The sequence below is a fragment of the Chiloscyllium punctatum genome, chromosome 21 (assembly GCF_047496795.1).
Source record: "Chiloscyllium punctatum isolate Juve2018m chromosome 21, sChiPun1.3, whole genome shotgun sequence".
NCBI classification, from domain to species: Eukaryota; Metazoa; Chordata; class Chondrichthyes; order Orectolobiformes; family Hemiscylliidae; genus Chiloscyllium; species Chiloscyllium punctatum.
The window spans coordinates 17,054,793-17,185,530 of NC_092759.1; the positions used below are offsets into that span (position 1 = coordinate 17,054,793).

The 130,738-nt window shown below is 49.0% G+C and overlaps 3 protein-coding genes and 1 pseudogene across 6 annotated transcripts; all 4 read left to right on the forward strand.

Annotated features, from left to right (window-relative positions):
• The first annotated feature begins 210 nt into the window (after positions 1-210).
• Positions 211-18,949, forward strand: wrap53 (WD repeat containing, antisense to TP53). 3 transcript variants are annotated; one of them, XM_072591614.1, is made up of 12 exons: positions 211-385; positions 1,656-1,745; positions 3,618-4,272; positions 5,583-5,681; positions 7,140-7,248; positions 9,154-9,242; positions 11,808-11,898; positions 12,964-13,096; positions 14,659-14,867; positions 16,664-16,767; positions 17,586-17,729; positions 18,628-18,949. In XM_072591614.1, the coding sequence occupies exons 3-12, from the start codon at positions 3,794-3,796 to the stop codon at positions 18,827-18,829; spliced, it is 1,659 nt and encodes a 552-aa protein (XP_072447715.1). In that variant the 5' UTR covers positions 211-385; positions 1,656-1,745; positions 3,618-3,793; the 3' UTR covers positions 18,830-18,949. The 3 variants fall into 3 exon arrangements, with proteins under 3 accessions (XP_072447715.1, XP_072447716.1, XP_072447717.1); XM_072591615.1 differs by having other exon boundaries at positions 3,621-4,272; XM_072591616.1 differs by lacking the exon at positions 211-385 and adding an exon at positions 467-485.
• Positions 18,950-27,313: 8,364 nt separating this feature from the next.
• LOC140492606 (schwannomin-interacting protein 1-like) lies at positions 27,314-51,434 on the forward strand. 2 transcript variants are annotated; one of them, XM_072591617.1, is made up of 8 exons: positions 27,314-27,493; positions 30,666-31,103; positions 32,316-32,407; positions 33,313-33,418; positions 33,749-33,892; positions 36,072-36,180; positions 45,428-45,537; positions 47,460-51,434. In XM_072591617.1, exons 2-7 carry the CDS (start codon positions 30,675-30,677, stop codon positions 45,523-45,525), a joined length of 978 nt encoding a protein of 325 aa, XP_072447718.1. In that variant the 5' UTR covers positions 27,314-27,493; positions 30,666-30,674; the 3' UTR covers positions 45,526-45,537; positions 47,460-51,434. The 2 variants fall into 2 exon arrangements, with proteins under 2 accessions (XP_072447718.1, XP_072447719.1); XM_072591618.1 differs by lacking the exon at positions 27,314-27,493 and adding an exon at positions 27,566-27,623.
• A 12,183-nt stretch (positions 51,435-63,617) lies between these two features.
• On the forward strand, positions 63,618-103,032 carry LOC140492379 (P2Y purinoceptor 3-like). Its single transcript, XM_072591298.1, has 3 exons — positions 63,618-63,750; positions 81,263-81,436; positions 101,600-103,032. The coding sequence occupies exon 3, from the start codon at positions 101,656-101,658 to the stop codon at positions 102,700-102,702; it is 1,047 nt and encodes a 348-aa protein (XP_072447399.1). The 5' UTR covers positions 63,618-63,750; positions 81,263-81,436; positions 101,600-101,655; the 3' UTR covers positions 102,703-103,032.
• A 15,530-nt stretch (positions 103,033-118,562) lies between these two features.
• LOC140492608 (P2R1A-PPP2R2A-interacting phosphatase regulator 1-like) overlaps positions 118,563-130,738 on the forward strand; it is a 55,747-nt pseudogene continuing 43,571 nt past the window's right edge.

Here is a 130,738-nt window from a genome sequence, read left to right on the forward strand (position 1 = left end):
AGAGGAAGGAAATAGAAAAATAGTTTATGGCGTCGAAGGCGCTATGTAAGTGCAGTTTCCTGAAGTGGTTTTAATAGGGTTATACTCCCCTTCACCCACCACACACAAACTGTGTCACGATGTAAAAGGAGTAACCCCAAGTGGAGGGTTTTGTTTTTTTAAAGGGAAAATGAAGGAAATTTAAGGTTGCTGGAGTTTCAGGGGGCGGGGAATGTTCTCTCTCGCGATAGCGGTGTCTTTGACCTCACCAACATGGCGGCGGCCCCGGCGGTGATTGTGTGAAGCTGCAGCTCAGGGAGAAGGTGGAGGAAGATGGCCTTGGCTCTGGCTCCCGCTTCCTCCGGGGAGTGACTGATCGACCCGTTCCCCCTACTCACCTGCACAGGCAGGTCACTCAGCGCCTCCCAGGGCCCCCGGAGACTGTGTTCCTCACCTCAACCCGCACCTGCCGTTTCAAGGAATCCCCTCCCTCCTTGGGCTTCAGGGTAGCCCTCTCATTATCTGGTGTTTCAAGGACCCCCAGTCTTCGGCTTCAGGACACCCCCACTCCCACGACATATCTGGGGTTTCAAGGATCCCCCCTCCAAAATTGGGCTTCAAGGCAGCCCCCATTATCTATGGTTCCAAGAGGCCCCTCCCTTAATCTTGGGCTTCAGGGCAAATCCTCCCTCACTATCTGGGGTTTCAAGGAACCCACCCAATCGTGAGCTTCAGGGCAACCCCTCCCCCATTATCTGGAGTTTTAAGAATCTCCTTCCAGCCCCCATGATTGTTTAGGGTTTTGAGCCAACACTCAAAATTTGGGTATCCAGAAACCCTTCCAAACCTGCCCCCAGCCCTCACCCAGTCTGGAATTTGGTGCATTTTTACAAATAGCTATTGGCTATTCATGGCTGCATGGCTAATGGCATCAGGTCTTGAACCAACCGTGTTGTTTCATAACCCTTATCTTGCATAAAGTAATCAATTTCAGAGGTTAAAATGACAAATTCCGCTTAGCATCTCCTGATTTTGGTGGGAGAAAATTTGATGCTTCTACCACCCTGTGAATGAAGAAGTATTTCCTAACTTCTGAAAACTGATTTTGACTTGTTTTGGACTGTACTGATTTTGGAAGCTAAAACTTTGGCTGTAATTTTGAGGCTAAATCTGATTGTCGTAGACTCTCAAGCAAGTAGAAAACTTTGCATCTTTCTACTCTGATTCCTTTCAAAAATCCTAAAAGTGCAATCAGCTCACCCCTCAGCCATGTATATTCCAGGAAACACAATCAGTTTGTGATTTCTTTGCACAATCTAATGTTGGAGCCCTTGTAGCATTCTGGTGTGTGCCTTATCCATTCTAAGTTCCAGAACTGCTGTCCACATTCCAGATGGAGACCAACCAGGATTGTATGGTTTTAACAAGTCTCTTGTTTATATGCGATCCCTCCTCTTATAAAGGCTAAAATTACATTAGCCTTTCTGATTGCTTGGCTGGGTGCAAAAAATATTTTCATGATCTGCCTTTAAGTTCAATTTTTTTTTAAAAAAGTCTTGAGGTAAATCATCTTCTTGAAGGTATCGGGGCTGACAGGAGAGCTTTTTTAATCTTTCATTAGAAGTCCCTTACCCTTTTATGCTAAGTACCTGACCCAATTCATTGTTGTCCTACAGGCATTTGTCTTGCTGTTGGAACAAATCTCTGGCTGATTCGCCCCCATTGTGACATTGTGGGTCCTGCTAGAAGGTCTCTGCGTACAAAGGGTAGGTGACACTATCTTCATTCTGTAGCTTTTCATATAGATCTTTCAAAAGATTTAAATGGGCAGTTTGGTTCGTACAGGGTATTCATGTCCCAAAATAACCTCCTCCCACCTTTCCTGAATCCTCCCTCTTGCTCTTTTGCCTGTTTCCTTGAGTTTGAGTTCTGGTTACCAGCCGTCCTGCTCGCAGAATAATTTTTTCCTAATCCCTCCCAGTGAAAACTCTGTCATCATTTGTATTACAACTTCACTCCTGTACTCTAAGGAGAACAATCCCAGATTCTCCATGTGATGGAACTTTTCCTTCAGTTTTGTTAAATCTTCTAATAAAAGATCAAGATGCAAATGGATTCTTGCTGCACAGTTCAGTGTGACCGTGTCTGATGATCTATTCCAAAATCCACTTATTGGCCCACTCCCCATATCTCTAAACTTCCTGAGAGACTAAAAATCTGGCTATCTCAGTCTTAAATGCATTCAGTGAAGGAGCATTCATAATCTTCTGGGGGACAGCATTCCAACGACTCCTTCTAAATGAAGAAATTTCTCCGTATCTCAGTTGTAGAGATTTGGAACACTCTTCCACAAACTGGTAGTTGATGTTACATCAGTTATTAATTTTAAATCTGATATGGATTTTTTTTTGTTAAGCAAAAGATATTAAGGGATATGAGCCAATGCAATTTGACTACAAATCAGCCGTAATCTCATTGAATGGCAGAACAGGCTGGAGGGGCTGAACTGGCTGTTTCAATTCATATAAATGATCAAATCATTATCCTGAGACAGTGCCCTACCACTACCTCTCCACCCTGTGTTGTGGATTCCCTGACCAGCAGAAACAGCCTCTGTGTTTACCCTGTCAAAACCCTTCAGAACCTTGGATGCTTCAATGTGATCATCTCCCATTCTTCCAAACTCCAGACAACAAAGGCCAAATGCATTTATTCTGTCATCAACTTAACTCTCAAACCAGAGGCCACACCAGTGAGGAGGGGTTGTAGTGATTCGATTTAAAGATTAGGGGCTATCTAATTAGGTTGATCAGAGGATTTTGTAGGGTAAATTGGAGGAACTGTCCCCTTGGATTGATTTAGTTGTTGAGCAAGTGGACTTAGAGTCATAGAGATATACAGCACGGAAACAGACCCTTCAGTCCAACTTGTCCGTGCTGACTAGATATCCCAACCCAATCTAGTCCCACCTGTCGGCATCCAGCCCACATCCCTCCAAACCCTTCCTATTCATATACCCATCCAGATGCCTTTTAAATGTTGCAATTGTACCTTCCTCCACCACTTCCTCTGGAAGCTCATTCCACACATACACCACCCTCTGTGTGAAAATGTTGCCCCTTGGGTCTCTTTTATATCTTACCCCTCTCACCATAAACCTATGCCCTCTAGTTCTGGTCTCCCCCACCCCAGGAAACTTTCATCCTGAAGGTGGTGTACACCTCAGTCTGGCACAAATCACCCATGCTGACCAGTTTTCCCAAACTAAACAATCCCATTTGCTCGCATTTGGCCCACATCCCTTTCCCATTCATCTACCTGTTTAACTGTCTTTTGAAACATTGTAACTGTATCTGCATCTACCATTTCCACTGGCAGTTCATTCCATATATGCACCACCTTCTGTGCAGAAAATGTTGCCCCTCTGGTTGCTTTTAAATCTTTTCCCTCTCGCCTTAAACCAATGCCCTCTAGTTTTGAACTCCCCCCACCCTAGGGTAAAGATGTTCACCTTATCAATACCTCAGATGACTTTATCTGACTTCATATTTAGTCGCTAGGTTGGGAGCAGTTTTGACCTTTTAGTTGTTCGGATATGCAAATGTGTTCTCTAATTTTGAACTTTGCATTGTTTTCAGCAGCGTTTGTGACATTCGGCTCTCGTTCCCACAGCACCATTGGCTGTTGTGATGAATACAGTGCTCCGTCACAAGGCCTCCACAGTGTGCCAGCGCCCAGCTGCCAGGCACCGTACGAGAAACTTTAAAAAGCGCTACCCGTGTAGCACCGAAGGTATCTGACTGTTGTGAACGCCATGGCGACGGACTGGATGGCGGAGCCTGGCGTGGAATCAGCCCACGAGGGCGATAGTACACTGGATCCCCTGACCGATCAGCCTGGGCTGGCGGAACAGGCCAGTGACTCTGAGAGGCAAGGTGGAGGAGACAGTGAGCCCCTGGCCAAAGTTGCCCGGCTCGGAATCGGTGATTTACCACTGCCTCTAGCTGCCAACTCAGCTGAAAGTTTGGAAGGGAGTGATGTCCTGCCAACCTCTGACCCTCCAATGGCCTCTGACCCTCCAATGGCCTCTGACCCTTCCATGGTCTCTAACCTGGACAACCCTTCAGGCGACTTAGGCTCTGAGTTGCCCAAACTGGCAGAGAAGATGAGTGGAGGGCACGAATCTGAATGTCTTCCTGATCCACTGGAGCCAGATGCAAATGGCAAGAGTGAAACAGAGACCGAGCAAGCAAGTGAGAGCTGGGCAGAGCAGTGCAGCGAAGGCGTTTATTAGTAAGTAACTCCACATCAGTTGTACAATTCTGAATGCATTGACAAACCTCATGTGTGAAATGGTTTGTCCATGAAATTTAAGAACACAAAAAAGTTCAGGAGTAGTCCTACCTATGCTTTCAGTATAATTATCGCCAGTGATCTACCTTTGGCTTTCCTGCCTGATTCCTTGAGACACCAAAAATCCATCAATCCCAGTCTTCAATATATCCAATGATGAAACAGCCACAACCCTCTCGAGATGAGAATTCCAAAAGTTCATCCTACTCTGAGTGAAGATGCTTCCTCTCATCTCAGTCCTAAATGATCATTCCCTTAACCAGACGTTGTGTCCTTTATCTTTTAGGTTCCCCAACCAGCAGAAATGATCTTGTCGTGCATATCCTGTCAAATCCCTTTAAAATCTTGTAGATCTCAATGAGATCACCTCTTGTTTTACCACACTGCAGAGAATGTAGGCTGCTCGTCATAAAACAGACCCTGTAACCTATGGGACCAATTGTTGTTTCGAGTCCAGTGGAAGAGACTGGATATTGTCCGGAGTTATAAATTTTGACTTTTTTTCCTTTCTATTGAAGGACTTCACTTTCGTTCAAAGAATGTGTGTGTTGCTGGCAAAGCTAACATTGACTGCCTATCTCTATGTACCCTTCAGGTGATGGTGAACTGCAGCCTTGAACTATATTTTTGTAACCCCTCTCATGCCCTAGCTTTACAGGTAGTCTTCTGAAATGTAGACCCTTCTTGCAACGTAAGAAGTGCTGTAAGCACAAACTACAACTTGTGCATAAGTTCCCACAAGCAGCAATTTGATAAAGGCCAGTTGATCTGCTTCATTGTCAGCCCAGGGACACTGGGGAGAGCTCTCAAATTGTGGCCTTTCATTGGGACTGTCTCGGCCCACCTGAAAGGGCAGACAGGGCTTTGGTTTGATGTCTCCTTTGGAATACAGCAGTTGCAGAACCTTCCTCAGCATTGGCACAGACAGTGTCACCTGGATTTTTGTGCTCATGCTCCCCGATGGAAACCTGTGACTGTCTGACTCAGAAGGTAAAGCCACAGCTGATGACAATACTCAGTACTCCCCTAGTATCGTAATGCTCTTTCCAGAGAACATCGTCACTCAGTACAATCTAGAATGGTACTGGTTGGTGTTTCTCACAGGCACACTCTCAACCCTGCCACCAGACTTCACTGAACTTCAGGTGCTTACACTGACTGGCAGGGGTTACATTGTCCATAGTGCTTTACCCATACGCTGCTAATTACCCTGTAGTTCTGATGTGTCTGCACTTTCTGCTGCTTTTCAGTCAGATCGGATATGATTTCACCCAAGCACCTCACCTTCTCTCAGGTGCGTGGAAGGAGTACTCAAGAACAGTGGAAAACTTCCTGAAGGGCTGTAAATGGTGAGTGCAGGGTGCAGGAAAACCTGGAAAAGTCTTGGAAGTTTCTCAAATAAAAGGCATCAAAAAATTAAGAAATCACAGTCTTGTGTAAAGACCGGGTGAGACTTATCTGACTTTATGGGGAGTTTTGATCTTTTCCTGACCCATAAGCTATTGAGGTTTATAAAATCATGAGGGGCTTAGATAAGGTGAATGTCAGGGGTCTTTTCCCTGGCGTGGGAGAGTTCAGAACTAAGGGATATATTTTTTTGGTGAGAGGAGAAAGTTTTAAAAAGAACATGAGGGACAATGTTTTTATACAGAGGGTTGTTCTTATGTGCAATGAACTACCGGAGGAGATGGTGGATGCAGGTACAGTTACAACGTTTAAAAGACATTTGGATAAGTTCATGAAGAGGCAAGGTTTGGAGGGATATGAGACAAACACTGGCAAGTGAGACTAGTTTAATTTGGGAACATGGTCAGCATGGGCTAGTTGGATCGAAGGGTCTGTTTCTGCGCTCTATGACTCTGCTTGTTTGCTTTTCTGTTCATATCCAGAATCTATACAGATTTTGTTCTCCTCCCTGGACTTGCCTGTTGTTAACAGTGATCAGCTAATTTGGGGGCTGTCAGTCCAGCAGCAGTCATTGGCCAAATGATATCATCCCAGATTCCGTGTGGCTCGCACCTTGTTTGTGGCTTGAGAGGAGAGCTGTGTCTATTGGTGTCAGGTGCCTCTCCCTGTAATTTTCACAAGCCCTGTACAACTCTTGGGCTGTGTAGTCCTCCACTTCAGTGGCCTTTTGCACATCCTCCTCAGTGGGTTGGTTTGGAATTTAGCAGTGAGAATTCTGTGCTTGCTGTATGCCAGCAGGCTAGGCTGATCTCCTCTGGAACCCTGAGACACCCGGGTACAGTAAGAGGCCAGTGAATTCCTTGGCGTATTCTGCTATCTGGTGGGATCGTGCTGCCCTGTGTTCAAACTCCATGTTACCCTCCTTTGCCCCCGTGTCTTTATATCAGCGCCTCTGGTTAACAAAGATCTGTCAATCTCAGAGTTAAAATTAACAATTGATCCAGCACCAGTTGCTGCTTGTAGATGGGAGTTCCAGATGTCAATAGCTCTTTGTGTTGAAGTTCACTCCTGAAAGGGCTGGCGCTAGTTTTTTAACTTTGCCCTCTAACCCCAGACTCCCCAACCAGCAGAAATAGTTTCACCCTGTCTGCCTTATAACAGTACAGAGATCAAGTCAACTCTTAATTGTCGAAAATTAAGATACTCCATTGGTACAGTTCAGAACAGTTGATGGCATCACACAGCAATGGTTACTGTAGCTCATAAAGCAGATTGATTTTTATGTTCTTTCACTTGAATGAGCTTGTCTAAGTGGCTCGTTTCCCAAGTTTGTTTTGCTGTGAATTGCAGTGAGTAGAAGCACCTTTTCTTTTACTGACTTGTCATGTGTTTTATCTCAGGGCACCGGATGGTTCTTGCATTCTGACCAACAGCGCTGACAATATACTGCGGATCTTTAATCTCCCTTCTGAGCTGTATAGCGGGGAGTTGGCTGACCTCTCAGAAATGGTATCTATTTCTTTGACCCGCTTGCACTGTTCTCGGTGTTTACGGTGAGAGGGATTTGCAAAAACGAGATCTCACACCAATCCCAAATGTCTTGCCCTTCTGAAGCATAACCACTTCCTGTCAGAGTAGGGTTTAATTCCAGCCCTCAGTGCATCTTTATCTCTGAGTTATTTGATCACGGTTGAATGTCATGAGCCCGACAAATTCCGATGTCCTTTTTCCAACTTGTTTATAACGGATGCATTTGTGCCAGCTCTAAACTGTAGGTATTATCTTGGATTACTGTAGAAAGTTCCTGTCACCTTAATAAGGGATTGTCATTGTGCGTTATAGATGCATTTTGTTGGGATTCCCAGTACAGCCCCTAATACAGGAGCTTTGGGAGATGACCATTCCCATTCAAGGCATATGAAAATTGCTAGATTTATGTGGTGCTAGGTGCTCCATGGTACATTTAGGAATTGAATATGCCAAACCAGGCTGCCTGCAATGCTTCTGAATTTTAATCGTCATCTCTCATTCCTGCAACCAATGTACTCAAGCTCTTGAATAAGTAGAGTTGTTTCTGCCAGTGAGGCAAGTGTTTTTTTTGGATGCTATGAGGCACTCCCCTGTTTTAACTGTAGAAAGTTTATGTAGTGGGGTTTCTCATTTGTTGCATTTAAAATATTTCCAGAAGGCTTGGCTGGGAGCGCTGAGAGGCTAGCACTTCAAAGGAGGAGGGCACAAGAAGCTGTAATTTCAGACTGAGCTGAGGAGAAACTGGTGTGGAGGGAGTTAATCGACCATGGTCACACTGAATAGCAGAGTAGATTCAAGTGACCAGATTCCTGCTCATCTTTTATGTGAATAAAAATACATGGCAGTGTTTCCTGAAAACTATTTCCTTCATGATGTAGGCATTTCTGGTTAGTCCAGCATTTATTGCCCACCCCAGTTACTCTTTGAGAAGGTTGTGGAGAGCTGCCTTGAACTGCAGGAGTCCTTAAGCTGTAGGTATGTGCGCAGTACAGTCAAGCAGGGGATTTCAGGAATTTGGCTCAAAAGCATTGAAGGAGGTTCAAAGTCAAATTGATGTGTGGGTTGGAGGGAGACTGGCTGCTGGGGTTGTCATTCCAGTTCATCTGCTGCCCTTGTCCTTTTAGATGGTTGGTGTCATGGTTTTGGAAGAGGTGCTCGAAGAAGGGTTGGCAAGTTGCAGCAATGCGCCTTGTCAATGGCACATGTTGCTGCTACTGAGCGTTGCTAGTGGAGGATGTGAAGATTGAGGTAGTTAGATGTGGTGCTAATCAACTGGGTTGATTGGTGTCAAGCTTCTTATGTTGTTGGAGCTGCACCTTTCCAAGCTAGCAGGGAGTATTCCTTCAGGGATAGGCTTTTTGGAATTAGGAGGTCAATTCGTCATTGCAGAATTCCCATCTTGTGACCTTTTATAGCCACAATATTTATACAGCTAGTCGGGTTGCATACTTGCTCAGTGGTAATCTTTTCAATGACTTTCTCCTTTACTAAAGTATTCCTTAAAACCTATCTTTTTAACCAACCTTTTGGTAGTCTATTGTAATATCTCCATACATGGATGTCAAATCTGGCTTGATAATACACCTGTGAAGCACTGTGGGGCAGTTTAGAACATCAAAGGAGCTATGAAAAGTAACTTGTCTTTTGATCCATTGTACCTGAAAGAGTATTCTGATTAGTTCCACTCTCTCCCTGTTCACTACCCTTGCAACATTTTTCCGTTAAAGTATTGATCCAATTCCATTTTTTTAAAGCTATATTAAACCTTCCTCTGTGCATTCCACACCTCAACAAATCAAAACAATTTTCTAAAAAATAAGCTAAGTTTCATCTCCCCTTTGGTTCTTTTGCTATTGATCTTACCTCTTGTGGATAAATTTGCAGAGTGCTATCTTGCGTATGTCTGAGGGAGATACCATATACGATTACTGCTGGTACCCAATCATGTCATCGATGGCTCCTGAGACCTGTTTGTAAGTGCAGAATGTTATTGTTCAAAGTTTGTGAGAAGATTTGTAGCTCGGGTGCTTGTTGTTGTGGTTCTGTTCGCCGAGCTGGGAATTTGTGTTGCAGACGTTTCGTCCCTTGTCGAGGTGACCTCCTCAGTGCTTGGGAGCCTCCTGTGAAGCGCTTCTGTGATGTTTCCTCCGGCATTTATAGTGGTTTGAATCTGCCGCTTCCAGTTGTCAGTTCCAGCTGTTCGTTGCAGTGGCTGGTATATTGGGTCCAGGTCAATGTGCTTATTGATTGAATCTGTGGATGAGTGCCATGCCTCTAGGAATTCCCTGGCTGTTCTCTGTTTGGCTTATCCTATAATAGTAGTGTTGTCCCAGTCGAACTCATGTTGCTTGTCATCTGCGTGTGTGGCTACTAAGGATAGCTGGTCATGTTGTTTCGTGGCTAGTTGGTGTTCATGGATGCGGATCGTTAGCTGTCGTCTTGTTTGTCCTATGTAGTGCTTTGTGCAGTCCTTGCATGGGATTTTGTACACTACATTGGTTTTGCTCATGCTGGGTATCAGGTCCATCGTTCTGGTGAGTTGTTGTCTGAGAGTGGCTGTTGGTTTGTGTGTTGTTATGAGTCCTAGTGGTCACAGTAATCTGGCTGTCAGTTCGGAAATGCTCTTGATGTATGGTAGTGTGGCTAGTCCTTTGGGTTGCGGCATGTCCTCGTTCCATTGTCTTTCCCTTGACATGCCGCAACCCAAAGGACTAGCCACACTACCATACATCAAGAGCATTTCCGAACTGACAGCCAGATTACTGCGACCACTAGGACTCATAACAACACACAAACCAACAGCCACTCTCAGACAACAACTCACCAGAACGATGGACCCGATACCCAGCATGAGCAAAACCAATGTAGTGTACAAAATCCCATACAAGGATTGCACAAAACACTACATAGGACAAACAAGACGACAGCTAACGATCCGCATCCATGAACACCAACTAGCCACGAAACAACATGACCAGCTATCCTTAGTAGCCACACACGCAGATGACAAACAACATGAATTCGACTGGGACAACACTACTATTATAGGATAAGCCAAACAGAGAACAGCCAGGGAATTCCTAGAGGCATGGCATTCATCCACAGATTCAATCAATAAGCACATCGACCTGGACCCAATATACCGACCACTGCAACGGACAGCTGGAACTGACAATCAGAAGCGGCACATTCAAACCACTACAAATGCCGGAGGAAACATCACAGAAGCGCTTCACAGGAGACTCCTAAGCACTGAGGATGTCACCTCGACTGGGGACGAAACGTCTGCAACACAAATTCCCAGCTCGGCGAACAGAACCACAACAGGAATGTTATTGTATTTTGATGTTTGGATTTAAGGGTCCCTCACAAGCTCCTTGCTGTGCTTAATCCACTATCGACATCGCAGGAGTGTGCAACTTTTGATACAAGCAATTTCATTGGGCTATAGTTAGGTGGGCAAAAGATTCATGTTCTCCTTGAGTGATAAAATGTCGCACTCTCAAAAGGACCATGGAGACTGAAACAAGTGACTGTTTTCTCCTGCAATGAGAAAAGTTATTTAATCTGCGAATTTATGGCACAGGATGAGACCACTTGGCCCATTGTGCCTGTGCTGGCCCTTTGAAAGAGCAGTCCAATTCCTCCATTCTTCACAGCCCTGGAGATTTTTACATTGCAGGTAGCTGTCCAGTTCTATTTCCTAATGAATTATCTTTTGCCTGTTCAAAACAAAACACATCGCATAACCAAAATATCTCATTTGCTGTCGGAATTTAGTCTAGGCTCCATGATAGCAGTCACTGATTGGGGGCTCAATCCCAATATGTAACCCTGCTCAGGAGGCCAGAGCCCAGAGTTGGGGACAGTCAGTTTAGATGAAAACAGGTTCTTTTTCATTCATATAGCAGTTTGGTCGAAAACCAAAGGTGACAGATTTGGGCTGGAGGAGAAAAATTGAACAATTTGTAATATGCTGTCAAAATTTGCCTTCAGAAGGAAATTGGACAAATAGTTGGAGGATTAAGGTGAGAGAAGAGACATTAAAAACAGACATGGGGACAACTTTATTTTACAGAGAGTGGTTAGTGTGTGGAATGAACTAGCAGAGGAAGTGGTGGATGCAGGTACAGTTACAAAATTTAAAAGACATTTAGGTAAGTTCATGAATAGGTGAGGTTTAGAGGGATATGGGCCAAGTGCAGGCAGATGGGACTAGTTTAGTTGGGAAAATTTGGTTGGTATGGACAAATTGAACTGGGGCCTGTTTGCATGATGTATGACTCTTTGGGCTGAATGGTGGCCTCCTAGGCCATGTTGGCATTGTATGCTGTACACAATTCCAGTGCTTGTGGGGTTCTTATTAGTTGGCTTTATACGAAAGCATTGCTTTTTACATACCCACGCGGCCCCTCAGCCGTGTTTAGTTAGCCAGTTTCTTTGTCCTTGTGAATCCACTCTAACTGCTAAAATGTGAGGTGAGACAGTGGGTCAGAGCATGGCTTCTGAACTCTGTACTGTTGCCATTCCTTTTGCAGTCTGGCCAGCAGCAGCCGCGACAACCCGATTCACATCTGGGACGCTTTCTACGGGGACCTACGGGCCACGTTCCGGCCGTACAATCACCTGGTAAGTCCCAGGTGGCTTTAACCTTCCAACTTTCTCCACCAAGTACATCCAGCAGCTTTAACAGGTGGAATCCTAGGACATGGAGTTGTGTGTGATGTTGCTGAGTTGCTGTTCTAATTCTGTGTAAGGGTTGAAGTTGAAGTTTGAGGGCACAAGCAGCCCCGATTATAACCAGTGACCAGCTGCCGACTCAGTGTGCTCTGCGGGTCACATTCCCATGTGACTCCTCATGTAATGGGATAGCTAATATTTACAAGATAAAAGACCGAAAGAACTGCAAATGCTGTGAATCAGAAACGAAAACAGAAATTGCTGGAAAACCTCAGCAGGTCTGGCAGCATCTGTGAAGAGAAATCTGAGTTAACGTTTTGGATCCTTCCTCAGAACTAGCACGCCTGGAAGAGATGTGGCAGTGAGTTAAATACTAAATAAAAACAGATTCTGAAGAAGGGTCACTTGACCTAAAGTGCTAACTGATTTCTCTCTGCAGATGCTGCCAGACCTGCTGAGCTTTTCCAGCAATTTCTGATTTTGTGTTAATATTTACAGTTGGTTGATTACGAGAGAATGGCCCCCAGGTACACATGAGAAGTGGTGTGCAGTCAAAAGGTATCACTTTCTGTTATATTTAGATGATGCACTTGATTGATATCATAACAAAATATGGCAACATGATATTGAGGAGAATTGGCACAAAAGCTTAATTTAAAACCTACATTTTGAGGGAAGGATTCTTGTGAAAGAGAGAAGCAGAGCAGTTTAGCGAGTCAGTTTCCAGAATTTAGATTCCAGATAGCTGAAGGAAAAGATATCACGATGTGCAAGAGTCCAGAGTTGTAGCAGTGTGAAGATATCAGAGGGGTCGAGAACTGCGGTGATGAATGAATGGAAACGAATGCATTAGGAGGAAGGGTTTTGGATGAATTTAAAGTGGTGGAAGGTGGGAGGTAATCAAGGGACAGTGGAATATATCTGATACTCAGAGGATGTATAGCATGTCAACCGGTAGAGGTAACTGCCATTGCCAATTGGGCTGTAGAGTTTGTTTGAATGTTCTGCTTGCAGGATGAGCTGACGTCTGCTCACTCGCTCTGTTTCACACCCGATGGGAGTCAGCTGTTCTGTGGCTTTGACAAGATGGTGAGGGTGTTCGACGTATCTCGTCCAGGCCGAGAGTGTGAGAAGAGACCAACCTTGGGTATGCCTGACTGCTTTCTTTCAGAACTGGTCTGAGGGAATTAGGGTTTATTGATTAGAAGGATCACTTATCAGTTTGTTGTTGAGTCAGTTTGGAATTACTTTGATCCATCGTTCTATTTAAATTCCGTGGGGCTGAAACTTACTGCTCCCTCTGGTCTTGCCCACAATTGGCATTGAGTTCCTTTTTGTTTGACTATTGCATCCATAAGCATAGAAGCAGGTCATTTAGCCCATATAAGTCCGCTCTGCCATTCAGTGAGATCATGATCTAACTATCGACTCTGTTTTCTTGCCTTTTCCTGATATCCCTTGATTTCCTTAGCCTTGATTATACTTAGTGACCCATCCTTAACAGATAAAGAATGTTAGTTTTAAAATTAAATAAATTCCTCCTGATTTCTGTTTTAAATGTATAAGAGCCCTTTATTCTGAGATTTTCTGTTCTGGTCCTCGATTCTCCCACAAGGAGAAACAGCCTCACCACATCTATTTTGTCAAGTCCCCTAAGAATCTTGAATGTTTCAATAAGGTTTCTTCTCATTCCTCATTATTCCAAGGAGGACAGACCCAATCTACTCAACCTTTCTTCACAAGACAGTCCCTCCAGAGCAGGTATCATTTAGTGAATCGTCTTTGGACTGCTTCCAATACCAGTACATCTTGAATTCAGTTCTCCAAGTCTGCAAGTTGTAGATTAATGTTCTGCTCCAAGGTGACACTTCCAGTCTATTACTGACAGAGCATTGTACCTTCATAGATACCGTCTGGTTGGAGTTATAATGTACTTCGAGAAATCATGAAGATCTCAGAATCCTTGGCTTCTTAAGGAGGAGCAAATGGATATTTGAAGAGTCAGAGATGTACAGCATGGAAACAGACCCTTCACTCCAATTCGTCCATGCCAACCAGATATCTTAACCTGACCTAGTCCCATTTGCCAGCGCTTGGCCCATATCCTTCTAAACCCTTCCTATTCATATACCCATCTAGATGTCTTTTAAATGCTTAAATGTACCAGCCTCCACCACTTCCTTTGGCAGCTCATTCCATACACACAGCACCCTCTATGTGAAAAAGTTGCTCCTTAGATCCCTTTTATATCTTTCCCCTCTCACCCTAAACCTATGCCTGCTAGGGCTGTACTCCCCCACCCCAAGGAAAAGACGTTGACTATTTATCCTATCCATGCCCCTCCTGACCTAATAAATCTCTATAAGGTCACCCCTCCGCCACTGTTGCTCCTGGGGCAAGAGAACAGAGTTAATTGGATAGATTTGGACAGCTGGCACAGGACTGATTGACCAAAGGGCTATATTCAAAACGATTGTTTTGCATGTGGTCCTTCTATAAAGTTGGTTCACCAAGCCTTGGTATGAGGCGAGATCCTAGGGGGGAAGCTGATTGGTATGGCAGTGTGCAGGGAATGCAATCAGCATTGGTGGGAAGGTTGGACAGAACAGCCCCCCCCCCCCCAAATTTCCAGTGAACAGCCAGCAATGTAAAACAACAGAATTCCACTGACCGGCCTTTCTCTCTCTCTCTCTCTTTTTCTCTTTCCAGTGAAGAAACGGGGGCAGACTGGGATCATCTCGTGCATTGCCTTCAGCCCAGAGCATGACCTGTACGCCTGTGCCTCCTACTCTAAGACAGTGGGACTGTACTCCAGGGACAGGGGGACTGTGCTCACCATTTTACAGGGCCATCAGGGAGGAGTGACACACGTGACATTTTCACCCGATGGAAACCTGCTTTACACTGGGGGGCGGAAGGTAAGCTGGGAGTCATTGAGAGGACCAGGAGGTACTCTGAGTATGAGCGTTATGACCAGATGTCGCAGTAGATTTCCAGGGGAGGAGGATAAACTGGCTCCCCTCCTTCGTTAATCTGCTTCCCCGGGTTGGTCGGAGCAAGGATAATTTAGAAAGATCCCTCCCTTGTGAATGTCTTTCTCGCTGACCAAATGAATTAATGTTTCAAAAGCAGCCACTCTCATTTGGCTTTCTTGAGTTAATAGAAAACTGAGCTTATTAGCTGCAAAATAAATATGAATGTAACATGCAAAGTAACATGAAATGAAAAGCAAGTCCAGATTAAGATAAAAGCGATATGGAACAGTCTCTGGGTCAGTGATGGAGAGTAAACAGTGGAGCATTGATAGTTGGGCTGTTGATTTTGGGATTCTTGGCTTTGCGGATGAGTTGAAATCCTTTTGTCTTGTTTGCTTTCGATGATGGTTAATTGACAGCACTCAGTAAGACAGTTCTCTGTTTGTACCTGTTTCCTTCAGACTAGCTCATTGCCTTCTGTCACTCAGAGTGAGTGAACCCTTTACATGCAGCATGGTGGGAGGACTGTCACCGCACATCACTCTCTCACTCCCCTCTAGCTCACTCTCTCTTGAGGTCAGTACAATTAGAACACTTAAAAGGCGTCAGAATGAGTACATGAATAGGAACGGTTTAGAGTCACAGAGATGTACAGAACGGAAACAGACCCTTCGGTCCAACCTGACCAGATATCCCAATCTAGTCCCACCTGCCAGCACCTGGGCCATATCCCTCCAAACCCTTCCTATTCATATACCCATCCAGATGCCTTTTAAATGTCGCAATTGTACCAGCCTCCACCACTTCCTCTGGCAGCTCATTCCATACATGGACCACCCTCTGCGTGAAAAAGTTGCCCCTCAGGTCTCTTTTATATCTTGCCCCTCTCACCTTAAACCTATGCCCTTTAGTTCTGGTCTCCCCCACCCCAGGGAAAGGACTTTGTCTGTTTATCCTCTCCATGTCCCTCCTGATTTTATAAAACTCTGAGGTCACCCCTCAGCCTCTGACCCTCCAGGGAAAACAGTCTGAGCCCATTTAACCTCTCCCTATAGCCCAGATCCTCCATAGACGGGTATAGGCCAAATGCTGGCAAGTGGGATTAAATGAATTTAGGATACCTGGTTAGCATGTACAAGTTGGGCCAAAGGGTCTGTTTCTGTGCTGTTCAATTCTGGCTAGTGGTGGTTTAACTGAGGGTTTCCAAACCTCAGAGGGGAGAGGTTGAGAAGGAGAGTCCTTCACGAAAACCTCGACCAGTCTGGAAATTGAACCCGTGCTGATGACATCACTCCACCACGAGCCAGCTGTCCAGTCAACGTGAGTTACTGAAACAGAAGAAGAAAGGAGAATTTTTGTTAACCCTGCGAATTGTTGTAATCTGAAAGCCGAACTTTTCGAAATTTTCAAGAGGAATTTGGATTGAGACGTCAAAAGGCCACGCTTTTGCAAGGCTCTGGGAAAAAAGAGTGGGGTTAATTGGATAGCAGCGTCACAGGGCCAGCATAAGCATTATGGGCTGAATGTTCTCCTTTGCTATACTGTGCTTTGTTCCTGGGTGTGAATGGGGAGCCATCTGTTTTATATCGTGCTCTGGTACCAACTTCTATCCTTTCAGACGACCTGCCAGACTCCCTGAATACTGTTACTTATTCATAGTTCACCTCCCTGAAGTTTACTCAGTTCCATTTCCAACAGCCTGTTTTCAAACTACTCTTTTTTTTTTTCCTTTCCCTCAGGATCCCGAAATCCTGTGCTGGGACCTACGCCAGCCTGGCAAAGTGCTGTTCTCCATGCTCCGCTCAGCGATCACCAATCAGAGGATGTATTTTGATCTGGATGTGTGAGTAATCCTTTCAGTCTTCCTTGGAGAGTTGCTAGTGGTCGGTTAGTGATTAGGAGCTTAGTTTTCAACACAGTGTTTATGGCCATAGCTGTGGCCCCACTGGTCAACCGATGGGGTGGATGGGATTTGGACCAACAGATATGCTCCCGATTGACTCCTAGTGTCCATTGTGACTATTGAACAGCGACACTGAATGTGAACATGGCAATTTTCAGTGGTGAATGTTAGCAGATAAAACTGGCTAGGGTTCCATTCCACATTCCTGAGCACACGATCTGTGCTGACATTTCCAAATAACCCGGGGCACTGCATGGTAGACGTTTGAACAGGTTGAGTGGAAATGTGTTGACATCTAGAAGAATGAGATGTAATTTCTTGATGCATGTAAGATTCTTGGGGGAAGGTGGGGTGGGGATGATGGGGTAGATATTTGCTCCATTTAGGGGAAACTAGGAGGCACAATGTTAAAATTAGGAGTCTTTCACTTAAGACTAATGAGTTTCTTTTCCCCTCTTTGAAATACTTTTCCTTAGGAGTGGTGGAGGCTTCTTGACTTGTGTGTTCAGGGGTAACTGGGGGCAAATAGGAAGGTGGAAATCAGTGTACAGTTCGATTAGCCATGCTCTTAAATGTGGACATGCAAACAAAATCTCTCATGGCTCTTTCCAGACAAGACAGGGGAGTTCTCCCCATTTTGTCTTGGCCAATATTTATCCTTTAACTAACCCTCCAAGGCCAATCTGATCAATATCAGGTGAATGTTTGGGTGAGCTTGCTGAGCAAAGAATTGATGTTGGTGTTTCCTTCCTGCACAGTTATGGGCGCTATGTAGTCAGTGGGAACACTGAGGGAACAGTTTCTGTGTGGGACACCACACTAACGCCGACTGAGGGGAAGGACTCCATCCTCAATCCCATTCTTCAGTTTCACACTCAGCAGGACTGTGTTAACGGGATCAGGTAAGCTGCACTGGTTACTCAGCAGAAGCAGTTTTTTTTTTGGGGTGTGGTGATGATGCAGAGAGAGGTGTGCAGCAATCCTGCCCAGGGGTTAAAGAAAGATCTGAAGCTAAGATCCTGAGCAAGGTCGATGGGTTGCAATTTATTTAGACTGTCCAGGGAGCCACCAAAGCTTGTGTTTTATTTTTGACCGAGTTAAACTCATGCCTTCCCTTTCTCTCAACCAAAATTGCCAGCTTCCACCATCAGTAACACTGCAAATTTTCTTCCCTGTCTCAGCTCATCTGTAGCTGAAATCCCTATCTATACCTTTAAGGCTTGACTTGTTCCAATGTATTGTGAGCTTACCTGAGACTGTTCACCTCCTCATTTGCATCCCATTGTATTCCCCAACAACCTCATTGAGCACCACTCGCTCCCAGCCTGGCAGCCCATGATAAAAGTTCTGATCCTGTTGTAAAATCCCTTAGTGGCCTCACTCTCCCTAGCTCTACAACCTCTTCCAGTCTCGAGGCCTTCCTAGGTCCCTGACCCTCCTCTCTTTGATCTTTTGCACATCCCTATTTTTTCTGTGGCTCCACCATTGATGGCCATCCTTCATTTACCTGGGCTGTAAGCTCTGGACTTCTGTTCTTAAATCCCTCCCCCTCCTTCCTCCTTTAAGGTGCATCTTAAAACCTACCTTTTGGACAAAGCTGTTGGTCACCTGTCCTGATGTTGTCTCAAGTGGCTCAGTTTCGGTTTGGTTAACACGCCCAGTGAAGTACGTTAATCAGGACAGTTTGAAAAGCACTCTACACACACAGTGTTATTGTAAGAGCTGGCAGTCTCAGCAAGATTCTGCTGTTTGCCTCACATGTTGAACCTTTGACCCTGTGGCTTGCTCCCCCTTCTGCAGCCTACACCCACGTATGAACCTGCTGGCCACCACCTCGGGGCAGCGCAAGTTCCCGGAGCCTGCCGAGAGCGAGGACGAGGGCAATGGGATCCTGATGACCCACCGCAACATCAAGGCTGAGAACTCCATGAAGTTGTGGTTTTGTTCCCAGCAGCCTGGCCCAGCGACGCAGGCCAGCACACTGGGCGGTAGTTCAAAGTGACGGCTCCGTGTAAGAGCTGGACTAACTGACACTCTCAATACTGCCTTACGTGCATTGAGGTTAGGATGGAGCATCTGTGCATTGCGACAAAATAAAATCGCTCCCAGCTGACCGAGGTAACGTTGCTTTGCTTGTTTTTTGTTTGCAAAGGTCTGGGAGGTTGACTTATCCTCGACTCTCTCTAGGCTTCTGGATTGAGTTACAAGTTGTCCTTTACTCATTTCAAGAGATGAGGTAAAGACTACCCTCTGTTTTCTTTCAGGGTCTCTTGGGCTCTGGGAGTGACTGAAACGTCAATGCCTTTGGCAGAGGGCAGAGAATAATAATGACTTGATGTTGTGCTGTAGATTATCATTAAACAGACAGTGTGAATCAGGCTGCAGCAGCTTGGGGGATATTTGATGGGGAGAATGTAGAGGCAGCTTTACTTTTAATTAAAGAGTAGAGGAAATTGTACTCTGTATCACACCATGCCATCCCTGCTCTGGGGCTGTTTTCTGGGCTCAGTAGAGGCATCTTTACTCTGTATCTAACTTCATGTTCTACCTGTTATGGGAGTGTTTGAAGAAGACAGTGTAGGGGCAGGTTTACTCTGTACCGAACCTCGTGCAGTTCCTGTCCTGGGAGTGTTTGGGGGGGGCAGTGTAGAAGGAGCTTTACTCTGTGTCTAACCACGTGCAGTCCCTGCCCTGGGAGTGTTTGATGGGGGACAGTGTAGAGCTTGGCTGATCAATTTCCCAGTCTCCGTATACAGTCCTACTGCCAAGCACACGTTTTCTGGAAGCTTTGAGAGTTAAATGGCCAGTGATTATTGGATGATGGATTTATTGCCCATCTTCACTGGGGAATCAGTGGACAAAGTTGCACAAGGGATGAAGCAGCTGTGAGGAGACCAGAGGGATGCAGTTTTCATCAGCTTCTTTGAATAGTTAACAAAGGATGCCCAGCTTCTCAAGGGACTACCCTCCCCAGCCACACCGAGCAGAATCAATTCCCACTCTCATCCCCTCCAAATAAATGCTGATTTCTGGAAAGGCCAACCGTGCAGCTGAGAGGCTGGTGGGCTTACTGATACCATCAGCGACCTCCTGCAGTGGAACCTGATTGTTACACGTTCCTCTTGAATGCTGGCCAGCTCTCGAACATTTCCTCTATCTTTTACCTCGTTTCAGATCAGCACTGGACTCTGTTGACTTGCCAGTGCTGCACCCTTGGGACCAGTTTGAGTGGTATTCAATAGGTAGAAGCTATGGGGATCGCCCTGTCGGATTACTAGATTGAATGGATAAACTGGACCCGTATTTAGGATCTCCTGCACTCTGCAGACAGCGGGGAGCAAAGGGAAGGATATTAGCCTGACAGGTTTTTACATTCCACCTCTTTGTCTTTATCTCACTGATCACCCTATCCCTCTATTTCTTGTAGGTTTATTCAGCCTCTCTTTAAATCCATTGATGCTGTTTACCTCAGCCACTCCCTGCATTAGCGAGTTCCCCAATTTAATCAGATAAGAATATTAGGAAAAGGAACAGGAATTGGCTGCAGTACAAGTGGTGTCCCCTTTCCTATGCTGGCCCTAGGCCAAATTCGTTGGCTGGGCATTCAGGTCACCCCTGCGCTCACCTTTGCTAACCTCCAGGAACTGAGATTTCATCTCTTGCAAACAACAAGACATATGCTATGGAGTATACACCAGGCTTTCTTATTTAGGGTGCGAATTCGGAGCAGAAGGAAGCTGTTGGGACCTCGATCCTGTTCTGTCACTCAATAAGATTGTAGCTGATGTCCCTGTGACTTACACTCCATTTTCCTGTCAATTCTCTCCCCCTGACCCTATGTCCCCTAAATAAAACTTGACTCCCTTATGATTCAAGTGTCTGTCTAATTCAGTGTCACATGCATTCAGTGACTCAATCTCTCTGGCCTCTGGGGAAGAGAATTCCAAAGACTTAACGATCACGAAGAGAGGGGAAATCCCTTATTTTGACCTATCCTTTCACCATCTCTTTACTGGGTGGCACGGTGGCTCAGTGGTTAGCTCTGGTGCTTCTCAGCACCAGGGTCCTGGATTCAATTCCAGCCTCGGGAGACTGTGTGTAAACTCTACACAGATTCTCCCCATATCTGCATATGTTTCTTCTGACAGTCTAAAGATGTGCAGGTTACGGTGGATTGGCCATGCTAAATTGTTCCATTGTGGACAGAGATGTGCATATGAGGTGGGTTAGCCATGGGAAAAGTGGGGTTACTAGAATAGGGTGGGATGCTCTTTGGAGAGTCAGTGAGTACCTGATTGGCCCAATGGCCTGTTTCCACACTGTAGGGATTCTGAGATCTATCCCTCTCACCCCTTCCCATTGTACGTCTCAATAAGGTCACCTCTGGTCCTTCGAAACTCCCGCTGAACCTTTCCTCCTCGGCTGAACTCCTTTGTCCCAGGAATCAACCGAATGAACCTTCCCTGAACTCCCTGTTTATTCGATTTTATAGCCATTGTCTTGTCTGGGGTCTTCATTTACAAATGAAAACATCTCCTCTCTGTTTATCATTTTATGGTTTTGAAGTTGAAACAGGGCACCTTGCCTTGGTGAGAGCACAAGGCTACTTGCTGTAGAGTGGTGTATGTTATTTCACAAGTGACCTATTCATTGGAGCACGGAACTGAAAAACACCGACCGGCGCCAGAAGTTTACATGCGACTCGATTAAAGTTACTCTGTTTATGTTTGTGGTGGTTTTTTTAAAACAGGTTCCGCAGTGCACGATTCACCCTTGTTTTCCACTGCCTACAAATCCGCAAGAGGCCAATATTCCCTCTAATCAGCGGCCACTGCCATGGATAGATTAAGTTTCCTGTCTAATAACGCGGGAATGTTTTGATAATTTTGAAGGAAGGATCATATTCTGCAATCCTGGCTCTTTTGCCTTTCTTTCAAAAGCAAAACACCACAGGAATTGGCTACCAGGGCGATGACGTTTCACTCTTGGCCTGTGCAGGGAGACCTCGTAGCTCTGCTTCCAGAAACAACATTGACTGAAGTCGAGGCTAGGGAGCTGTGCTTGGGGCTGGCACTTAATTGACTGCAGATGGGGCTCCCTCTTCGGCAGGGGTCCTGTAACTAGCAGCTACAGGCAACAAAGCAGGGATTCTGGTCCCCTTTCAATAACCATTGGTTTGGGCTGACTGGGGGCTAAACTGGGCCGACTCTAACCTGTGTCTTGATTATTATCAAAGACTATTTTTTGTTTGTCTTGCCAGCTGATTGTTAGAGCAGCTTGCTTCAACTGGTGTTCGTAACAAGTCTTTAGAGTTGCTGGCCTCTCTCAGCATTGCTTTTCTTCACAATCTTTCGAGATGCAGCTGGAGCTTAGACCAGACCTGGTCCTCCTGGGAACAGCTAGAGCTCCCTGAGCTTGGGACCACGAAGCAACAGAATTCTCTCGCTCCCTCTCTCGCTTTCTCTTTTTCACAGCCACAGGGAGCAGAGGGCAAGGAGGAGGCAGAGCGGGTAAGGTTTAGGTTCCAGGGTAGGGATTCAGGAGCCGAGGGTAAGTTGAGGATTCCCCACTCCCAAGGGCCGAGTGAAAAGGTGCAACGTTAATAACGGGCAGGCTATTGAGGACAGCTAGTTTCCAAATAGAATAAATGTACAGTTGGACAGCCTGCATGTGCAGCAGTCCCTATCGTAACTGAGTTGGTTCACATGCACTTCGAAGGGGCTTTCTCCATCCCCACAGAGATCTCTTTGATCTTCATCTGTTGAATAAGTTGTGTGGAGTTTCACCTATTTCAGAAGTGTACTTTTTAAAATATAAATAAAGAAGCTTCTTGTCACAGAAGTGAATTCTCCGCCATGCCTGCCCTACCACCTCGCATCAGTGTTCTCAAAGTGGCAAAGCCATCAGCATCTTCTGCACAGTTGCAGAAACCTGCATCATTGAGGCCAAACTTCTTTGGACCCCACCCCTGCATTCGAGGTGACCCGTTGTCGTCCACTGTGATTAGGGTGAGGATCAGTGTGGGACACTGATTTGACCTGGCAGCACGAAGACCTCATCTTGTGGCTGGGAAATAGACCAACTTGCACCTTGTCTGGATGCTCAGTGCCAGGGTGAGTGAGATTGGGCTTTAGGCCGTCACCCACTATCCCCCAGGAAGCAGCCAGTCTAGCAGAGTCATTTTCTGTTTCCTTTTGGGCTGTTGTTTCACTGCTTGGTTGTGTGGGGAGGGAGGTGGGGAATTGATCTGTGAGAGTAGGGCAGAGCAATGGAAATATTTCTCACGTGGGGTAATAATGGCAAGTCTGGACAAACAAACAGAAGTCTTGAAAAAATGAACAGTCTGTTCAGGAGTGACCTAGACTGACTATCTCACAATGAAATGCACACTTTAACTGAGCATGTTAACTGTTTATGGCAAGTGCTAGGAACATCTGTCAGGAGTCTTCCTGTTTCTTAGTATTTTGGGCATGTTGCCTGGGGGTGTTTTGCAGTTTGATTTTTGTACTGTTTTGTATGTCATCAATAAAAAAATATTGCAGATCAAAGTTAGCATGGGTGCTTCTTTGCTCATTTGTATTTCCCTTTACCGACTGCGTTTTTGCTGGAGAATTCACGATTAGCTGTTGTTTGGCCTTGAGTTCTGTCTGCTCCCCTTTGTGGGAACATATAGTATCAAATGAGACCAATCGACCCGCTGTGCCTGTGCTGGTTCTGTGTGAGGGAGCAGTTGTGCTTCTCTGCACTCCACCTTTGTTGGCGACCCTGCAAGTTTCTCATATTCGAGACCAGCTTTCAGTCACCAGTATTTTCTTGGACTATGTTGCAACATCAATGCAATACCGGTCAGTTATCAGGGTGACTAGTGATGAGCAATGAATTAAACATTGTTTTGAAAGCACCCATGCACAGACTATCCTGTAAAATCACTGTCAGCCACAGAACTGGGACTGTCAAATTCAATTTCATCCAGCAGCTCACTGAAGGCATCCCTGCAGTGTGTATGAGATGCCATCTCATGGCCAGTAAGGGTGAGTGCAACTGCAGGATTTCAGCCAACAATAAGTTACATCAATGCAGCATCTTGAACCAATCTAACCATCCCATTGGACCAGTTGTCAAATGAAATTCATGCTACAACAAAGTGAGATGTTAGGACAGACTTCATTGAAGAGAGAGGTTTTAAGGAGCTTCTCAAGGGACGGGAGAGGTTTAGGGAGAGAACGTATTTAGGTCCTAATAACGTCAGTTGTGAAGGGAGAGAGAAGATGCAGGAGGCCAGAGTTGTAACATCACAAAGATCTCAGGCTCTTGGACACAGCAGGGTGGCTTCTCTAGTCAGTAACGCCACTGTGCACTAATACAAAAAGCAAGCTACTGATTTCTTTGCCAGAATAAATCAGTTTGCTGTCCTGTGTACAACAGATGGAATATAGGCTCCTTTTATTCCTGATAAATAAATGTCATCCTGTTCTTGCACCCTGCTACCAGATTATACCTAATTCCCTCTGCACCACTATTTCTGCTAGCCACCTTTTAACTCCTACGCCGCCATATTCTGTAACTCCATCCTTAACCTATTTTTTTTCTTTTGTCACCCCTCTCATCCTTCAGGAGTACGGGAAAGACTGCACTTGAAGTAGGCTCTTACCACATCCTAAAGTGATTTCGAAAGCCCAGTCACTGCTTAGAACATAGGGTCCATTCTGTGCTGTAATTTGCTTAGGCCCATGATGTTGTGTTGAGACTTAATCCTAATGTAAAATAGAGTAACAACCTATGCACCCCTCAACTCATTGCTATCCATGTACATGTCCTGCTTGAATGTCCCCAATGACTTTGCTTCCACCACCTCAGCTGGCAACACATTCCATGCATTCACAACTCTGTTAGGCAAGATGTCCGGGATGGTAAATGATCTGTTTTGGATGTGATTGATTGAAGGAGGGGTGTTAGCCACCACCCATGGATTTCAGTTCGTGAGAGGGAGACACTGAGCAGACAGACTGCCTTGGTTAAACATATTGTTCCAGAAGGTAAAAACAAGGATCGCAGATGCTGGAGATCCGAGCCTAGATTAGAGTGGTGCTGGAAAAGCACAGTAGGTCAGGCAGCATCTGAGGAGCAGGAAAATCGACGTTTTGGGCAAAAGCCCTTCATCTATTCGTGATGAAGAGCTTTTGCCTGAAACATTGATTTTCCTGCTCCTCGGATGCTGCCTGACCTGCTGTGCTTTTCCAGCACCACTCTAATACATATTGTTCCAGAAGACAGCATCTCCAACAGCACAGCATTCCCCTTGGTTGTGTAGTGGGAGTGTCAGTCTTGGTTCTACCTGGTGGGACTAACGGACCTCCAGGTGCTGCCCCTCTGTATTGGTGGTGGAGAGTGTGAACATTTAAGACGTATGGGGTGCCAATCATGTGGGGTTGCATTGTCATGGATGATGTTGAGCTGAATGGTATGTTGGAGAGTATACATTTCTGACCTATGCCTCATAAATGGTGGACACCCATAGTCTCAGTTCCCTTAAAGTGATGCAGCTGGGTCAGGCTTCAATCTTGCAAGGTTAGCAATAGATTCAGAAAGTGTACATTCCATGGCTGTCTACTTCTCATCCTCTGATCTTGTCTGTGTCCAGGTATTCTGTAAGGGAAATACATGATGGGCAGTGGACGCTGCCAAGATATTGAGTGGCTGTCAATGCCGTTGTGAATTCCTGTTATAAATACCTATCGTGATTTATTATTCTAAGAATCCCAGACTGGCATTCTACCGTTTATGATTTTGACCTTGCCCTGTATTCTAACTTACACCGAGGCTGCTTCAAACTTTGGTGTCTCCTCTTGTCTAGAAGTCATTCTTGCATCTTTCAAATCCCTCTGTGGCCTTGTCTCTGTACATTCCTCCAGGCCCATATCCCTCAGCGATCTTTGCATTCCTCTAAATCTGGCCTCTTGGGGCAACCCTTCAATTCCCACCATCATTGGTGCTGTACTTTCAGCTGATATGCACTCCAAGCTCTGGAATTCTCTCTGTAAATCTGCTTTCCCCTACTCTGGGCTGTTTTAAATCCACCCTCTTTTCCCCCATTTGGAGCACAGCAGGTTGAGGGGTGACCTTTAAGAGTTTATGAAAATCATGAGAGGCATAGGTAGTGTGAATAGCCAAGATATTTTCCCTTGGATGGGTGAGTTCAAAACCGGGGGCATTTTCTTAAGGCGAGAGAGGGAAGTTTTAAAAGGACAATGAGGGGCAACTCTTCTACACTGAGAGTGGGTCAGTTTGTGGAGCGAACTACCAGAGGAAGTAGTGGATGTGGGTATGTTGCAACACTCGAAAGACATTTGGATAAGCATATGAATAGGAAAGGTCATAGAGTCTTACAGAACAGCACAGAAGGGCATGCCCACCATAATCCCAAACTAAACTAGTCCCACCAGCCTGTTCCTGGCCCATATCCCTCCAAACCTTTCCTGCTCATGTCCTTATCCAAATGTCTTTTAAACATTGTAACTCTACCTGCATCCTCCACCTCCTCAGGAAGTTCATTCCTCACGCGAATCATTCCCTGTGTAAAAATGTTGCCCCCCCCCTCCCCCCACCCCGTGTCTTTTTTAAATCTCTCTTGTCTCCCCTTAAAAATGTGCCCCTGGTCTTGAAATTCCCCATCCTAGGGAAACGACAACTCTCACTGGCTCCATCTACAACCCATACTACTGTATAAACCTCTATCAGGTTGCCTCTCGTCCTACATGCTCTCCATTTTCCGAACTTTATTCTACTTCTCTGGATCTTTTTGCCCTGGGATACTCGGGTGATGAGTTTTAGCAGGAGGGTTCATGTGTGGGGGAATACCCCATGGCCTCTCTTCATCCTTAATTTCACCTTTAGCTTGGGTCCAAGGTATGAGTCGTGTGGCTACGTTCCACACGGAGTCATTGTGGACTCCCTAAGAGTCAGTAAAGTCACAAAAGATGCAGAGAGCTGCACACCTATAGGCAAATTACATAGGCACAGGCAAAACCACAGGCACTCTCTCACACTCACACACTCACTCTCACACACACTCTCTCACTCACACATACACACAGTCTGTCTGAATAGGAAAGGTTTGGAGGGATATGGACCAGGAGCAGGCAGGTGGGACTAGATTAGTTTGGGATTATGAATTAGTTGGACTGAGGGGTGTGTTTCCATGTCTACCTCCGTCAAACCTTTCAGTGGTGTCCCCGTCTCCTCCATGTGCATCTGTTAGTATTTCTGCGTTGGGACGTTACAGCAGATTTCTGACTAAAATCTAATCCTGTTGAGTTTATCTGCATTTATCACGATCTACGCGGGGGGCGTTTGGAAGGCTACTTTTCTGCTGGATTTACTCTGGCCGAAGTCTTGACTGACAGATCAGTGCATCAGATGCTAGTTATTGCTGGAGGTGGGGAGAGAGAGAGAGAAAGTGACAGCTCCCTGACTCTCCAGTGAACTGGGAGGAGTTAAAACAGCGAGAAAAAGTTGGAAAGGAACTTAGCAGTCAGTCTGATTTCATAAGTTTAAGAGGAAGGGAATCCAGGAGTGAGTTGGCTGCACTGGGTTGGGCCAGTCTACAGATTTTGGGAGGAGAGAGAGCAGACACTGATAACCAGAATTGGAATCCACGTCCCTTTTGGTGAGTTTCACACTTCGGGAATAGGAGAGGTGGGGGGGGGGGGAGAAAAAAATTCTCAGAGATTGGAAACCCGGAAGTTACAAAAAAATAGTCCGAAGGAAACTTCACTTTAAACCAGGAATGCGTTTGTGTGAGTATCTTAAACAGCGCGATTAGTGAGACTTCCTGTGATTGCTGTCCCTCGTTAGGGGTTGGCTCGATTTCAGTTTTCATCGAAACTGAGTGATATTCAGTGAAAAGTCAAGCATTTTAAAACCCCTTTCACGTTCCAGTAGCAATAGGACCAACCCCGGGAGGGTTATTTTTATACATGTGAGTGGACAGACTTAATTTTTCTGTGTTAAAGCAAGCCTCTTCCCCCCACCCCTTACCACCCCCCCCCACCTTCCCTCCCCCAGATTCCTTCAATTCTCAAGAGGTTGGCATTATCCTCCAGTCCCAATGTGACTTGCCTATTGAAATTCCTCACGCGTACCCCATCCCTCTCTGCCTTGGCTCCCAAATTGGGCACTTTGCACACCCGTCCTGCGGGATATGCCCTCTGGACAGGCTGTAAACCATGCGGGTTCACACACCCTGTGCCATTGCGCAGGGAGTGCCGCACTGTCAGAGGCGCCACCCCTCAGGTAAAACCAGTCCTGCCTTCTCCAGACACCCCATGGAGTCATGCAGCACAGAAACAGACCCTTTGGTTCTTCTCGTCCATGCTGACCAGATATCCTAAATTAATCTAGTCCCATTTGCCAGCATTTGGCCCATATCCCTCTGAACCCTTCCTATTCATATACCCATCCAGATGCCTTTTAAATGTTATTGTACCAGCCTCCACCACTTCCTCTGGCAGCTCATTCCATACACCTACCATCCTCTGTGTGAAAAGGTTGCCCCTGAAGTCCCTTTTAAACTTTCCTTTCTCACCTTAAACCGATGCCCCTCTAGTTTTGGACTCCCTTACCCTGGGGAAAAGACCTTGACTATCCACCCTATCCACGCCCCTCATGATTTTATAAACCTCGATAAGGTCACCCCCCAGCCTCCGATGCTCCAGGGAAAACAGCCCCAGCCTGTTCAGTCTCTCCCTATAGCTCAAATCCTCTAATCCTGGCAACATCCTTGTTAATCTTTTCAGAACCCTTTCATGTTTAGCAATATCATTCCGACAGTAGGGAGACCAGAATTGACCGCGGTATTCCAAGAGGCCTAACCAATGTCCCCTACAGTCGCGACATGACCTCCTAACTCCTACACTTGATACACTGACCAATAAAGGGGTACCATGAAGGGGTGAAAGGGAGGTTGGTGGCACTGGGTGTGCTCCCCAGTTTCTTGGGATCGACGTTTATCCCTCGAATCTACTGTCATCGAAATCTGATCACGTTAATTACTCACTGCTGTCTGCTGGAGCTTGCTGTGTGCGAATTGGTTCCTGCATCTTCCGCGTCCCAGCAGATGGGACCCACTAATGGCTAAGTGCTTTGAGGGTTGCGAGAGAGGTGCTATACAAATGCCAGCTCTTATCGCAAGCCACTTAGGTTCAGCAGTTTGAAAATCTTGGGGAATGTCCCAACTCCACCTCAGTTGAGATGTAATATTGTGCTCCTTGTTTTCTGGTTTTCAAACATTAGAGGCCATTATCTCTCTGTCACTGCTCAAACTTCTGTAATCAAGGGACGACAGTAAGTCATGTTTCTGTGCTTTGCTGGTGTACTTTAACCTTTGAAAAGCCAGTTCAAACGTTTGTCACCTGAGAGCAGCTGGGACTGGATTGTGCTCGTGCTTTTTTTTTGTTTTTGCTTGTGATCGAACACATCCCTTAAACCCATGATGTTCTAACCAAGTGATCTCTTTAACCTCCTCCAGTCCAGCAACCCTCCAAGGTATGTAGCCTCCCCACAAGTTCCTCCCTCCCTCCCTCTCCCTCCCACTCCCTCCCACTCCCTCCCACTCCCTCCCACTCCCACTCCCTCCCACTCCCTCCCACTCCCTCCCACTCCCACTCCCTCCCACTCCCACTCCCTCCCCCTCCCTCCCTCTCCCTCCCACTCCCTCCCCCTCCCTCACTCTCCCTCACTCTCCCTCTCTCTCACACACACACTCACACTCTTTCACTCTCTCACCATGTCTGAAAACTGACCTCTTTGTCAGGAGAAGTAGGTCATTTAGCCCTTGGATCTGCTCAGCCATTCAGTGAGACCATGGCTGACGTGATAATCCTCCAGTTTCCTGTTCGCTGTCCCAGACATTTCCTTACAGAACTCCAAAGTGTTTTCTGTTGTCCACAAAATGCCGAAGTGAGAGCAGAAGCCATTCGGCCCATTGAGTACACCCCAACCTTCCGAATAGCATCCCACCTGGACCCCCTTCCCTAACCCCATAACCCAACACTTCCCATGGACAACCCACTCTAACCTGCACCTGGAGGAGACCGGAGGAAACCCACACAGTCCTGGGAAGAGTGTAGGCGAAAGTGAGGACTGCAGATGTTGGAGATCAGACTCAAGATTGGAGTGGTGCTGGAAAAGCACAGCAGGCCAGCCAGCATCCGAGGAGCAAGAATCACGATGATTCCTGATGAAGGGCTCCTGCCCGAAACATCGATTTTCCTGCTCCTCGGATGTTGCCTGGCCTGCTGTGCTTTTCCAGCACCACTCCAATCTTGACACTGAGACGGTCGCCCAAGGCTGGAATCGAACCCACGTCCCTGGCGCCGTGAGGCAGCAGTGCTCACCAGTGAGCCACCGTGCCACCATTTTCAGAGGGCAGTTAAGAATCAACCCCATTGCCGTGGGTCTGGAGCCATGTGTAGGCCAGAGCGGGTAAGGATGGCAGATTTTGTTCCCTAACGTGCTTTAGTGACCTCCCAGATGGACTTTTACAACGCCCAGTTTCTCGTCACTGAGGTGAGATTTCTGTTCCAGACTTAGCATGTGCTTCATCATGTCTGTATGCTCACCAACCGATGCCAATCCCGTTCACCTGCACTTGGTACATATGTCCTGTCATTTTTAAGTGCTGGCCCATTTGACTGGTCAAATGCAAGTTTTGTGAGTTGTTGATGTGGGAGTTGAACAAATGTCCCCAGAAGATTAATGTCTCAGCTGTAATTCCAGTGACATTGCCACTGACTAACCTGGATGTCCTTCTCTCTTGTTATTTTCTTTTAATGGTGCAGAGCTATGGTATGGATTCGGGAGGTGAACTCTTCAGTTCCCTGACGGCGAGGCCAGATTCCGGAAGGTTCCGGCTCTCCGGGCAGAAGCCCCCGGTGGGATTGGGATCCAGCTCCTCCGACGACGAAGGCTTTCAGGACTGCGAGCTGAGAACGCCCGAGGGTCAGGCGCAGGATGGACCAGTCGGCCTGGCCGTGGGGGAGGGTAGCAGTGCCAGTCCGACAGGCAGCCTGTCTAGCTGGGGGCTCCGAGCGGCGCCGGCTGGGCCCCCACCCCCTGCCGAGGGCACCTCTCCGTCGGAGGCAGCAGCGAGCGAGCTGCCCATCCTGAACTGGGAGACCCTGGAGAGTCACATCGCCGGCCTCCAGCTGCAGGAGGATGAGAGGCAACAGGCCCGAGAGCGGAACCGCAAAACAGGCATCGCTGCCAGAGAAGGGTCGGTGAGTGTGCCAGCCGCCCACCGGCACGAGTAATGGGGTGGCCAGTTTGTTGCCCTGGTGCCTGGGAGCCAACGCTGGAACCGTGTTGCTGCAATAAGACCGATTTCCAGACTCCCGGAGCCCTGGGGAAGTACAGGTTTTGGCTGGGAAAGCCAGTCATAGAGATGTACCACATGGAAACAGACCCTTCGGTCCAACCCGTCCATGCCGACCCAATCTAGTCTCACCTGCCAGTACCCAGTCCCTATCCCTCCAAACTCTTCCTATTCATATACCCATCCAGATGCCTCTTAAATGCTGTCATTGTACCAGCCTCCACCACTTCCTCTGGCAGCTCATTCCATACACGTACCACCCTCTGGGTGAAAAAGTTGCCCCTTAGGTCTCTTTTATATCTTTCCCCTCTCACCCTAAACCTATGCCCCTCTAGTTCTGGACTCCCTGACCCTAGGAAAATGACTTTGCCTATTTACCCTATCCATGCCCCTCATGGTTTTATAAACCTCTATAAGGTCAACCCTCAGCCTCCGACGCTCCAGGGAAAACAACACCAGCCTATTCAACCTGTCCCTACGCCGCAGTGTATGGGCTGAATGGCCTGTTTCTGTGCTGTGAAAAGTTCGATCTCTCTCCATGACCCCCATCAACAACACCTTGTCGTTTGGAAACCTCCATCCCTTCTCCACAGAACAGTCGCTCAATCCAAAACGTTAGCTCTGATTTCTCTCCACATGTGCTGCCAGACCTGCTGAGCTTTTCCAGCAATTTCTGTTTTTCATAACCTCCATCCCTTTGTCATTATAATCGCTCCCTTTCTACTGTCCTTCAGCTTTTGGAATACTGCATTCAGTGTGTGTGAGGAGCGAGGCTGGCCTTAGGGATTTGGGAGGGGTTGTGGTTACTGAGGGTGAGGAAGTCTATTGTCAGGCTGTCTCGGGAAATGTATTCCCCAGTCTGGAAGTGGCTTGAGTCATCTCCCTGTTTGCTGCCTTGAGTCTTAGTTAGTCTGTTTGATGAAGGCTGAGGCACTCTGGGTAGGTTCACTTGTGGCCTAGCAGACATGGTTCCTTATGCTCTTTGTGGCCATACTGTGGGTGGACAGGGTAGAGCTTTTCTCCCACAACAAGAACTGCACGCAGTATTCCGAGAGTGGCCTAACCGATGCCATTGGCTTGCATTCCCAGTCTGACGGCGTTTCCTTTTGTATTCCAGCCGCGGGGCAGAAGGAGAATGGAGAGATTCAGCTCCTGGGAAAGAGCAAGCAACAGCAATTGGCAGATGACGAACTTTCACTGCACCACGAGGTAGGGGCAGAACACGTGAGCTGGTCATATTCTCTCTTAACCAAGACTGGCCCAAGACTCCCTGTAACCGAACGGAACCAGTCCTCAGAGTGCTGTGCATCATGGTATGGGGCAGCGCTGCTCAGTGTTAGTTCACTGTCTCTACCTCACAATCTCTCCATCTCTCTCTCTCTCTCTCTGTCTCTCACCTCAAAGTCATAAATATTGGAGCTCCCCCACACAGAGACTCCAGAATGAAATTCCAAAATGCAATCCCTCTGCAGCACTGTGGGAACACTGCAGCCCTAGAGATAGACAGTGGTGCAGGACTCCCATGGCACTCACCCTCTGACAGTGCAAACTCTCTCAGTGCTGACCCTCCGACAGTGAGGTGCTCCCTCAGCGCTGACCCTCCAACAGTGCGGCACTCCCTCAGCACTGATCCTCCGACAGTGCGGCACTCCCTCAGCACTGATCCTCCGACAGTGCAGCACTCCCTCAGCATTGACCCTCTGACAGTGCAGCACTCCCTCAGCATTAACCCTCCGACAATGCGGCACTCCCTCAGCACTGACCCTCCGAAAGTGCGGCACTCCCTCAGCACTGATCCTCCGACAGTGCGGCACTCCCTCAGCACTGACCCTCCGACAGTGCGGCACTCCCTCAGCACTGATCCTCCGACAGTGCGGCACTCCCTCAGCACTGACCCTCCAAAGGTGCGGCACTCCCTCAGCACTGACCCTCCGACAGTGCGGCACTCCCTCAGCGCTGACCCTCCGACAGTATCCACTCCCTTGGCACTGACCTTCGACCCGAGGTGGGTGTGCCGATTCTGCCTCACTGTTGGGTACAGCCCCCTGCTCAGATCCTACTGCCTCATGGTGTCTCAGTGAATCCTTGGCCGTTGTTTCCTTTCTCTCCCACAGGTTCCACAGTCGGATGAACCTGCAGCTCTGCTTCATCAACGATAGCAGCAGTGAGAGTGAGGCTGAGGAGACAGTCGGGGGAGCTTCCAGCACACCGTCCCCTCAGGTACTGACGGCGTTCATTTGCTACTGTCCACGGGAGACAGGCCCTATTTGTCCGTGCAGCAAGGTCAAACTTACTGGTTCAGTGCTGTTTCTCTGACATCTCATTGAGATTTTTGGCCCTGAAGCCTGGGACAACCTTGTAACAGTGAGGGTTTAGTTTAAGAGGTGTGTGGGTAAGCAGCACAGAAAGGTAAATTCAGCCCATCGTCCCTTCGGAAAACGCCATCTTTTCAAAACCTGCAGTGCACACAAAGTTTGGGATTGTAGCAAACAGTGAGGAAGGTCCGAAAGGCAGGCTGCTGAGTTTCCTTCCTAATGTTTGTGTTCGCAGCCAACCACAGGTGAATCCTCCCCCACTGAGGGGAGTCTGGAATCCCGCAGGAAGGAGCTGGAGAGCGAGGCCAAAAGAAGTCTCGCCCTGTTACAACGGAGACTCGACCAGGAGAAGCAGCTACTGCGGGCAGCCGCCGAGCGGGTGAGTTCGGCCGATTGTTGTTCAGGAGCAAGTTTGTTCAGCGTTCCAAACTCGCACAGGCACAAGCTTCCAGGATGGATGTGGCTCCGGAACTGTCGGAGGGTCAGCGCTGAGGGAGTGGGCACTGTCTGAGGGTCAGTGCTGAGGGAGCGGGCACTGTCGGAGGGTCAGTGGTGAGGGAGTGGGCACTGTCAGAGGGTCAGCACTGAGGGAGCGGGCACTGTCGGAGGGTCAGCACTGAGGGAGCGGGCACTGTCGGAGGGTCAGTGCTGAAGGAGCGGGCACTGTCAGAGGGTCAGCATTGAGGGAGCGGGCACTGTCGGAGGGTCAGCACTGAGGGAGCGGGCACTGTCAGAGGGTCAGCATTGAGGGAGCGGGCACTGTCGGAGGGTCAGCACTGAGGGAGCGGGCACTGTCGGAGGGTCAGCGCTGAGGGAGTGGGCACTGTCAGAGGGTCAGCATTGAGGGAGCGGGCACTGTCGGAGGGTCAGCACTGAGGGAGCGGGCACTGTCGGAGGGACAGTGCTGAGGGACCAGGCACTGTCGGAGGGTCAGCACTGAGGGAGCGGGCACTGTCGGAGGGTCAGCACTGAGGGAGTGGGCACTGTCGGAGGGTCAGTGCTGAAGGAGTGGGCACTGTCGGAGGGTCAGTGCTGAGGGAGTGCTGCACTGTCGGAGGGTCAGCGCTTTGGGGGCGGGCACTGTCGAATAGTCAGCGCTGAGGGCGTGGGCACTGTCAAAGGGTCAGCGCTGAGGGTGTGGGCACTGTCAAAGGGTCAGCGCTGAGGGTATGGGCACTGTTGGAGGGTCAGTGCTGAGGGAGTTCCGCACTGTCGGAGGGTCAGTGCTGAGGGAGTGGGCACTGTCGGAGGGTCAGTGCTGAGGGAGTGCCGCACTGTCGGAGGGTCAGTGCTGAAGGAGTGAGCACTGTCGGAGGGTCAGCGCTGAGGGAGTGCCGCACTGTCGGAGGGTCAGTGCTGAGGGAGTGGGCACTGTCGGAGGGTCAGTGCTGAGGGAGTGGGCACTGTCGGAGGGTCAGCGCTGAGGGAGTGCCGCACTGTCGGAGGGTCAGTGCTGAGGGAGCGCCGCACTGTTGGAGGGTCAGTGCTGAGGGAGTGGGCACTGTCAGAGATTCTGTGCTGAGGGAGCGCCACACTGTCGGAGGGTCAGTGCTGAGGGAGCGCCACACTGTCGGAAGGTCAGTGCTGAGGAAGTGGGCGCTGTCGGAGGGTCAGCGCTGAGGGAGTGGGCACTGTCGGAGGGTCAGCGCTGAGGGCGTGGGCACTGTCGGAGGGTCAGTGCTGAGGGCCTGGGCACTGTCGGAGGGTCAGTGCTGAGGGCCTGGGCACTGTCGGAGGGTCAGCGCTGAGGGAGTGCCGCACTGTCGGAGGGTCAGCGCTGAGGGAGTGCCGCACTGTCGGAGGGTCAGTGCTGAGGGAGTGCCGCACTGTCGGAGGGTCAGTGCTGAGGGAGCGGGCACTGTCGGAGGGTCAGTGCTGAGGGAGCGGGCACTGTCGGAGGGTCAGCGCTGAGGGAGCGGGCACTGTCGGAGGGTCAGCGCTGAGGGAGCGGGCACTGTCGGAGGGTCAGTGCTGAGGGAGTGCCGCACTGTTGGGCAAACCATCTTTAAATGGGATGTTGAAGATCAGACAATCTGTACTATCTTGGCTGAGTGTATGATATCCAGTAATTTGATGAAAAACATAGAGGTTCTCTGATCCCCTGGGCCCATTAACTTCCTTCACCGAGTTAAGAATCACACCTCACTAGGTTATAGTCCAACAGGTTTATTTGGAAGCACTAGCTTTTGGAGTGCTGCACTACATCAGGTAGTTGTCTGTCAGTCATTGACAACCACCTGATGAAGGAGCAGCGCTCCCAAAGCTAGTGCTTCCAAATAAACCTGGTGGACTATAACCTGGTGATGTATGATTCCTAACTTTGTCCACCCCAGTCCAACACCGGTATCTCCAATTCGTTCTTACCCTGAAAGTGAGCTGCTCTGTGGAGGCTGTGTACAGAGTCACTGCTGGTTTTAACAGTAAAGAAGTGATTCCGCCTCTGAAAGTCCCTGATTGGCTTGATACTTGCTGAGGTTGGAAAAGATGCTGTGGGAATCTTCCTTTTGTTTCCTGTACTCTGTGAGTTCCATAACAGAAGTGATCTTTCTCTCCCTCAGCGGAAAGATGCCGAGGGCAGGGGCAAATCTGTGGAGCGAAGTGACCTGCAAACAATGAAGCTGCCGCAAATCTGGAATCTGCAATCACACCTCTACTCGCAAATTCACGGTAAGTCTGTGAATCTCCACGGGCGGGAATAAGGAGACAGTGTAGAGAGAACTTTACTCTGTATCTAACCCTGTGCTGTCCCTGTCCTGCGAGTGTGTGATAGGGTGACAGTGTAGAGAGAACTTTACTCTGTATCTAATCCCGTGCTGTCCCTGTCCTGGGAGTGTGTAATGGGGTGACAGTGTAGAGAGAGCTTTATTCTGTATCTAACCCTGTGCTGTCCCTGTCCTGGGAGTGTGTGATAGGGTGACAGTGTAGAGGGAGCTTTATTCTGTATCTAACCCTGTGCTCTCCCTGTCCTGGGAGTGTGTGATGGGGTGACAGTGTAGAGGGAGCTTTACTCTGTATCTAACCCTGTGCTGTCCCTGTCCTGGGAGTGTGTGATAGGGTGACAGTGTAGAGGGAGCTTTACTCTGTATCTAACCCTGTGCTGTCCCTGTCCTGGGAGTATGTGATAGGGTGACAGTGTAGAGGGAGCTTTACTCTGTATCTAACCCCAGTGTTGCGAATGTGAAGTACCAGAATGGAGCTTGTTTACTGTCAGCCGTCCAAATGATTTGTTTTCCTGCTCCCTCACCATTACCCCCTCGACTTCACTAAGCGTTTATCGTCGAGACTTCAAAGTTGTGATTTCCATTCTGCCCCTTGGTGTGTTGTCTGAAACCCCAGAGTTAGCCTTTTGTGTGTGACTCTAATGCCCATTTCTGCTGTCTGTAAATGTTCAGGCAGTCTCTCCAACGTCCAGCAGAAAGTTACTGCCCTTAAATTAGACAAAGACTAATTTCAGGCCTCGCTCGATTCTCCATCCCTTTCCCCAGTGAAATTCAGGGATTAAACCAGTCTGTTCACCAACCTCCAACTTCAAGCTGAGCTTCTGCCCTCAGTTTGACAGCTTTGTGAAGGTTTGATCATTTCTACCTTTGTAGCATCACTGACCCAAGGCCCCACCCTCTTCCAACTCCACCTCCCCGACGGCCTCATCATCCAGACCTTTGACTCATGTCGGCTCTCCAGGTCCTACCCGCCTAATCTGCGATCATCCAAAACTCTGCTCTGTGTGTGTGTCCAAACTCTCCCAATCAAACATCCCGACCATAGAATGCTCACCCTTGTTCTCAAATCTCTCCAGTGCCTCACTGACTCTTTCTTTCCCGCTCAGTAATCTCCTCCTGGCCCTCAAGCCTCCCAGATATCTCTGCCCTTCCGATTCCAGCCTCTTGACCATTCCCCGATTTCCACCGCTCTGCCACTGGGGGGCTGTGCCTTCAGCTGCCTGAGCCCTGGCATTCCTTCCCTAAACCCCTCTGACACCCCACTCCTTTCGTAAGACCAACCTCTTTGGTCATTTGCCCGTAATATCTCCTTCTGTAACATGGTGTCCTTCCTCACCCTCCTCCAGTGAAGCACGTTTTGTTACATTAAAGCCTTATTCTGCTTCCTTTTGTGGAGTGTGGGTGATGTTCAGGTCGTCCAGAATTTATTGTCCTTGGGAAGGTGGTAGTGAGCTGTGTCTAAAACAGGAGCAGGAGTCGGCCATTTGGCCCTTCGAGCCCGATCCGCCCCTCAAGATGGCTGATCATCCAACTCAGTCGCCTATTCCCACTATCTGCCCTTGCCTGATGGAAACAGAAAATAGAGGGAGCAGGCTGAACCATGGGGGCAGAGTCCTTTGTGTGTATTGAAGGCTGAGATAGATTCTCGATTAGTCGGGGAATCGAGGGTTACAGGTGTCAGATCAACCAGGAGCCTGTTGAATGGTAGAGCAGTCTCAAGGGGCTGAATGGCCTACTCCCGTTCCTATTCCTTCTGATCTTGTGAGAAGAGGCAGCTTTTCTGAACAGCTGCACTGTGTGTGGTGTGCTGTTCAGAAAGGGAATTCCAGACTTCTGACCCAGTGACAGTGAGTCACATTGGAGTTGTTATCTGCGGTTTTAGACCTGTTCTGGTCTGCCTTGTATTGTCAGCAGTTACCTTGAAGGTGACTTTGCTCTCTCTCTCTCTCCTGAGAGATTCGTAAGAGCTGAGGAATATTTAGTCAGCGGTGCCGACAAGACTGAGTCAGATTTTCTGATCCCGGATCTGAAGATCGTGAAGTCAAGCCTGAACTTGGGGAGCTGAGTACTTTGCTGTAACCATTGCTTCATGAAAGGTATTGCCTCTTTGATCGGGGCATTACCCTCACTTGTAGTTGAGGGGCAGAGAAATGTTATTTAAGAAGCCCCGTGCTGTTTGTTAGAACATGCTTCTGGGTGCAGTTCTGGCTTCTGTAATATCAAAAGACATATAAGGTAAAGTCACATTGTCCTACCATACCATGGCTGAAAATGTGTTGCTGGAAAAGCGCAGCAGGTCGGGCAGCATCCAAGGAACAGGAGAATCGACATTTCGGGCATCAGCCCTTCTTCAGTCCTCACTTCCTACCATACCATGGGGCTGGAGACAACCATGGTGGGTTTAACCTGAGGGTCATCACTCTGTTATGGAGCAGATCAGACCCCCTCAAAATACTTTAAGATTAGATTCCTTACAGTGTGGAATCAGGCCCTTCGGCCCAACAAGTCCACACTGACCTTCCGAAGAGTAACCCACCCTGACCCCATTTCCCCCTGACTAATGCACCTAACACTATGGGAATTTAGCCTGCCCAATCCACCCTAACCTGCACATCTTTGGACTGTGGGAGGAAACCCACGCAGACACGGGGAGAATGTGCAAACTCCACACAGACAGTCGCCCGAGTCGGGAATCGAACCCGGGTCCCTGGCACTGTGAGGCAGCAGTGCTAACCACTGAGCCACCGTGCTGGCCAATAGGAAGGTAGCCTAGACCTTAACATTTTTCTATTTTAAAGATAGATGTGAAGTACTGTGTTGCAGATGGGATGCACCTCATCAAACTACACAACTTTTAAGCAAAACACAATTTATTTAAACGCTACAGTTAAAATATAAACTGAAAGAAAGAGGAATTTAGAATACCTCAATTATTGGAAAACTTAACCAAGTAACAGATATAGTACCTATTACTAATTAACTGTTACAATATAGGAACATCCCGTAAACACACCCCATGGTAAATTCAGACACAGATTCTCACATGCAGTTCTCCAATCCAGGAGGAAATAGACATCAAGAGAAAATTCAGGAGCTAGGAGAGTACATTGTGGAAAAAAGCAAAACTCGGACATCTGGATCAGTGAGAGTTGGCCACACTCATTCAAACTGTCTTAGACAAGAACCCCAAGGTCTCTGAAGTTGGTTACTCTAGTGGTTCAAGCGCCTCTGCCTTATAACGTTTCTTCAAAAGAAAACAGGACAAAATAATCTCTTAATGTCAGAAATCATAGGGTTGAGAAGGGGAGATCTTCACGGTAAACTCAGCCAGTTGGGAGTTGAGCCCACGCAGTTGACATCATCCTGCATCACAAACCAGCCTTCCAGCCAACTGAGCGAAGAAGGTGCAATAAAAAACCCAACGGAATTGAGAGCGGATACATCTCTGCATGGGTTGATACAGGTTGGGGCATTTATTTTCTCTCTGGAGCAGAGAAAGCCAACCTGCAATTGGCCTTTGAAATTCAGCAAGGGTTCGATAATGTTGAGTCCTTAGTCGTGTGGCGGGAGAGGGAAGGGAGACTCTATCAGGCTGTGCAAAGGAAATAAAGGAGCTAGGACCTACAGACGTTCTGTTAGCGACACCTCTTATTTGAGAGGAAGTGAGCGGATTTGAAGGGGAAGTGGTTTGGCGAAAGAGCAAGTTCAGCTCAGGCAAAAGAGGGCAGTGCAAGGGAAAGTGAAACTCCCGGGGTGTGGCTGCAGTTGATAATATCGAGACATTTAAGAAGAAATTGCTGTGCTGATTAAGGAGACGTGTGAGAGCTGGGGAAGGGAAAAGGGCTCACGTCGAGTAGAAATGTAGGGGAGATGATGGCCTAGTGGTATTGTCACTAATCCAGACAGCACGTAAACATCCTGGGGAGCCAGGTTCAAATCCCACTACACCAGAATTTAAATTCAGTAATATAAAATCTGGAATTAATGATGACTATGAGTCCATTGTCGATTATTGGGGGGGCAACACCCACATGGTCACTAGCCATCCTCACCTAAGGATAAGCCAGGGAACTATAGACCAGTGAGCCTGATGTCGGTGGTGGGCAAGTTGTTGGAGGGAATCCTGAGGGACAGGATGTACATGTATTTGGAAAGGCAAGGATTGATTAGGGATAGTCAACATGGCTTTGTGCATGGGAAATCCTGCCTCACAAACTTGATTGAGTTTTTTGAGGAAGTAACAAAGAGGACTAATGAGGGCAAAGTGGTAGATGTGATCTATATGGACTTCAGTAAGGCGTTCGACAAGGTTCCCCATGGGAGACTGATGAGCAAGGTTAGATCTCACGGAATAAATGGAGAACTAGCCATTTGGATACAGAACTGGCTCAAAGGTAGAAGACAGAGGGTGGTGATGGAGGGTTGTTTTTCAGACTGGAGTCATTTAACCAGTGGAGTGCCACAAGGATCGGTGCTGGGTCCACTACTTTTCATCTTTTATATTATGATTTGGATGTGAACGTAAGAGATACAGTTAGTAAGTTTGCAGATGACATCAAAATTGGAGGTGTAGTGGACAGTGAAGACGGTTACCTCAGATTACAACATGATCTTGACCAGATGGGCCAATGGGCTGAGAAGTGACAGAAGGAGTTTAATTCAGATAAATGCGAGGTGCTGCATTTTGGGAAATCAAATCTTAGCAGGACATATACACTTAATGGTAAGGTCCTAGGGAGTGTTGCTGAACAAAGAGACCTTGGAGAGCAGGTTCATAGCTCCTTGAAAATGGAGTCGCAGGTGGATAGGATAGTGAAGAAGGCGTTTGGTATGCTTTCTTTTATTGGTCAGAGTATTGAGTACAGGAGTTGGGAGGTCATGTTGCGGCTGTACAGGACATTGGTTAGGCCACTGTTGGAATATTGCGTGCAATTCTGGTCTCCTTTCTATTGGAAAGTTGTTGTTAAACTTTAAAGGGTTCAGAAAAGATTTACAAGGATGTTGTCAGGGTTGGAGGGTTTGAGCTACAGGGAGAGACTGAACAGGCTGGGGCTGTTTTCCCTGGAGCGTCGGAGGCTGAGGGGTGACCTTATAGAGGTTTATAAAATTATGAGGGGCATGGATAGGGTAAATAGGCAAGGTCTTTTCCCTGGGGTCAGGGAGTCCAGAACTAGAGGGCATAGGTTTAAGGTGAGAGGGGAAAGATATAAAAGAGACCTAAAGGGCAACTTTTTCACACAGAGGATGGTATGTGTATGGAATGAGCTGCCAGAGGAAGTGGTGGAGGCTAGTACAATTGCAACATTTAAGAGGCACTTGGATGGGTATATGAATAGAAAGGATTTAGAGGGATAGGGGCCGGGTACTGACAGTTGGGACTAGATTGGGTTGGGATATCTGGTCAGCATGGACGGGTTGGACCGAAGGGTCTGTATCCATGCTGTACATCTCTATGACTCTGTGACCTGGTCTGGCCTACATGTGACTCCAGACCCACACCAGTTGGATGTGATTGTCATTGGCTAGGCCCAGCATCTATTGCCCATCCCTAATTGTCCGGAGTCTCAGACACTGAAAACAATGAATGCTGGAGATCATAGCGGGTCAGGCAGCATCCGTGGAGAGAGAGCAAGCTAATGTTTCAAGTCTAGGTCACTCTTCATCAGAGCTGAAGGGAAGTGTGGAGGGGCCAGCACTTGCGCTTAGTGAGGGGTGGGATGGTGGAGTGCTGGGGGAGAAAGGGTGCTGATTAGTGCAAATGAAGGACCTGGAATGTGAGAATGGCAGAAGAATAATATGTCTAACTGCCAGACTGGGAAGGACAGACACAGTCCAACTGGAGTAGGGAAGGGAGCAGAGAGAGGACATGTTGACAGAGAATGCAAGCAGTAAAACTAAAATAAAAAGGGAAGGAATGGGAGTAGGTTCACAACCTGAAGGTGTTGAACTTAGTATTGAGCCCAGACGGCTGTAACGTGCCACTGGCACAATGCTCCTTGTGGGAACTTTCGGTGTGCAAATTAGAACGTGGAACATTCCAGGGCAGTACAGGTCCTTCGGCCCTCTGTTGCGCCGACCTGTGGAACCAATCTGAAGCCCATCTTTCGGGTGTTGGCAGGTGGGACCAGATTGGGTTGGGATGTCTGGTTGGCATGGACGGGTTGGACCGAAGGGTCTGTTTCTGTGCTGTATATCTCTATGACTCTATGTGCCAACCCATTTAAATGCCCTTAAATTTGGCGACTCTACTACTGTTGCAAGCAATGCGTTCAACGCCGCTACTACTGTCTGAGTAAAGAACCTACCTCTGACACCTATCCTGTATCTATCACCCCTCAATTTAAAGCTACGTCCTCTCATGCGAGCAGGGTTTTATGACGCCTCCAAAAAGTAACCCGCTCTGGGATAGTGAGCCTGCGAAAGGCCTAAAATGTGAAAAATTGTACATTCCCCTATGTTCCCCCTGTATCAGTGCAGCCATTTGGCGTGATTCCCAGACTTTTTGTTCAGTGTGTGCATGGAACTGGCCTTTGGGATGTGTCCTTGTTTTTATTTGTCCAGCTGCTGGCAGGGATTCTGCTGATTCACTGCATAAACATCATCGTCATTCCCCCCTGCCCCTTCCCCTCCCATGCCTTACTCCCCAATGGTCTGAAGACTGGGTTCAACAGTGGGCCCTTTACCCCACTGCAGTCTGAAAAAACAAAGTGAACCATCGTTCTCCTTGAACTCAAAAAACAATGCCCCTGAAAAATCAGAACAGGAGGTGACCTGGCTCATTGTGTCCGTACTGCCCCTTTTGAAGAGCTTGCTAATAAATCACACTTCCCTCCCTGCTCTTTCTGCACTGCTATGCAATTTTCTTCCCCATCCCATCCCCCCTTTCAAATGTTTCCTCAACTTCCCTTTTTGAAAGTTCCTCTTGAATCTGCTCCCTCTGAGGCAGTGCATTCCAGATCGCAATGGCTTGCTGCGTCAGAAACCAATTCTCCTCGTTCCCCTCCCCCCCCTCCCCCCACCAACATCACCAGATCCTTTAGCTGGCGTCTACAATCGATATCGCTTTTGGTTTTGGCCCATTGTCAGTGGAAACCGATTCCCCTCCTTTATTCTGCCAGTGCCATTATAGTTAAGCATATTTCAACATTTCTAAAAAAAATAATCTTGACCACTCCAGTCTCTCCTCATCTCCTGGGACCTTTTCTCGTAAGTCTGTTTTGCAGAGTTTCCAAAGCCTTGATGAATTGGATCCAGTCCTCCAACTGAGTCTGAAGCAGTGATTCATAAAAACTCAATTCTGATCTCCTTGCAGTAGGAAAGATGTTGTGAAGGGAGCAACGCTCCGAAAGCTAGTGCTTCCAATTAAACCTGTTGGACTATAACCTGGTGTCGTGTGATTTTTAATGTTGTGAAACTTGAAAGGGTTCAGAAAAGATTTACAAGAATGTTGCCAAGGTTGGAGGGTTTGAGCTATAGCGGGAAGTTGAATAGACTGGGGTTGTTTTCCCTGGACCATCAGAGGCTGAGGGGTGACCTTATAGAGGTTTATAAAATCACGAGGGGCATGGAAAGACAAGATCTTTCCCACAGGGTAGGGGAGTCCAAAGCTATAGGGCATAGGTTTAAGATGAGAGGGGAAAGATTTTAAAATGAGGGGCAACTCTTTTCATGCAAAGGGTGGTGCATGTATGGCATGAGCTGCCAGAGGAAGGGGTGGAGGCTGGTACAATGACAACATTTAAAAGGCATTAGATGGGTGTTTGAATAGGAAGCCTTTCGAAGGCTATGGGCCTAGTGCTGGCAAGTGGGACTAGATTAGGTTAGGATGTCTGGTCGGCATGGACGAGTTGGACCAAAGGGCCTGTTTCTGTGCTGTATGACTCTATAACTCCGCTCATTTTCACTCTGTGGCTCAACTCATATTAACTTCTTTGTATTTTACCTTCTGAGTTCAGGATTCTTTTATTTTTAAATAAAATTTTGACCCTTGACTGTTGAGTGATTTCAAGCAACAGATTTGCAGCAGGTCCGAGATGGATAAATATTTGTTAAGCAAAGATCTTATGGGGATAGGGGCCAAAGGCAGGTATGCTGATTTAGGCCACAGATCGACAATGATCTCATTGAGTGATAGAACAGGCTCAAGGGACTGAATGGCCTACTCTTGTTATTATTTAATGAGTGGTGGTGGTGGGGGTGACCCTAGCTTTTAACTTGTACCCTAACCAAGGTGGCATATTGATTAATGGCCCCTTTAAAAAATAACAACAGCGGAACAAAAAGTATATATTTTAGATTGATATAAAATTGTACGGGGGAGATAATGCGCTGGAGGCCCTGTCATCATCATGGAGGCCTCTAGAGGGAGCACTCTCTAAGGACATCCAGGAGCTCTGGAGAGGAAAGTCTAGTAATTAGGTTAGATTAGATTAGATTACTTATAGTATGGAAACAGGCCCTTCGGCCCAACAAGTCCACACCGACCCGCCGAAGCGCAACCCACCCAGACCCATTCCCCTACATTTACCCCATTCACCTAACACTATGGGCAATTTAGCATGGCCAATTCACCTAACGTGCACATGTTTGGACTGTGGGAGGAAACCGGAGCACCCGGAGGAAACCCACGCAGACACGGGGAGAACATGCAAACTCCACACAGTCGGTTTCCTGAGTAATGGTCAATTAATGATCCCAGTTTTAAAACAAAAAGTCAATGAATCCAGCTGACATCCCCTTTTAAACGGTTACTATCGCAAAAATTCAAATAGTGAAAGGAAGCTGAGTAAATTTAAATATATTTGTATGTGGGGAGATGATGCTTCTGTGGTGCCCACTGATCATAGATCGTGTGCTAGAAGGGTCCTCCTTCAGGTTCCCCCAGGAGTGGATGTAACCATTGGAGAACAGAGGCCTTGAGTGATACTTTCCAACCAATCCACTCAGAGATGTTATGACATATCCTGTGGAGCAGGTGGGACTCGAACCTTGTCCTCTCAGCTCAGTAGTAAGGACAGTACCACTGCGCCACAAGAACCGAGGAGGTCTTTTGTATGTGCACTGGAGATTACATGATCAATTCCCTTCCGTCAACGCCCTGTTGACATCGAGCATGCGACTGGCCTCCCATGAACACTTGCAGCCACTGAATTCTGATTGGTCAATACTGACCCTGGTTTGGTTCTCCTGCTCAGGTCTCAACACCCAACTGATGGAGCTTCTGGAAACCCGGGATGAGCTGAAGACCAAGCAAGATGCCTTACTGGTCGAAATTGGAGACTTGACACACTGAGTGCAAATGAAGGTGAGTGCATGGGTCTGTTAAAGGGATTGGGTGACAATTGTACTGGTCTGAAAGGGAATGGCTGACCATTGTGCTAGACTTAAAGGGAATGGGTGACTACTCTGCTATGCGATCATTCCAAGCATGTAGCAAGTTCCAATGGCTGCCTGTACTACCTCCTTTCAGAAGGCTTCTCTCTTCCTGCATCTATGCCGTTCCGTTTTCTTGACAGAGTTGATTAGCTTCCCTTCTCTGGACCCACAAGGCTGCAGTCCAGAGGGAGAGCTCTGTCTGGAGCTGCACAGTCAACAGTGCCTTCACTGAGCTGACACCTTCCAGCAGTCCAGAGGATTAAGCAGCAATCTGACACTCTCTGAACAGGCCTGAGGGAGCCCTGCATTGTCAGAGGTGCCTTCTTTTGGCTGCCATGTTAAGCTGAGGTCCCTAGTGCACTGCACACTGAAGGAGGCTGTAAATGGAGATATTGGAGTGGGGGGGGTTATGGTTGTCATACAGAGAAAATTCCACACAGGGTCCTGAGGCCAATATTTACTTCTGAGTCAATGCCACTGTAGGCAACTGATCTGGGTTTATGTAGAACATAGAACGGTACATCACAGGAACAGGCCCTTCGGCCCATCATGTCTGTGCCTACCATTTCCCTGCTCATGATTGATTTCCCTCTATTCTCTGCCTGTTCATGCATCTGTCTAAATGCCTCCATTTCTGCTTTGACCACCTCCCCTGGCAGTGCATTCCATGCAAACTACCATCCTCTGTGTTTAAAAAAAAACTTGCCTCGCACAACTCCTTTAAAATGGCCCCCTCTCACCTTAAAGCCACATTCCTGATGAAGGGCTTATGCCTGAAACATTGACTCTTCTGCTCCTTGGATGCTGCCTGACCTGCTGTGTTTTTCCAGCGCCACACTTTTCGACCCCTCTCACCTTAAACCTGTGCCCCCGAATATTTGACATTTCCGAAGTGGGGAAAGACTATCCTTCCTATCTGTGCACCTCATAATTTTATATACTTTGATCAGCTCACCCCTCAGCCCCCGGCTTGCTGTCTGCCACACTTTCAGTTGACATTAAAAGTTCTGTGGTACACCCGGAGGTGATGAAAGGTGATAAAGCAGTGGAATTTCTTTGACTGCTCCTGTTGTTTGAAAGCACCAGCCATGTAGCTGGATCCGGTCTGAAGGAGACCTTGGGATGCAGGATCATCATTCCTTGAACGTGGAGTCACAGGTCAACAGGGCAGTGAAGACGTTGTTTGGTACACTTGCCTTTATTGGTCAGAACATTGAGTACAGGAGTTGGGAGGTCATGTTGACGCTATACAGGACACTAATTGGCGACTTTTGGAATACTGCGTGCAATTCTGGTCTCTCTGTTGGAGGAAGGGTGTTGTACTTCTTGAAAGGGTTCAAAAATGATTTGCAAGAATGTTGCCAGGATTACAGGGTTTGAGCTTTAGGGAGAGGCTGAATAGGCTGGAGCTGTTTTCCCTGGAGCGTCGGAGGCTGAGGGGTGACCTTATAGAGGTTTATAAAATCATGAGGGGCATGGATAGGGTGAATAGACAAGGAATTTTCCCCAGGGCAGGGGAGTCCAAAGCTCGAGGGCATAGGTTCAGGGTGAGAGGGGAAAGATATAAAAGGGGCCTAAGGGGCAACATTTTCACACAGAGGGTGGTACGTGTATGGAATGAGCTGCCAGAGGAAGTGGTGGAGGATGATACAATTACAGCATTTAAAAGGCATCTGGATGGGTGTATGAATAGGAAGGATTTAGAGGGATATGGGCCAAGTGCTGGAAAATGGGACTAAATTAATTAGGATATCTGGTCAGCATGGACGTGTTGGACCAAAGGGTCTGTTTCCATGCTGTACATCTCTCTGATTCTATGAGTCTAATTGATCTGTTTCCTTTCTCCCTCAGGTTCTGAATAATTCAACCAAAGAAAAACAGAAGTGAAGAGGTTTACACGATAGGGATTCTTTCCTTTCCTGTCTTTGTTTTTTTCATTTGTTTGCGAATTTTGCACCAGTGGGAAATCTCCGATTCCGGGTTCCAGTCCAGGATTTGAATCCGGCTGAATTCCAAAGTCGGCAGGGTTGCATCTTTGGAGCTGCTCAGTTCGTGTCCAGGGGCCTGCAGGAAACACGAGACAAGGGGGAGGGCATTCGGCCTGACGAACCTATCCTACCCCTCCTCACCCTGCCACTCAGTGAGATCTCGGGCCCCATCTGTATCGTCGCTCCATCTGCCGCCATTGGACTTTGCCGACCATGAATCCACCTTATCCAGCGATTCATTCCTGGCCTGGCCCTCCCTCCCTCCCCAGTGCCGTCGCTGGGGGAATGCCGCACTGCCGAAGGTGCCATCTCCAGGGCATTAGACTGAAATGATGTCTAACCTCTAAGCGACCATGGAAGGTCCCACACTGGGGAGGGTCTCCCAGATGTCCTCTGATCAATATTTATTCCTGAGCCAAGATCAGACCTACAACAAAAAGTGGCATTTGTGGGATCTTGCTATGCGTAAAGTGGATGCTGTGTTTTCCGCATTACAACGATGACTACACTTCAGAACTTACATTGATTGGCTGTGAAGCACTTTTTCTGTTGGGATTCCTTTTTTATCAGGCATCACGTAAATGCAGGTTCCATCTTTTCTGTGGGAAAGGCGGGATGCCCTCTCATTCTGAGGTAAAATGAGACCGTGTGCAGACCCTGGGTCCGAGTGGGGGGAACTAAAATCTGTGGGCCAACAACAAACTGCATTTGTGTGGTGCCCTGAACAGGGCGCGATCATTGGAAACATCGTCAGGAATAACTTAAGTCACATCAAGGAGGGACAAGACCCAGACAAGTGTGTTACAGTGGGTCAGTTTGACGAGGCGTCTCCGAGACAGAGGGTTAGGGAGGGAATTTCAGATCTTAGGGTCCCCTAGGTTGCTGAGGGCCCAGAGTCGGAGAGATGGAAATCAGAGCAATACATATCAGGGCAGAATTAGAGGAGAGCTGAGATCTCAAATGGCTGTGGGCCTGGAGCAGATTACGGAGACGGGGAGGAGGTGAGACGCAGGAAGTGTTTGGAAACAGCGATGTGAGTTTTAAATGGTCCAAATTGTCCAGTGAACACAGGGGTTTGGGGTGAATCTACTCCTTTTATGTCTGTTTTAGACTTGCCTGCTAAACAGAGGTGAGATTACACACTGGCTTTGAGAAGGCCATGACCAGGCTACTTGATAAATGTAGGCTTAACCTGTACAGGACACTCATCGTTTTCTGGTTAGTGTAGAGGTGATGGTTACAGAATTGTTACAGTAGTAACACCCATCGTGTCTGCACCAACTTGTGAAACCTGAAAGGGTTCAGAAAAGATTTACAAGGGTGTTGCCAGGGTTGGAGGGTTTGAGCTACAGGGAGAGGTTGAACAGGCTGGGGCTGTTTTCCCTGGAGTGTCGGAGGCTGAGGGGGTGACCTTATTGAGGTTTATAAAATAATGGTGAAGAGTTTAAGGTGAGAGGGAAAAGATTTAAAAGGGACCTAAGGGGCAACTTTTTCACACAGAGGGTGGTACGTGTATGGAATGAGCTGCCAGAGGAAGTGGTGGAGGCTGGTACAATTACATTTAAAAGGCCTCTGGGTGGGTAAATGAATAGGAAGGGTTTGGAGGGGTATGGGCCAAATGCTGCAAACTGGGACTAGATTAATTTAGGATATCTGGCCAGCATGGACGAGTTGAACTGAAGGGTCTGTTTCCGTGCTGTACATCTCAGTGACTCTGAAATGCTGAGGAAGGGGGTAGATCTGAAATAAGACTGATATAAAAGCTGGAATGACTCCGGAACAGGTCTGACTTGATGCAGAATCCAAACTTTAGGAGATAAAGTCACTCAATCTGAAACATTAACGTGGCTCCTCCATGACCTGGAGAGTATTTTCCAGCTTTTCGTTCTGTTCATGTTCTCCCCATTCCCTGTGCTGCTTTTCCCTTTACTCCTTTATTGCCCATCCCCAACTGCCACGGAATGACTTCCTGGGCCATTTGCAGAGGGCATTTCAGAGTCAGGCACATCAGAATTAGGAGCAAGGGGTAGGCCATTCAGCCCTTGAGCCTGCTCCCCCCTTTCAATACGGTCACCTCAGCCTCAACTCATCCTCCTGCCTGTTCCCCATAACCCGTAACTAATTAAATTCTATCTCGCCCTTAACTTTACTCCATGTCCTTGGTGCCCATTGCTCTCTGGGGGAAAGAATTCCGAATGATGACACTTTGAGAGAAAAGGATTCTCCTCGTCACCTTAAAAAGGGGACCCTACGTTTTGAAACTGTGCCCCTCCACTCCAATTCTAGACCGCTGCGCCAGGGGAGAAAGCATCTCTGCGTCCACCCGGTCAATCCCCCTCAAAATCTTGGGGCCTCTCACTCTTTCCTAAACCCCAAACGAGTACACATCCAAACCTACTCAGTCTCTCCTCCACCGGGCAATCCTGGTTTTGCAGGAATCACTTAAGTGAACCATCTCCAAGCTGCTTTCAATGACCCACAGGGATGGGAGAAGAAGTAGGCTATTCTGCCCCTTGAGTTGTGTTGAGGTTGTACGGGATATCAATGAGGCCACTTCTGGAGAACAGTGTGCAGTTCTGGTGACCCTGTTATGGGGAGGATATTATAAAGCTGGAGGAGGCTCAGAAGAGATTTACCAGGGTGTTGCTGAGAATGGAGGCTTTGAGTTCTAAGGAAAGGCTGGGGCTTTGCACATTGGTACGTCGGAGGCTGAGGGGTGACCTTATAGAGGTTTATAAAATCATGAGGGGTACAGGTAAGGTGAATGGCAGGTGTCTTTTCCCTGGAGTGGGGGGATTTCAAGACTAGGGGGCACATTTTTAAGGTGAGGTGAAGGAGATTTTAAACAGACATGAGGGGCAACTTTTTTCTACACCGAGTGGTTCGCGTGTGGAATGAACTTCCTGAGGAAGTGATGGATGTGGGTAGAGTTACAACATTTAAAGGGCATTTAGATACGTTTGGAGGGATATGGGCCAGGAGCAGGCAGGTGGGACTAGTTTAGTTTGGGATTATGGTCGGCACGGACTGGTTGGGTGAAGGGTCTGTTTCCATGTTGTAGGAGTTTGAATCCACTCTGCCATTCAGTGAGATTACGTCTTACCTGATCATCCTCAACTCCTATTTTCTTGACTTATTGCTGTCCACCCCCCCATCGCTCGCTCCCCCCCCCCCCCCCCCCCCCGATTCCCTTGCTGATTAAAAATCTGCCCATCTCAGCCTTGAAAATACTCAGTGAGCCAGCTTCTGCAGCTTTCTGTAAGCAAGAAAGTCCAACTGTCTACAATCTTCATGATGTGGTTTGACCAATGACACCCCCAACTCTAATGAACTTCCCTACTTTTACACGTCTAACACCCCCATCCCTTCCTCAACCCTTAGGCCAACATTCAGTGTTTAATGGGTTCTATCAGTTTTGAAAATGCAGGAAGTATCGGTTGGGATTGATATGGGCCGGTTGGGGGAGGATGAAATACTCTGGGGATTTGTGTTTCTGGAGTTTCCAACAGCGCCCACCCCCCCCCGTCCCACACCTTGTTCTGGTCCCAATAGACTCCCGTTCCCCTCGCTGTGCCTCCCACGTGGTTCCAGACAAGGCCTGCAGCTCTGAGCCTATTTGTGAAGGTCGTATTATATAGGCTGCTTATAACACAGGCCTAGCTGTGACAATGAGGGCCGCGGCTCAGTCAGTATTCCCATATTAACCATTTTTTTTTGTATATATTTAGATATATATTTTTTTAAGTTGCTATTTTCCACATGTTAACGGTTACCACCACGTTGTTGAAAAGAGGGAGCAAATAAAATGTTCGGGGAGGCAATAAATGTTCAGAAAAGTGCTTCGAAGGTTGGCGTTTTCTTTTGTCGGTGCGCAGGCCGTGTCTGAGGGAGGTGACCATGCGGCATAAGGACACGAGAACTAGGAGCAGGAGTAGGCCGTCTGCTCCCCCCCCCCCCCCCCCCCGCCTTCAGCCTGCTCCACCATTCAATAAGATCGTGGCTGATCCTTTCATGGACTGATCTGCCTGCTCACCCTAACTCTTAATTCCTTTACTGTTCCAAGACCAATCTTTGCCTTAAAAACATTCAATGGGGTAGCCTCAACTGCTTCACTGGGCAGGGGAAATCCACAGATTCACAACCCTCTGGGTGAAGAAGTTCCTCCTCAACTCAGTCCAAAATCTGCTCCCCCTTATTTTGAGGCTATGCCTCCTAGTTCTAGTTTCACCTGCCAGTGGAAACAGCCTCCCTGCTTCTATCCTAGGTATTCCCTTCATAATTTTGTATGTTTCTATAAGACTACCCCCCCCCCCCCCCATTCTTCTAAATCTTAACGAGTGCAGTCTTAGTCTACTCAATACATTCTACGAGTGAGAATTCCCACCAGTTCTTACGGGGAAGTGGACAGCTGGTTGGCTGGAACATGGGCCCCGGATCTGAAGGCTCCATCCTCCTCGCCCGGAATTGGCGGCCCACGGGAGCAGGCTGTGTTTGCGGCCTAGACAAGACACACCAGCCTACTCCATGGGCCCATGGGGAAGATAAGCCTCGCTTTTGGGAGGTGCGAGGGGCTTGTTGGGTTTGCTCTTGGCGACTGAATCCCCCCCCCCCCCACCCCCCCCCCAACCATCACCCCAGCTCCAGAACACCCCCACCCTGAGTCAAGTCCAGATTAGTGTGGGCCCAGGAGCCCTCACTCCCAGCCCCAAGCTGCCCACCTGGGTCACCTGGTCGGCTCGGCCCATTCTCTCTCGCCTCGAGCTAAAGTGGAATCGTAGAAAATAGAAGCAGAAGTAGGTCATTTGGCCCTTCAAGCCTGCTCCACCATTCAACATGATGATTGCTGATCATCCAACTCAGCCCCTTTCCCACCCTTTAGCCCTAAGAACTATATCTTAACTTCTTCCAGGCCTCCACCACTTGCAGTGGCACAGAATTCCACAGGCTCCCTACTCTTTGGGTGAAGACATTTCTCCTCAACTCAGTCCTAAATGGCCGACCCTGTGTCATTAAGACTGGGAACACCCCCCCCCACCTCGGTTCTGGACTTGCCTGGTCGATAGGAACGTCCTTCCTGTGTTGACCCTGGTTCGTCCTGTTAGGATTTCATTGGTTTCTATGTGATCGCACCTCACTCTTCTAAACTCCAGTGAATGTAGTCCCAACCAATTTCAGGTCTCTCTTCGTACATCAGTCCTGTCAGCCTAGAAATGACGGGGGTCACATGAGATGAGGGACACAATTGGCTATTCATTGACCACGAAGGGCATTTAGCAGCGGACACTGGGGGAGGATGAGCTTATGTCTTCCCATTCAGGAATTATCTCGGGCAATGTTGGAAAGGTGACAGTATTCCATCCTGTCACCATCCTGCCGAATTCACTTCCTGCTTCTAGGAATGTTGAAACCTGCCTTCCCATTTTTGTCTCTCTCTGTCTCTCTCTCTCTCTCTCTCTCTCTGTTGGTCACCACTGAGTCTGGGCTTCAAGTCCCATTCCATAAACATGAGCACAAAATCCAGGCCGAGCCTGACAAGTGCAGTGGTGAGGGAGTGCCACACTGCCGAAGGTGCGGCTTTTCAGATGAGAACTTGAACCTAGGCTCGTGCCATCACTCAAGATGGTGTCAAAGTTCAAAGGAGCCCGGTAAATTTCCACAGTGCGTCTTGTAGATGGTACACACTGCTGCTACTGAGTATCGGTGGTGGGAGGAGTGGTGCTAAAGGCGATTACTGCTGTTCTTTCAAAAACACTCCTTTAATCTCGAAGCTGGAGGAGAGGCAATGTGAATATGACAGCATGGTGGCTCAGTGGTTAGAACTGCAGCCTCACAGCGCCAGGGACCCAGGTTCGCTTCCAGCTTTGGGTGACTGTGTGGGTTTCCTCTGGGTGCTCGGGTTAGGGTGGATTGGCCGTGCTAAATTGTCCCATAGTGCCCAGGGATGTGCAGGGTAGGGTGGGTTGGCCATGCTAAATTGTCCCATAGTGCCCAGGGATGTGCAGGTCAGGGTGGGTTGGCTGTGCTAAATTGTCCCATAGTGCCCAGGGATGTGCAGGTTAGGGTGGATTGGCCGTGCTAAATTGTCCCATAGTGTCCAGGGATGTGCAGGTTAGGGTGGATTGGCCGTGCTGAATTGTCCCATAGTGCCCAGGGATGTGCAGGTTAGGGTGGATTGGCCGTGCTAAATTGTCCCATAGTGCCCAGGGATATGCAGGTTAGGGTGGATTGGCCGTGCTGAATTGTTCCATAGTGTCCAGGGATATGCAGGTTAGGGTGGATTGGCCGTGCTAAATTGTCCCATAGTGCCCAGGGATGTGCGGGTTAGGGTGGATTGGCCGTGCTGAATTGTTCCATAGTGTCCAGGGATGTGCAGGTTAGGGTGGATTGGCCGTGCTAAATTGTCCCATAGTGCCCAGGGATGTGCGGGTTAGGGTGGATTGGCCGTGCTAAATTGTCCCATAGTGCCCAGGGATGTGCAGGTCAGGGTGGATTAGCCGTGCTAAATTGTCCCATAGTGCCCAGGGATGTGCAGGTCAGGGTGGGTTGGCTGTGCTAAATTGTCCCATAGTGCCCAGGGATGTGCAGGTTAGGGTGGGTTGGCCGTGCTAAATTGTCCCATAGTGCCCAGGGATGTGCAGGTTAGGGTGGATTGGCCGTGCTAAATTGTCCCATAGTGTCCAGGGATGTGCAGGTTAGGGTGGATTGGCCGTGCTAAATTGTCCCATAGTGCCCAGGGATGTGCAGGTTAGGGTGGATTGGCCGTGCTAAATTGTCCCATAGTGCCCAGGGATATGCAGGTTAGGGTGGATTGGCCGTGCTGAATTGTTCCATAGTGTCCAGGGATATGCAGGTTAGGGTGGATTGGCCGTGCTAAATTGTCCCATAGTGCCCAGGGATATGCGGGTTAGGGTGGATTGGCCGTGCTGAATTGTTCCATAGTGTCCAGGGATATGCAGGTTAGGGTGGATTGGCCGTGCTAAATTGTCCCATCGTGCCCAGGGATGTGCGGGTTAGGGTGGATTGGCCGTGCTAAATTGTCCCATAGTGCCCAGGGATGTGCAGGTCAGGGTGGATTGGCCGTGCTAAATTGTCCCATAGTGCCCAGGGATGTGCAGGTTAGGGTGGATTGGCCGTGCTAAATTGTCCCATAGTGCCCAGGGATATGCAGGTTAGGGTGGATTGGCCGTGCTGAATTGTTCCATAGTGTCCAGGGATATGCAGGTTAGGGTGGATTGGCCGTGCTAAATTGTCCCGTAGTGCCCAGGGATATGCAGGTTAGGGTGGATTGGCCGTGCTGAATTGTTCCATAGTGTCCAGGGATATGCAGGTTAGGGTGGATTGGCCGTGCTAAATTGTCCCATAGTGCCCAGGGATGTGCAGATTGGGGTGGATTGGCTGTGCTAAATTGTGCCATAGTGTCCAGGGATGTGCAGATTGGGGTGGATTGGCTGTGCTAAATTGTGCTATCCTGTCCAGGGATGTGCAGATTGGGGTGGATTGGCTGTGCTAAATTGTCCCATAGTGTCCAGGGATGTAGGATATGTGTATTAGCATATCCACTTATGCTAATATGCAGGGAAATGCAGGGTTACATGGCTGGAGAAGGGATATGGGTCTCAGTAGGATGCTCTTTGGAGGGTCAGTGCTGACTCAATGGGCCAAATGACCTCCTTCCACACTGTAGGGATTCTATAAATTACTATAGTCCTCAGAGAACTGTTCAGCTGCATTTATATAGCACCACCTCAAGCAATTGACAGAAGCGGCCATCGGTGTCACAGACCACTAACAGCTCAGTTTAAAGAAATTTTTAAGGAGTGTCGTGAAGCAGGAGAGAGGCAAGAGGCTGGAACTGGAGGAGGTTGCAGAGATCTCGGAGGTTGCAGGTGCTGGAGGAGGTTACAGAGACGGAGAAAGGGGTTGGGGAAAGTGTTTAATGTGAGTGGGGACATGGGGCAGCATTGGATGATCTGAATTTCAGATACTGGACAGAAGTGCATTGGACTAGAAGAATCTGGAGCATGGATGAGGGTTTCAGTAGTTGAAGAGCAGGAAGAGGGATAGGAGTGGGAGGTGGAGCAAGTGACTTGCACTCAATGACCCTTTCATGCTTTTAACATGCTCATTAATGTGCTCACTGGAGCCCAGCTATTTCTGGCCCTGCCTTGGATAGAATAATTGGCTAATGTTGTTCTTCTTAACTGTTGACAGATGCTCCCTAATGGCTTCAGTTAACAGTGACACACTCCCTGTAATCTGTCCTCCACTCAACAATTATCTCTGGAGCAAGCGTACCCTCGTCCTGTTTTCCGCTCCTGAACAAACAGCTCGGGATCGAAATGTGTTGAGCAAGCAGCTAAAGGCCAGCTGTTTTCACCATCAAGTCTGTTAGCTCTTCTCTGCCTGTTACAAGTGGTGTTTTATTGAAAGCTGATCAGTGCAGGTTGTAGTCAGGTCCATATTGCAATACAGAATCCAGGCCGCTTCCCCACTCCTGTCCCCAGCCAGTGTTTACCATATCTCAATCACAGTATATATGTCGATCTGACATATAGGGTGGTGATTAGAGTGGTGCTGGAAAAGCACAGCAGTTCAGGCAGCATCTGAGGAGCAGGAAAATTGACGTTTCGGGCAAAAGCATTTCATCAGGAATAGAGGCAGGAACCCTATTGGGTGGAGAGTTAAATAAGAGGGGGGGTGCGGGTGGGGATGGGGAGAAAGTAGCATAGAGTACAATAGGTGAGTGGGGGTGGGGATGAAGGTGGTAGGCCAGAGAGGAGGGTGGAGTGGATAGGTGGAAAGGAAGATAGGCAGGTAGGACAGGTAAGAGCTTCAGGGCAGAGGAGATGACCTGGGAGTTGCAGTGAGAGAGAGACTCACTGAGATTCTTGTAGAGAGAGGAGGAAAACTTCTTCAAGGCAGGCATCCTTGTAAGAGGATTCGCAGTAGGGTTAAAATCAACGAGGTAAAAACAATGACTGCAGATGCTGGAAACCAGATTCGAGATTAGAGTGGTGCTGGAAAAGCACAGCAGTTCAGGCAGCATCCGAGGAGCAGGAAAATCGACATTTTGGGCAAAAGCCCTTCATCAGGAATACAGGCAGGGAGCCTGAAGGGTGGAGAGATAAATGAGAGGGGGTGGGGGGAAAGTAGCATAGAGTACAATAGGTGAATGGGGGTGGGGATAGAGGTGTTAGGTCGGAGAGGAGGGTGGGGGAAGGTAGCAAAGTGTCCAATGGGTGAATGGCTGAACTGCTGTACTTTTCCAGCACCACTCTAATCTCGACTCTGGTTTCCAGCATCTGTAGTCCTTGTTTTTACCATATAGGGTGGTGCCCTATTTCAAAATAATGAGGGGTATAGATAGGGTTAATGGTAGTTGTCTTGTCCTTAGGATGGGTGGGGGGGTTTCAACACTTCAACCCCAGGGCATCAATGTGGACTTCATCAGTTTCCTCATTTCCCCTCCCCCACCTTACCCCAGTTCCAACCTTCCAGCTCAGCACTGTCCCCATGACCTGTCCTACCTGCCAATCTCCCTTCCCACCTATCCGCTCCACCCTCCTCTCTGACCTATCACCTCCATCCCCTCCCCCATTTACCTATTGTTCTCTTGCTACCTTCTCCCTAACCCCAGCCCCCTCCCCCATTTATCTCCTCACCCTGGAGGCTCCCTGCTTCTATTCCTGATGAAGGGCTTTTGCCCGGAACATCGATCTTCCTGCTCCTCGGATGCTGCCTGACCTGCTGTGCTTTTCCAGCACCACTCTAATCTCGGTCCGGGGGGGGGGGGGGGTTCAAGACTAGGGGTGTATTTTTAAGGAGAGAGGAGAGAGATTTTAAAAAGACGTGAGGGGTAACTTTTTTTTACTTGTGTGTGGAATGAGGATGTGGTGGAGGTGGGGACAGTTACAATGTTTAAAAGACATTTGGATGAGGACATAAGTAGGAAAGATTTGGAAGGATATGGGCCAGGAGCAGGCAGGTGGGACTAGTTTAGTTTGGGAACATGGACTGGACCGAAGGGTCTGTTTCCATGCTGTCTGACTCTATGACTATCTGTGGGGAGTTTCGCATTCTCCCTGTGTCTGGGTGGGTTTCCTCCCACAGTCCAAAGATGTGCAGGTTAGGGTGTGTTGGCCATGCAGAATGCAGGGTTACAGGGATAGAGTAGGGGGTAGGATACTCTTCGGAAGATTGGTGTGGACTCAATGGGCCAAATGGCCTGCTTCCACACTGCAGCATCAGGGGTTAGCTCTGCTGCCTCACAGCACCAGGGACCCAGGTTCGATTCCAGCCTCAGGCGACTGGCTGTGTGGAGTTTGCACATTCTCCCCGTGTCTGCGTGGGTTTCCTCCGGGTGCTCCGGTTTCCTCCCACATTCCAAAGATGTGCCGGTCAGGTGAATTGGCCATGCTAAATTGCCCATAGTGTTAGGTGCATTAGTCAGAGGGGAAGTGGGTCTGGGTGGGTTACTCTTCGGAGGGTCGGTGTGGACTGGTTTGGCCGAAGGGCCTGTTTCCACACTGTAGGGAATCTAATCTAATCTATGATCATGTTTATGCCACACTCTGAAGATAATCAGACTGATATCCTGGCAATGAAGAGAGACTTGGATCAGATATAATCATTGGATAGAAGGATGGGGTGGGTGAATCTTGTAGAAACCTATAAACCTCTAACAGGTCGAGACAGGGTAAAAGCAGTAAGGATGTTCCTGATGACCCGGGGAGGGGGTAGGTGTTGTCCAGAACCCAGGGGGTCACAGTCATAAGGACATCTAGAAGAACAAGGGTAGCAGATACGTGGGCACACTTACCATCTTCAAGTTCCCCTCCAAGCCACTCACCATCCTGACTTGGATAAATACCGGCCGTTCCTTCAGTGTCGCTGGGTCAGAATCCTGGAATTCCCTCCCTAAGGGCATTGTGGGTCAACCCACAGCAGGTGGACTGCAGCGGTTCAAGAAGACAGCTCAACCACCCCCCCTCCCCCTTTCACAAGGGGCAAATAGGGACGGGCAATAAATGCTGGGCCCAGCCAGCAATGCCAAATCCCACGAGTGCATTTAAAAAAAATGCAGCCTGTTGTAGCTCGATCCTCCTGGATATGTCCCTCTCATTAGGGATTGTCACTGGAAGAACTTCCACTTTGGTAAAATTATGTACAACATAACAAGGAATGACAATTCTCCAACTTGGCTGGCACTTATCCCTGCTCTTTTAAGTTCCCTCAGGATCTTATGTGAACCAGTAAGATCACTTTAAACTCCAAAGGAGATCCACCCTACCCCATGACATAACCACCCCCTCCCCCCAGAGCCATCGGATTAGTCAAATTAAACTAGAATGGCTCTTCAAGGAATGGCTGGGAAGAGGTCTTGAGGCTCCCCATCCCCTTCCACAAGCCCTGCTCTCAAGTCACTGACTCTTTCCATCCTTCTCCCTCACTTCCAGCTACTGTTCATAACCCCAGTGTCAGGCTCGATGATAGGTCCAGCTTCGGATCAAATATATTCTTTACAGAGCCATTCAGAGCCAATTCTGGACATTGAACTTTCAGAAGAATACCTAAGACCTTGGAAAGAGATTTACCAGAATGGTTCCAGGGAAGCAAGACTTCAGTTAAGTTACCTGGAGAGGCTGGGATTTCTCTCATTGAGTCATAGAGATGTACAGCCAACCCGTCCATGCCGACCAGCTATCCCAACTCAATCTCGTCCCACCTGCCAGCACCCTTGCAGCGAAGTAGATGAAGGGGCAGATTTATTTGAGGCGCTGAAATCTCACTGAGGGTTGAGTGAACAAGGAGGAAATGTGACCAATGGCTGGAGGGTCAGTAACCAGAGGGATGCAGACTTATGATATTCAGCAATGAAAAAAAAAGGGGGAAAAGATTTGGACTCATTGAGTTTTCTGATCTAAAAGAGCAATGGAAGCAGATTAAATAGCGACTTGAGAAACCTGGTTTGAAGTGTGGCAGTTGACTGTCGATCATCATCAGTCAATGTATTCTCCGTGGCACTGCCTCTGCCAATCAAAATCCATTTGCTAACCAATCGGCCCTCTTTTCCCATGCAGTATTAAATGTTGCTCCCCTTTACTTTGGTATTCTTGTGACTATCTTGATGAAATGTTGTAACTAAACAGCTCTTTCCTCCACAATACATCATCTGAAGGGGAATAATTTTCAGGGTTGCAGTTGGGGGAGGGGGAGGTAACGGGGAAGCAGGTAATGGGACAGCACAGCCACAATGGGCTGAACAGCCCATCCAAACTTCGCCCCAGCCTCAACCAATCATTCGGCTTTTGTTCATTTTCCACTGCACCTGGCTCAGTCTCCCATCTTCCAGCCTTTTGGATAAGCTCGAAGGTGGTTTGTGGCCCAGGAACATTCACTTGGAGAAGCATTGGTTCCACGTAGATTCACTCCCTGCCTATGTTCTGTAATCCTCAATCCCTCCTTCCCTCCACATCTCAATAAAAACCCAGCAATCTGCCAATGTGAAGATGTCACTTACAGAGAACAGCTTTCAGCCAATGGTTCACTATCTTTCTCAGGGTGGGATCACTCGGACAGATCTCTCCCCCACTCCCAACTTCCTGACGTCCCCGTCCAACAAGGTTTTGGGGGGGCTTCCTGAGCCACAGTGACACAGGAACCTGGCTGATCCCCTCCGCCGCCCTCCCACCACCGCTCCCCCCCACCCCCAACCCCCTGTATATGAAGCTAGGCTTACAGACGTTGTGTTAGTAAAGGCAAATGCCCTGATCACTCTTGGTTTCTGTTTGAACAGAATGCTGCTGTTTACATATTTAATCTTCTCAAATAGCCACCACTTTATCAAGTCCTTCAAACTCAAAACACATTCTGCTGACACAGGTGCTCACTCACTTAGTCCCTGATCTCTCTCTTGCTCTTTCTCACTCTGTGTCTGTCCCATTTTCTTTTCCCCATCTCTTCTCTCTTTTTTTCTTAGTCCCTGCCTTTTTTCTCTCTCCATCTGCCTGGTTTTCTCTCAGTCCTTATCTTCTGTCCCTCTTTTTCTCTCTGTCTGTTAGTCTCTTACTCTCAGTCTGTCTCACTGCTCTGTCTGTTTCGATCTCTCTCTCTCTCTCTCGCTCACTCTCCAAGAACCTGTCTTCTCTCTCTCTCTGTCAGTTTCTCTTTGTCTCTCCTGTTCTCTGTCTCCTCCTGTGTCCGTCTCTTTCTGTCTCCCCGTCTCTGTCTGTCTCTCTCTCTCACTCTCTGTCTATGCCTCACACAATGCACCCCAACCCCAGCTATCTCTGTTCCTTTCAGAATCTCTCTCTTTTTCTCTCTTTCTGCCTCTTCCAGCTTCTCTCTCTCCTGCTGTCTATCTCCACCAACCACACCCCACCCCCCCCCCCCCCTCCACACACCTCCCTGATACTGAAAAAGAAAATGGTTGAGCAAATTACAAACGCTCAATATTCCATCAATCACTCTTTACTGTTTGGCCTTGCTGTATTGAACACCGAAAGTCACGAACCTGACCCCACTCTCACTCCAACACTGATCAGGAATTGGAACTTCCAGCTGGGGGTTAAATCCTGAAGGAAAGAAATGAGGGCATTAAAAAAAACTTTGCATTTACTTTGATCAGTGCTATGTGGATTTACCACAAAATGGGAATGTTTTTACTGGGCGGAGAGGCAGGACTTGTGTGATGAGTGCTCCAGCGACTCAGCCAACCAACTAACCCCTAAACGATGAAGTTGACATAAAGGATTGAGGGGAGGAAGGCATCAGATCCCTTAAAGAGACAACCACTACTGCATCAAACAGGGGGCAGTTCAGTGGTTAGCACTGCTGCCTCACAGCGCCAGGGACCTGGGTTCGATTCCAGACTCGGGCAAATGTCTGTGTGTGGAGTTAGCATGGGTTTCCTCTCACAATCCAAAGGTGTGCAGGCTAGGTGGATTGGTCATGTTAAGTTTCCCTGTAGTGACCAAAGATGTGCAGGCTAGGGGGAATATGCAGGGATAGAATGGGTCTGGGAGGGTTGGTGTGGACTTGATAGGCCTGAAAGGCCTGCTTCTGTATTATAGGGATTTTAAGACAGGCCATTCAGCCCCATGAGCCTATCCTACCAGTCTGATCAGTATATTGCCCCCACTTACCTATTGGCCTTAGCTCTTGAAACCCTTTACACAACAAAGTTCAAATTACTCTCGAGAAGTTTGTCTGAGCAGAAGAATGAGGGGAGAGTGTTCAGTCACAAAAGAAAAGTCATTATTCACGTTCTGTGTGTCAATCAATACCGAGAAGGATTCAGAACTGGGATGGAAGAGAAAACTCTTCCAGAATCTGAAATGCAGAGTCCGGAAGTGTGGAGAATCCTAGGGGAAAAAAAAATGCAGGCGAACGGCATTAGGTAATGAAGTTCATTTGAAGAGCTGGTACAGACAAGCTGGGCTGAATAGCCTCCTGCGTTCTGTAACCATTCTGCGTATTTGTGAACTGGGAGGTTTGCAAGTTTTTTTTCTTAGATTGTAGAGTCATTGAGTCATACAGACCCTTCGGTCCAACCAGTCGATGCCAACCATAATCCCAAACTAAACTAGTCCCACCTGCCAGCTGCTGGCCCAAACCTTTCCTATTCATGGACTTATCCAGATGGCTTTTAAAAGTTGTAACTGAACCCACAATCCACCACATCGTCAGGAAGTTCATTCCACACACGAACCACTCACTGTGTAAAATATTTACCCCTAGTGTCCTTTTTAAATCTTTCTCCTCTCACCTTAAATAAATGCCTTGACTTGAAATTCTCGAGCTTAGGGAAAAGACACCTGCCATTCACCTTATCTATGCCCCTCATGTGATTTTGTAAACCTCTGTAAGGGTCACCCTTCAACCTCCTACACACCATTGAGAAAAGTCCCAGGTTTTCCAGTTTACTTTTTTATTATCTCAAGCCCTCCCTTCCCTGGCAACATCTTGGTAAATAAAATCTGACAGAACTGCGGATGCTGTAAATCAGAAACAAAAGAAGATATTGGTGGAAAAAGTCAGCAGGCATGGCAGCATCCATGGAGAGAAAGTAGAGTTAATGTTTCGGGTCCAGTGACGCTCCCTTAGAACTGGACATGCTGGTAAATCTCTTCTGAACCCTCTCCAGTTTAATAATGTCCTTTCTATAACAGGGTGACCAGAACTGGACACAGTACTCCAGAACAGGCCTCACCAATGTCCTGTACAACCTCAGCATGATGTCCCAACTCCTGTGCTCAAAGGGCTGAGCATTGAAGGCAAGCTTGCCAAACACCTTCATAACCACCCGCTTTATATGTGATGCAAATGTCAAAGAATTGTTTACCTGAATCCCAAGGTACTAATGTCGTGTAGTCTAGTGTAATAATGTAGTGTCATGATGGAGGCCACTCAGCCCATCAAATCTTTTCTAGCTCTCTCTGGCAGAGCAATCCAGTCAGTTCCATACTATTCCAATCAATCACTGTTTCCCCATACAGTTCATTTCCCTCAAGTGCCCCTCCAAGTTTTCTTTCAAAATCATTCACCATCTCCACTTTCATTCCTGCCACCCTGCTCCCAACCTCTCTTGGGGTTCCAGGCCATTAACACTCGCAATGTCAATAAAAGTTCTTCCTCCCATCTGCCCTCGGCATCTCTAGTCCAAACTGTGAGATTTGTGTCCCTCCCAGTCCTTTTCCATCAGGTCGAGGGCACAGCTTTGCTTCCTGCACCTTTTCTCGAACGCTTCATCATCTCGTCCGCCCCCAGTTGCAGCTCCCCTCTCGACCTCCTTTGCTCCGAGACCAACTTCATTCGCAGGACTTTATAAACCAATGCTTGTTTAAAGCGTTAAGCAAGGGAACCAAGATGCTCAGCCGTTGCGTTGTGCAGAGCACTTAACAGTGAGCTGCAAGTCAGGGTGTGGGAAGGACGGACAGGGACTGAGGGAGAAAGAGACAGTGAGTGCTGCTTTTAGCTGATTACTTTCATTCGATCACAGGTTGAGCGATGGGAGACAAGTAGCCAGGGAGTGAGAGCACAGTTCTCTGAATGTTCGAGTCCAGAGCAGGGAGCTGGAATGCACTCTTGAGCAGCCAATTCTCTTCCCTTACAATCCTCCTTAAAAGTTTCTGCAAACAAGCAAGAACCAAGAGGTGGGTGGCGAACACAATTGCTTATTTTCACAGTTGCTGCAACATTCATGTGAGTTTATCTCTGTTTTTAATTGTGTGTCTGTCTCTATGTGGTTGACCCTGTGTGTGTCTGTGTTTGAGTGTCTTCATCTCTCTGCCTCTGCTTCTACTGTCTATTCCCATGTCTGTCAATGTCTCTGTGACTCTCTGTGTGCGCCTGTGTTTGTCTGTGTCTGTGGGTTTATGTGTCCTTGTATCCCTGTGTTTGTGTCTCTGTGTCTGTATGTATGTGTGTGGGTGTCTATCTGTTTGTGACTGTGTCTGTGGGCTTATGTGTCCGTGTGTGTCTGTACATAAGTGCCTGCATCCCTGTCTGTTGCTGTGTGTTTATGTCTGTGTGTGACTCTGTGTGTATGTATCTGATGTGTGTTTGTGTCTGTCTGTGTCTCTGTATCTGTGAGTGTGTGACTATCTGTGTGTGTGTAATCTGAGTGTGACCATCTCTGTGCGCCTGTGTCTGAGTGTGTTTGTGTGTGTGTCTGTATATGTCTCTGTTTCTGTATGCCTGTCTGTCCCTGTCTCTGTTTCTCAGTCTCTGTGAGCGTGTGTGTGACTGTGTCTGTATGTGTGTAATCTTAGTGTGACCATCTCTGTGTGTCTGTGTCTGAGTGTGAGTGTGTTTGTATCTGTCTCTGTTTTTGTGTGTGTGTGTGTGTGCGCGCACGCACATTTGTGTCTCTGTTTCTGTGTGTCCGTGGGTCTGTCTGTGTCTCTGCTTCTCTGTGACGGTGTGTGTGTGCATTTTCTGCAGCATCCACGTGCAATTTAAATACTTAGCCTAGCAGGTAAATGGGAATGGCCTCACTGTTTGAAGATGATTTGGTCTACCTGGTGCATTAATGTCCCTGGAGGGTGGCCTGAATCTCATCAGAGGACATCCTGGTGCCAAGTAGGGTCTGGGGTCATGATCATAATCCCACTCTCCCCTCTCCTATTAGCAGGAACGTGGATGGTGGCCCCTTTAAAGGGTCAGTTTAAGCATTTCTGGGCCGGGGGGGGTCCCTTTAAGAGCTATTTCTCTCTAGGCATTGTCAAGGAAGGTAGATATGAGTTAGTGTGACTCATAGAGGGTCTCTGATGAGAACCAGTCCACTTGGTCATTGCATTTCCAGGCCCTGTCGCCGGGTAGATTAAAGCTGAGGCTGTGAGAGTGTTTTAACAACCCTAACCAAACAGATGATGGGAGCATTACATCTGGGTTCAGTGATGTTTCCTGTGGGCTGTTTCCTTCAAGATTCCACTCTTCAAATCAAAAGCACTTAATCAAAAGGAGAATTTGACCAGCTTTGGAACATGAATGATCGCCTTCACTCCCTCTTAATGGACGATCTGGGGCAAATCGCAGAATTGATTGAGAGGAGATGGGAGCCCATAATTTTAGTGCAATTCTTCAGGGTGCCTGCAGAGGGTGCATTGTCCCAGCTCCCTCCTGTAAAGGCTAAGCCAAAGAGTCATAGAGACGTACAACATGGAAACAGATCCTTCGGTCCAACTTGTCCATGCTGACCAGATATCCTAAATTAATCTCGTCCCATTTACCAGCATTTGGCCCATTTCCCTGTAAATCCTTCCTATTCATTTACCAGTCCAGATGCCTTTTAACTGTTGTCATTGTACCAGCCTCCACCACTTCCTCTGGCAGCTCATTCCATACACACACCACCCTCTGTGTGAAAAGGTTGCTCCTTAAGTCCCTTTTATATCTTTCCCCTCTCACCCTTTCAAGTTTCACAACAACTTTCCTATCGCAGGGAGACCAGAATTGATTGCGGTATTCCAAAAACAGCCTAACCAATGTCCTGTACAGCCGCAACTTCCCAACTCCTATACTCAATGCACTGACCAATGAAGGCAAGTGTAGCAGATGCCTTCTTTACTATCCTGTCTACCTGCGACTCTACTTTCAAGAAACTATGAACCTGGTCTCTTTGGGCAGAAGTGGGCACTGCACATGCTGGAGATTAGAGTCAAGATTAGAGTGGTGCTGGAAAAGCACAGCAGGTCAGGCAGCATCCGAAGAGCAGGAGAGTCGATGTTTCGGGCAAAGATCGACGTTTCTGATGAAGGGCATTTGCCCGAAACGTCGATTTCCCTGCCCTAAGGTCGTTTGTCCAGCAACACTCCCCAGGACCCTACCATTAGGTCACCATAGTGCTACCTCATTAGAGAGAAGAGGTAACCAGTGGGGGTTTAACCTGAGGGTCACCCAGGTAGAGACTGCAGAAAGAGAGTCTGTCGTGGAACATCAGACAGTGCAGGAATTCAACCCACACTGTTGGCATCATTCTGTTACACAAGACAACATTTCAGGCAAAGCCAAAACATGAATATTGCACCTACTTGGTGACCTGGGGAGAATTCCTGTGAACCTGGATCTGCTATTGAGTTCATTCCCACAAGGGCGGCACGGTGGCACAGTGGTTAGCACTGCTGCCTCACAGCGCCAGAGACCCGGGTTCAATTCCCGCCTCAGGTGACTGACTGTGTGGAGTTTGCACGTTCTCCCTGTGTCTGCGTGGGTTTCCTCCGGGTGCTCCAGTTTCCTCCCACAGTCCAAAGATGTGCAGGTCAGGTGAATTGGCCGAGCTAAATTACCCGTAGTATTAGGTAAGGGGTAGATGTAGGGGTATGGGTGGGTTGCGCTTCGGCGGGGCGGTGTGGACTTGTTGGGCCGAAGGGCCTGTTCCCACACTGTAAGTAATCTAATCTAAAAAAAATCAAATCTAAAAAAAAAACTCAAAAAAACTCCCACACCCGGGGATGCAAGCGTAAAGTGCAGGCTGACATTCCTGCTCCAGTACCGAGGGAGTGCCATACTGTCAGAAGTACCACTTAAAGGTGAGATGTTAAACTGAAGTCGCATTGTGGTTGGGGGGTATTGGGGGAGGTGATGAGAGTTGGACATTTGGTGGTTTACCCTTGGATTCTGGGAACGGGTAGGATTAGCTTCTGACTGGAATATTCCAGAATGAAAGTACAAGCCATTTTTATTTTAAGGGGCCCCTTTATGTTCAGTATAAGGTGAGGGCAGGGTATCGGTAGAGAACGTTGCCTGGTTTAGGTTGACTCGCTAAAGGCGAATTGACAGGAATTAAAGTGTGGCGAAGAGGGGAGCCATTTACAAAAGCGATCTCAAGAAACTTCTTCACGAAGCAAAGAAAGGGCTTGAATTTCTGTAGTGCCTTTCACAACCTCAGGACAATCTTGGCTGCTTTTTGGCCATTGGATTACTTTTGGGTCCCACTTCAGGTCAGAAACTGGGCAGCTAATTCACGCCGCAGTCATGAGATCACCTACTTATTTGGTGGTCGACTTTGGGCCAGGACTTGACCCCCACAATAGGGTTAGCAATTCGATTGTGTCCCTGACTGAGGTGTGATGGGGCCTCAGTTTAACATCCCACTGAGAAACAGCAATAATGCAGTGAACCCTTACGTGTTCCATCAACCCCAACCTTAGACTGAGCGTTCACAGCCCTTTCTGTGGGTGAGAATTCTAAACATTCACAGCCCATCTGAGTTAAATCTTTTCTCCTCATCTCGACCTGAGTGGCATCCCCTTATTTTTGAATTCTGGACTCCCCGAACAGGAGGCAACATTTTACCAGCATCTACCCACATCTGCAGCTCAGTGCCAACTTGGCGGCTCAGTGGTTAGCACTGCTGCCTCACGATGCCAGGGACCTGGGTTTGATTCCACACCCTTGGGCGACTGTCTGTGTGGAGTTTGCATGTTCTCCTGGCGTCTGCTCTGGTTTCCTCCCACACTCCAGGTGGATTGGTCAGCCTCAAATTGTCCCGTGGTATTTGAGGAAAGACATTCTGGCTATTGTGGGAGTGCAGCGTAGGGTCACGAGGTCAATTCCCGGAATGGTGGGACTATCTTACGCTGAAAGATTGGAGCGACTGGGCTTGTATACCCTTGAGTTTAGAAGACTGAGAAGGGATCTGATTGAAACGTATAAGATTATTAAAGGATTGGACACTCTGGAGGCAGGAAACATGTTTCCGCTGATGGGTGAGTCCCGAACCAGAGGACACAGTTTAAAAATAAGGGGTAGGCCACTTAGAACAGAGATGAGGAGAAAATTCTTCACCCAGAGAGTGGTGGGTGTATGGAATGCTCTGCCCCAGAGGGCAGTGGAGGCCCAGTCTCTGGATACTTTCAAGAAAGTGTTGGATAGAGCTCTTAAGGATAGTGGAATCAAGGGTTATGGGGATAAGGCAGGAACAGGATACTGACTGAGGATGATCAGCCATGATCATAACGAATGGTGGTGCTGGCTCGAAGGGCAGAATGGCCTACTCCTGCACCTATTGTCTATTGTCTATTGTGTATTGACCAGGGATATGCAGACTAGGTGGGTTAGCCAAGGGTAATGCAGAGTTACAGGTAGAGGGATGGCTGAGATGCTCTTTGAGAATTGGTGTAGGCCCAATAGCCTCTATCCATACTGTAGGGATTCTATTGCCTGTCAGTCCTTTTAACTATTTTGCAAATTTCAGGGAGATCACCTCTCATTCCTCGAAATTCTAGAGAACAACAGGACTAGTTTATGCAATCCCTCTCCATAAGGCAAATCCCTCCATCCCTGGTAGACCTTCAGGGCTCCCTTTGTGGCAATAATGTAGTTCCTGAGAGAAAGAGACCAAAGCAGCACTCCGGGGTGCAGGTCTACACAAACACTACATTGGACAAACAGGCAGAAAACTAGCCACCAGGATACATGAACACCAACCAGCCACATAACGACATGACCCTCTCTCACATACAGATAAGGAAGGACACCACTTCGACTGGGGCAACGCATCCATCTTAGGACAAGCCAAACAGAGACACGCATGAGAATTCCTGGAAGCATGGCATTCCAGCCAGGGCTCTGTCGACGAACGCATCGGGTTGGGCCCCATTTGCCACCCCCTGATGGGGGGGCGGTAGGTGACATCGCCGGCCCGGGGAGGCCCAGGCATGTAGGTGGAAGGCGGGGGTCATGTGCACTGCTTTGCCTGGGGCCCACTGGAGATGTTACCTAGTGGGGTGGCGAAGCGTCTGGAGATGGGACCTTCCAGCTCAGTGAGCAAACCTACATCCAGAACCTCAACCTGAGCTACAAATCTTCTCAAAACTCGCTATGTACAGAGAGATCTCGGTGTCCAGGTGCATAAATCCCTGAAAGTTGCCACCCAGGTTGATAGAGTTGTTAAGAAGGCATATGGTGTGTTGGCGTTTATTGGTAGGGGGATTAGGTTTCGGAGCCATGAGATCATGCTTCAACTGTACAGGACACTGGTAAGGCTGCACCTGGAGTATTGCGTACAGTTCTGGTCACCGCATTATGGGAAGGATGTGGAAGCTTTTAAAAGGGTTCAGAGGAGATTTACTGAGATGTTGCCTGTTATGGAGGGAAGGTCTTATGAGGAAAGGCTGAGGGAACTGAGGCTGTTTTCGTTAGAGAGAAGAAGGTTGAGAAGTGACTTAATCAAGACGTATACGATAATCAGTGGGTTAGATAGGGTGGACAGTGAGAGTCTTTTGCCTTGGATGGTGATAGCTAACACGAGGGGACATAGCTTTAAATTGAGGGGTGATTATATATATAGAGATAATTTCTTTACTCAGAGAGTAGTAGGGGCTTGGAATGGCCTGCCTGTGACAGTAGTAAAATCGCCGACGTTAAGGGCATTTAAATGGGCATTGGACGTACATATGGAGAAAAATGGAATGGTGTAGGTTAGATGGGCATCAGGTAATTATCACAGGTCGGTGCAACATCAAGGGCTGAAGGGCCTGTTCTGCGCTATAACATTCTATGTTCTATGTTCTTAACTGACCGGACTGCTAAAATCTCCAAGCAACTCTTCACTCATTCTGTACTCAAATCATGCGGACTGGCTGAATTGTAGATGTTTTTAAATCAATCTGGCAAGGTGGATAACGACACATCATCCGGACGTCCTGGGTCAGAGGTGGGGACACTACCACCCTGGTCAAACCGCTGCCTCTGTGGAGATGGGCCTGAGTCCAGTATTGCAGACCACTTGGATAAGGGGGGGTGAACAGTGTAATGGTGGTGGTACTGGGGCAAGGATCGAACAGGTGGGGAGACAGGCTGCTGTGGGAGCTAAGCTCTCCTGTCAGTGGCTGTCTTGAGACTCGAGCAGTTGACTTATTAACCGAAGGGTAACGAGGTGCATCAGTCTGCTGACACAGCTTGACACTCAGTACAGCAACTCGCAGAAGGAACTGCGTCGGAACCCTTGTCTTCGCAAACAGAGAGCGAGGGAGAGAGAGACGAGCGGGTGGGTGAATTATGAGACCGTCCTCCCAGAATTAACACACCGGTCATCGTCGGTGGTGGGGGGGGCATCGTCAGTGTGGAGGCGTGAGTGGGGAAGGGGGGTATGGGGTGGTGGGTGAAGTGGGGGTCAAGCAAGGCAAGGGGAAGTCTGCCTGGGAGCCATCCCACCATTCCTGACCCGCGCGTACATCACGCCATCCTGTATTCGGCTAACCCCGGGATTTTGGGAAAGGGCGCGGCTTACCGGTTGGGAGAGACGCTGCATTGCGGCTGAAGGTTTCCCCTTCCCCATGTGCCCATGTTAACCCCCTTCTCATTGAGAAGGGGGGATGAGCCAGAGAGAGGGGCAACTGAGTGGGAAAGGGCGGGAAACTTCCCACAAAGGGTTAACAAGGCGAGAGAGTGAACAGATGAGGAAGATGTTGGAGTCCCGGAGAAACTTTGATCTCCCTTGACCCCCACCCCGATATTATCTCCCAAACAGTGCCATCCCGTACTCTCCAACAGCCAAGGGTTAGATAACAGTGCTGGAGTTGCGTGGATGAGTTAAACAAAATTAACCCAACCCCAGGACAAACAGAAAGGAAGGAACTTCCATTTCTCTCCAGGGCCTTTCCCAAACATCAGGTTGTCTCAAAGTGTTTGACAACCAACGTGGTACTTTGCAAAGTAGGCGCCGTTAGAATGTGCAAAATGTGGCCCTCATTTTACACACAGCAAGCTCCCCCCCAGTAGCAATGTGATAACGATCGGGTAATTCCTGTGTTTTTTATATATAAAGGGATGTTGGTTGACAGATTGTCATTCGCCCTGTGTTACTGCGGAGATTATCTCTGAAACCTGCTGCCATTATCCAAACTCCAGGCTCAGAGTCTGCAAACTGACATTGGCTCCTGCAGGACATCAACATCCATCACATGTTTAAACCTCTCACTGAATTGTCCAAGGACCTCAGGCCCCCTCCCTATCTCTGTACCCCCCTCCAGCCCCGACACCCCCTCCCTATCTCTGTAACCGCCTCCCTATCTCTGTAACACCCTCCAGCTCCTACACCCCCTCCCTATCTATGTAACACCCTCCAGCCCCTATACCCCCTTCCTATCTCTGTAACACCCTCCAGCTCCTACACCCCCTCCCTATCTCTGTAACCCCCTCCAGCCCCTAGACCCCTCCCTATATCTGTAACCTCCTCCAGCCCCTATACCCCTCCCTATCTCTGTATCCCCCAACCCCTACACCCCTCCCTATCTTTGTAACCCACTGCAGCCCCTACACTCCTTCCCTATTTCTGTAACCCTCACCAGCCCCTACACCCTTTCCCTATTTCTGTAACCCCCTTCAGCCCCTTGCTCCCTCCCTATCCCTGTATCCCCTTCCAGCCCCTACACCCCTCCCTATCTCTGTAAACCCCTCCAGCCCCTGGACCCTCCCTATCTCTGTCACTTCCTCCAGCCCCCTACACTCCTCCCTAGCTCTGTAACCTCCTCCAGCCTGTACACCCCTCCCTATCTTGATCACCTCCTCCAGCCCTTACACCCCCTCCCTATCTCTGTAACCCCCTCCCTATCTCTGTAACCCCCTCCAGCCCCTACACCCCCCTCCCCATTTCTGTACCCTCCTCCAATTCCGGCCTCTTGAATATTCCCCAATTCCTATTGTTCTGCCATTGGTGGCCATGCCTTCACTGCTTGGGCACCATATAAATGCAAATTGTTAAACCAGGTACAATCAGGTAGCAGGAGGAGGCCAATCGGCTTCTCCAAGCCTGCTCCACAATTGAATAAGATCCTGCTGAGAGCTAAGAGCAGCAAGGAGGGGACATGAAAGGTCCTTAGTTGGTAGGATTAGGGAAAACCCTAAGGCTTTCTATAGGTATGTTAGGAATAAAAGAATGACTAGGGAAGGAATAGGTCCAATCAAGGATAGTAATGGGAAGTTGCGTGTGGAGGCTGAAGAGATTGGGGAGGCGCTGAATGAATACTTTTCGTCAGTATTCACTCAGGAACAGGACATTGTTGTCGATATGAATACTGAGGCACGAATAAGTAGAATGGATGGCTTTGAGATATGTAGAGAAGAGGTGTTGGAAATTCTGGCAAGGGTGAAAATAGATAAGTCCCCTGGGCCTGATGGCATTTATCCTAGGATTCTCTGGGAAGCAAGGGAGGAGATTGCAGAGCCATTGGCCTTGATTTTTGTGTCCTCTTTGTCGACAGGAGTAGTGCCAGAGTACTGGAGGCTAGCAAACGTGGTTCCCTTGTTCAAGAAGGGGAGTAGGGATAATCCTAGTAACTATAGGCCAGTGAGTCTCACTTCTGTTGTGGGCAAAGTCTTAGAGAGAATTGTAAGGGATAGGATTTATGCACATCTGGATAAGAATAATGTGATCAAGGATAGTCAGCATGGTTTTGTGAAGGGCAGGTCGTGCCTCACAAACCTTATTGAATTCTTTGAGAAGGTGACTAAGGAGGTAGATGAGGGGAAAGCGGTAGATGTGGTATATATAGATTTTAGTAAGGTGTTTGATAAGGTCCCCCATGGTAGGCTACTGCAGAAAATACAGAGATATGGCATTGAGGGTGAGTTGGAGGTTTGGATTAGGAATTGGCTGGCTGGAAGAAGACAGAGGGTAGTAGTTGATGGCAAAGGTTCATCTTGGAGTGCCGTCACTAGCGGTGTTCCGCAAGGATCTGTTTTGGGACCATTGCTATTTGTCATTTTTATAAATGTCCTGGAGGAAGGGTTAGAAGGTTGGGTGAGCAAGTTTGCGGATGATACGAAAGTCGGAGGAGTTGTAGACAGTGAGGAAGGATATGACAGGTTACAGCGGGATATAGAGAAGCTGCAGAGCTGGGCAGAAAGGTGGCAAATGGAGTTCAATGTAGCTAAGTGTGAAGTGATTCACTTTGGTAAGAGTAATAAAAAGATGGATTACTGGGCTAATGGTAGACTACTTGGTAGTGTGGAAGAGCAGAGGGATCTTGGTGTCCATGTACACAGATCTCTGAAAGTTGCCACCCAGGTAAATAGTGCAGTGAAGAAGGCATATGGCGTATTGGCTTTTATTGGTAGAGGAATTGAGTTCCGGAGTCCTGAGGTCATGCTGCAGTTGTATAAGACTCTGGTGCGGCCGCATCTGGAATATTGTGTGCAGTTTTGGTCGCCATACTATAGGAAGGATGTGGAGGCACTGGAACGGGTGCAGAGGAAGTTTACCAGGATGTTGCCTGGTATGGTAGGAAAATCCTATGAGGAAAGGCTGAGGCACTTGGGGTTGTTTTCATTGGAGAAAAGAAGGTTTAGGGGTGATTTGATAGAGGTGTACAAGATGATTAGGGGGTTAGATAGGGTTGACAGTGAGAACCTTTTTCCACGTATGGAGTCAGCTATTACAAGGGGGCATAGCTTTAAATTAAGGGGGGGATGGATATAGGACTGATGTTAGGGGTAGGTTCTTCACTCAGCGAGTCGTAAGTTCATGGAATGCCCTGCCAGTAGCAGTAGTGGACTCTCCCTCTTTATGGGTATTTAAGCGGGCATTGGATAGGTATATGGAGGATAGTGGGTTAGTGTAGGTTAGGTGGGAATGGGAGGGGCAGGATGTGGGTCTGGGTGGAATGCTGTTCAGAGGATCCGTGAGGATTTGATGGGCAGAATGGCCTGCTTCCACACAATAGGGATTCTACAATTGCAACTTCAGCTCCAGAACCCAGCTACCCCTAACAACCTTCCCTCCCTGCATCTGCCCAGAAATCCATACACCTCTGTCCTCAAAATAGTCAAGCACTCTGCTTCCATCCCCCTTTGACGTAAACCTCCTCTCAATTCCTGACAGTCCTGAAGGGCTTTTGCCCGAAATGGCGACTCTCCTGCTCTTCAGATGCTGCCTGACCTGCTGTCCTTTTCCAGCACCACCCTGGTCTATCTAGTCTCTGATCTCCAGCATCTGCAGTCCTCACTTTTGCCTCCTCTCTAATTTTAAGACTTTGCCTTCAAAGTCTTTCTCTAAGTAAAGACATCAATATTGTGCACACTATTCCCGATGGGGTCTCACCAGTGATCACTCTGACTGAAGCAGAACCACTCCATTCCCTCACAATAAACAATAACATTCAATCAGCTGACCTAATTTCTTCCGTTCTCTGCCCATTAACTTTTTATGATCATGCACGGGGATATTCAGATCCTTTGGCTTCTCAGAACCATGAAATCTCTCATTAGTTAGATCTCCTATTTTATTCTGCCTGGCACAATGGACAATTTCACACTTTCTCCATTGCCAGATCTCTGTCCACTCATACTACCTGGATCCCTTCACAGCTTCCTGATGCCCTCTTCTCTACTCACCTTCCTACCATCTATGCATCATTGGCATATCTGGCAACTATCCTCACCGGCCAGTTTATTGCAGTTTCTCATTGAGAGCCTAACCCTAACCCTACCACTGAAGACTGTCAGACATGGGAAAAGGAGTAGGCCATTCGGCCCCTCAATCCTGCTCTGTTATTTAATACGATCGTGGCTGATCCGAAAATTCCTCACGTCCACTTTCCTGCCCTTTCCCCATAACTCTTGATTCCGCGACCAAGAATCTATCTCTCTCAGCCTTAAATATACACGAGGATGTTGCCCCCACAGTTCTCTGTGGCAAGGAGTTCCAAAGACTCACAACTCTCTGAGAGAAGAAATTCCACCTCATCCCGCTCTTAAATTGATGTCCCTTTCTTCTGAGCCTGTGCCCTCTGGTCTTAAACTCCCTCATGAAGGGAAAACATCCTCTCGAGGGGTTAGATGGCCTACTCCTGCTCCTAATTCTTACGTCCTCATAGGCTCTCCCAGTTCCTATGATTGCATACATTGTATACAAAACTGAAGGGAGACCTCATGTACAGAGCATGCTGAAGGAGAAAGGAACTTCTTATTATGATTGACTCCCTCTTTTAAAGCTGTTTGTAAGATTTTAATTTTACAGAATTTTTTTTTTCAATTCCTTGTGAAAACATGAGCTTTTGTTGGGGCTCGACCCAGTATTTATTGTTGGGAGTGTGTTGCTGGAAAAGCACAGCAGGTCAGGCAGCATCTGAGGAGCAGGAGAATCCACGTTTCGGGCATAAGCCCTTCATCAGGATGAAGGGATCCAGCCCGATACGTCGATTTTCCTGCTCCTTGGATGCTGCCTGACCTGCTGTGCTTTTCCAGCAACACACTCTCAACTCTGAAACTTCACTGTCTCCCACCATTTATTGCCTATTGCCCCTGGAGAGAGTGGTGGTGGTGGATATAGAAGGGTTGCAGTTTGTGTGATGTAGGAACCTCCCTCCTCCTCCAGATGGTGCTACAGAAGGAGTTGGCACTTCATTGGTACGTGTATGTGATCCAATGCTTCACCTTCGCGTGATCCATTGGATTCAGCCCCTTTCCACTGAACTTAAATTGTAGAGAAAGACCAATCAGCCTATTTGCTCCATGCTGGTTTTCCTGCTTCTTGCAAGCCTCTTCCTCCCCTCCTCTTCCTCTCACCCAGTCAGCATATCCTTATATTCCTTTCCCCCTTATGTGTTTATGCAACATCCCCCCTCTTCTCCGCTTTCAACAAATTGACACGATTCATCTCAGTCTCATCCTGTGGGAGCACATTCCACATTCTCACTAGTCTCTGGGGAAAGACGTTTCCTCTGAATTTATTGGGTTGGATTGATTGGGGACTGCCATACCCTGATGGGCGTGGTTTTGGAGTCTCCTATAAATTGGAATGTCTCCCTTGTGTCCATCTTATCAATTATATTTATTATTTTGAGCCTGGGATTTAGGTAGATTCTCCAGGTGTTAGCGTAGATGGAGTGCTGCGCTTACTGGTGCAGCTGGTAAGATGTTACACTGAGATCCCATGGCCCTGGCCAACATTGCTAGAAAAGGTATCTGCTCATGATCATGGAATCCTTACAGAGCGGAAGCAGACCATTTGGCCCATTGAGTCCAAACCTGGAGAGCATCCAACCCAAATCTACCCTACTTCCCCGGGCAAACCCACCTAGCCTACACCTCCCTGGGCACTATGGGACAGTGTGGCATGGCCAATGCACCTTAACCTGCATAAGTTCAGACTGTGGCAGGGAACTGTAGCAGGTACAGGGAGAACGTGCAAACTCCACACAGACAGTTGCCTGAGACTGGGATTGAACCCAGGTCCCCACCGCTGTGAGGCAGCAGTGCTAACCACTGAGCCACCGTGCCACCCTCATTACTGTAGCTGATTTCAAATAGCTTCATTGGCTGTGAAGCGTTCTGGGGTAAGGAAAGGCACTATGTAAATGCAAGTTCTTTCTTATTCTGTTTTCAGATCAGAACCAACCTGTGGCCATCATAACTTAATGCAAAGCAAGACTGAACTCTATTGACCTGACCATTTCCATGCAAACATGGCCCAACAGATACTGAGTGATTAGCTCCACGTTTGAATGGGAAAGGGATTTGCTCTGTTACAGTGAGGGGGGGGGGGGGTACAAATTGGGTTGATATTCCCTGGAATGCCTTGAAACCTCCAAGATTGTGAAGGACCTTGTCAGGGTAGACACCGACAGGTTGTTTCTGCTGGGGCAGGAATCTAAAACAAGGGGAATGGGACTCAGGCAACCAAAGTAATGGGAAGAGGATGGGAAAGTGGTATTGAAGCCCAAGGTCAGTCATGACAGTATTGAATGATGGATGGGCTGAATGGTCTATTCTGGCTTTTATTCTCGTGAGCTTACATTGAGTTACTTGTGATTTAGAACTTCAATCCTCTTAGTGTTGAATTCTGTTTGGATTCTTTGAGGAGGTAATGAACATGTTAGACGCAGGAGAGCCAGTGGACGTGATCTATTTGGATTTCCAGAAGGTCTTTGAAAAGGCGTTGCACAGGAGGCTGCTAAATAGCATAAGAGCCCATGGCGTTAGGGGCAAGGGACTGGCATTAATTAAGGATTGGCTTCCTGGCAGAAGGCAGAGATTAGGGATAAAGGGATTTTTTACAGGATGGCAGTCGGTGACTACGTCAGTTGAGTTGGACCCAAGGGTCTGTTTCTGTGCTGTATAACTCCTGTGGCGTTCCATAACTAAACCATTAATATACATTAATGATCCGGGCAAAAGAATGAGGACATTGTTGCTATGTTTGCAGGTGACAGATAGGTGGAGGGACAGGTAGCGTTGAGGAAGCAGGAGGCTGCAGAAGGACTTGGACAGGGTGGGAGAGTGGGCAAAGCAGTGGCAGATGGAATACATTGTGGGAAAGTGTGAGGTGATGCACTTTGGTCAGAAGATTAGATTGTTTTCTAAATGGGGAAAGGCTTCAGAAATCTGAAGCACAAAAGGACTTGGAGGTCTTAGTTCAGGATTCTCTTAAGTTTAATGTGCAAGATGAGTTGGCAGTCAGGAAGGACATTGGGAAGGTTTATGAGAACAACGTCAGAAATTCACGGGAATTTACCTCAGGAAAGGAGGCCGGTTTTTATTTGAATGAAGAGGGTTGAGGTATTTTTAAAATATTGATAGTTTTGATCGGCTGGGTTTGGATGGCGTGAATGTTTTCTCTTGTCGGGACGAGAAGAGCTAGAGACCGTCAGTTCAATATGGCCCCCAAGAAATCCAGTTGGGAATGCAGGAGTGACCTCACAACCCAGAGAGTGAAGTGGAGGGCAGGTTGATAGTGGGGAACTCACTTCCATAGGGAGCAGTGGAGGTGAATAGTGTGGATACTTTGGGGGGGAAGGCTGAACAAGTCTATGAGGGAGGAGGGAATAGAAGATGGCAGGTTTTGATGAGGAAAGATGGAACTGGAGTGGAGCCCAGCATGGATGAGTTGGGCCGAATGGCCTGTTTCCACGGCTTGTATCCTGTGCAATCCCATGGATCGTTACCTGAAGTCGGAACTATAGGGTCAGGGTGGAGCTGAGTGAATGCTCTAGCACAGACACAATGGGCCAAATTGCCCTCTTTAGCGTTGTAACTGTTCCATGGTGCTACGAGTCTAAATTCCTGACAGGAAGTTTAAAACATGTGCTTGCACATACAGGTCTAGGATTACATAACATGGATCTCTATGTGTCATCTTGGCACTCACATGTTCAAAGATGAGAACAGCTGTGAAATATGGTTTAAATAATTGAAGGAGCTAATGTTTTCAGAAACAGTGTAAGGACTTCATTCTCTGCTTAGTTTGGCTTTTGCCCGAAACGTCGATTTTGCTGCTCCTCGGATGCTGCCTGAACTGCTGTGCTCTTCCAGCACCACTAATCCAAAATCTGGTTTCCAGCATCTGCAGTCATTGTTTTTACCTTAGGATTCACTATAGCCTACCCCATCTTTCTCAAGGTCACCTCTCTCGGTGTTGACATCGTAAAATCTACAGGTTCTTTGCAATATACTCTTTTCACCTTTGTCGGGTTTCCTGGCTTTAAAGAGATAGACGTTTTCAGTGGCGGAGATATTGTTTGAAGAGTGTCAATTGCAAGCTGATGTAATCCATGTCTGTCCTAATGTACAATGAGTTGCCAACACAAAATGGCCACTTGTGTTTCCAGAGGGCCCCTCAGGTTAAACCACCTATCACTGGAGTGTTGTCAAAAAAAATCTCATCTCCCAGCTGAAATTTAGTACAGATTGAATTGAAAACTTGGTCAAGGAAGTGGGTTTTGAGGGATGTTTTAAAGGAGGGAAACAGAGAGAGGAAATTCCAAAGCTTGGGATTGGACGGCTGAATGCATGGTGGAGTAACTGGAATTGGGAATGCTTGAGGCTGGAGGGGCACTGACAATCTTGTAAGTTTGTAGGGCTGAAGGTCAGGAGAGGAGAGATCATGCAGGGACTTGAAGGCGCCAGAGAATGGAGAATTTCAAAATCGAGGGGTGGGCAGCATAAGTCGGTGAGGACGGGTTTGGTGTTAGAGAGTGCAAACTCCACTTGAGACATGAAAGAGAGCTGGGGACAGTGAGGAGAGATAGGCTTGCTCTCACACATGCACAAACCTCCATGCACACACATATATGTGCATCTCGCCTGCGCACACATGCCTGTGCACACCCCAAATACATGTACACACACCTCCACACGCATGCTTATAGATGCTCAAACACCCCCACCACATATGTCAACACATACATGCGTATGAACACAAATGTGCGCATCTGCAAACTCTCATGCAGTTGCTTACACACATGCACATCTACTAAGCTCCATAGAGGTGCATACACATCCACAAAAACCAATCCAGGTGCATATACACTGACACATCTACAAACCTCCACGCAGGTGCATACACAGCCCCACACATATGGACACACATACATACTGAGAGCCCCACACATGTGCATGCACACACACAAACATACGCACACCCACGTACTTGCACAGAGGCACATGCAAATACACATGCTTACACATGTGCACAGTCAAGCATACATTCATATAACAAACACGTGCACAGACAGACAGACACACGCACACACATACAGAAATAAAAACAAGATTGCAGTTGGGAATGAGAAGATGGACTGAGTGGGGAAACACCCCCTTCTGTGTTTTATTCTGTTCCTCCGCTATGAATTATGACGAAGGAGCAGTGTGTGTATCGTGTCAAATTTGCGAGAGTGATGTGTCTGCGTTCTGCACGAGTTTGCAATTGAGGGGAGCGAGGCAGTAAAATGGCTGCGGCGTGATTTGGACCCTTGTCCCCTTGTGGAGGTTTCTCTGGTTACTGGTTAACCAACGAAGGCCACGGTGCCCTGTTAGCCATTTAACCAGTGAGTTCAGAAAGGCTGCGGTAGTTGAGAGTGCCTGGAACTAAAAGCTCTTACACTGTGTTGTTTGCAAAACAAAAAAAAACAGCAGCCCATCAGCAAATCCCACGCCACGTTAACTAAGGAGACTATGGTTGCCCTCAACTTTGGCAGCGTATGTTTGTGGAGGTTCCATCACATATTACTCCAGCCCCTCTGTTCTGTCACTGCCCCATCTTTATAGCTTCTCCATGTGGCTACTGAAATAGTTAAATATGGTGGCATCATGGATATATTACTTGATTAGTAATCTAAAAGCCTAATGAATCAAGGATGTAGTTTAAATCCTACCATTGCAATTCAGCATCTAAATCCAGTTTACTAAGACTGCATGGATTTAAACACATTTGAAGCCTCTGGTTTGTTAATAAAAAGCCATCTGGTTGACTAAGTCAGGGAAGGAAGGCTGCTATCCTTAATAGGCCTGGCCTACACGAGGCTTACAGCAACATGGTTGACTCTAAAATGGCACCATCCAGTTGTGTGAAATTACCATGACAACGGTTCAAGAAGGCAGCTCCCCACCACCTTCTCCAGAGGGAAAATAGGGTTGCACAATAAATACTGGCCTTGTTAATGACAAATACATCTCATAGAAATTGTTATTTTTAAAATTCTTGCATTTTGAAAATGGTTTCTAATGATACAGGAGAAAGTGAATAGCGTAAGGCCTGTTGAGCAGGCCTTCAGGGTCTCAGTTATCTTGGGTCGGCATCGGAGGATCACAGTCATTTTCAATTTAACTTCAGATATAGGAATGATGGACAAAATGGGCAGTATTTGTCCGATCCTGAGGACGCGGCGATGGGCTTAACAGGCCACATCAGTGGGCAGTTTCAGGGCCGTTAGGGTGGAGTAAACATCAGCCTCACCTGGGTAAGACTAGCAAGTTCCTATCAGTTCCTGACCAACTGATTTAGTGTTTTACAGACCATTTTATGAATTGAATTCAGACTCTGAGAGACCCCCCTCCGTGTGGGATATGAACTCCAGTCAAAGCCCCTGGATTACAGTTAACAGAAGCTTGACACCTATGTGCCCTTCAAATACATTTTCGTTTGTTTGTAGTTTGAAAGAAATCTCCCCATTTTAAAACAAATCCAGACTTTTAATCTACGTTACAATGTGAGTGCTATTAACAAGGCCACATATCCCTAATTACCCTTGAAATAGGTGAGTTAGCCATTCCACAGGGCAGTTAGGAGGCAACCACGTTGCTATGCATTTGGAGTCACATTTAGGCTGGATGTTTTAAATCCCTTAGTGAATGAGGGGGACATTTATAGCAATAGTTTTGCGGTCATCATCACTGAGACTAGTTTTCAATTCCAGATTTAATTAATTGATTTTATTCCAACAGTTGCCGTGGGTGGGATTTGAACCTGGACCTCTGGATTACTATCCAGCTGCATTGCTGCTACACTGCCGTCCCTGATCGTTCTTTGATTCAACAACATCAGGTGACTCGGGCAGAAGATTGCAACTACCCAGAAGCCACTGAGAATCCTAGGAAATCGGGGTCATCTGGTTTACGGTAAGGATTTCCCACTTGTCTGAAAATGCTGAGGATGAATCCAACTTGTTCTTTTGGCATCGTGTGCAGGAGCTAGAGAAAGGGACAGACATTGAGATTGGCCTTAACTTTGGCTTGTCATGGTTTGTCACTGTGTGTGTGTGTCTGTGTGTGTGTGTGTGTGCGCTTGTGTGTCTTTGTTTACATGTTCTTGTGTGCCATATGGAATGTCCTCCTCCAATATGGCTCCCTCAGAAATTTGTCGCCATTCTGTACCCACTGAACGATGATATAGATGCCATGATCCTCACCAATGCCAGCACCACAAGCCCCATGTCAGTGAAAAGCAGGGTCAAAAGTGGCACTGTCATTCCACCAACTCTCTTTTCCATCATCCTTGCATCACACGGCCGGTAAGTTACCCACATATCTACACAACCGATTGGGAAACTGTCCAACCTTGGCCACCCACAAAGCAAAAAAAGACCTAAAACACATCCTACGCCAGCCACTGAATGCCAGTGTGTGGATTCTGCTTGTGTGTTCTCACTCAGAAACTGAGGTCCACAACAATGTTCACTCCTTTTCAGAAATGTTTGGAAAGGTGAACCTTTCACTCAACACCCAGAAAGCTAAGGTCTTCTTCCAAACAGCTTCCTCAGCCAAACTCCCTCCCACTTCTGTCGATTAAGAGCAATGGTGGGATTGTGGGAATATAAAGCGTTTTCTGTAGTTTGACATCATTTCCGGTCATGGCAGAGGTGAACAATGGATTGTATCCTGATCTCCAATGTGTCATTATTAGCCTTTGTCCAGCAGAGGTCAAAGGTCTCAAACCCAAGATTTTGGACAGCAGTGGTTCCCACACATTTTGCAGGCCTGGGCAAACCGCAGTAGTCTCCTACACACTGGAGTCTTTGCAAGATCTTCCTAATCCAGCTGTGGGAATGGTGGTTCACAGAAGCTTCCCCTTGCAAGCCCCTTGCTCTGCGTCACGCAGCTCCACTGGGCAGGTCTCAACTGTACGACACCAGATTCCCAAGGTGACTGGCCGTTTCTGGAATATTACGTCCAATTCTGGTTTCCCTCCTATCGGAAGGATATTGCGAAACTTGAAAGGGTTCAGAAAAGATTTACAAGGATGTTGCTGGTGTTGGAGGATTTGAGCGACAGGGAGAGGCTGAATAGGTTGGGGCTGTTTTCCTTGGAGCATCGGAGGCTGAGGGGTGACCTTATAGAGGTTTATAAAATCATGAGGGGGATGGATAAGGTAAACAGACAAGGTCTTTTCCCTGGGATGGGAAATCCAGAACTAGAGGGCATAGGATTAGGATGGGAGGGGAAAGATATAAGAGACCTAAGGAATAACTTTTTCCCACAGAGGATGGTGAGTGTATGGAATGAGCTGCCAGAGGAAGTGGTGAAGGCTTCTGGATGGGTATATGAATAGGAAGGGTTTAGAGGGATAAAGGCCAAGTACTGGCAAATGATTGATAAATTCTTGATCTTGTAAGGAATTAATGGCTATGGGGAGAGTGTGGGTAAATGACATTGAAATGCCCATCAGCCATGACTGAATGGCGGAGTGGACTTGATGGGCTGAGTGGCATTACTTACATTCCTATGTCTTATGGTCTAAATGGGACTAGATTAGGTTAGGATATCTGGTCGGCATTGATGAGTTTGAGTGAAGGGCTGTTTCCGTGCTGTACATCTCTATGACTGCTCTACTGGGAACTTAGTCGTGCTGGGGACTCTCAGGAGGATGTTAGAACCAAAAGCATCGCTGAACTGGGCCAAGCATCTCTCCACCAACTAGTGGGAGTCCCTGGCTTGCGGCTGACCAATATAAAGCTTATTCAGGAAGGTAGGGGATGCATGAGTGCACTTGGTCAGAGAAGATGCAAAATGAAAGAGAGTCATCCTCAATCCCAAGAGACCCCCACCTGAGGAGGTACCAACCTGCGATGGAGAGTATTTTGTGTGTGGGTCCAAAGAGAAAGACCTCACTGCAGACCACAGAATCATGGGGTTTATGCAATTTATGGCACTGATGGTGACCATTCGGTCCACTCTGTCAATGTCAACCCTAAAAAGAATGATTCGGCCTCATCCCACTCTTTGTTTACAGTGAGTGGCCTGCAGAGGCAAGACTACAGGCCTAGGAAGCATCTTTAAATTCAGAGAGGTATAGAGATAGGCAGAAAAATAGGTAGATCACAAGTGCCAGTTGAGAGAGGAACTGATAGTTACATGAGTTTGAGAGAAAAATAGAGTAAGCTTTGTTAAAATGAGTCTCGCAAGGGAGAACACATGGATAGCCCACTGTTTCATTGTATGTTATCAGGATGTGTACACTGACAGACCATAGATTGAGATGCCCTTTGCTGAAGGAGGCCAAAATTGTTCAATGTGTTGAGGGAAGGACAGCATTTTTAATCAGGTAGACATTGTGTCAATAAAAACAGAAACTCCTGGAGAAACTCAGCAGGTCTGGCAGCACCTGTGGAGAGATAAAGCAGAGTTAATGTTTCGAGACCAGTTTTGAAGAAGAATTCAGATCTTCAGCATCCGCAGTTCTTGGTTTCATTTTGGAGAGAATGTGAAGATGAAGCCTGTGCTGTTAGGCCTCATCTCTTCCCCCCCAAAATCCTGACTGAGCTCAAATACAGAGGCAGAGTTAGGATCGCACAGATAAAGCGGCCGAACAAGATACCAAAGAAAGGAACTGGTGAGATTGATAGAAAGTCTGTTTTTTCTCTTGATGTGTAGGGGAGTCCAGAAACATGAAAATAGACTGATGGGCGTGAATAACAGGAAGTACTTCTTCATGTACTGTGGAGTTGAAAGCTAGATCATTTGTCCCAAGAATAGTCATCTGGTCTGGAAGGTGGGGAAGGATCTAATTGAAAATTTCTAAACTGCATTGAATTGATTTTTATTTGGAAAGGGGATTAAGGTAGATGAAATGAAATATTCTGGAGTATTTTACTGAGTGTTGCAATAGGCTCAAGAGACTGGTTCCATGTTTACATTAAGGTTTTTAAATTCAATCATACAGAATGGCCCAAATAAGTGGTTACAGTTTTTACTGGGAAAATGGAAGGGGGAACCAAGTAATGAATACATAACACCTGGAGGCCCATACGATATATTGGTGTCAAATGTAAAAATGGCTGCTGATTTTTTAATATAGAGGGTAATACAAATAAAAATAAATAAGTATTACTAGACAACTATATATTTTGGACTGAATTGTCTTCAGAGATTTTTATTCATTCATGGGATAAGGGTGTCACCAGCTGAACCCAGCATTTATCACCAGTCCATAGTTGTCCCCTGAGAAAGTGGTGGCGAGCTGTCTTCTGTGGTATAGGGACACCTACACAGTGCAGTTAAGAAGGGAATTCCATTGACCCGATGACACTAAAGAAATGGCAATATATTTCCAAATCTGGATGGTGAGTGACTCAGATGGGAACTTTGAGGGGGTGATATTCCCATATATCTGCTTTCCTTCTCCTTCCAGATGGTAGAGGCCATGGGTTTCGAAGTTGCTTTCAAAGTCTGTGTTGTGGATATGCCAGTTCAGGTTTTATACAAAGCATTGATGGGGATGAATCTTACTTTTCCCTCATTGCATCAAAGCTGGCTAACAAATGGTCACATCATTGTGCACTGTAGCATCTGAATGCGTAAAGATGGTTTACAGTGTGTTGTGCGATTGCTACATAGATATTGCCAACTCTTGTTGCAATGCATTGTAGGAGATTTGTCACATGATCTCCCACCACCAGAAGCCCTACGCCCGCACTCCTGCCATTGGTCACCCAGCCTGCCAATCAGACATTGAACTTTGGCAGAAATTGCTGGAAAAACTCAGCAGGGTTTCAAACTCAGGCAGCAGTGACCCTTCTTTGGAACTGAAGAAGCTTTCTTCAATTTTTGTTTTAGTTTCAGAATTACAGCATCTGTAGTCCTTTGTTTTATTTGAGGCATTGAAACTGGTTGAACAAATCTTGACCCTCAGCCAAAAAGCCCTTTCTCCACATGAGAAAAGCACAATCCTTTAACTCCCCTGTGATTTTCCTTCTGTCTTAATTTCTTGGTAACTCAATGGTCAATGCAGATAGCAAACGTTTAAGATAGCTGGCAAAGCAACCAGAGAGGGAGACGAGAAGGACTTTTTTCACGTTGCATCTTGTAGCAATATGCCTAAAAGGGCAGTGGGAGTAAAAGGGAGTGGAATTTAGTAGGAACGTTCAAAAGGGGAATTGTGTAAACACCATTATAAACAGTCCCCGTCAATAATCCCCAATTCGTGACTGTCATGGGTAGCAATATGATCCGAGGGGAATGCTACTGAACAAAGAGACCTTGCAGTCGCAGGTACACTGGGTGGTGAAGAAGGCATTTGGTACGCTTGCCTTTATTGCTCGGTGTAAGAGTTGGGAGGTCATGTTGCAGCTGTACCTGGACATTGGTTAGACCACTTTTGGAAAATGGCGTAAAATTCTGGTCTCCCTGCTATAGGAAGGATGTTGTGAAACTTATAGATCATAGACTCCCTACAGTGTGGAAACAGACCCTTCAGCCCAACAAGTCCATACTAAACCTCTGAAGAGTAACCCACCCAGACCCATTCCACTACTCGATAATCTTATATTTACCCCTAATGAATGCACCTCACCTTCACATTCCTGAAGACCATGGGCAATTTAGCATGTCCAATTCAAATTCAAATTGGACAGGCAGGAAATTGAAGCACAGGTCCTCAAGGGTCATAATCTCCGGATTACTGCCCGAGCCACGTGCCAATTGGCATAGGGACAAGAAAATTAGGCAAGTAAACACGTGGCTAAGGGATTGGTGTGGGAAAGAGGGATTCCACTTCATGGGGCACTGGCATCAGTTTTGGAACAGGGGGGATCTGTACCGTTGGGACGGTCTCCACCTGAACCGATCAGGTACCAATGTTCTGGCGAAGAGGATAAATAGGGTGGTCAGTAGGACTTTAAACTTCTGAGTTGGGGGGAAGGGAAAGTGAAAGCAACAGGGAGTATGGAGGTAAATGGAAAGATAAGCAGCAGGATAGCATGTTTCCAGGCGGATTTAAAATTGAGGCAGACTGAGAATGCAGAAAAAAGCAAGGATAACTTAGGACATATGACTTACAACATCTCTAATAAGGAAGTTAGCATTAAGGCACTTTACCTGAATGCTCGTAGCATTCATAACAAAGCCGATGAATTAATGGCACAGATAATAGTGAATGATTATGATGTAGTAGGCATCACAGAGACTTGGTTACAGGGGGGTCAGGACTGGCAGTTAAACCTCCATGATTTTTCGACTTATCGAAAAGACAGAGAGGTGGGCAGAGGGGGTGGAGTTGCCTTGTTAGTTAAGAACAAAATTAAATCTATGGTATTGAATGACATAGCGTCGGATGATGTGGAGTCTGTGTGGGTGGAATTGAGGAACCACAAAGGCAAAAAAACCATAATTGGAGTTGTGTACAGACCTCCTAACAGTGGTCAGGACCAGGGACGCAACATGTACCGGGAAATAGAGAAGGCATGTCAGAAAGGCAAGGTTACATTGATCATGGGTGACTTCAATATGCAGGTGGACTGGGTAAATAATGTTGCTAGTGGATCTAAAGAAAGGGAATTCATGGAATGCTTACAGGATGGCTTTTTGGAACAGCTAGTCATGGAGCCCACAAGAGAGCAGGCTATTCTGGACCTAGTGCTTTGCAATGAACCAGACTCTATAAAAGATCTTAAAGTAAGGGAACCCTTAGGAAGTAGCGACCATAATATGGTAGAGTTCAGTCTGGAGTTTGAAAGGGAGAAGGCGAAATCTGATGTAATGGTGTTACAGTTGAATAAAGGTAATTATGAGGGCATGAGAGAGGAACTGACTAAAATAGACTGGAAGCAGAGGCTAACCGGGAAGACACTAGAGCAAAAATGGCAGGAGTTTGTAGGTATAATTGAGGACACTGTACAGAGGTTCATTCCCAAGAAAAGAAAGATTAACCGGGGAGGGATTAGACAACCTTGGCTGACAAAGGAAGTCAGGAAATGTATTAAAGAAAAAGAGAGATCCTATAAAGTGGCTAAGAACAGTGGGAAATCAGAAGATTGGGAAGGATACAAAAGCAAACAGAGGATAACAAAGAGTGTAATAAGAAATGAGAGGATCAAATATGAAGGTAGGCTAGCCAGTAATATTAGAAATAATAGTAAAAGTTTCTTTCAGTACATAAGAAACAAACGACAGGCAAAAGTAGACATTGGGCCACTTCAAACTGATGCAGGGAGCCTAGTGATGGGAGATAAGGAAATAGCAGGAGAACTTAACAAGTACTTTGCGTCAGTTTTCACAGTGGAAGACAGGAGTAATATCCCAAAAATTAAAGGGTGTCACCGGGCTGAGTTGAGTATGGTTGCCATTACGAAAGAGATAGTGCTAGAAAAGTTAAAAAGTCTTAAAATTGATAAATCTCCTGGCCCCGATGGGATACACCCTAGAGTTCTGAGAGAGGTTGCTGAGGAAATAGCAGAGGCATTGGTTGAGATCTTTCAAGAGTCACTGGAGTCAGGAAAGGTCCCGGACGATTGGAAGATGGCTGTAGTAACCCCCTTGTTCAAGAAAGGATCAAGGCAAAAGATGGAAAATTATAGGCCAATCAGCTTAACCTCGGTTGTTGGTAAAATTCTAGAATCCATCATTAAGGATGAGGTTTCTAAATTCTTGGAAGAGCAGAGTCTGATTAGAACAAGTCAACATGGATTTAGTAAAGGGAGGTCATGCCTGACAAACCTGTTGGAATTTTTTGAAGAGGTAACAAGTAGGTTAGACCAGGGGAACCCAGTGGATGTGGTCTATCTGGACTTTCAAAAGGCCTTTGATAAGGTGCCACACGGGAGACTGCTGAGCAAGGTGAGGGCCCATGGTGTTCGAGGTGAGCTGCTGGGATGGATTGAGGATTGGCTATCTAACAGAAGGCAGAGAGTTGGGATAAAAGGTTCTTTTTCAGAATGGCAGCCGGTGACGAGCGGTGTCCCGCAGGGTTCGGTGCTGGGGCCACAGCTGTTCGCATTATATATTAATGATTTGGATGAGGGAACCGGGGGCATTCTAGCGAAGTTTGCCGATGATACAAAGTTAGGTAGACAGGCAGGTAGTACTGAGGAAGTGGGGAGACTACAGAAGGATCTAGACAGGTTGGGAGAGTGGTCCAGGAAATGGCTGATGGAATTTAACGTGAGCAAGTGCGAGGTCTTGCACTTTGGCAAAAAGAATATAGGAATGGACTACTTTCTAAATGGTGAGAAACTTAATAAAGCCAAAGCACAAAGGGATCTGGGAGTGCTAGTCGAGGATTCTCTAAAGGTAAACATGCAGGTTGAGTCTGTGATTAAGAAAGCGAATGCAATGTTGTCTCTTATCTCAAGAGGGTTGGAATATAAAAGCAGAGATGTACTACTAAGACTTTATAAAGCTCTGGTTAGGCCCCATTTGGAGTACTGTGTCCAGTTTTGGTCCCCACACCTCAGGAAGGACATACTGGCACTGGAACGTGTCCAGCGGAGATTCACACGGATGATCCCTGGAATGACAGGTCTAGCATATGAGGAACGGCTGAGGATACTGGGGTTGTATTCGTTGGAGTTTAGAAGATTAAGGGGAGATCTAATAGAGACGTACAAAATAATACATGGCTTTGAAAAGGTGGATGCTAGAAAATTGTTTCTGTTAGGCGAGGAGACTAGGACCCGTGGACACAGCCTTAGAATTAGAGGGGGTCATTTCAGAACGGAAATGCGGAGACATTTCTTCAGCCAGAGAGTGGTGGGCCTGTGGAATTCATTGCCACGGAGTGCAGTGGAAGCCGGGACGCTAAATGTCTTCAAGGCCGAGATTGATAGGTTCTTGTTGTCTAGAGGAATTAAGGGCTACGGGGAGAACGCTGGCAAGTGGAGCTGAAATGCGCATCAGCCATGATTGAATGGCGGAGTGGACTCGATGGGCCGAATGGCCTTACTTCCACTCCTATGTCTTATGGTCTTATGGTCTTAAATAACCTGCACACCTTAGGATTGTGGGTTCAGAAATGATTTGACAAGGATGTTTCCAGGGTCGGAGGGTTTGAGCTATAGGGAGAGACTGAATAGGCTGGGGCTGTTTTTCCCCTAAAGTGTCAGAGGCTGAGGGGTGACCTTAAAGAAGTTTATAAAATCATGAGGGGCCTGGATAGGGTGAATAGCCAAGGTCTTTTCCCCAGGGTAGGGGAGTCCAAAAGTAGAGGGCACAGGTTTAAGGTGAGGTTGAAAGATTTAAAAGGGACCCGAGGGTTAACTTGTTCATGCAGAGGGTGTTGTGTTTATGGAATGAGCTGCCAGAGGAAGTGGTGAAGGCTGGTACAGTTACAACATGTATTTGGCATCTGGATGGTACATGAATAAGGAGAGTTTAGAGGGATATGGGCCAAATTCTGGCAAATGGGTCTAAATTAATTTAGGATATCTGTTTTGCATGGACAAGTTGGAGTGAAGGTTTCTGTACTGTACATCTCTATGACTCTATGAGAATGATCTGACTCTTCTGCTCTATTCACCTGCCTCCTCAACTGGTTGCAACAAAGTTAATGCAAAAAGGATCCCCTCCCTTGTGGATACATTTCTCATGGACCAAATGAATTTCTGTTTTAAAAGGAACCAATTAAACACCATTACAACCAGTCCCCGCCAATGATTCCCAATTCGTGACAGTCCTGGGTAGCAATATGATCCGAGGGGAGTGCTCCTGAACAAAGAGACCTTGCAGTTGCAGGGTGGTAAAGAAGGCATTTAGTACTTTTTTGAGCTAAAGAAAGAGTGAGCTTATTAGTAACTAAATGCAAGAAGACCTAATAACATAATACAAAGGCACTCAGATCAGAAATGAGAAAGGAGTCCAAGAAAACATAGAAGACAGACTGATTGGTATCTGAGTTATTCATGAAGGGTAAATAATGCAACATTGTGGCTGTAAAGTTGGGTGATATCAGTAATGTTCACATTAACAGTTGAGCAGTTCAATTTTGAGACTCTTAGCTTAACGAGTTAGTTGAGATTCTTTTATTCCTTTTAACAGTGACTGGTTTGCAGGTTTGCATTTCTGAGAATGAATGCATGAATGGGAGTTTCATATCCTTTTACCTGCAATGCAGGGGTGTTTAATGGCTGACATCAAATTGTGTCCTTCACAGGACATTAGTCCACATTCCCATATCATAGAATCAAAGGCCATGCAAACAGACCCTTCAGTCCAACCAGTCCATGCCAAACATAATTCCAAACTAAACTAGTCCCACCTGCTTGCTCCTGGCCCATCTCCCTCCAAACCTTTCTTATTCGTGTACTCATCCAAATGTCTTTTAAACATTGTAATTGCACCAGCCACCACTTTCTCAGGAAGCTTATTCCACATGCGAACCACCCTCTGTGTAAACAAATTTTCACCTCATATCTTTTTAAAATCTCTAAACCAGTGGTTACAGATGGCTATTAGCCCCCTTTTAGTATATTCTTGGAAGGATAAACCACAAAGTCTTTGACTCATGTCCAGGGATCTGAGGTGTAACTGAAAGGAGAGTTTTTTTTCCCTGCTGAGAGGACACTATTAGATTGCCTCAAACTTCTGCTTTGTGAAGGATGTTTTGTTGGCTCCTACACTGCATGACATTCCAGGGGTTTTCAGAGTATCAGCAGTTAGTGAATTCCATGCGATAATGTTACCTAACGGCCAGGCTTGGTTTGCAGTCTTTGCTTAAAATAAGCACATGTTTTGACTAAAAATTCATTCGGCCCATGAGTCATTTAAGGTTCCAATCCATCATCATGACAATACTTGGAAATGAAAAATGCACAGGGTTTGAGCAGGAAAGAGCACAAAGCTTGCAGGACTAACTGGAAAGCTCATTCACTGGGCTGTCACAGATAATATGGGCTGAATGGCCTCCTCCTGTGTTGTTTGACCCTGTGATTCTGGCAAGTTAAATAAGCCCAGCAAAGTTGGCATAAGCATTCTCAGCAGAATCAGGAACAAGAAGGCTTTGCACTGGAGTTTGAGGTGTCAAAATGTTTGTAAAAGGGACTGGAAAGGGCTTTTTGAGAGAATGAGGGGAATGTACTGATGACAGCCTGGAACATGCACTATCTAACTTACAGATAATTCTACCTTGCTGGGGCCACCTGCTGTTTCCCTGACTCTCTAGTCCAGCCAACTGTGTGACTTGTATACATATTTAAGATCATAAGACATAGAGGTGGAAGTAAGGCCATTTGGCCCATCGAGTCCACTCCGCCATTCAATCATGGCCGATGAGCATTTCAGCACCACTTACCCGCACTCTCCCCATATCTCTTAATTCCTTGCGAGATTAAGAATTTATCAATCTCTGCCTTTAAGACATTTAATGTCCTGGCCTCCATTGTGTTCCGTGGCAATGAATTCAACAGGCCCACCACTCTGGCTGAAGAAATGTCTCCTCATTTCCATCTTAAGTTGACCCCCCCTCTCATTCTAAGCCTGTGCCCACAGGTCCTAGCCTCCTTGTTTAAGAAGGGAAATGGTAGGATTGGAGGCAGTTCAGAAACGGTTCATTTCACGATTCCTGGGATGAAGGGGCTTGTCTTATGAGGGAAGGTTGAATAGGTTGAGTCTAAATTCTCTCGCGTTTTAAAAAAATGAGGACTTACTGAAAACGTTGGTTTGCAGGTATAGCAGGTAATTAAGAAGGCAAATGGAATATTGTCCTTCATTGCTAGAGGGATGGAGTTTAAAAACAGGGAGGTTATGCTGCAGCTGTATATCGTGCTGATGAGGCCACACCTGGAGTAGTGTGTACAGTTTTGGTCTCCTTACTTGAGAAAGGATGTCCTGGTACTGGAGGGGGCGCAGAGGAGGTTCACTAGGTTGATTTCGGAGTTGAGAGAGTTGGCTTATGAGGAGAGATTAAGTAGTCTGGGACTGTATTCATCGGAAGTTAGAAGAATGAGGGGAATCTTAGAGGAACATATAAAATTATGAAGGGAATAGATAAGCTAGAAGCAGGGAGGCTGTTTTTGCTGGTGGGTGAAACTAGATCCTAAGGGGCATAGCTTCAAAATAAGGGGGAGCAGATTTTGGACTGAGTTGAGGAGGAACTTCTTCACCCAGAGGGTTGTAAATCTGTGGAATTCCCCTGCCCAGGGAAGCAGTTGAGGCTACCCTATTCAATGTTTTTTTAAGGCAAAGATAGATTTTTGAACAGGAAAGGAATTAAGGATTAGGGTGAGCGGGCAGGTCAGTGGAGCGGAGTCCATGAAAAATCAGCTATGATCTGATTGAATGGCGGAGGAGGCTTGAGGGACCAGACGGCCTACTCCTGCTCCTAGTTTTAATGTTCTTATGTTAAGGTCCTGAGAAGGGCTTGACAATGTAAATGCTGAGTAGACACTTCCTCCCATGGGTGGATCCAGTATTGGGGGGCCAGAAATTCAGCAAAAGTCATCTTCCGATGAAGATGAACAGGTATTTCCCCTCTCAGAGAGTTGTGAATCTTTAGCATTCAAAATCCCAAAGAGCAAGAGAGGCTGAGGCATTGAAAAGATCCAAGGATGAGGGAATCAAAGGGGACAGGCAGGAAAATCGAGTTGATCCATTGGATCAGCCATGATGTTTTTGAATCATGGAGCAGGCTCGAGGGGCCTGAATTGCCCGTTCCTGCTCCTGTTTCTTGTGTTGTTAAGAGCAACAGTATCCACATCTGCTAAAAGACAATTATAAATAGTTCATCAGACAGTATGCAAAAAGATTACTGAGAACTTTACAAGGGCTATTAAAGGTCATATTGAAATCCTATGGGAATGTGGCACCTGAATGGAATACAAAACTGGAGATTTATTTACATACATTTACATTTAAATTCACAACGTGCATGCAACACACAGCTACACCCTCTGTGGGGACGGGATAAACACTCTCCCCATTCAAGAGGCCATTCACTACTTACTAGTTACTGAGCTAGTCAGTCAGTGGTCAGACCTAACCCAGAGATTATGACTTTGATACCACCCTGGACAACTGGAGCAATCAGTTAAGAAATCTAGACAGAAAGAATGATTTGGTTTTATCAAGTTATTTAACTGATGCTGTTTAGGAATAGACACTTGCATGCTTACTTGGTGTATAACTGATGTCAACATAGAATCCTTACAGTATGGAAGCAGGCCATTCAGCCCATCAAACCCCTCTGAAAGCATCTCAACCAGACCCACCTCCCTAGCATCTCCCATTTCCCACGGCTAACCCACCTAGCCTGCACACCCCTGGACACTACGGAGCTCTCTAGCATGACCAGTCCAACCTCAGCTGCACATCATTGGACTGATGTGGAAGTGCCGGTGTTGGACTGGGGTGGACAAGGTCACACAACACCGACAGTTATAGTTCAACAGGTTTATGTGAAATCACAAGCTTTCTGAGCGCTGCCCCTTCATCAGGTAAACTGAAGAAAAGCATTCAGGCACAGAATTTATAGGCAGAGAGATGAAAAGATCACACAAATGATGTGAATGGGAATGTCGAATAAGTCTCTGCAGGTAATCAAAAGTGTCAGACAGTGTGAGCAGAAGTGTCCGCAGCTGAATAGCAACTGAAGATGATGACCTATAATTCAATTAATTGAGGCAGAGAGATAGTTACTAAAACTTGAAACTATTTTGATGCTGGAGACAAACCATATTGCTGGAATAAAATGATAGGTGTATGAGTTGCTTGCTGAGGGTCTAGCAAAAGTAACAACTAATCCAAAACTGTACAAACTATTGAAGGGAGAGAGGTCATATCAAGGTGATGGTGTCAAAACAGGACAGTAGGAAGATTTTTTTACAGATATGGAACAGTACTGTGGGGTTACACATAGCGCGACCTGAACCCAACATCATTTTTGGATTGTGGGAGGAAACCAGAGCACCTGGAGAAAATGCTTGCAGACACAGGGAGAATTGGGGCAGCACGGTGGCTCAGTGGTTAGCATTGCTGTCTCACAGCACCAGGGTCCCAGGTTTGATTCCAGCCAGTCAGTGTGGAGTTTGCACATTCTTCCTGTGTCTGCATGGGTTTCCTCCGGGTGCTCCGGTTTCCTCCCACAGTCCAAAGTCAGGTGAACTGGCCATGCTAAATTGCCCATAGTGCTAGGTGCATTAGTCAGAAGGAAATGGGTCTGGGGTGGGTTGCTCTTCAGAGGGTCGGTGGGGACTTGTTGAGTCGAAGGACCTGTTTCCACACTGTAGGGAATCTAATCTAATGTGTGAACTCCACACAGACAGTCACCAGACAGTGGAATTGAACCCAGGTCCCCTTTGCTGAGAGGGAGCAGTACTTAGCTCTGAGCCACCAACAGAGGGCACTATCAACTATAAGTGGCTCAGGAAAAAGGACTATCGATGGGGCATCTAAAGACAGGCAATAATTTGTCAACGATGCCTGTAACCAGAAAATCAGAGGGAAAATATTTGATTTCTCCAGCAATTTATTTGATTTGTAATGGGTTTTTAACAAAAATAACAACAGGAGTAGGTCATTTGGCCCTTGATAAGATCATCCTAGGTCTCGACTCAACCTTTTTGCACTGTCTGCATCTCCCTCACCATCCGAAACTCTCTTGATATTTGTCTCTGAAGTACAAAACGGCTGAACACTCACAACGCTCCGGAGTGGAGAGGAGCAGGATTTACGTCCCTTGGGTGAAGATATTTCTACTCATTTCACTTCTAAGTCCTGAGCTGCGATCCCTAGCTAGGAGAAGCAGCCTCTCAACATCTACCCTGTCAATCCTATTAAAAGTTCTGTACATTTGCCAGACAAAGCCACTCTTTTAAATGAATTTTTCTGCCCCGTTCCACTTCCCAGAAAGGATTTCCAGTAGAAGGATAGGGCCATCAAGCTGCCTTACTGTTCAATTAAATCATGGCTGATTATCTACCTCAACAACACTTTCCCGCATCGTCCCCATTTGTGTACTTACTGTTTAGAAATCCATTTATTTCTATCTTGAACATGCTCAAAGATTAATCCTTTATTGACCTATGAGATTGAGAATCCTGAAAATTAAGCACCCCCTGGGCAGAGAAATAAGGGGTCTGTCCCTTATTTTACGACTACGTCTCTGGGTTTTAGACACAGTCACACTGCCTGTAAATTTTAACAGGATCACCTCTAACACTCTGAAACTTGAGACAATACAGGCCAAGTTTCCTCAACCTCTCTTCAAGGCAATCTACCTACACAGCACTCCCACTGATGCAAGACGTCAGACTCTTACATATGGAGACCAAACTATACGTAAGCTATTCCCTGGTGAGTGACTCCTTGCGATAATGAAATCAATAAAAACTGAAAGAACTACTGATGCTGTAAATCAGAAACAAAAACGGAGATTGCTGGAAAAGCTCAGCATGTCTGACAGCAATTGTGGAGAGAAATCAGAGTTAATGTTTCGGGTCTTTTCAGGTTCTGAGGAAGGGTCACTTGACCTAAAATATTGTCTCTAATTTCTCTCCACAGGATGCTGCCAGTCATGCTGAGCTTTTTCAACAATTTCTTAAGTGGATTCAATGTTCTATTAAATCTTTGTTTAACAAGTTGCCTTCTTACCTCCTCTTTTACATGGTCTTGGGATCTCAAACCAAACTGACAGAATCTTGTGTGCCTGTGAAGGTATTAAGTGCGTGAATCTTCCAGCATTGTGGGAAGTAGGAAAGCTAACTGGTGAGCTGTATGCAGTTCCTTGTCAAAAGGCTATCTTACCCTTTAACAATCCCCCCTGCCCCCAAATCCTTTCATTAGCATGTCATTATTTGCACATCAATGGATCGGTGAACCCACCATGGAAAGTTAAGCAAACTTTGTTTTAACTAGCAACTTATCAAACTGTACTCTTGATAAAATGACAACATCTATTATATGTATGTGTACCTCAAATACCGCAATCTAACACAATGTCCAAGTGTTTATGCTGTAACTGAAGTACAACAGTGCATTACAATTCTTTTACTTACTGTGTGTGTTTAACATTGATTTTAGGAGGTGTGTTGATATTTCTAGTTAGAGTTTTTGAGGGCTGTTGATGTCTTGAAGCTTTGCTTGGTCAGGATTTATTGCAGATGTGCGTACCTTTGATTGTCTGGAGTATTAGATCAATCGGTACACTCTTATTCCCATTGGTGCCAGTTAATAAAAAGTTTGAGGTCTAAAGACACAATTGTTGTTAATAACTATCAACTGATCTCTGTGGTCCAGACACTGACAGTTACAAACGTAGAGCCCTACTCCCTCTGACAATGGATTCTTATTGGACAATTAAAAGAAATCAAATATTCAATTAACCTTTCTTTTACAGTCAGAGTTGTACAGCACGGACTCTTTGGTCCAACTCGTCCATGCTGACCAGATATCCTAAATTAATCCAGTCCCATTTGCCAGAATTTGGCCCATTTCCCTCTCCCTATTCATTTACCCATCCAGATGCCTTTTAAATGTTGTAATTGTACCAGCCTCCATCACTTCGTCTGGCAGCTCATTCCATACACATACCACCCTCTGGGTGAAAAGGTTGCCCCTTAGGTCCCTTTTAAATCTTTCTCCTCTCACCTTAAACTTATGTCCTCTAGTTTTGGACCACCCACCCTAGGAAAAAGACCTTGGCTATTCACCCTTCCCATGCCCCTCAGGATTTTATAAACTTCGATAAGGTTACCCCTCAGCCTCTGACGCACTAGAGAAAAAAAGCCCCAGCCTATTCAGCTTTTCCCTATAGCTCAAATCCTCCAAACCTGGCAACATTCTTGTCAATCATTTCAATTTTCCTTTCAATTTTCTCAGCATCTTCTCTATATCAGGGAGACCAGAATTGAACAGTGTTCCAAAAGTGGCCTAACCAATGTCCTGTACAGCTGCAACATGACCTCCCAACTCCTATACTCAATGAACTGACCAATAAAGGCAAGCATACCAAATGCCATCTTCACCACTCTGTTTACCTGCAACTCCACTTTCAAGGAGCTATGAACCTGCACTCCAAGGTCTCTTTGTTCAGCTACACGCCCCAGGACCCTACCATTAAGCGTGCAAGTCCTATCCTGATTGACCTCACCAAAATGCAGTACCTCACATTTTCTTAAGATTCCTCTCAGTACATTATATTCCAGTGTTGAGGAAGTTTGAACTTTGCAGCCGATCTTTTCATACTTTTATTTGAACTTATTTACAAGCCTTAGCCCAAATCTGTGTACCCATAGCAGCACAGGTAAATCCCCAGTTGAGTATGATTCAACAGGCTTCTTTATGGCCACCTTATTGATAAAACAGGGCTTTCAGTCCAAAAGAAACATCTCCCCAGCAATATAGCATTCCCTCAGTATTGTCAGCCTCGATGAAGGGCTCAGGTTTCTGGGGTTTGAAAGCTTTTATATTTTTGAAAGACACAACGAGGTGAACTATCCAGAAAAAAATCATTTCCGATCATGGTGCTTTTCTAAGTAGGACGTTGTGCTTTTAAAGCAGCACGTGTCACGCGATGATGGGCATGTCATCCAATTAATATCACACAATGTTCTCATCCTGTGATGCTGAAAGTAGTTGTAAACAGAATTTAACCACCTCCCTAATGTGCACTCACACATTTTAACCCTTCGAAGTTCAAATGTCCTCCCCCTGACCTGAGCTGTTTTTTCCATATTACATACGGCCTCAGGTTAAAAAAATAGACTTCTTTAAAAGGAGGTTTTTAGGAGCAAGGGGTCTGGTTTTGTTGGTTACTTAACACCCAATTTGGCCAGTTATTGGGTTACGTTTTAACAGTTTGCATAGATTAGTATAGCTTGGATTGCTGTCACAAACCTAAATTGTTACTCATCACAGAACATTGTGCAATTGCCGTGCATAAAATCTACGGAATCCTGTCTCAGTGAACAAACTAAAGGACAGAAAGGATACGAGAGAGGGATGATGGAGAGAGGGGGAGAGAGAGATAGAGAGACAGGAAAGATGCAAAGTTCTTAGTCTCAATATTCTATCCAAGAAAATCCTAGAGGTGAGAATCCTTGTCACACCAAGGATTCATTTGGGTGGATTTTCTAAGTTTTTAGATTTGTAACAGGGAATCACAGAGGCCTAAAGGACTGGAGGCCATTTGGCCCAATTTGTGTTTCATGCTCTTTGAAAGTACTTTCCAATCTTTCCTTTTCGAGTATTTTTCCGAATCCCTTTGTGGAAGTTCCTATTGAATGTGCTTTTCCCTTCAGGCAGATTACAACAATTCACAATGTTCATAAAAATTCCCATCATCCTCCACCACTTTAGCCAATAACCTGACAATATTTAACACATTTCTTCCCTGGAAAGGTGGTGATGAGCCATCTTCGTGGACTTTAGACAATTATAAACAGCTTACTCTTATTTATCAAGATGATTAATTAATTTTGAAAAACTCCACCAAATCTTCCTTTTAATAGTCTCTGCTTCAAGGACAACCTAACTTTATTTTCATTCACTGGATGTGGGTGCCATTGCACGTTGCCAACTGTCCCTTTGAGAAGGTGAGGTGAGCTGCTCTCTTGAACCGCTGCAGTCCCATGTGCTTTAGGGACACCCACAAAGTGCTGTTAGGGAGTGAGTTCCAGGATTTTGACCCAACATTGATATATTTCCAAGTCAGGAGTGGCTTGGAGGGGATCTGCAGGCACTGATGTTCCCATGTATCTGCTGCCCTTGTCCTTGGTAGGACATGGTAGTGGTCAGTGGGTTTGGAAGGTGCTGTCTAAGGAGCTTTGGTGAAATTTCTCCACTGCATCTTGTAGGTGGTACAGACTGTCTACAACGCTGCAACTGTGCGTTGGTGGTGGAGAGAGTGGATGGTTAAGATGGCGTTTGTGGTGTTAATCAAGCAGCTGCTTTGTCCTGATGCCGATTTTCTTGTGTTGTTGGAGCTGTCCCATCCAGGGTAAGTTGGGAGTATTCCCTCACACTCCAAACTTGTTCCTTGTTGATGGTGGACAGGCTTTAGGGAGTCGGAGGTGAGTTACTCACTGCAGGATTTCTAGTCTCTGACCTAGTCCAGTTCGGTTTCTGGTCAATGGTAAATTCCAGGATGTTAATAGTCGAGGTTAAAGTGCTAGTGATTTCATTGATTTTCAAAGGGTGGTGATTAGATTGTGTCCTGTTGGAATTTGTGTGGCATGAATGTTAGTTGCCACTTGTCAGTCCAAACCTGACTCTTGCTGCATTTCATAGACACTGCTTCAGAATCTGAGGAGTTGAGAATGAGGCTGAATCATAGAATCCCGAGAGTGTGGAAGCATTCGGCACATTGAGTCCACACCAATGCTCCGAAGAGCTTTCCATCCAGACTCATCCCGCTACCCTATTCCTCTGATCCTGTATTCCCCATGGCTAATCCACCAAGCCTGCACATCCCTGGACACTATGGGACAAGTTAGCATGACCAATCCACCCTGACCTGCACATCGTTAGACACTATGGGACAATTTAGCATGACCAATCCACCCTAACCTGCACATCCCTGGACACTATGGGACAATTTAGCATGGCCAATCCACCCTAATCTGCACATCCCTGGGCACTATGGGGCAATGTAGCACGGCCAATCCGTCCTGACCTGCACATTCCTGGACACTATTGGACAACGTAGCACGGCTAATCCACCCTGACTTGCACGTCTTTGGACTGTGGGAGGAAACCGGGTTGCCTGGAGGAAACCCACACAGACATGGGGAGAATGTGCAAACTCCACACAGTCACCGAGGTTGGAATCAGGTCCCTGCTGTGAGACAGCAATGCTAACCACTGAGCCACCACGCCAAATCTTGTCCAACAATCAGCAAACATGTCCCACTTTCAACATTATGATGGAGGAAAGGTCAATTTCTCCTTGAAACTGAAGCCTCCCATTCCTGGTTAAATCTCCTCTGCACCCTCTGTAAGGGCTGGATATCCATTGAACAGAATACTCCATCTGAATCCTGATTACTTCATAAAGGTTGAACTTAACACTCCTGTATTTTTGCAGTCACCGGGACAATGTAAGAAACACCATAGCCAATTCACACACAGACAGCTCTACCAAATAGACATGTGGCAACGAGCAGACTATCTGCATTCAGGATACTGTCTGAGCGATAAACGTGGGCCAGGACACTGTAAATAAAAGGCCAGTCCTTCTCCAGAATGGTGCTGTTGGACTTCACCAAGAAAGGGAAGACAGCTCCTCGTCAGCTAGACAGTGGCTCTGACAGTGCGGTTCTCCCTCAAAGTGTCAGATTATATGGTTCAGCCTCGGGGGTGGGACTGAACTTCTGACTCCAAGGCAAGCGAGCTACCCGCTGGGTCACAGCTGACACTACGATGTTTGGAAATCAGGATCCGTGTTGCAAAGGCAGGGATAAAAGAGAAGAGAGCTGGGAAATATCAGCTGGTCAGGAAGCACATGTAGAGTCCTGAGGGTGCAGTGAAGGGTTCAGGATAAAATCCCTTTGATATTTCCCTCCATTCAGCAAGACCAAACCAAAGTCACACGTATTCATCTTATAGTCTCCATCGTTGAGGCGGGGATTAGACAGACTTTTGATCTCTCAGAGTGGGGAACAGGTGGGAAAGGCGGGTTGAAAGGTCACCCCTGAGTCTCCAATGCTCTAGGGAAAACAGCCCCAGCATATTCAGCCTCTCCCTGTAGCTCAAACCCTCCAATCCCGGCAACATTCTTGTAAATCTTTTCTGAACCCTTTCAAATTTAACACCATCCTTCCGATGGATGCTTCTTAAAGTGGGGGAGAGGGCCAGAGAAGGGCAGAGAGGACGAGGGAGAGAATTCTAGAGCTTCGGGCTCAGAGAGCTGAGTGAATCAATCTGAAGCTGCATGAGAATTGGAGGATTTCAAAGAGGTTTGAGGGTATTGAGAGGTCAGATGGAGGTGGTACAGTAAACCAAATCAGGGATGCGCAATGGGTCAGACTGATAGACGTTTGAAGTGCAGTCATTTGTTACAATGTAAGAAAGCACGACAGCCAACATCGCACAGCAAGCTCCCACATATTTCTCACCTCTGGCCTTTCCCTTGTTCCCATCCAGGTCTGAGAATTCGCAGCCGGTGAGCGATGCTTACTACAGGCAGCAGAGTCTAGAAGATGAATGAAAATGCTACAAGCCCGATGGTTGACAACGGTTCGAGTGAGGACGTCCCAGCCTCAAACTCCTGCAGCAAGGACGAATCGTACAAGTACGTTTTCCTGCCAGTGTGCTACACCTACACCTGTATCCTCAGCTTGGCACTCAACTCCATCATCCTCTGCAGCATTCTCAAGCGGCGCAAAGAGTGGAACTGCTCCCTCATCTACATGTTTAATCTTGCTCTGACTGACTTCATGTATGGCCTGTCGCTGCCATTCCTCATTGCCAGCTACATCATGCATGATGTCTGGGTCTTCGGGGACTTCACCTGCCGTCTGGTTCGCTTCCTCTTCTACTTCAACCTCTACTGTAGCATCTTCTTTCTGACCTGCATCAGCTTCCACCGCTACCTTGGCATCTGCCATCCCATGAAGACTATCACCATGGAGACCAAGAAGACGGCCCGGGTGGTCTGCGTGCTGGTGTGGCTGGTGGTCCTAGCCCTCACCTGCCCTATCTTTCATTTTGCCAAGACTGCCACTTTCAACAATGCCACTAACTGCTGGGACGATGCCCTCGACACCGAATACCCGCACTATGTGCCCTATGGGATCATCCTGCACTCGGTTGGCTTCTTCCTGCCCTTCTCCATCATTGCCTGGTGTTACTCGCGTGTGATTAAGACAATCTTCAAGACCATTAGCAACCAGGAGTTCAAGTCGGCCGTGCCGGGCCTGGAGAAAAGGCGCAAGTCCATCAAGACCATTGTGACCATCACCCTCCTCTTCGCCCTCTGCTTCCTCCCCTTCCACGTGACCAAGACCATCTTCTTGGTCAACAAGGCTGTCCCTGACGTGGCCTGCGCCACCAAGAGGGTGGTGACCATCTGCTACAAGGTCACCAGACCCTTGGCCAGCTTCAATGCCTGGCTCAATGCACTGCTTTACTTCCTGACCAAGGACAAGTGGCCTCAGAACTGCCTGAAGCCCAAGAAGAACGCCGACGACTCCAAGTCCTCGTGGAACATTTTCAAACCCTTCAACCACTTGACGCCTCCTTCGTGAATGCCAGGGCAGGTGGTTGGCAGGGACCAGGGCTGGCACGGGGACCAAAGTGGGGAGATCCTAGGGATTTGCATTTAGCCTGGCCCTAGACACTGGAGCTCTCCTACGCTCTGCTGACTGTCACTTTGTGCCTATTGAACCACTGGGCTTGGCCACCAAATATTTGTTATGGTACATTATCAAAATTGACCTCACTGGAACTGTTGAGTCCTTCCGCAGATTTTATTTCTGGTGTTACATCTGCTTCTGTTCTCGGTGAGATGTTGGTGGATGGTCTTTGTGATGCCACTGGAGCTCAGTCCGACCAAGGATCCTTTGTGTGAGGGCAAGTTAGGGGCCTACTGACTGAATGGACATGTGCCCCCGCACCCCCCTACCCTCCCCCCCCCCCCCCCACCAGGTTCTAAACCCCACCTTGAGGGCTTCTCTGTGGGCCCTGCAGCTGCAGAAAGGAACCTGCAATTCCATAGTACCCTTCCCCAACCTCCGAACTGGCCCACCTTCACCGACAGCGACGTAATTTTTTTTCCCAGCCATGCATGTTGCAATGCCGAAAACATGACATGCGACCTGAGCGTGGGCAGCTCCCACAGACAGCAGAGTGGTGGATCATCTGCTTGCTTTGTGTTTGTGAGAGATGTTGGTTAAACAGTATAATTGGGTCAGGACAGTGTGTAGGGGGAGGGGAGAGGGAGTAGAGATCATGCCCTTGCTCATTGTGAGATCTTTTACTTCCACCGGACTGGGTGGATGTGGGTCTTCTCTGTATGATGGCACCTCTGATAATGCAGCCTTCCCTCAGTGCCTACAGGGATCGTCTGCCTGCTCCTGTACAGTACGCTCGATTTTCGGTGAACCAGGAATTTTCTGACTCAGAGAGTGAGACCCACAGAACCACGCTGACGCTGTTAACACAATTAATTTTTGCATGAACTGCTCGATCCTGGCAAGCTTATGTTGGATGTACAGAATTCATCTGCAAAGTGTTTTGTTCTCCAAAGTTCATTTCCCAGTTGCTGGTTATTGCGCTGGTGAGGTCAAACCAGCACCCCTAAACGTGCACCCTCAAACACCGACCGATTTCAACTTCACTCTAATTGCCGGATCACAAACTGGGGCGCAGTCTCCACAACATTCTTTGGTCCCACCAAATCTGGACACTTGCAAAGGCAGGTTTGATGTTGGGTTTTCTCAAGGACGCACTCTCAATTTTGAAATCTGAAATGTTCCCTCCTTCATCAACCTTTCACCGTCAGTTAGAAGTAATGTAGTCGATTGTCGTATAACCTTAAAATGTGCTATAAAGAGATGTTGGAACTGTTGACAATTGCTTCAAATCATTTCACAATTTTTGTTTTTAATCATGAATGTAATGAACGTATGAAATAGGAGCAGCAGTGGGCCATTCAGGTCTGCTTCACCATTGAATGAGATCATGGCTGATCTTCTCCCTCAACATCATTTCCCCACCATATCCTCATAACCCTTGACGTTTTTCACAAAATCTATTGATCTCTGTCTTGAACATACTCAATACTCTGCAGTGGGATTCCAAAGGTTCAGCGCCATCATGTAAAAAACATTTCTCTTCATCTCTAGTTGTAAGATTATAGAATGACCACCCCCCACCCCACCACCTCCCCCACCCCCACCCCCATTCTATTCTGGTTCTACAATCACAAACCAAGGGAAGCATCCTGTCTACGATATCCACTTCACGTGAAATGAACTTCTTGAGAAAGTGGTGAATGTGGGAACAGTTACAACATGTTAATACATTTGGATGAGTACATGAATAGGAAATGTTTGGAGGGATAATGGGGCAGAAGCAGGTTGGTGGGACTAGCTTAGTTTGGGATTACAGTCGGTTGGACTGAAAGGTCTATTTCTATGCTGTATGACTCCATGTGAAAAATGTTCTAAGTTTTAATAAGATCATCTCTCATCCTCTTAAACTCAAGAAAATGTAGACCCAATCTATTTAATCTTTACTCCTATGACTATCCCTCCATACAATGATAACCAGTTGCCTGTTTTGTGATTTCAACAGAGGGGTAAACACTAGCTACATGACACTACATTACACCCCTGCTTTTCTTGAAGTGGCACACATATGGAATCTTTCACACCTGCCTGAACCTGCAAATTGGTTTGACGTTACATCTGTAAAATTATATGACAGTGTGGCACTCCCTCTGTACTGCACTGGGAGTGCTGGCCTTGGTTTTGTGCTGGAGATTGTCGGAAAAACACATCTGGTTCACTAATGTCCTTTGGGGAAGGAAACTGCCATCTTTACCTGGGCTGGCCTACAGAAATGTGGTTGACTCTTAACAGCCCTCTGGGCAATTAGGTATGGACAAAAAAAATGCTGGCTTAGCCAGTGACACCCTCATCCTGTGAGTAAAATAAAGAAAAGCACTGAAGTGGGAATTGAAACCAGGACCATGTGGTTCAAAGGCTAAGAGTGCTACCCAACTGAGCCACATCTCACGTCCTTGGCACCCTGTCCAACAATGTGGGGGCATTGTAGCTGGACTCCAGTCCCGCTGTATGAACAATCAGGAGCAGCTGAGAGTTTGTGCATCGAGGCCTATTACCGACCCCTCACACTGTTGCTTCAACTGACTCCCATGTGGCCTTGGGATTGAACAAAAGGTTGCCAACTCTCTGGGGAAGAGACTGGAGTCCCTGGCCCCTGCAGCCTCACCCCCAGGGTTCTTCCGTGGCAACTTAAGAAGAAAGTCTCGTTTGAGTTAAAAATGCTGCATTTTAAGACAGAAAATTGGTTTAATAACGACTTGGCCCTGCGAGGCTGGGCTACTTGGGTTAGCCGATGGCAGAACTGGGTAGGTCAGAGGTGAAAGGTCACGTATTGACATCTCCAGGAATGTGGCCAATTAAAGTTGGCAAGCCTACAGATGAAAACTATAATTCAACCAGCATCACTGCTTCAAAGGGTTGCGATGACAGCTTTGAAGGAAACCATTCAATCTTCCTCTAAATGTATTTACCACCCAAATCAATGTCTGTGCTGAGAACTCAAGGATATGTCTCGATAATAAAATTGAGTATTGCTGCTAAAAGATGCATTTTTTTCCAAAGCTTCCCATCTTGCACTCATCAGGACATTTTGTAACAACACAAATTCAAGGGGAAAACTGACATTTATGTTGCATGAGGGGAGAGCGCTGACTGGTTGGCAAGGACTCACTGGTTGAAGTGTGACTGTGGGAATGCACCAATTAATGATGATTGACAGTTACCTGGCAGGCTTTGTTTCAATTTTAAACAGACAGGTTGACTCTGATAGGTCAGGGCATTGCGTTGAGAAATGAACCAGCAAATGGCCGGTCCCTACTTCGGTGAGTTGAAAATCAGACACAGGCCCAAAAGGAAATGATGGGAAATTGATAGAAAAGGAAGTTTTCGGACACGAGTAAAACACTCCAAACCTGTTCTTCGAAATAGTGGCTGTGGGATTTTGCTGTGTCCACTCAAGAAGACAAAACAGTACATCAACTCCACATGTCATCCTCACCTTCTGATGCTGTGCCACTCCCTCAGCACTGCATTGGGAACATCCAACTGGATATTGTACTCAAGTCCCTGCAATGGGACTCAAACCGCCATTCTCATTCGGACAAGCTGAGGGGATGGTAGGTCATGTGACAGGAGGCATTGTGCACTGTACCAGGCCTCTGCCACCACCATCTGATAAACAGCTGCTGAAGGAGAGCTTGGTAGGGTTTTTGAGGTCCAGTATAATGTCCCTACCTCTGGTCAGGAGGCATGGATTCAAGTCCCACCTGCACAAAAGGTGTTTAATAATATTTCTGAGCAAATTCATGAAGAATGTTTTTGGAAAATGACAGTAGCTTGGTACTAGTTTGGAGTACTGTAGAACAGAGAGACCAAGGGGCTCAGGTACATAGCTCATTGAAAGTTTCATCACAGGTAGACAGGGTGGTGAACAAGGCATTTGGCACACTTGCCTTCATTGCTCAGACCTCTGAGTATAGGAATTGGGACATTCTGTTGTTTTACAGGACGTTGGTGAGGCCATTTTTAGAGTTCTGGACCCTCTGCTTTAGAAAGGATATTAATAAGTTGGAGAGGGTTCAGAAAAGATTTAAAGGATGTTACTGGGACTGCATGGTTTGAGTTATAAGAAGAGGCTGGAAAAGCTGGGACTTTTTAAACTGGAGAATAGGAGGTTATAGAGGTTTATAAAATCATGAGGGCTCGAGATAAGGTCATTTCCCTTGGGTATGGGAGTTCAAAACTGGCGGGCATAATTTTAAGGTGAGAGGAGAAAGATTTAATAGTGAGCTGAGGGGCAACTTTTTAACACAAAGTGTAATATGTGGGTGGAATGAATTGCCAGAGGAAGTGGTAAATGCAGGTACAGTTACTACATTTAAAAGACATTTTGATAGGTACATGGATAGGAAGGGGTTTGAGGGACATGGCCAAGTGCAGGCAAGTGGGACTAGTTTGGCTTGGAAAACTTGGACCAAAGGTTCTGTTTCGTGCTGTATGACTCTTAAATCTTTTTACACTGCCATATGGATCTGATCAAGGGTAGTGGGTGACTGGATTATATACAGAGTTAAAATGTGAAACTTTGCTCTGAATATACAGTACAGAAAGAGGCCAATCAGCTGACATGTCCACACCTGTATTTATGCAACATGTGAGTAGACTCCCACCTCAGATCATTCCATTCCTTTCTCTCCCATGTCTTTATCCAGCTTCCCCTTCACTGTGTCTAGGCCATTCACATTGATCTCTCCCTGTGGGTAACAGATTCCTCAGTCTAATAATGTTCAGCCGGTTGTTTTGGTCTGACAGGTTGATGGAAGTGAAATTTCAACCAACCAACTACTTTTTTCAACTACTTGAAAAAAGGAACATTTGCACGGCTTAGGGGGTAGAGCCATCGGGGGGGGGGGTCAAATTGATTAGCTCTTCATAGAGACAGAACAACAGCCCAAATGGCCTCTGTGTTGTGTGGTTCTTGCTCTCAGCTCACACGGCTGGCAGAGTTTAACTGTAGTCCAAAGTAAACCATGTTATTGAGGTCTAATGAGCCTGAAGACATTCCATTACAAGTTAACATCAGTCAAAGATCCAGGATTTTCCTGACCGACGTTGTGTCTGACTGGCATTGGGTCCAAAAGTCAAAGAGCAACACATTGCTATGGAGACTCCAGGAAAGACAAAAATAAGCATCAATCACGATACTGTTTGTTATTCAGTTTTCAGACATTCTTTCCACAATAGGGGACGGAAGCTGCAAATGTAGAACTCCATGTATAGACTAAAGATTCTGTACTTAAATAATTCAATATCTAGGTGTTGGGTGTTCCTTCTTATTGCTCAGTATTTAAATAAGAGGAAGGAGGCCATTCAGCCCTTGGGCCAGATCTACCAGTCGGTCAGAACATAGGATCACAAAGATGTACAGCACAGAAACAACTTGTCTGTGCTGACCAGATATCCTAAATTAATCTAGTCCCATATCCCCCTTAAACCATCTTATTCATATACCCATCCAGATGCCTTTTAATGGTTTTAATTGCGTGAAAGAGTTGCCCCTTAGGTCCCTTTTAAACCTTTCCCTTCTCACCTTAAACCTATGCCCTCTAGTTTTGGACTCCCCAATAATGGTTAATCTGACTGTGCTTCGGGTTTGATCGAAATCGGCAAATGATTAGAAATGGAATTATGAGGTTTATTGTAAGGTGAATGGAATCTAGACATTAAGGGTGTTTTGTTATAGTTGCACTGAGCATTGGAGAGGCCATTTCTGGAATAAAACATACAGTTATTGTGCCAAACAGCATGGAAACAGACTCTTCGGTCCAACCAGTCCATGCTAACCACGTTCTCAAACTAAACTAGTCCCACCTGCCTGTGCTTGGCCCTTTTCTATTCATGCACTTCTCCAAATGTCTTTTAAACGTTGTAGTCGTACCTGCAATCACCACTTCCTCAGGAAGTTCATTCCACACGCAAACTATGCTTTGCCTTTCATGTCCTTCTGGGTTTCCTATTTAAAAAGGGAGGTAACTGAATCAGAAGCAGTTCAGGGGAAGGTTCACTTGACTAATAACTGGATCAGGGGGACTGGTTATTGTAAAAGAAAAGATTGAACAGGGCCAGTGTCTATTGTAGTTTAGAAAAATTACTGGCGGAGTGGTTGAGACGAATAACATAAATGCAATTGAAATGAAACTAGCAAAGAGGGAGAAGGGTAGAGAAGGTTTTCTTCGCAAGATATAACAATGAGGGAGAAGAGGAGATTGGTGGCAAGAAGGTAGGATAAGTATAATTTCACTTGCCTAAAAATTTAGAGACCTAGTTTAATGCTTCTTGGATACATGTTCAAATCCCACCGCAGCTTCGGGTGGAATTTAAATCCAATCTGGAATTGAAATCCTGTCTCAGTGACGGTGACCCGTGGCACCCATCTTCAACTGAGGTAAGAATCTTCCTGGCTCACTGGTGGTCCTGGTTCAGCCCACACATCTTAGTACATTCAGCAGTGTTGCTGACTCCTGAATGTCCTCTGAAATGATTAACCAACCACTCTTTACAAGGGCAAATTGCAATGGGCAAATGAGGCTGGGATTGCCAGTGAAACCTGCATCCAATGAATACATTTTAAAGAAGAAAACCATCAGCATAGTTCCAATGACCTGTTTTGATATTGTACGTTTCTACGCAGTTTGCAAGTAACTTTGTTTTGAAGGAACATTTTATTACTTTAAAGGTGCTATACAAATGCAAGTTGTTGTTCTAAACTGCCCCCAGGTACTTTGCAGGTGCATTGCCAAGTAAACATTGGCAAGCGAGTGATGTTACGATAGAATAGAATCCTTACAGTGTGGAAGCAGGCCATTCAGCCCATCGAGCCTACACTGACCCTCTGAAGAACATTCCACCTGTACCACCCTACTGAAGGACAGTCAGTAGGATAGCATTACCCAAGAGAACTAAAAGACAGTCAATAGCCCAAGAATCATAGAATCCCTGTAGTGGAAGCAGTTCATTCAACCCATTGAGTCTACACCAACCCTCCAAAAAGCATCCCATCCAGACCCACCCTTTCCCTGTAACCCCACATTTCTCATTGTTAACCCACCTAGCCTGCACATCATTGGACATGACAGGACAATTTAGCACAGGCAATCTACCTAATCAGCACATCTTTGGACTGTGGGAGGAAACCAGAGCAACCCCGCACAGACACAGGGAGAATGTGTAAACTCCACACAGACAGTCTCCGAGGCCAGAACTGAACCTGGGTCCTTGGTACTGTGAGGCAGGAGTGCTAACCACTGAGCCACACCTGTTAGGGACATGTGAGCAAAAGCATGGTTGAAGAGCCAGGTTAATTACATTACAGTGTGGAAACAGGCCCTTCAGCCCAACAAGTCCATACTGACCCTCCGAACAGCAACCCACCCAGACCCATTCCCCTAATTCACTCTTTCACCTAACACTACATGCAATTTAGCAGGGCCAATTCACTGGACGAAACTGGAGCACCCGGAGGAAACCCACGCAGACACTGGGAGAATGTGCAAACTCCACACAGACAGTTGCCTGAGGCGGGAATTGAACCCGGGTCTCTAGCGCTGTGAGGCAGCGGTGCTAACCACTGCCACCGTGCCACCCATAATAAAGAGTAATTTCAAGGTGCTGGAGAGGTTTTGAGAGAGAATGCCAGAGCTTAGGCCGCAGTTCTAGAGATCACAGTGATCAATGATTAATCATTGATGATCATTGATTAAAATCAGAGGTGCACGAGATGCCAGAACTGCAGGGTTGTTGTACTGGAGGAGTGTGCAGAGTTCATAGAGGAAGAGGAAGTCTTCTAAACAGTGAGCGGATTTACTAGGTGAACACCTTTATGGTACAAGCTATTAACTAATGTTGCCCTTGTTCTAAAGCATTGCTGATAGCTGGCTGTAGAATGATTCTAGTCCTTTTTAAGACAATTTCCAATAATGCTAGATACTGCCCTGACAGGCTACAACATTTATATCCAACATACTAGGAACTAAACAATTGCTGCACAGAAGCTGTTAGTCTTTTCTTTGTCCCACAGAAGTCTCTTCCCTCTCTGCTTCATAATGAGTAGCCTCTAGGCAGGGATATGGAGCTCGACCACAGATCACACTGAATGGTGGAACAGGTGCAATGGGTTCAATGGCCTCCTCCTGTTCTCACATAGTCCATTTGGCCCTTGATCCTGCGCCGCCATTCAATATGGTCACAATTAAATTTCTCTATCCACTTCCCTATCCCTTTGGTTGCCCTGGTATTCAAAAACCTTCCTCATCCACAGCTCTCAGGGATAGAGAATTCCAAAGATGCACAGCCCAAGTGAAGATATTTCTTCTCATCGAAGTCCAAAATGGTTGATGTGGTATCCTAAGACATTGCCCCCCTGGTTCTGAACTCTCTGGCAGCAGGGGATGAACAGCCTCTTTGCTCTCTCATCGTGCCCTTTAGGAATTTTATAACTTTCCAAGAGATCGCCTCTTATGCTTCAAACCCAGGATACAGGCCCATTCAACTCAATCCCTCCTCATAGGTCAAATGATTTACCTTACCCTACAGCACGGAAACAGACCCTTCGGTCCAACCAGTCCATGCTGACCCTAACCCCAAACTAAACTAATCCCAACTGCCTGTTCCTGGCCGATAGCCCTCAAAACCTTTCCTATTCATGTACTAATCTAAGTGTTTTTTAAATGTTGTAACTGTGTCTGCATCCATCACTTCCTCAGGAAGTTCATTCCACACGCAAACCACCCTGTGTAAAAATATTTCCCCCGATGTCTTTTTTAAAATCTCTATCCTCTCACCTTAAAAATATGCCCCCTAATCTTGAAATCCCCCATCCTAGGGAATATTAACCCTATGTATATCCCACATGATTTTACAAACGTCTATAAGGTCACCAATCAGCCTCCTACACTCCAGTGAAATAAAGTTCCAGCCTATTCAGCTTCTCCCCATTACTCAAACTTTCCACTCCCAGCAACATCCTGGTAAATCGTTTCTGAACACTCTCTAGTTTAATAATATCCTTCCCATAACAGGGCGACCAGAACTGGAGACAGTTCTCCAGACGAGGCCTCACCAATGTCCTGTACAACCTCAATATGACAAACCAACTCCTATACTCCTAATCTTTTCTCTCTTGTGAAATTATCCAAATCTCCCCCTCAGTGCTTGTTTGTTTGTTTGACCAAAGTTTAGATTGCTCCATGTCTGAGTACAATCCAATCTGCTGTGCTCTGATTTGCCTTTGTATCTTTGACCTTAGTTTGTCTTATTCTAGGTGAGCGTCATTGTAAAACCATTATAGAAAGCTTATGGTTAAGAGTTGCCTGCTGGATCAGCGGGGAAGTGTTACACACAGGATAATTCTCATTTCCTGATTACGGCAGAAGGAGATATTTGGCTGTTTGCTTTATCTGAAGTGAAATAAATAAAACAAGTGTCTAATTACTGTAATTATACTCTATCACATTTGCTACCGTTCGTTTCTGTTTACTCTTCAATAAAGCTATCTAGTGGTTTACAGCCCAAGCCAGTGACCGATAAGAGTGTTTATTCATTCACTTTTCAGTCTTAAGAAACTTCACGGTGGCACGTTACACATTCAGACACAAATATAGTAATAGGGTTTCCCTGTTCAGCCTCCAGTTTCTCTATATTTGCCAATATATCAGATAAGCACAAGTTGATAGTGAATGTTCTGTTCTGGGAGTCATAATCTCATCTGGTGCTAAAACTGTTGTGCAGACTTCGCTACCTTTTTTTAGAAAATAGAACCATAGAATCCCTACAGTGAGCAAAGAGACCATTCATCCCATTGGGCTCGCACTGACCCTCCAAAGAGCATCCCATCCAACCTTGGCCCCCTCTCCTATCCCCGTAACCCTGCATTTACCACAGCTAATCTTCCTAGGCTGCACATCCATGGACATTATGGACAATTTCACATGGTTGATCCACCTATCCTTTAGACATAATAATTCCAATGCGCTCCTGTCCAGCCTCCCACATTGTATGCTCCATAAACTTTTCCTTTACTCATTTATGGATGTGGGCATCACTATCTGGGCCAACATTTATTGGCCACCCCTAGTTTTGTCTGTAGGAGATAGTGGTGAGCTACCTACTTGAACTGCTGCAATGCATTTGATATAGTTAGACCCATACTACTTTTAGGAAAAGAGTGCCAGGCTTTTGCCCAGTGACACTGAAGGAACTGCGACATTTCTAAGTCAGGATGATGTGTGGTTTGGAGGGGAACTTGCAGGGGTTTGGTGTTCCTATGTATCTGCTGCCCATTACCTTCTAGATTGTAGAGGTCATGGGTTTGGAAATTTGGAACTTGAGGGCATCCAAAGCTCTGCTGCCCGTGTTGTTAATCCCAAGTACTGTTTGTCCATTTGTCTCATGCTCACTGAGCTAATGGCTCCTGGTTATGCCAAATCTGAATTTCAAAATTCTCATCCTTGCATTTTTTAAAATCCCTCCATAGCTTTGCCCCTTCCCAACTCTGTAATCATCTCTAGCCCCACAGCTCTCCAACATCTCTTTGATCTTCTAATTCTAGCCTGTTGACCAGCTCTGATTTCCATTGCTCTGTCACTGGAAGCTCTACCTTCAACTGTCTGGATCCTAAGTTTGGAATTCCCTCCCTAAACCACTTGGGGTCTCTGTTTTTCTTTAAGAAGCTGGGTAAAACCTCTTTGTCTTTGACAAATCTTTTGTTTATCTGTCCTAATGCCTCCTCAGGTGGTTTGATGTGAATGTGGAAGTGTGAGGTCATCCATTTTGCTAGGAATAACACAAAATGGACTATTATTTCAATGGTGAAAAATTGCGGAATGTTGCTGTGCAGAGGGACCTTGGTATCCATGTGAATGAATCACAGAAGGTTAGTTTGGAGGTGCAGCAGGTAATTAAGAAGGCAAATGGAATGGTGTCCTTCATTGCTACAGGGATGGTGTTTCAAAACAGGATGGTTATACTGCAGCTGTATAGGGTGCCAGTGAGGCCACGTCTGGAGTACTGTGTACTGTTTTGGTCTCCTTACTTGAAGAAAGTGAGGACTGCAGATGCTGGAGACCAGAGTTCAAAAGTGTGGTGCTGCAAAATCGCAGCAGGCCAGTCAGCATCCGAGGAGCAGGAGAATTAACGTTTCGGGCATAAGCCCTTCTTCAGGAATGAGGTTGGTGTGCCAAGCGGGCTGAGATAAAAGGTGGGGCTGTGGGGGGGGGGGGAATTTAGTACTGGAGGGAGTGCAGAAGAGGTTCACTCGATTAATTCCGGAGTTGAGAGGGTTGTCTCATGAGGAGGGATTGAACAGACTGGGACTATACTCATTGGAATTTAGAACAATGAGGGATGGATCTTATAGAAACACATAAAATTATGAAGGGAATTGATAAAATAGAAGTTTGGAAGTTGTTTACACTGGCGGGTGAAACTAGAACTGGGGGCATAGCCTCAAATAAAGGGGGAGCAGATTTAGGACTGAGTAGAGGAGGAATTTTTTCACCCGAAGGGTTGTGAATCGGTGGAATTCCCCTGCCCAGTGAAGCAGTTGAGGCTACCCCATTAAATGTTTTTAAGGCACAGACAGATTTTTGAACAGTAAAGGAATTAAGGGTTAGGATGAGCAGGTGGTTGAGTGGAGCTAAGTCCGTGAAAAGATCAGTCATGATTTTATTGAATGGTGGAGCAGGCTGGTGGGGCCAGACAGCCTACTCCTGCTCCTATTTCTGACGTTCTTATGATGTCATATTTCATTTCATAATCCTCCTTTCAAGCACTTTAGGACATTTTATTACATCAATGATGCTGTACAGATACAGGTTGTTGCTGAGCTGGAGGAGAATGCAATAATTGGGAGGGATTGAGGCCATGCAGTGATATTAAAAAATAAGAATTGTGTATCTACCTGTTATAATGTCAGAAGTGGTGCAGCAAATTTGCATACAGCCAGCCCTCGCAAACAGCAATGAGATAATTGACCTGATGGTCTGTTTTCAGTGATATTGGTTGAGGGATATCTCTAGTATCCCTTCAAACATTTGAGTAAAAGTGGTCAACAGCAGACCACACATATGCAAGGCTTGTTAAGATTAGATATTGAAGGTAGCAGTCTGTCGCTAGAGGAGGTAGAAAGCAATCTTGTGATGCAGTGGTAGTGTCCCTACCTCTGGGCCAGAAGCTCTGGGTTCAAGTCCCACCTCAACATAAGCTGTGTCACACGTTCACAGAGGCTGATGAACTAAAACAGAGCAAGTCAGGTGGAGGAAGTGGGTGTGTGCAGAATTCAGTATGTTGGCATGGTGAGATTAGAAGATTTTGGAATTCTGGGATGAAATGGATTAATTGGGTGGGTTTACTTTCTCTGGAAGTGCATTACAGGTGTTAACATTTGTAAGATCCTTTTTTCTTCAAATGGGCCTCTCTAACTCTCCAAGCTCATACAGTCCGTTGAACCTGTTCAGCCAAATAATTAAAACGGGACTGTTATGTTTCTCAAATCCATCCACCCAGTTGAGAACAAAAAAGGTTGGTGTTGAAATACATTTCTGCCCCATCCCGATGCAGCACTTTCTTTTTGAGAGGTGTTTCCAGATTCTCAGTATGGTTTGTCAGAAGAGATGCTTCCTGACTTTAACCCTGGATGACCTGGCTCTTATTTTAAAATAATGAACCCACTTCTCTGAATGTTCCTTCTACAACAAATGATCCCATATCCTGAATATCTCCACCACCACCACAGAGATGTACAGCATAGAAACAGACCCTTCGCTTCAACTTCTCCATGCCAACGAGATATCCTAAACTAATCTAGTCCCATTGCCAGCATTTGGCCCATATCCCTCCAAATCCTCCTGTTCATATACCCAACCAGATGCCTTCTAAATTTTTTTATCATTAGGTTAGATTTTCTACAATGTGGAAACAGGCCCTTCAGCCCAACAAATCCACACTGACCCTCCAAAGAGTAACCCACACAGACCCTTTTCCCTCTGACTAATGCACCTAACACTATGGGCAATTGAGCATGGCCAATTCACTTGACTTATACATCTTTGGACTGTGGGAGGAAACTGGAGGAAACGTAGACACAGGGAGAAAGTGCAAACTCTACAGGAATTGAACCCAGGCGCTGCGAGGTAACAGTGCTAACCACTGAGCCACCTGCCTCTACCACTTCCTCTGGCAGCTCATTCCACACATACACCACCTTCTGCATGAAAAAGTTACACCTTAGGTCCCTTTAAAATTTTTCCCCTCTCACCATAAACCTATACTCTATAGTTTTGGACTCCTCTACCCTAGGATAAAGACCTTGTTTGTTCACACTATTCATGACCCCTCATGATTTTATAAACCTCTATAAGGTCACACCTCAACCTCCAACAGTCCAGAGAAAATAGCCCCAGCCAATTCAGCTTCTCCTTAAAACTCAAAACATTTTCTCTCTACCTACTCTTCTGACTCAGTGAGAATGGTGCTCAACGACACACCCAAGATAAAAGAGCAGGAGGAACAAGAGGAAAGTTGCATGATTTATTTTGGGCAGTTGTTATCTGGCTATTCATGAAAACTTAATAAACATGCTGTGCACATGGGACTGAATCACAAGATTCTAGATTTGAATCTCAGCCTGCATCGTTGGAGACACGGTATCTCAGAGCATGTGACAACAATAAATCAAACACAATAAACTGAAACTACTATCTTTCAGATGAGATGTAAAACTGAAAGCCCAGTTCCAGGGGGTTTAAAAAATCTCATTGTTCCTTTTGGAAAACTAAGAAAACGTAGGGGAGCGGGAACCAGTCACCCTCTCAAAAGAATTTGGGAAGAAACAGAAATCGCAGGAGAAACTCAGCAGATCTGGCAGCATCTGTGGAGAGAGAGTAACAGAGTTAACATTTTGAGTCCAGTGACCTTTACAGTGTCACACAGCACTAAAGCATACCTTTCGGCTCAACTCAACCACGCTGACCAGCATTTGGCCCATAGCCCTTGAAACCCTCCCTATTCAATCCATCTCAATGCCTTTTAAATGTTGTAATTGTACCAGCCGCCACCACTTCCTCTGGCAGCTCATTCCATACACACACCACTCTCTGCATGAAAAAGATGCCCCTCAGGTCCCTTTTAAATCTTTCCCCTCTCACCTTAAACCTATGCCCATTAATTTTGGATTTCCCCACCCAAGGAAAAACACCCTGGCTACTCACCCCACCCACGCCTGTCATGATTTTATAAACCTCTACAAGGTCACGCTTCAGTCCATGACACTCCAGGGAAAAAGCCCTAACCCATCCAGTCTTCACCTGCAGCTCAAACACTCATGCTATTAGATTTAGATTAGATTCCCTACAGTGTGGAAACAGGCCCTTCGGCCCAACAAGTCCACACTGACCCTCCGAACAGCAACCCACCCAGACCCATTTCCCTACATTCACCCCGATTAATCCACCTAACACTACTGGCAATTTAGCATAGCCAATTCACCTATCCTGCACATCTTTGGACTGTGGGAGGAAACTGAAGCACTCAGAGGAAAGCCACGCAGAGACACGGGGAGAACATGCAAACTCCACACAGACAGTTGCCTGAGGTGGGAATTGAACTCGGGTCCCTGGCGCTGTGAGGCAACAGTAGCCGCCTCTCCAGTCCCAGTAACATCCTTATAAATCTCTAGTGCACCCTCTCAAGTTTAACATCTCTTCTATAGAAGGAAGACTAAAATTGTATGCAGTATTCCAAACGTGGCCTCACCAAGGTCCTATACAACTGCAACATGATACCCTAACTCCGATACTCCATGTCATGACCAATGAAGGCAAGTATGCCAAATCCCTTTTTCACCAGCCCGTCTACCTGCGACTCCACTTCTAAGAAACCATGCTCCTGTACCGCGAGGTCCCTTTGTTGGCAAAATTCCCCAGGGTCCTACTATTAACTGGAGAAGCCCTGCCCTGATGTTCTTCAGGACTGGGACACTGGGATTGAACCTTATAAATCTGCTTTCTCTCCACAAATGCTTCCGGCCAGGTGAGTTTCTCCAGCAATATCTTCAGCACCCCGCAGTTTTCGGTTTTGTTTCGGAAATGGACTGGGATCTTGCTGTATTATGGACCTTCACCGATTGTGAAAGTTCTGTGAGAGATGCAATGTTCTGCTGGGGAGACTTGAAACTCGCCAAGAGATAATGGAAGGATAGAATCCCTTTAAGTATGGAATGAGGCTGTTTGGTCCATCGAATCCATAACATTAACCACCCAAAGAGTATCCCCTCCACACCATCCCATCCATGTGCATGGCCAATTCACCAAGACAGTAGTCCGGAGGCTGGAATCGAACCCATAACCTTGGCATTGTAAAGCACCGCTGCTAACCACTGAACCAACGAGTCCACGAACAGTGATCCTTTGACTTTGAGAGATCAGGGAACGTCGACCAAGTACGTCATGACGCACGCCAACCTCCCTGCCCCGACCCCGCCTCCTTTTTGCAACGGCAGCACCGGGCGCGCCACCTACCGCCCGCAGAACCTTACCTGTCAGGCGTGTGACGTCAAGACGCGCCGCCGCGCGCGCGCGCATCGCTGCGGGGCTGCGCACCGCACCGCACCGGCGCGCGTTGGCGTGGGTCAGCTGCCCTCCGCAGGAATGTGCCGGAACAGCAGGATGGAAACTTAGCAACCGTGCGGCGGCGCCAGCCAGCGAACCATCGGCGCTTCTCGTCGATCCCCACCCCCCCCATCCCCCCCATCCCCGGCCCCACAAACCAACGAGACCAGCAACCCCCCCCCCACCACCGTCATATATCGCATTAATAAGCCTCGAAAACAACATGGACGAATATCGGAGCGACACGACGGTTTGATTCCCCGAAGGACTCGTACGTGCGGGGACCCCCCCAGCCTCCCCCTCTCCTCTCCGTCGAGGCGCTCCTTCCCCGCCGGCTGAAAATTGGTGCCGCTGCTGGCGGGGCCGCCGGACGGCTTGCTGCGTCGACGCGAGGCCGAGGCTGCGCGGCCTGCAGTTCGCGCCTCCCTCCTCTCGATGGCGCAGGAGGAGCGGATGGAGGTGGATCAGTGCGCCTGCGCGGCGGCCGGCGCGGCGATGGCGGCTGCCGGCGGGGGGAGGGGCGGTGCTGCGCAGGTCCAACAGCGCCCCCATGATCAGCAACATCAGGTACAAGAAGTTAGATAGCTGTTTGCATTGTCCATCCTTCCTCCCTCTCTCCCTCCCTCTCTCCCTCCCACCATCTCTCCATCCAATCCTCCATCCCTCCCATCCCTCCATATCCCTCCCATCCTCCATCCTCCATCCTCCATCCCTCATCCCCCATCCTTCCCATCCCCCCCATCCTTCCCATCCCCCCATCCCATCCCATCCTATCCGCCCCCATCCCATCGACCCATCCCATCCCCCCCCATCCCCCCGACCCAATCCCATCCCCCCCCCCATCCCCCCCCATCCCATCCCATCCCATCCCATCCCATCCCATCCCCCCCATCCCCCCCCATCCCACCCATCCCATCCCCCCCATCCCATCCCCCCCATCCCAACCCCCCCATCCCATCCCCCCCCCATCCCATCCCCCCATCCCATCCCCCCATCCCATCCCATCCCCCACATCCCATCCCCCCCATCCCATCCCATCCCCCCCATCCCATCCCCCCCATCCCATCCCCCCCATCCCATCCCCCCCATCCCATCCCCCCCATCCCATCCCCCCCATCCCATCCCCCCCCATCCCCATCCCATCCCCCCCATCCCATCCCCCCCATCCCATCCCCCCCATCCCATCCCCCCCCATCCCATCCCCCCCATCCCATCCCATCCCCCATCCCATCCCATCCCATCCCATCCCCCCCATCCCATCCCATCCCATCCCATCCCCCCCATCCCATCCCATCCCCCTCATCCCATCCCAACCCCCCTCATCCCATCCCCCCCATCCCATCCCATCCCCCCCATCCCATCCCATCCCCCCCATCCCATCCCCCCCCATCCCCCCCACCCACCCCATCCCCCCCCCATCCCCCCCACCCACCCCATCCCCCCCCCATCCCCCCCACCCACCCACCCACCCATCCCCCTCACACCCACCCACCCACCCATCCTCCCTCCCTTCCACCCACCCACCCACCCATCCTCCCTCCCTTCCACCCACCCACCCACCCATCCTCCCTCCCTCCACCCACCCACCCACCCATCCTCCCTCCCTTCCACCCACCCACCCACCCATCCTCCCTCCCTTCCACCCACCCACCCACCCAATCCTCCCTCCCTTCCACCCACCCACCCACCCATCCTCCCTCCCTTCCACCCACCCACCCACCCCACCCATCCTCCCTCCCTTCCACCCACCCACCCACCCATCCTCCCTCCCTTCCACCCACCCACCCACCCATCCTCCCTCCCTTCCACCCACCCACCCACCCATCCTCCCTCCCTTCCACCCACCCACCCACCCATCCTCCCTCCCTTCCACCCACCCACCCACCCATCCTCCCTCCCTTCCACCCACCCACCCAACCCATCCTCCCTCCCTTCCACCCACCCACCCACCCACCCACCCATCCTCCCCTCCCTTCCACCCACCCACCCACCCATCCTCCCTCCTTCCACCCACCCACCCATCCTCCCTCCCTTCCACCCACCCACCCATCCTCCCTCCCTTCCTTCCTCCCACCCACCCACCCATCCTCCCTCCTTCCACCCACCCACCCACCCATCCTCCCTCCCTTCCACCCACCCACCCACCCATCCTCCCTCCCTTCCACCCACCCACCCACCCATCCTCCCTCCCTTCCACCCACCCACCCACCCATCCTCCCTCCCTTCCACCCACCCACCCCACCCATCCTCCCTCCCTTCCACCCACCCACCCACCCATCCTCCCTCCCTTCCACCCACCCACCCACCCATCCTCCCTCCCTTCCACCCACCCACCCACCCATCCTCCCTCCCTTCCACCCACCCACCCACCCATCCTCCCTCCCTTCCACCCACCCACCCAACCCATCCTCCCTCCCTTCCACCCACCCACCCACCCATCCTCCCTCCCTTCCACCACCCACCCACCCATCCTCCCTCCCTTCCACCCACCCACCCACCCATCCTCCCTCCCTTCCACCCATCCTCCCTCCCTTCCACCCGACCCACCCACCCTCCCTCCCTTCCACCCACCCACCCACCCATCCTCCCTCCCTTCCACCCACCCACCCACCCATCCTCCCTCCCTTCCACCCACCCACCCACCCATCCTCCCCTCCCTTCCACCCACCCACCCACCCATCCTCCCTCCCTTCCACCACCCACCCACCCATCCTCCCTCCCTTCCACCCACCCACCCACCCATCCTCCCTCCCTTCCACCCACCCACCCACCCATCCTCCCTCCCTTCCACCCACCCACCCACCCACCCATCCCTCCACCCACCCACCCACCCATCCTCCCCTCCCTTCCACCCACCCACCCACCCACCCATCCTCCCTCCCTTCCACCCACCCACCCACCCATCCTCCCTCCCTTCCACCCACCCACCCACCCATCCTCCCTCCCTTCCACCCACCCACCCACCCATCCTCCCTCCCTTCCACCCACCCACCCACCCATCCTCCCTCCCTTCCACCCACCCACCCACCCACCCATCCTCCCTCCCTTCCACCCACCCACCCACCCACCCATCCTCCCTCCCTTCCACCCACCACACCACCCACCCATCCTCCCTCCCTTCCACCCACCCCACCCACCCACCCATCCTCCCACCCTCCCACCCTCCACCCATCCTCCCACCCACCCACCCATCCTCCCACCCACCCACCCATCCTCCCTCCCTTCCACCCACCCACCCACCCATCCTCCCACCCTCCCACCCTCCCACCCATCCTCCCACCCACCCCACCCATCCTCCCACCCACCCACCCATCCTCCCTCCCTTCCACCCACCCACCCACCCATCCTCCCCTCCCTTCCACCCACCCACCCACCCATCCTCCCTCCCTTCCACCCACCCACCCACCCATCCTCCCTCCCTTCCACCCACCCACCCACCCACCCATCCTCCCTCCCTTCCACCCACCCACCCACCCATCCTCCCTCCTTCCACCCACCCACCCACCCATCCTCCCTCCCCTTCCACCCACCCACCCACCCATCCTCCCTCCCTTCCACCCACCCACCCACCCATCCTCCCTCCCTTCCACCCACCCACCCACCCATCCTCCCTCCCTTCCACCCACCCACCCACCCATCCTCCCTCCCTTCCACCCACCCACCCACCCATCCTCCCTCCCTTCCACCCACCCACCCACCCATCCTCCCTCCCTTCCACCCACCCCACCCACCCATCCTCCCTCCCTTCCACCCACCCACCCACCCATCCTCCCTCCCTTCCACCCACCCATCCTCCCTCCCTTCCACCCACCCACCCATCCTCCCTCCCACCCACCCACCCACCCACCCATCCTCCCTCCCACCCACCCACCCACCCACCCATCCTCCCTCCCACCCACCCATCCTCCCTCCCACCCACCCATCCTCCCTCCCTTCCACCCACCCACCCACCCATCCTCCCTCCCTTCCCACCCACCCACCCACCCATCCTCCCCTCCCTTCCCACCCACCCACCCACCCATCCTCCCTCCCTTCCACCCACCCACCCACCCATCCTCCCACCCACCCACCCACCCACCCATCCTCCCTCCCTTCCACCCACCCACCCACCCATCCTCCCTCCCTTCCACCCACCCACCCACCCATCCTCCCTCCCTTCCACCCACCCACCCACCCATCCTCCCCTCCCTTCCACCCACCCACCCATCCTCCCTCCCTTCCACCCACCCCACCCACCCTCCCTCCCTTCCACCCACCCACCCACCCTCCTCCCTTCCACCCACCCACCCACCCACCCATCCTCCCCTCCCACCCACCCACCCACCCACCCATCCTCCCTCCCACCCACCCATCCTCCCTCCCACCACCACCCACCCACCCACCCACCCATCCACCCTCCCACCCACCCACCCTCCCTCCCACCCACCCACCCATCCTCCCTCCCACCCACCCACCCATCCTCCCTCCCACCCACCCACCCATCCTCCCTCCCTTCCACCCACCCACCCACCCCTCCCTCCACCCACCCACCCACCCATCCTCCCACCCACCCACCCACCCATCCTCCCTCCCTTCCACCCACCCACCCACCCATCCTCCCTCCCTTCCACCCACCCACCCCACCCATCCTCCCTCCCTTCCACCCACCCACCCACCCATCCTCCCTCCCTTCCACCCACCCACCCACCCATCCTCCTCCCCCTCCACCCACCCACCCACCCACCCCATCCTCCCTCCCTTCCACCCACCCACCCACCCATCCTCCCTCCCTCCACCCACCCACCCACCCCCTCCCTCCTTCCACCCACCCACCCATCCTCCCTCCCTTCCTTCCACCCACCCACCCACCCATCCTCCCCTCCCTTCCACCCACCCACCCACCCATCCTCCCTCCCTTCCACCCACCCACCCACCCATCCTCCCTCCCTTCCACCCACCCACCCACCCATCCTCCCCTCCCTTCCACCCACCCACCCACCCATCCTCACTCCCTTCCACCCACCCACCCACCCATCCTCCCTCCCTTCCACCCACCCACCCACCATCCTCCCTCCCTTCCACCCACCCACCCACCCATCCTCCCTCCCTTCCACCCACCCACCCACCCATCCTCCCTCCCTTCCACCCACCCACCCACCCATCCTCCCTCCCTTCCACCCACCCACCCACCCATCCTCCCCTCCCTTCCACCCACCCACCACCCATCCTCCCCCCTTCCACCCACCCACCCACCCATCCTCCCTCCCTCCACCCACCCACCCACCCATCCCCCCCCTCCACCCACCCACCCACCCATCCCCCCCCTTCCACCCACCCACCCACCCACCTCCTCCCTCCTTCCACCCACCCACCCCCCACCTCCTCCCTTCCCCCACCCACCCACCCATCCTTCCTTCCACCCACCCACCCACCCACCCATCCCCCCTCCCTCCACCACCCACCCACCCATCCTCCCTCCCCTTCCACCCACCCACCCACCCATCCTCCCTCCCAACCTCCCACCCACCCACCCCACCCACCCATCCTCCCTCCCTTCCTTCCACCACCCACCCACCCACCCACCCATCCTCCCTCCCTTCCTTCCACCCACCCACCCACCCACCCATCCTCCCTCCCTTCCACCCACCCACCCCACCCATCCTCCCTCCCTTCCACCCACCCACCCACCCATCCTCCCTCCCTTCCACCCACCCACCCACCCATCCTCCCTCCCACCCACCCACCCACCCACCCACCCACCCATCCTCCCTCCCTTCCTTCCACCCACCCACCCACCCCTCCTCCTCCCTCCCTTCCACCCACCACCACCCACCCGTCCTCCCTCCCTCCTTCACCCACCCACCCCACCCACCCATCCTCCCTCCCTTCCTTCCACCCACCCACCCACCCATCCTCCCTCCCTCCTTCCACCCACCCACCCACCCATCCTCCCTCCCTTCCTCCCACCCACCCACCCCACCCCCCCCCTCCATCCACCCACCCCCCCTCCCTTCCTTCCACCCACCCCACCCACCCATCCTCCCTCCCATCCTTCCACCCACCCACCCACCCATCCTCCTCCCTTCCTTCCACCCACCCACCCCCCCATCCTCCCTCCCTTCCTCCACCCACCCACCCACCCATCCTCCCTCCCTCCTTCCACCCACCCACCCACCCATCCTCCCTCCCCTCCACCCACCCACCCACCCATCCTCCCTCCCTTCCTTCCACCCACCCCACCCACCCATCCCCCTCCCTCCCTTCCACCCACCCACCCACCCTCCCTCCTCCACCCACCCACCCCACCCATCCCCCTCCCCCCTCCACCCACCACCCACCCACCCACCCTCCCCTCCCTTCCTTCCACCCACCCACCCACCCATCCTCCCTCCCCCCTCCTTCCACCCACCCCACCCCACCCATCCTCCCTCCCTTCCTTCCACCCACCCACCCACCCATCCTCCCTCCCTTCCTTCCACCCACCCACCCACCCATCCTCCCTCCCTTCCTTCCACCCACCCACCCACCCATCCTCCCTCCCTCCTCCTCCCACCCACCCACCCACCCCACCCAACCTCCCTCCCTTCCTTCCACCCACCCACCCACCCACCCACCCCATCCTCCCACCCACCCACCTCCCACCCACCCATCCTCCCACCCACCCACCACCCAACCACCCATCCTCCCCCCCACCCACCCACCCCCCACCCACCCTCCCACCCTTCCTTCCACCCACCCCACCCACCCACCCATCCTCCCTCCCTTCCACCACCCACCCACCCACCCATCCTCCCTCCCTCCTTCCACCCACCCACCCACCCACCCACCCATCCTCCCCCCCCCTCCTCCCACCCACCCACCCACCCACCCACCCATCCTCCCTCCCTTCCTTCCACCCACCCACCCACCCATCCTCCCCCCCTTCCTCCACCCACCCACCCACCCATCCTCCCTCCCTTCCTTCCACCCACCCACCCACCCATCCTCCCTCCCTTCCTTCCACCCACCCACCCACCCATCCACTCCTCCCACCCATCCTCCCTCCCACCCACCCACCCATCCTCCCTCCCACCCACCCACCCACCCCTCCCTCCCACCCACCCACCCACCCATCCTCCCTCCCACCCACCCACCCACCCACCTCCCTCCCACCATCCTCCCTCCCTTCCTTCCACCCACCCCACCCACCCACCCCATCCTCCCTCCCCTCCCTCCTCCCTCCCTTCCTTCCACCCACCCTTCCTCCCTCCCTCCTTCCACCCACCCACCCACCCATCCTCCCTCCCTTCCTTCCACCCACCCACCCACCCACCCATCCTCCCTCCCTTCCTTCCACCCACCCACCCACCCACCCATCCTCCCTCCCTTCCTTCCACCCACCCACCCATCCTCCCTCCCTTCCTTCCACCCACCCACCCACCACCCACCCACCTCCCTCCCTTCCTTCCACCCACCCACCCACCCATCCTCCCTCCCTTCCACCCCACCCACCCACCCATCCTCCCTCCCTTCCTCCCTCCCTCCCTTCCTTCCACCCACCCCACCCACCCACCCATCCTCCCTCCCTTCCACCCACCCACCCACCCACCCATCCTCCCTCCCTTCCACCCACCCACCCACCCACTCCACCCACCCATCCTCCTCCCTTCCACCCACCCACCCACCCACCCATCCTCCCTCCCTTCCTCCCTCCCTTCCTCCCTCCCTTCCTTCCACCCACCCACCCACCCATCCTCCCTCCCTCCCACCCACCGATCCTCCCTCCCTCCCACCCACCCATCCTCCCTCCCTTCCTTCCACCCACCCACCCATCCTCCCTCCCTTCCTTCCTTCCACCCACGCATCCTCCCTCCCTTCCTTCCACCCACCCATCCTCCCTCCTCCCTTCCACCCACCCATCCTCCCTCCCTCCCTTCCTTCCACCCACCCACCCACCCACCCATCCTCCCTCCCTCCCTCCTTCCTTCCACCCACCCACCCACCCACCCATCCTCCCTCCCTCCCTCCCTCCCCCCTTCCTTCCTTCCACCCACCCACCCACCCATCCTCCCTCCCTTCCTTCCACCCACCACCCACCCACCCATCCTCCCTCCCCTTCCTTCCACCCACCCATCCTCCCTCCCTTCCTTCCACCCACCCACCCATCCTCCCTTCCTTCCACCCACCCATCCTCCCTCCCTTCCTTCCACCCACCCACCCACCCATCCTCCCTCCCTTCCTTCCACCACCCACCCACCCATCCTCCTCCCTTCCTTCCACCACCCACTCACCCCATCCTCCCTCCCTTCCTTCCACCACCCACCCCACCCATCCTCCCTCCCTCCTTCCACCCATCCTCCCTCCCTTCCTTCCACCCACCCACCCACCCACCCATCCTCCCTCCCTTCCTTCCACCACCCACCCACCCACCCATCCTCCCTCCCCTTCCTTCCACCCACCCACCCACCCATCCTCCCTCCCTTCCTTCCACCCCACCCACCCACCCACCTCCCTCCCTTCCTTCCACCCCACCCACCCACCCATCCTCCCTCCCTTCCTTCCACCCACCCACCCACCCACCCATCCTCCCTCCCTTCCTTCCACCCACCCACCCACCCACCCATCCTCCCTCCCTTCCTTCCACCCACCCACCCACCCATCCACCTCCCTTCCTTCCACCCATCCTCCCTCCCTTCCTCCACCCACCCACCCACCCATCCCCTCCCACCCACCCACCCACCTCCCTCCCTTCCTTCCACCCACCCACCCACCCACCCATCCTCCCTCCCTTCCTTCCACCCCACCTCCCTCCCTTCCTTCCACCCACCCCACCCACCCATCCTCCCTCCCTCCCTTCCTTCCACCCACCCACCCTCCCTCCCACCCACCCACCCATCCTCCCTCCCACCCACCCACCCATCCTCCCTCCCACCCACCCACCCATCCTCCCTCCCTTCCTTCCACCCACCCACCCACCCACCCATCCTCCCTCACTCCCTTCCTTCCACCCACCCACCCATCCTCCCTCCCTTCCTTCCACCCACCCACCTCACCCCATCCTCCCTCCCTTCCACCCACCCCACCCACCCATCCTCCCTCCCTCTCCCTCCACCCACCACCCCCATCCCCCCCTCCCACCCACCCATCCTCCCTCCCTTCCACCCACCCTCCTCCCTCCCTTCCTTCCACCCACCCACCCACCCATCCTCCCTCCCTTCCACCCACCCACCCACCCATCCTCCCTCCTTCCACCCACCCACCCACCCATCCTCCCTCCCTTCCACCCACCCACCCACCCATCCTCCCTCCCTCCTTCCACACACCCACCCACCCATTCTCCTCCCTTCCACCCACCCACCCACCCATCCTCCCTCCCTTCCACCCACCCACCCCCACCCATCCTCCCTCCCTCCACCCACCCACCCACCCATCCTCCCTCCCTTCCACCCACCCACCCACCATCCTCCCTCCTCACCCACCCACCCACCCATCCTCCCTCCCTTCCACCCCACCCACCCACCCATCCTCCCTCCCTTCCACCCCCCCCCACCCATCCTCCCTCCTTCCACCCACCCACCCACCCATCCCCTCCCTCCCGTCCTTCCACCCACCCACCCACCCATCCTCCCTCCCTTCCACCCACCCACCCACCCATCCTCCCTCCCTTCCACCCACCCCCCACCCACCCACCCATCCTCCCTCCCTCCTTCCACCCATCCTCCCTCCCCTTCCTTCCACCCACCCACCCACCCATCCTCCCTCCCTTCCTTCCACCCACCCACCCACCCATCCTCCCTCCCTTCCTTCCACCCACCCACCCACCCATCCTCCCTCCCTTCCTTCCACCCACCCACCCACCCATCCTCCCTCCCTTCCTTCCACCCACCCACCCACCCATCCTCCTCCCTTCCTTCCACCCACCCACCCACCCACCCATCCTCCCTCCCTTCCTTCCACCCACCCACCCTCCCTCCCTTCCTTCCACCCACCCACCCCACCCATCCTCCCTCCCTTCCACCCACCCACCCACCCACCCATCCTCCTCCCTTCCACCCACCCACCCATCCTCCCTCCCTTCCACCCACCCACCCACCCATCCTCCCTCCCTTCCACCCACCCACCCACCCATCCTCCCTCCCTTCCACCCACCCACCCACCCATCCCTCCCTCCCTTCCACCCACCCACCCACCCATCCTCCCCTCCCTTCCACCCACCCACCCACCCATCCTCCCTCCTTCCACCCACCCACCCCCACCCATCCTCCCTCCCTTCCACCCACCCCACCCCCACCCATCCTCCCTCCCTTCCACCCACCCACCCACCCACCCATCCTCCCTCCCTTCCTCCACCACCCACCCACCCACCCCCACCCACCCATCCTCTCTCCCTTCCTTCCACCCACCCACCCACCTCCCTCCCTTCCTTCCACCCACCCACCCACCCACCACCTCCCCCCCTTCCACCCATCCTCCCCCACCCACCCACCCATCCTCCCCCTTCCTTCCACCCACCCACCCACCCATCCTCCCTCCCTTCCACCCACCCACCCACCCACCCTCCCTCCCTCCACCCACCCACCCACCCATCCTCCCTCCTTCCACCCACCCACCCACCCATCCTCCCTCCCTTCCTTCCACCCACCCACCCCATCCCTCCCTCCCTTCCCTTCCACCCACCCACCCACCCTCCCTCCCTCCACCCCACCCCACCCACCCCTCCCTCCCTTCCTTCCACCCACCCACCCACCCACCCTCCCTCCCTTCCTTCCACCCACCCACCCACCCTCCTCCCTCCTCCACCCACCCACCCCACCCTCCCTCCCTTCCTTCCACCCACCCACCCACCCACCCTCCCTCCCTCCCTTCCTTCCACCCACCCACCCACCCCTCCTCCCTCCTTCCACCCACCCATCCCTCCCTCCCTTCCTTCCACCCACCCATCCTCCCTCCCTCCTCCTTCCACCCCCACTCCACCCATCCTCCCTCCCTTCCTCCTTCCTTCCACCCCACCCACCCATCCTCCCTCCCTTCCTTCCACCCATCCTCCCTCCCTTCCTTCCACCACCCACCCACCCATCCTCCCTCCCTTCCTTCCACCCACCCACCCCACCCATCCTCCCTCCCTCCTTCCACCCACCCACCCACCCATCCTCCCTCCCTTCCTTCCACCCACCCACCCACCCACCCATCCTCCCTCCCTTCCTTCCACCCACCCACCACCCATCCTTCCTTCCACCCACCCACCCACCCCATCCTCCCTCCCTTCCTCCACCCACCCACCCCCCATCCACCCTCCCTCCATCCACCCACCCACCCACCCTCCTCCCTCCCCTTCCCACCACCCACCCACCCATCCTCCCTCCCTTCCACCCACCCACCCACCCATCCTCCCTCCCTTCCACCCACCCACCCACCCATCCCTCCCTCCCTTCCTTCCACCCACCCACCCATCCTCCCTCCCTTCCTTCCACCCACCCACCCACCCATCCTCCCTCCCTTCACCCACCCACCCACCCATCCTCCCTCCCTTCCACCCACCCACCCACCACCTCCCTCCCCCCCCCACCCACCTCCTCCCTCCTTCCACCCACCCACCCATCCCTCCCTCCTTCCACCCACCCACCCACCCACCCATCCTCCCCTCCCTCTCCACCCACCCACCCACCCACCCTCCTCCCTCCCTTCCTTCCACCCACCCACCCACCCATCTCCCTCCCTTCCACCCACCCAACCACCCATCCTCCCTCCCTTCCACCCCCACCACCCATCTCCCTCCCTTCCTTCCACCCACCCACCCACCCACCCATCCTCCCTCCCTTCCTTCCACCCACCCACCCACCCACCCACCCATCCTCCCTCCCTTCCACCACCCACCCACCCATCCTCCCTCCCTCCTCCCACCCACCCACCCACCCATCCTCCCTCCCTCCCTTCCTTCCACCCACCCACCCACCCACACCATCCTCCCTCCTTCCTTCCACCCACCCACCCACCCATCCTCCCTCCCTTCCACCCACCCACCCACCCATCCTCCCTCCTTCCACCCACCCACCCACCCATCCTCCCTCCCTTCCACCCACCCCACCCCCCACCCACCTCCCTCCCTTCCTTCCACCCACCCACCCACCCACCCATCCTCCCTCCCTTCCTTCCACCCACCCACCCACCCATCCTGCCCTCCCTTCCTTCCACCCACCCACCCATCCTCCCTCCTTCCACCCACCCACCCATCCCTCCCTCCTTCCTTCCCACCCACCACCCACCCATCCTCCTCCCTTCCTTCCACCCACCCACCCACCCATCCTCCCCTCCCCTTCCACCCACCCACCCACCCATCCTCCCTCCCTTCCACCCACCCACCCACCCTCCCATCC

What these genes read in the sequence shown, in the direction of transcription:
- wrap53 (XM_072591614.1), top strand. Translation starts at nt 3,794, where the DNA reads ATGGCGACGGACTGGATGGCGGAGCCTGGCGTGGAATCAGCCCACGAG. An exon ending in TTCCTGAAGGGCTGTAAATG is followed by an intron (nt 5,682 to 7,139) that starts GTGAGTGCAGGG and finishes GTTTTATCTCAG; the next exon opens with GGCACCGGATGGTTCTTGCA. An exon ending in TGAGAAGAGACCAACCTTGG is followed by an intron (nt 13,097 to 14,658) that starts GTATGCCTGACT and finishes TTCTCTTTCCAG; the next exon opens with TGAAGAAACGGGGGCAGACT.
- LOC140492606 (XM_072591617.1), top strand. Translation starts at nt 30,675, where the DNA reads ATGGATTCGGGAGGTGAACTCTTCAGTTCCCTGACGGCGAGGCCAGAT. An exon ending in TCGCTGCCAGAGAAGGGTCG is followed by an intron (nt 31,104 to 32,315) that starts GTGAGTGTGCCA and finishes TTTGTATTCCAG; the next exon opens with CCGCGGGGCAGAAGGAGAAT. An exon ending in CCTCTACTCGCAAATTCACG is followed by an intron (nt 36,181 to 45,427) that starts GTAAGTCTGTGA and finishes TCTCCTGCTCAG; the next exon opens with GTCTCAACACCCAACTGATG.
- LOC140492379 (XM_072591298.1), top strand. Translation starts at nt 101,656, where the DNA reads ATGAATGAAAATGCTACAAGCCCGATGGTTGACAACGGTTCGAGTGAG.